Source organism: Melanerpes formicivorus, unplaced genomic scaffold (assembly GCF_026170545.1).
Source record: "Melanerpes formicivorus ecotype bairdi unplaced genomic scaffold, bMelFor1.0.p_v2 SCAF_37, whole genome shotgun sequence".
Taxonomy (NCBI): Eukaryota; Metazoa; Chordata; class Aves; order Piciformes; family Picidae; genus Melanerpes; species Melanerpes formicivorus.
The window spans coordinates 4,117,339-4,261,042 of record NW_027142389.1 but is presented as its reverse complement, the minus strand read 5'-3'; the positions used below and the strand labels follow the sequence as shown (position 1 = coordinate 4,261,042).

At 46.2% G+C, this 143,704-nt stretch overlaps 2 protein-coding genes across 2 annotated transcripts; both read right to left on the bottom strand.

Annotated features, from left to right (window-relative positions):
* Window positions 1-82,377: 82,377 nt before the first annotated feature.
* On the bottom strand, window positions 82,378-102,189 carry LOC137450678 (transmembrane protein 182-like). Its single transcript, XM_068157499.1, has 5 exons — window positions 101,935-102,189; window positions 99,096-99,213; window positions 96,256-96,354; window positions 91,936-92,073; window positions 82,378-83,197 (listed from the first exon to the last, which is right to left on the bottom strand). Exons 1-5 carry the CDS (start codon window positions 102,085-102,087, stop codon window positions 82,968-82,970), a joined length of 738 nt encoding a protein of 245 aa, XP_068013600.1. The 5' UTR covers window positions 102,088-102,189; the 3' UTR covers window positions 82,378-82,967.
* A 5,047-nt stretch (window positions 102,190-107,236) lies between these two features.
* LOC137450657 (sodium/hydrogen exchanger 2-like) lies at window positions 107,237-140,991 on the bottom strand. The gene is given in 13 exon segments (XM_068157467.1): window positions 107,237-108,487; window positions 110,065-110,137; window positions 115,063-115,197; window positions 117,062-117,173; window positions 117,945-118,109; window positions 119,336-119,406; window positions 121,755-121,844; window positions 127,735-127,931; window positions 131,661-131,878; window positions 138,121-138,371; window positions 139,154-139,617; window positions 140,732-140,897; window positions 140,899-140,991. Coding segments are annotated over 13 exon segments (2,184 nt in total). The 3' UTR covers window positions 107,237-108,338.
* Window positions 140,992-143,704: the final 2,713 nt, after the last annotated feature.

The window sequence follows — 143,704 nt, the reverse complement described above, 5'->3', positions numbered from 1 at the left end:
TCAGCATTTGGATGTGTTTGAATGAGCTCTTTCTGATATTGTTGGTTTAATCAAACTGGGCTGGCATGCTCACTCGAAAACCAGCCATGCAGGGAGGAAGAGCTTGTGCATTGGGGGCCAGCTCATGCTGCTGAGCTCTGGTTTTTCTCTGGACTACTTCGTTTGTGTGAGCTGTTGGTACCCAGAGGTAGGACAAAGGGCAGTGGGCACAAGCTGGAACCCAGGAGGTTCCATCTAACCATGAGGAAAAACTTTCTTGTGAGGGTGCCAGAGCACTGGAGCAGGTTGCACAGAGGGGTTGTGGAGTCTCTCCCCTGGAGAGATTTCAACTCCCCCTACACATGATCCTGGGCATCCTGCTGTGGATGACACTGCTTTAGCAGCAGGGTTGGACTAGATGGTCTCCAGGTGTTCCTCCCAACTCCTTACCACGCTGGGATTCTGTGATAGATGCTATGGCTCCAGCATGATAAATGCAATGATGTGCACGTGCAAAGGGTTAGATTTTCACCTGATCTATAATAATTGCTGGAACTCAGTGAATTTACACTCACTGTCAGGGGCATTAGGTGGGTCTGCTTTTTACACAAAATGTTATTCAGATTTTGTTTTAATCCCCCACTTGTACACTGACTTTGTAATGTGACTTCTTGCATAAATCCATTGCTAAAAAGAGCCATTTGAAGGCAGCTGTCTTTTGGAGAATCAGCAATTTATTTGGTTTTCAGTACCAAACAAAAGGTAGAATTCCTTATGCTGCCACAGAGCCACTTACCACAAGGTCCATGCAACCACCTTAGAGCTTCTAGCAGCCTCTCTGATTAGAGGAGACAGAAGTGGCTCAGCTTATTCCTGTAGGACAACCTCAATTCAAGCAACTTTTTGTCCTTTTTCTTGATGTTTTCTTGGTGTGATTAGTTGTCTCCTGTGGTTATGTTGACCTAAAGATGGTGCCAGGACTCCCCTGAGCTCAATACCTGCAGATTATCCATCTTTTCCCTGAACAGCCAGAAACTGGTGGTTGTTTGGGTTGACACTGACCCATGTAGCAGGTAGGAAAAACTTCTTCACTGAAAGAGTGGTGAAGTACTGGAACAGGCTGCTCAGGGAAGTGGTGGAATTGGACTCAATGATCTCTTTGGGTCTCTTCCAACCCCTGACATCCTGTGATCATGTGTGATCCTGTGATCATCCCAGGAAGCATTCAAACAATGTGTAGTTCTGCACTTAGGACATGTTGCAGTGGTCAACTTGGCAGTGCTAGATTAATGGTTGGACTTGACGACCTTAAAGGTCTTTTCCAGCCTGAATGATTCCATGACTCTAGATGATGAGGATGGAAGGCTGCATATCCTTGCCGATGAGCCACGCTGAAGTGCAGACTAATCCCAATTACTCTTGGGGGGTTGCGGGGAGAGAAGACACAAACCTCTCTATCATTAGGGTTTGTTATGGTGTGGTCACTTCCACTTCCCACCTCTGTCAAGGGTGCACAAACACAGCTCATGCAAGTTGGTTTATCTCATGGTTTTCCCAAAACAAGGAGAAAAGAAGGGTCTCCATAACCCTTGGCCTCCAAGCAGTTGATTCTTTTCACTGGTTTGTGAGACAGCATTTTGTTTTGAAAGCCTTTCACAATGCTGAAAGGACACTGGGAACCTCTTTGTATGCTTCTGAAATTTTCACCAAGAAAACAGAGGAAGCAGCACTTTTATGTCGACATTTTATGCCCCTGTAGGTTTTGTGTTCAGCTCCTGTGCAGAGCCCCTGTGTGTTCCTGATAACCTGCGACTGGACTTGGTGGGGTTTAATGCCTGTCTTTCTGGGGTGTTTTTTTCATGTTTATATGGAACATTTTGAAGCAGCAATTAAAATAATTAAGGAGGGTGAAGAAATCTTTAGCATGCAACAAAGATTTCTGCAAAATGTTAATTTCTGTCAAATAAGTGAATATATGCACAGATGCCTCCTGACAGAGGCTGTGATTTCTGAGTGCTTTGCATGCCAAATAACTTGTTTACCCCCTCAATGTTTGCCAAGTTTACTGTCAATTTACAAATAATTTCCATTTTGCTGTTTATTCTGCTGCCTTTTGATGGATATGTCTTCCAGACTTTTATCTTGCATGTAGACAAACTAATTAATATTTTCCCTTCAGGCAAATATTTTTTTCTTAGATCTAAATGTGGGTTAGATTCTTCTTCGTTTCCATATGCTTTGTTCTGTCAATCATTTCTCTTCCATGATACTAAAAATGTACCTTTGTGGATGTCATTTCTCATGTTTTACAGATTTATTTCCCCCACATCTATATGGGAATGTGTGTATGTAGAGAGACATATTTGTTATATATGTGTTCAAGTATGTTTTAGCAGAGAGAGTGAAAATAAGAGCTTCCTGCTAGGATTTGGCTTTTAAGGCTGGATGAAAATACATGATCTTTTTTATTTATTTTCTTTCCCTGCCTTGCCTGTTGCTGCCATTTCCCAGGCTTGACCTCACAGTTTGTGGTTACTGCTGCCCATATGGCACGTGCAACACTGAGTATGTCTCTTCTGCAGTGTCAGCCCTGGTTCCTGCACGTCTTTTTGACCTAGTCCAGCCCTATTAGCCATATATGAAATATCCAGTGTATCCTGCTTCCATCCTCTTACTGTCATCACAGGACAGACCACGGTGGGCTACCCCTTCTGACATGAGCAGGCTGAAGCAGGAATGGTCTTGAGCAACTGTAATGAAGGAGGGATCCCAGAACCTCAGTATGGTGAGGGTTGGAAGCAAGACCTGGAGATCATTCAGTTGAAATCCCCTGCTAGATTAGAGTCACCCACAGCCGGTTGTCTGGGATCACAATGTCCAGCTTGATTTGGAATATCTCCAGAGAAGGAGGTCCCACAACCTCTCTGGGCAGCCCGATCCAGGCTTCAGCAACTTCGCAGGGAAGTTTTTCCTCATGTTCAGATAGAACTTCCTGGGTTCCAGTTTGTGTCCATTACCTCTTGTCCTGTCACTGGACAGCACTGAAAAGAGTCTGGCCACAATGCTTCCCTCTGGACTGCTCTGGCCAGATTCTGCCAACCTTGGTGCCAAAAACTCCTCTTAATTCAGCAGCGCAGCCCCAGGAACATGAGGACAGGACAGGAAGAAATGGGTTTGAGTTGCAGCAGAGGAAGTTTAGGTTGGACATTAGGATCAAATTCTTCCCCAAAAGGGTTGTCAAGCCCTGGAACAGGCTGCCCAGGGAAATGGTGGAGTCCTCAGAGGGATTTAAAAGTTATGTAGATATGGTGTTCAGGGACATGGGTTAGTTGTGACCTGGCAGTGCTAATGGTGGGACCTGATGATTTTAAAGGTTTCTTTAAACCCAAAGGAACCTGTGATTCTACAACAGCCCTCTCGTGGTGCCTTTCATTGAAGTCTAGACATGTTTGAAGACCTCTGATAGCTAAATATTGCCAGCCATGTGCAAGGAACAAGAATTCCACAGAGTCTCTGCAGCTTCCACAAAGCTTTTAGGTGGGTGGGATAACAAAACCACATAGAATGCTATTGGAAGGCTGCATGTTAAGCACTTTCTGCTGCAAACAACACAGGTGGTAACCGCGAGCCCAGATATCGTGAACAGACTCTTGCAACTTACCGCTCACAAAAATATCTCTGCAAGAAAAAAATCCCCTCCCAACGACTCTGTTTACAGAATGCTTGGTATTTCCTATCTCTGGAAATATTCTTGTGGTAGCTCCATATGTCACAGCTAGTCTGACAAGCTTTCTTTTGAACTGTTTGCAGGTTGCAGTCTGTCTGGAGGGCTGGGTGCTGATGCCTTCAGGTTTTTAGGCCCCGCGTTATGGGCACGGTTGTCTTGTTCACTTTGCAGGCATCGAAGAAGGGAGCTGGGATTTAGCAGGATTTGAAGAAACTTCCTAATTATGCCAAGCAGAGAGAGAGAGTGAGTAAAATCTCAGCCAGAACCCCAGGTTTGTTATTCCCCGCTCTGGTTTTAGTGCGCCTCTGTAATTTTCTGTGTTTCTGCTTTTGTTTATATCACCGCAGTCAGCGGGACTGCCAGATTAAAAACCGAAATACATTATCTTCACACATCCTCAAAACCTGTCGAGAAAGGAGGAGAAATTAAACAAGGACAAAAACTCACAGTGAAGTGAAGCAGTTTCCTTTGAGCTGCCTTATTAACCAGTCAAGTACTTGACTGCCACTGTCAGCTAGATTTCTTTAGAGGAAGAGTGGCGTTCTGAAAAATACAAATTCACTGCCTGCACAAGTTAATGAGGCCCTTCAGCAATGTTCATTGATAGTGTAAATTCATCATCATACAGTGCTCCAAACCATAAATGGGATATGCATACAGGAAATCATCCACTATTAGGAATTTGCCAGACATGGAAAGAAAAAGAAGCCATTGATAAGCAGAAAACTCATCTCAACTGCTCGGTGCTGATGGGTGCACAGCACATTAGTAATGCCAGATAGTGCCACGATGAGAACTTATTAAGGTGAATTGAGGTAGCTCATCAAGTACATTTTGCTCCCCTTTGTTCATCTTTTATGGACTCTCTCAGCTGCCTCCCTCACATTTGCCAGCGCCGGGTTAGAGGAAGTTTGCTGTGTAAGGACTTCCACCAACATAAAGGGACAAATGTCTCCAAAGATGTCTCTCTCTTTTTTTTTCTGCACACTCACTCACACAAATGTGCTTATGTGTTTAATTGATTTTCAGTTTGCATTTGCAAGTGATAGCTTTACAGACACCAAATTATCTTAAGGGTTGTAGTGAACAGCAATAAAAAAATGGCAGCACCCCAGAAAATATATATCAAGGTGACTTCCTGATCTGTTAAATAATTATTGAGGTGTTTTGCCCTTCATATCGATCAATAAATCACTCTGTGGTACAATATATTCAGGACTTCTGCCCTTGTTGAATAGTCTCAGTTTGAAAATCCCTGGGACCATTAGGCCAGTGTCTCAGTGTGATCTGTCTGTTGGCCAGCTGCCATCATTCTGCTTCAGCAAATGAATAGTCAAATGAACACCTTGCATTGTGGTCATAAAATGTGAGCTTCTTGATGAGATGAAATGTGCAAACTTGTGGAAATCTTGAAGACCGTGCCTCCTGATGTGCAGGACAGACACCATGAAATTTAGGATCTGAACCCTTATAAATAAAGCAGACTGCTGTGGAAAGGCTTTGAAACTTCTATGTTCCTCACCTGTGGTCTTGATTGGGATGGGATCTGAAGAAAGGCTGCATGAAGTTAATCTCTGAAAAGAAGAAAATCACTACCCCAACTCCCTGATGCCCTGAATGTCCACTGTGGAATGAATCTTGCTTGTTGTGGAGCCACAGATGACTGGGCACCATCTAAGGACCATCAGTAGAGGATGCTGAGAAGAGGCAACTTCTGGTATTCGTTTTCTTGCAGTGTTCTTGGTTTCACACATGAAGACAAGGTTAAGGGCATGAACTCTGGAACGCTCTGCTAAGGATCTGCTTTTTGGCAGCACATGTAGCCTTCCCACAGGGATTAGTTCAGAACTCATTATAATCCATGGAAACACCTAAACTCCAGTTCCCTTCTTCCAGTGCCACCTGCTTCACTCTGCTGATGTGTTTGTGTCATCAGCTGCAGAAGGCATTGGGCAGAGTAGCAGAAGCCTAAGCAAACATGTCTCCCATTTGTAAACAGGAATAATGATGTTGACTGGAAGATAAGTAGGAACAACTGAGCAGAAACTGCAGATGCTGGCATGTTCTCTGCTCTCCGATTTTCAAACCACTTTGGTACCTCCTCTGCACTTCTATTCCCTCTCCTGGAAGTAAAATCCTCATCCACCTCTTTTTGTAAGCCCCACCAGTGCTTTATTTTGGGCCTCACATCTTCTCCATGCTGCAAACTATTTCAAAGCTGACAGGTCAGAGAGATGCTCCTTGGTCCTCTCTGCCCTTTTGTGTCCCTCCTTGCCTCTCATCCACTCCACCAACTCCTCTTTTCTTCCCCCCCTTGCCTCATATGACTCTCCCCTGGCCCTGGACACCCCGCTCTTCTGAACACATTTTTCTCTCAACTCCTGCCAAAGTCCATAGGATGATCTCCAAAGAGATCTCAGAGCTTGGTTTCTGAAAGGGTGGCTTTCAAATAAATCTGGAGTGCACATTGTTTAATGCACTGTGGACTGTAAGAGATGAAACGGAGTTAGAGGCTTTTGTTCCTTTTGCCCGCTGCTCAAATCCCCAGCTGATAATTACGAACAATAGATGAAAATGTGTTTGCTGTATATCATGAGAAGAAATCTTATGGAAACATTAAGCAGCCTATTATTGCAAGGCTCTTGTAAATACTGTTTTGTAAGAAGAACCTATCTGAGCTGATGTAAAACTTAATATTCCTATTAACAAGATGTACTATACTATTTCCAATTCATATCAGTGGAAATGCATTTTAAATTACAAAGTGCTCGTATTTTATCTGAGCCAATGTTCTGATTCACATGCCTCCCCTTTAATCCTCTTTCCATTCAAAGTTTCACAATTCACATCTTCTTTTCCCCCTTATTTTAGGTAATATTTTCTGTGTTTTCAAAATGCAATCAAAGCTTGTTAGCTCCTACCCAACCATGTTTGGTTGAATGGGAATATTAATAATACCAGCTATTGATGTCTTTATGCTAAAATTTGATTTATTGAGCAAGTGGCACATAATCTGTGGGGAAAATACCTGGAGATAACACCTTGAGATGATTAATTGTGTTTACAGTGCATTCCTGTAATAATTGTTTACAAGGAAATTTATGCATGAGTTGCTGCCCCAGTTCAAAAGAATAACTCATCAGATTGTCAAGCTCTCCGCTCTTGAGTATTCCAGCTAATTGCTATCTTTGCTAGTTGAGCATCATAAATCCTTCTTCCACAGAGCTGAGAACAGGATTTGGGGATCATGTGCTTTCATGCAATGAAAACCTTTTCATTCCTGGGAACAGCAGTTTCCTCATGCAGGAAGAAAAAAAACCCCAAGATATGTGAGGGGAGGCTGTCTCCAGAAGATTGTGACGAGCTGCCCAGTGGCATTGGATATAACTCCTGAAATGAGCTCATACAATCATGTGGTAAAATCTGTGCTGGGTGAATTTGCCAGGAGTGTTATGGATAGTGAATAAACTATGAGGATATAGACTTAGTCTTCTATATTTAAAAACCAGTTCTGCTGCTCTTGACTTTTGCTGCAGGGTAGAGCCGGTAAGATGGGTTGGAGAACGGTTCCTTTGCAGCCATCTGTGCTTAATACTGATCTGGTAACAATTGCACAATTCTCCCCTTTTGGAATGAAATCTGCCCTTATAATAAACCCCCAGAGATGCTTCATGCATTATTTTTTGGGTGGGTGGGGGGAAGGTGGGGAATTGTGAGAGAGTTTATCTTGTTTCCAACTTTGGGGTTTCATTACTTCATAACTAACTTTACTGTAGGTACAGGAGTATTATCCAAGCAGTATGTTGCCAGGAAGTGGCTGATAATGTTTAATAATTCCTGATTACATTCCTGTTCCAGTCCATGAGCATGATTATACAAATGTTTCTGGTGCTACTTTTCGGTACAAATCCTTCTTTTCAGGTTTTTTTTTCCCATCCTTGTTGACAGTGTATTGGTCAGGATACAAGAGAAACCAACCTATTTGCTAGTTTAATTAAAGATGTCAGTAAAATCCTTAAGGTTTGCCTGGGAAGGAGCAGATTTACTTGCTGCTTTTATGCACACTGTGGGATTTAAACATTTTGAGAATTGCTTTGGTGATTTTTCCCAGGAGATAAAGGAATGGATTAAGTGAAGTAGTTTCTGATTATAATTGGTCTGGTTTAAACACTTAAAAATAACTTTAAGAAATAAGAAAACACAAAACAGGTTTTCAAGTAGGGATTTAAGTCCTTTTTTTTTTTCTCCCCCTTTTCCCCAGCTATGTGTTTATTCCAGCTTTGGTGTCTCATTGTGAGCTATCAAAGTGTGCTGTGCGTAAGGTGGCCTATATGTACTTTAGCCCCTCCGAGCAGCAGTCCAGGCAGAGGACAGATGTCTGAAGGAGAAGAAACAAAGGGACTAAATCTGAAGAATCAGCAGGGGAAGAGAAAAAGGAGATAGGGGGGTTGGGGGTGGAAAGAGGCTTTCAGCCTTTGGATAGGTTATTTGCTTCTTTCAAACAAAGTGGGCTGTGTGTGCTTTAAACCTTCCCCATGTTTCCAGGCAGCCTGGCCAAGCTCGGCCAAAGGAGGGCTCCCACCACCTGTTGCTGAGGTGTTCCTGGCACAAGAGCTCTGCGGCTGGCACTGGGCTGCTGCTCCTCTCCGGTGGCACCGTCCCTGCTGTATACACACAGGGCACCGCGGGAAAGCTGCTCTGCCTGCTGTGCTAGCGCAACACATGGGCTCTGCCTTCCCTTTGTCTCAGGTAGGTGAGCGGCCAATAACAAGGAATTGCTGCCAAATGATTCATGTCACAGTCATTTAGAGAGACAGAGGTGGCTTTGGCATAAATCAAACTCTTCAGATGGCTGAACCAAGCCTAATGCTGTAACCCCCTAATGCCATCAGGTCTTAGGGTACCAGCTGCGCTGGCTGAGGGCAATGAAATGCGCTGCTGAGCAATTTAGGAATATAAATTTAACAGATACACTTAGGCTTGTGGTCCCAATAGATGTGGGTTGCTGGTACACGTGTAGTAACTGTAGTACATCACAAGTTAGTGGTAAGGGAATTCTTGAGAGAAGAGAAGGGGAGGGGAAAAAAAAGAAAGAAAGGGGGAAAAAAAAGGCAAGGCAAGCAAGACTTTACAAGCAGGTTTTGATCAAAAGTAGACACAATAACACAACACACGAAGCAGATTCTGTAGGAAATATTAGGCTCTAATCTTACAAAATATTCCAACCATGCCTATCAAGCAACATTAATAACAGTGTTATTGACAGAGTATTCATTTAAAGTCTTTCTGTTGGATACAATTAACATTTAGATGAGAGACAGTTATACGTACTCAGATGATCTATATGGAAGAAACAATGACTCATCTCTCCAGCAGCAACAGTACCAAGTCTCACAGCAGGGAAATTGCATTGCTTCTAGCTTAAAAAATATATAAAAGATATTTTCCATGGACTTTGCAGCAGAAATCAGCTTGTTCCTATCAGAAGGATTGCTGTTTACTATTTCCTTATTCAGAGAGGAAATTTCTGTGTGGTTTGCCAAGCGCTGGGATGGAAGTATTTAGGGCAAGCCTAGGTAGCACAGCAGAAAGGGCTGGGATGGACAGCTCATCTCTGGGGTCAGGAGCAGGCTGATGTGCCCTTCTCCCGGGTTTTCTTCCAGAAAATCTTTATGTGATTTTACATCACTTTCATGAATGTCAGTAAGCCAGGAACCTCTGTACATCAAGGGCAAGGACAGTGATGGTGTTCACATCTCCTACTCCTGTATCTGTGCTTTAAAGTTTAAAGCAGAATTCCTCACTTGCTAACACTACCTCTCCCTACAGACCTGTTTAAATCTGGATGGAGACAAGGATACTGCAAGGATGCATTCAGACAATGATTTCCTGAGATTCGTGGTGACTCCAAACAGGTAACCGATAAACCTTGAGGCTTGGATTCATCTCACCTGCTCTTAGTCCTTTAAAAGTTAGTCTAGGTTTGCTCTGAGTTTGACAGAAAGAAATGAGTTTGGTCTGAAAGACATTTAACCCAGCTAGTTACAGATCCTTTATGTTTAGAAGGCTGAAGTGACACAGTCTCACAGGGGACAGTCTCAAGCTGTACCAGGAGAATTTTAGGCTCGAGGTGAGGAGAAAGTTCTTCACCAAGAGAGTCATTAGTCATTGGAATGTGCTGCCCAGGGAGGTGGTGGAGTCACCATCCCTGGAGGTGTTCAAGAGGGGATTGGACGTGGCACTTGGTGCCATGGTCTAGTCATGAGGTCTGTGGTGACAGGTTGGACTCAATGATCCTCGAGGTCTCTTCCAACCTTAGTGATACTGTGATATCTGAATTCAACGTAACCAAAGCACTGATGGTAGTCACTAAGTCAGTTAAGTGTGACTGTGGTGAGCTGGCTCAGAAGCTTTTGCATTAGCAAGACACTACATTTTTCTCCACATCTCTACCTGCCTGGAGATCTCCCCACCCAAGTTGGGCTTTGTGCAGTTTTAGAAGATACTAAATCAGCCAGAAACAACCAAACAAAACAAATGCAATTGTCTGAGATGGAGGCAATCTTGAATAGTGACAAAACTTTCCACCTTAAAACGCCCTCCACACCAGCAGCCACTGTTCTGGTGCCTCAAAACCATCATGACTGGGTTTAGAGAGAGTGGAATAATAGCAATTAATTGAACATTTGCCTTGTATGTCAAAAGAAAAAAAGAAAAATTAGATTAAATGATGCCACCATAAGGCTTGCAAGCCTTCAAATGGAGTTATCTTTATCCACGCCGCTTTAAATCCCATCCATAGTAGCCCGGCAGTAGTTTATTTATATTAATTCTGTCCTGTATATTTTACATGCTGTAGGAATGCCTAGAGCATGCATGTTAAGCAGTTAAGAAAATTAATCTGCCTGGGCAGTGATAACATTTGCAGAATGAAATCCTCACAATTAGAAAGACATTTGAAGAAACCACGTTAGGAGGTGCTGAAATGTTCTTGAAGAAATGCCACATGTTGCTGCGGGCAGTAATGAAACATTTCCATATAAAGTACTACACAAACACGTCTCAAATGTAGACATATGTTAGCAGATTATGGAGTGTGAGAGTGATACAGTAGTGATGATTATTTGCAAGTGTTAATGTTACCAAAGCTGAAGGGTTATCTCCTGATCTTGGGCCCTATGTGTAAATAATTATATCTGAAAATGCGAGCCGCCGGAGCCCTCAGAGGTTCTATAGGCTCAGCCCTTCTGAAGGGCTGTGGGGTTTATTGATCTGCAGGATGTGATAGTCAATTGCAGTGGATTTATGCTGAGATATCAGTGAGCATATGGCTGAAGCCGCGCACGTTTGAAATCGAGTTACTCATATTGCACACGCTTCCACGTGGCTCAGCGTTTGCCACTCAGAGAGCAATCAATATGCAAAAGGTGAAGTCAAATGTACATTAGCTCTGCGGAGGTGATTTCCTATGCAGGGCACATCGCAGTTCTATCAGCAAGCCAGGGAAATGTTATCCCTTCATAAATCCATCAAATGTTTCCTCTGAATGTGTCCATCTACTATGTAAATAGAAGTGGCCTTCTAAATATCTGTTTGTCTAAGTGAGAATAACCTACTTATTTCCATAGCCCACTAGATCCAATAGAGTGTCTCAAAAAAACCCTTACCAGTCTGAGGTGTGATGACTCAAGCTGCACCAGGGGAAGTTTAGGCTCCAGGTGAGGAGAAAGTTCTTCACTGAGAGAGTCATTTGTCATTGGAATGTGCTGCCCACAGAGGTGGTGGAGTCACCATCCCTGGAGGTGTTCAAGAGGGGATTGGATGTGGCACTTGATGCCATGGTTTAGTCATGAGGTCTGTGGTGACAGATTGGACTTGATGATCTTTGAGGTCTCTTCCAACCTTGGTGATACTGTGATACGGTTTTACTGTTCTTTGGATTATGGCTTCATTCCAAACCCTTAAAATCCCTCTTTTCCTCATTGATATCTTTTCACAACTCACAAAATGGTTGGGGTTGCAAAGGATCACTGGGGATCACCTAGCCCAACCCTCCCTTCTAAAGCAGGGTCACCCACAGCAGGTTGCCCAAGGCTGCATCTAGGTAGGACTGGACTCTTTCCAAAGAGAACCACTGGTGAACCTGTTGATCAGCACTCCCAAGTCCTTCTCCACAGAGCTGCTTTCCTGTAGGTCAACCCCTAGCTTTCACTGACACAGGGGTTTATTCCTCTCCATGTGCAGGACTGCACACACTGGATAGGATAGGATAGGATAGGATAGACCAGATCAGGTTGGAAAAGACCTTCAAGATCAAGTCCAACCTATCACCCATCACTGTCTAATCCACTAAACTTGTGCTTGTTGAACTTCCTGGGGTTCCCCTTTGCTAACTCTCCAGCTTTTTCCATTTGGCCTTATATTAAAAATGCTGCACATTGCTCCTGCACAACTCTAAAATCAGGTGGCTTGGCTGAACATTTCCACTGAGATTTTCAATGTTGTTTTCCTAATGAGCTTTTTTTTCACATCCTTTTATTTTTTTTCCCTGATTTTCCAAATGTTTGCTTGAATGAGAAAACAATTTCTGTGCTCAAAAGTGGCAAATCACTTGAGACTCGTTCTGAAGAGTGCTGAGAAATCCCTCTTTGCATATCTTTAAAGATGTTGCTGTGAGAAAAACAGGAATTTGTAACTCTAAAACCTTCATTGGCCCTGTAACTATGAAATAAATACTTCTTGAAAGAACTCAGTGCTTGCCAGGCCAAGCCTTGTGGCTGATGTGCACTGAAGCTATAGAAATTCAAGCAAAACAGGCTTAATCTACTTCAATTCTCCATAAAATATCCAAGTGCCTTCATGGCCAAGAAGGCAAGGCCAGTGGTTCCTTGGGTTCTTAGAGTGTGGCCGGCAGGTTGAGGGAGATTCTCCTCCCCTTTTATTCTGCCTGAGTGAGGTCACATCTGGAGTGCTGGGTCCAGTTCTAGGCTCCCCAGTTCAAGAGCGACAGGGAATTGCTGCAGAGCTGGGTAGAGACTATGAAGATAATGAGGAGCCTGGAGCACCTCTGTGAGGAGGAATGGCTCAGAGCCCTGGGGCTGTTTAGCCTGGAGAAGAAAAACCTGAGAGGGGATCTGATCAATGCTGATCAATATCTAAAGGACAGGGGTCAAAAGGATGGGGCCAGACTATTTTCAATAGCACCCTGTGATAGGACAAAAGGGCAGTGGGCACAAACTCTAACCCAGGGAGCTGTACCTGAGCATGAGGAAAATCTTTACTGAGGGGGTGCTGGAACACTGGCCCAGGCTGTCTAGGGAGGTTGTGGAGTCTCCTTCTCTGGAGAGATTCCAAACCCACCTGGACACTGCAATCCTGAGCAACCTGCTGTGGGTGACCCTGCTTTAGCAGGGGGTTTGGACTGGATGATCTCTTTGCAAGCCCCACCATTCTGTCATTTACTTCTTTTATTATTATTATTATAATCAGGCTAATCAGCTCAGTTAGAACAAAAAGTCATCAGAACCTTCAGCTAAACACCCCAGGAAAGCATTTCTCCTTTTGAAAATTACACTTCCTTTCTGTTTTCTTTCTTACAAAAAAAAACTCCTGTTCCTCCCCTTGTCATACAAGAACAGATGTGAATGAATTCCCCAAAGAAAATTTGTTCTTTCAGCATTCTGCTTCTATTTCTTTGTCCACACCAATCCCAAAAGATAGTAAACAGATATTATTTATAGGAAGATTTTTAGGATCTGTTTAGCTCAGAATCTTTGGGTTGATTTTTCTTTTCTGGTATTTAAAAATATGTGAAGAAAACTAAGTGCTAAGACTGCAGCTAGAGTGCCTACTTAATTCTGAGCATTCAGTAAATATTGCACTGCTAGGAAGGGGGAAAAAAAACCAGTCAGATTGAAAAATACTAAAACTCACTCTAGGAGCAGCCTGGGAAGAAAAAAAGTCAGACTGAAGAATAGTAAAAATCACTTCAGTGGCAGCCTAATTGGGTAGATAATATTAGTAGTTATCATAAAATCTGGTTTGGCTAGATTCAGATTGGATGTTAGGAAGAATCTGTTCCACATGAGAGTGGCGAGATGCTGGCACAGGTTGCCCAGGGAGCTGGAGGAAGCCTCATCCCTGGGGGATTTAAGACCAGGCTGGATGTGGCTGTGAGCAACCTGCTGTAGTGTGAGGTGTCCCTGCACATGTCAGGGGGTTGGAACTGGATGATCCTTGAGGTCCCCTCCAACCCTAACAATTCTATAACTCTATGTTTAGAAACACTTATTATCAGCAGGACTCTTGGTCATGCCCACATAGTGATCCAGACCTTGTGTTGGTTTAAGGCACTGACTTGGCATTTATGGATTTGGATCCTCGTGGGTGAGTGGTGGCACATGGGAGCCCTGCTCTATGGCTTGCCATGTTTGAGCTTCACAGGTAGTAGCTATAGGTACCACTCTGGGACTGGATTTTGGATACCTTGTCAGATGCTTCAGAGGCATGTAGGATGTATTTTTTTCATAAGATAGACAGACATCTAAAGGGTTTGCTCCAGAATCACAGAATCTACCAGGTTGGAAGAGACCTCCAACATCAAGTCCAACCAATCATCCAACCCTACCTAATCAACCAGAGCATGGCACTAAGTGCCTCATCCAGTCTGTTCTTAAACATCTCCAGGGATATCAACCCCGCCACCTCCCTGGGCAGCACATTCCAATGGCCAATCTCTCTTTCTGTGAAGAATTTCTTCCTAACATCCAGCCTAAGACTCCTCTGGCATAGCTTGAGACTGCATCCTCTTGTTCTGGTTCTGGTTGCCTGGGAGAGGAGACCAGCCCCCACCTGGCTACAACCTCCCTTCAGGGAGTTGTAGAGAGCAAGAAGGTCTCCTCTGAGCCTCCTCTTCTCCAGGCTAAGCAACCCCAGCTCCCTCAGCCTCTCCTGATAGGGCTTGCACTTCAAACCCCTCACCAGCTGGATGCATTCCTGTGTGACCTGCTCTAGGTAGTCCTGCTCTGGCAGCAGGGATGGTCTGGATGATCTTTTGAGGTCCCTTCCAACCCTTGTGATTCTCTGAACATGACCAGCAAACCCAAGGAAATATGCTGCTCTTCCATTGTGTCAAAAGTATAGCCCCAAAATGGAGGACTTCTGCTTCTTGTGAAGTTTCTTGATTTTGATATAATAAGTCTGGATCTAGCTCACTGTTTGAGAAGTGTTGAGCCATCAGATTGTACTGTGCTTACCCGGAGGGTAACTACTGTGGTTGCTTCCAGCTTGATGCTCAGCTTTCAACACTCACAGAAGAGTATTTTTGTGCTTCATGTTTCTCAAAAGACAGGTTACATTTTTGGTGACATAGAGGTGATGCCAATTAGCATTTCTGGAAGTCTGAAGCATTTCTAGCTCTTTAAGTGGTGTTTTGTGAAAAACAAATTATTGACAAGGTTTGTAGTTATGCTGCTTCTGCTGTCAAGGCATAATGTCACCATGCTGTGGGCTTTCTGACCCTGAGTCTGTCTTCTCTTTAGCTGGAGATTGTTCCATAGGCTTACAAACACAAATAAAGGTACCACATTTGTGCTGTTATTAGTCCCCTGCTTGATGTAGGCCAGGTTTAACCAAGCTGCATAAAAACTGACCTATGCAGAGCACAAGCTGATGCATGCATAAAAAACCTCAGCTGCTTCCTCATGAGCTGCTGGAATCTTTTATCTCTTTGTGGTCTAGGGGCAGTTTAGGGGGTTGGGTTTTTTGGTCTTAACAATGTTATTGCATCTTAGGATGGTCTTGACACTGTTCTGAGCAATGCTTCACAGAAACATTCAGGTTGGAGAAGACCCTCAGGATCACCAAGCCCAAAGCAGAACCCTACACTACAAGATTCACCCTTAAACCATATCCCCAAGCACCACATCCAAACCACCTTTAAACACATCCAGGGTTGGTGATCCACCTCCCTGGGCAGCACATTCCAGTGCCTGACCACTCTTGCCATGAAAAAAGTCTTCCTAATCATAGAATCAATGAGGTTGGAAAAGACCTCAAAGATCATCAAGTCCAACCTGTCACCCTAGAGCTCATGACTACTAAACCATGGCACCAATGTCCAGACTAAACCTACCCAGTGGTAGCTTGAGGCCATTCCCTCTTGTTCTATCCCTAATCACCTGGGAGAAGAGGTCAGAGGCCAGCACCAGCCTCTCTACAATGTCCTTTCAGGTAGTTGTAGACAGCAATGAGGTTTCCTCTCAGCCTCCTCTTTTTCAGCTCCTTCATATGATTTATTCTCCAGGCCCTTCACAGCTTCCTTGCCCTCCTCTGCACTCACAGAGGACACAAAATAGAAATTTAAGGATCTTATAGAAAAGTCATAGAAAGTAAATTTGGGTCATTTCATTGTCTTTACGAGGATTTGGAGCAGGTCTGATATGTTTCTGCAGTAGAATTCCATAAGATGTCTCATCAGACCTTTGAAAGGTTATACCCCATCAAATAATCTGCAGCAGGGACAGGACATTGGTGCACTAAAACAAACTGAAGTCACCAAATAGTTCCATAAGGAAAATAATTCAGATAAATAGTAGATTTTGATTCCTTTTGCAGCTGGCCTTGAACTGAAGCAGCAGCTCTGGTCTAGGGTTTGGTGCAATTTCACCGACATCTGTAAAAGAACAAGCTGCTGGGAGACCTCTGTGTACTTCAGTCTCTGTGTCAGCTTCTCCTCTAAGTCCTCAACCTCCAAGACAACAAGTAATATAATTTTTAAACCCTTTATGCCATTTTATAAACATTATGCTTCCCCCCCCCACCCCCCTTCTATTCTTACTTTATTAATTATACAGTGTTAGATCTCTTGAAACATAAATACCCCAACTGCCAAAACCAGAGCATCATAGTGAGAATACTGTAAGAAAGGTTTTGGAAGAAGAAATAATAGGGGTTTGAAAATGCTTGTTGACCTTGTAGAAGCTCCCTTCTGGTACAGCAAACATTCTGCTGTTTGACCACCTCCTGGTAGGGTTTCCATTCTCAGTACTCAGTGGAGCAGGAGACCTTATACACTGAGCCACATACTCCAGTCCATCACTTTAAACCAAGCCTTTACCATCTGTTTCAACCTCTAATTACAAATGCAAAATAACACAATTCACAATTGCATCATAAAAAAAGTAAAATATAAGTGATTTAAATGCATGTGTGTGTTCCTTATGCAAGGCAACATTCAGCTGTTATCTTTTACTGTCTTTCAGAATCAACTCCGGGGTGAAATCCCTCTTTGTGAAGGGAGGAAAATCTATTTCAGTGTAAGAAGGCATTTTTTAAAGGTACGTTTCCAGCTGATTATTGCACCTTATATCTCTCTGGAAGGTGTCCAGAGAGGAGCCACAAGGATGATCAGAGGGCTGGAGCTCCTTTCCTATGAGGACAGTCTGAGAGAGTTAGGGTTGTTCAGTCTAGAGAAGAGAAAGCTCCAAGGAGACCTTCTTGTGGCCTTACAGTATCTGAAGAGGGCTACAAGAAAGCTGGGGAGGGACTTTTAAGGGTGTCGAGTGAAAGGACTGGAGGGGGGGGAGGAATGGATGCAAGCTAGAGGAGAGTAGATTTAGATTAGATGTTAGGAAGAAGTTCTTCACCACAAGGGTGATGAGACATCAAAACAGGTTGCCCTGGGAGGTGGTGGAAGCAGCATTTATATTATGGGGGCATGGATAATTTGTTCAGATCGATCTGCTGTCTGCAAACACACACACTGGGGGCTCCTCCAGCTGACCATGCTCTCTCCTGGCTTCCCACAGCATCAGCCATGTGCTACTGGGACCAGTTTCTTTCCAGTGGTGCCCAGTGATAGGACAAGGGACAACAGGCACAAACATCTGAACATGAGGAAAAAGCACCTGAACATGAGGAAAAACTTGACTTTGAGGGTGATGGAGCATTGGAGCAGGCTGCCCAGAGAAGTTGTGGAGTCTCCTTCTCTGGAGAGATTGTAAACCTGTCTGGATGCAATCCTGGGCAGCCTGCTGCAGGTGACCTTGCTTTAGCAGGGGGGTTAGATTAGATGATCTCCAGAGGTCCTTTGCATGCTGGGATTCTGGGATACTGCTGCTTTTCCCACTCTTATGGATCTATTTTTGTTTGTATCACTATGTTTACATAGGCTCTTTTAATCTGTAGGTGGAAATATGCATTCCTTTCAGGCAGGTCATCTTCTTTATAGGACAAAGGCATTAGGTGTTTTAAACACAGCTTTAAGTTACTCCATTCAAGGAGCTTTTCTTGTTTTGTGTTTTTTTTTTTTCTTGGGTTCTATGTACTCAGCTAAATCTCTCTTACAAAATTACCCTTAATGTGGGTTGGTTTTTTATTTGGTTGGTTGTTTTTCCCTTTAAGGTATTTGTAAAATTCCACTATCTCTGTAGCTTGTGTGCTTGATTTCTGGTTTCCATCAGAATTCACTGCTTTGGTTCACCAGCCACATTGCTTCGTGTTGAATATCCACCTTGTGATTTCCCAGAACCTTCTTTGGCACTGAGATACCCCAAACCAAAGCTTCATGCTCTCCAGCTGTCCAACTTCTCTCTGTCCTCATCTCTGCCTTGAACAGAGGTGACACTTCGGTTAGGGAGAAGAGCAAACTAAAAACTTAGCTTCCTGGGGAAGTAAGCAGCTCCTGCAGAACATCAGAGTGGCTTCCTGATCTTAGGTCTCCTGGCCTAAGATCAGGATTTGAGTGTTTCAAATGTGAACTCCTGAACCCTGCAACATTTGGAGCCTTTACGTAGAGCAGAACCCAAGCCGTGTGCTCCATCAAGCCTTTGGGCTGTACAGTATACATATGTGCTGTCTATGCTCAGTCCTCTGTCCTGGCCTTTGTCCTCCTCTTCTCCTCATCCACACACTTAAAGTCGGAGTCCAATATATCAAAGGACTGAACTTCAGGGGTTTAAAATGAAAGCTGAAGAATTTGTTTTCACTCTGACATGAAAGGAACAATTAGTGAGGGCACCTAGCCCTTCCCATCAATGGCAGACTTTTCAGCTCCTTTTGAAAGGCTTTGGATCAGGGTCTAAAAGAGCAAAGACTTACTCCTAACAAAGATGCTTGAATAGGGATGGAAAGCTGTTAATCAGGCACTCCTGGCACAGGAGATGCTAAAACAAAACAATCAGCACACTTACTGCCTTCGCTTAAATTGTGCCACGGGCACAGCGGTGATTTTCTAAGGAGGGAATCCTGGAGGGTGAGTGGTGGTGGTCGTCATTCTCACTAGGCAGGTTAAAGGGAACAAAAGCAAAGTGTTCGATCAATCCCATGGCAAACAGCTGGGAGAGTCCTTGATTCGGGAAAACAGCTGCTGTTGCTGGGGAGTAAGGGGAGAAGGCTCTGCTGGGTATAGTCTGGGTCATATGATAAACAAAATATCAGTACTCCCTCACTGGAAAGGGGACTAATCACCTACCTCTCCTCTTAGCACAGCTGTGTTGCATCAGGTTCAGTGATTTTGACATTCTGGGGACATCTGAAGCTGTGAGGTGAAGCAGAGTGGTCACCCCATGTGCCAGGATGGGCTCTGTCTTGACTTGCAGCCCATTCTTTGGGCCTGGGGAGCAAGGCAATAGCATTTGCTCAAGTCACATTGCTCACCTTGTGAAAGGTTAAACACTTCATGTTCTAGTGACTAATCTGATAAATTCCATACCAGCTGCAGACTCCAGCCTCCTTTTTTCCCCCCACCTTCTCTTTTCATTTTTGAAAAGTGTACTGATTATTTTTTATTCTTGTTTTAGAAATCCATTTTTTGGGCCCAATTATTCTATCAAATATTTTCTAGCATTACTTTATTTTCTCTTCTTTTTTTTTTTTCCCCCTTCTAAAAGCACCATTTCTGTTAGTTGAAGAACACTGCTGCCTACCAGAACGTGAAAATAGGTTTCATTCAATTAATGAACTGGAAACAGGAAGACATTACATAGTAAATGAGGTTTACATATGATAATGTTGGATTTGTCATATAAAGGATTGCTTCCTTTCAGCTCCCTGAAAGGGCTAAATTTTGCTTTTGTATGGATTGTACAATGCTAATAAAAAGAGAAGGTTCCATGGAAAGAGTAACAATAAACTAAACCTGTAATTCTAATGAGGAGAAAAGAAGATGATGATATTTTAATACCCACATAGATCAGCGTTGGGTAGTAGCTTCAAAAGCTAAAGGCTCAATCACAGCTTTGCATTGGATTCCACATGCAGAGCCATGCATCTCCTCTATGCTCTGGGTGCTGGGATGAATGTGGAGGGGGAGATGAGGCTTCACTCATTCCTTGCCATTTTGCACCCATTTCTGTGGGAATAAATTACATCCAGTGACCAGAAAACACTGAGGCCCTACCTAGTGCTATCTGAAAGCTGTTTTCCTTTGCAGTCTGGTCAAGAATGCTGCCTCATCTGAGGCAGGAGGAGGTGGAGCAGGAGCATGGAGGGGAAGAGGACATCATGACTCTTTTCTTCAGTAGTATGATATATATTTTTAATTGAACCAACCTGGAACACCTTTCCCATGAGGATAAACTAAGAGAGTTGGAGTTCTTCAGTCTGAAGAAGAGAGAGCTCCAATGAGACCCTCCCGTGGCCTTTCAGTACTTAAAGGGGTCTGAAAGAAAGCTGGGGACAGACCATTTTTTTTGGCAGGGATCAGGTTGGACATGGCTCTGAGCAGCCTCTTCTACTTAAGCATGTTCCTGCTTGCTGCATTGGAATTGGACTACGTGAGGCTAAAGGTCCCTTCCAAACCATTCTATGAATGAAGGTAACAACCAACTTCAACTAGCTGAGTGTCACCACTTGTTAGGATCCAACGGTAAGTCTCGTACAATCAGTTTGGTTTTCTTCAAGATGATATTTTTTAAAGGGATATTGCAGTATCTGCTTTTGTTGGTTGGTCTATTTTTAAATACAGAAGCACTGAATTATTGAAAATGTGATTTTAAGGTTGGAAATTCAGAAAGTAGAAGGCAAATAAGATCTGAAAGGAGACTCTTAAGAGATGCCAGGAGCTGCAGATAAGTCTACTTTCTTTGTGTGCTCTGACCCACCCTTTCCAAGTGCATGCTGACAATTTTCCTAGGGTTTTTTAAGTGTGTGTTTGGTCAGCATCATAGTTAGATGAGTTGTCTTTAACATCCATCTCTTTCTCCACAGGGATTGCAGAAGGTACTTTTGTCATTGGTAATTCTCCCATCTCTGAATTCACCTCTCCTCCCACCAATGCGCAGTAGGCAAAGCTCCAGGAGACTCCTGGCACCAGAGCTGTGCTCTGCTCTCTCTAGAGGGACAGAAGTTTGTGTAAGTCCTCTCCTTACTGCATGTTTTTAGTGTTGTGAAAATTTTCTTCAAATCTCAAACTAAGGTGCTCAACTTCTTTGCCCAAAAAAAACCCCAACCAACCAAAACCTCAGACAAAAAAGGTTTGCCTGGCTGTTCTACCGAGGGACCGGGAGGGGGTTGTACTCCAATAGTAAGACTGTTAATTACATCTTTCCCTAATTTTCTCTTTCATAAAGACTATTCCCAGGGGTCAGCCTGGGACCTTTCCTTCAGCCTTGACCATTCCTGCTGCTCTCAACTGGATTTTCTTTAATTCTTTCCAGATTCTTTGCATTTTTTTTTAATAGACTGAGCCCAGGCTGGAGCGCAGGGTTCTGACTGAGGCCCGTCTTAATGAGGACAGGATAATTACCACCATGGTCTCCTAACAAGATGGTCTTGTTAACAAATCCCTGAAAGCACCTTTTCTGGAGCAGTTTCATTCCTTTGTTTGATAGCTGTGCTTGTAGGCCACCATAACTTTGAAGCCCTTCTCTGTGATACAGCTCCCTCACTGGCAGTCTCCCGTTTGTATTTGATTTCTCCTCTCTAAGTGTAATGCTTTACTCTTGCTTTTATTGAATTTCATCTTAATTTCAGACCATCACTCCAAACTGTTAATATCTTCTTGGATTTTGATCCAGGCCTCCCAAGGGTTCCCTCCATCCTGGCTCCTCCACATTGCAAATTTTATAAATGTAATCTCTTTTCCCTTTAACTGAGTCATTATGAAAATATTGAACAGAGCTGGAGCAGGGGCAGATCCCCCAGGAATCTCACCAGAAATTTCTTCCTGCTTTGACAGTGAGCCATTGATAACTACTCCTTGAGAGCAGTTTTTCAGCCAGCTGTTACCTCCACCTTATGGTAATTTTATCTAGTTCTAGACCTTATTTTCTTAGTTTCATTAGAAGAATGTCCTGTGAAACACTAGCACGAAGCTTACTAACAACGAGATAGATCGCACTGACTGTGTTGCCCTTATCCACAAGGCCAGTTATCCTGTCAAAGAGGGAAATTAAATTGGAAGGTTCTGCACATGAGGCTTTTTTATTTTTTTTTTTACCAAGCTATTTGAGTGCACAGGCAGAGTGTGAGCAGCAGATTGAAGGAAGTTCTCCTAGCCCTCCACTCTGCCTCAGTAAGCCCACATCTGGAGTACTGGCTCCAGTTTTGGGCTCCGCAGTTCAAGAGAGACAGGGAATTACTGGAGAGTCCAGTGGAAGCTACAGAGATGCTGAGGGGAGTGGAGAATCTTTCTGATGAGGAAAGGCTGAGACACCTGGGGCTGTTTAGCCCAGAGATGAGAAGACTAAGTGGGGATCTTCTCAATGCTCATCAGTGTCTAAAGAGTGGGGGCAAGAGGATGGGGAGAGACTCTTTTCAGGGGTGCTCAGTGACAGGACAAGGGGCAGTGGGAACAAACTGGGAAACAGGAGGAACACGAGGAAAACCTTCTTTGCTGTCAGGGTGCTGGAGCACTGGCCCAGCCTGTCCAGGGAGGTTGTGGAGTCATCTTCTCTGGAGAGATTCCAGACCCACCTGGACATTATTATCCTGGGCAGCCTGCTGTGGGTGACTGCCTTGGAATAGAATAGACCAGACCAGACTGGAAGGGACCTTCGAGATCATCATGTCCAACCCATTATCCAACACCATCTAATCAACTAAACCATGGCACCAAGCACCCCATCCAGTCTCCTCCTAAACACCTCCAGTGATGGCGACTCCACCACCTCCCCACCTTAGCGGGGGAATTTGGACTAGATGATGCCCAGAGGTCCCTTCCAAGCCCCTCCATGCTGAGATTCCATGATTCTGGGTTATGGCCCCTGCAATGTTAGATAAGCATGATGAAGTTTCTTCTGGGCTAACGGTCTAAGACAGTTTCCTTGTTTGTTGATTTGGTGGTGGGTTGTTACTTAAATAATCTGCTGATGTGAGATGAAGAATAATGGCTTGAAAGCCAAAAGCCATTATCTGACTGTTAACCAAAGGCAAAAAAAAATTGGGGAGGGAGCAACAAGCCTTCCCCCATAATAGTGTTTTCTCCATTTCAAGCTGATCAGGAGGAAGTGGATTTGGAAGTGCTTTAAATTATTTCCCATCATTTGCTGGTAATCTAACCAGCATGTACTGCATGTACCCTGAGTGCTGAGTTTTATTATCATTTTTTTTTACTCTTTTTTTTTTTTTTTTTGGGTTGAGTTTTTTTTTTTTAAGCATAAGAGGAAGAGCAAAAGGAACTTTTTATTCTAAGTCATTCTGCAATTTACACATTTTTGTATCAACCCACTTACTCGTGCCATACATAAGTGTTTCCTCTGAACAGATTTAATTTTTAATTTTCCTGAATCAGTGTTAACCAGGAAAAAGGTAATTGTTGTCAAGAGTATTCAAACTGTCAGAATATCATTCAATCTAAAAGCTGTTAGAATCTGTGCAAAAGTAATTACTGAAACTCTATTCAACTGTAATAATAACCTGCCACTGATGACAGCAATTACTGGGGAAAGTGTAATAGAAATCAAAGGCACATTTTTCTCTGACAAGTACATTTCTAACTAAGGTTTACATTGGTTGAATAGTGTTGACAATGATGATGTGCTGTATCACTCTTAATCACGGCTGGCATGGTGTTAGGGTTTGAACCGCTCACTGTTAGAGGAGGACTAATTGCGTGTTTCATTTGACACTGTCCATGCTTTCTGTGCGCGGGAACAGAGATTATAGATGAGCAGGGTTTAAGTGTTGTGCCTCATTGCCTGACTCGCAGCCTTTTTAAGTGTAGGTTAGGAGTACTTCTGCATTTAACATAAAGGCTCCAATTAGAATCGGGATGAACCTGTTAGGTCAGCTTCTGCTATGTACAAAACACAGAGGGATGGGAAGGTGCGTGGTGGCAAAAGTCAGCGCGTCTTCTGCTTCCCAGCTAATGAAGGTCAGGCAGAGTCCTGCGCCTGGATTTACCTCTCTAGCAAGCACAGCCATCTGATCAAATAGGCTGGAGAAGATGGCTCTTCAGTGCTTGAAGTTAGCGAGAAGTCACTGAAGCGAGGAGTCTGTCATCATTGTTTTCAGATCTAAGTGCCAGTGCTTCGCTTCAACTCAAATCAAAACCAAGAGCTATGCTGGCACACACAAGGTGCCAGTAGGAATTATTGCCCTGGCTTTGGTGGGCTTGTTCCAGCCCTGTAGCTGTGTGCATTATTTAGATAGGGGGGAGGAAAGGACAGCCCTCTTGACTGCATTTGTGCATCTGTTGTTGAATACTGCCTGTTTTCCATAGAATCATTGAATATTTTGTGTTGGGAGGCACCTTAACCATCACAGGATATTAGAGGTTGGAAGAGACTTCTAGAAATCATTGAGTCCAACCCTGCTGCCAAAGCAGGATCACCCTAGGGTATTCCGTACAGGAATCATTGAGTTCCAGCTTCCCTGCCATGCAAAGGGACGTGTTTTACATCAACAGCTGAGGTTTTCTCCTGATTTTGTGAGAGCAGCTCAGCCTCAAAATAATCCATTCACAAATTTCTGGTATGCCTCCCATGACAACCCTTTTTTCTGGGAACAAAATCAGGAGAACTGTCCTTTGGGAGTAACACCAGGACAGGTGTCCAGTGTGCCCTGTTGGTGTTGCCACATTGTTCCCAAAATAATTCCCCAAACCTGTTAAAGCATCATGAAAGGAGTTACTTTTAGCTAGATTATTTTGCCACCTTTGGGTCCATCAGAGCAGCTTCAAGGATTGAATGCATGAAGGAGATGATGTGCAGGTCTGGAGCAAAGATAATGAGAGTAGTTTCAGAACCGATGGTCAGGTTTTCATGCAAGAAATTAGGTCCATTGATTTTTATAGAGTGGAAGAAATGAAGATAACTGGGTGACATTGTGCAGTTAATCACATTTCTCTTGTGAGGGCTGTTTTGTCCTTCATATATTTCCACAGACCATAAGCCCACATTCACTACAGAGGCTGAAACTCATTATTATTTCATGGCAGAGTCAGTTATCTCCTCCAACGGGAGTCAGGAGGAAAAGGCAGTGTGGAATTCAGGTGGGGAGTAGAGAGACACAGAAATGAACAGCCCTGTTGAGGCCACCAAATGGGCTGTGCCCATTAAAATTCATCCAAACTGCATGGAGGAGTTTTGCAGGCTTACAGGAGGCTTTCAGAAATGGCTTTTAGGTGGTGCCACATCACAACAATAGTATTGACCATCCCTGCAATTCTGTTTCCCCAAGCTATTCCTGAGCTGTTACAAACACACTTCAACATGTGAGCAGTCCAAGCAGAATCCTAGGATGAACTTGTGGACTTAAACACGTGCCTAACTGTTCCCTGAGTTGGGGGCCTTGCTCAGCTTCAGATAGGAGACTGCCAGGAGGAGTTCATTGTATCACTCTACTCATTGCACTAATTGCCTGTTTGTTTTCTGACAGCCAGCACTACCCACTAATTTTTATAAACAGAGGCTCTTTCACCAAAAAAAAAATATAATCTGCTAAATAAAAGTCTCAGCTCTTGAAAACCAGAGTGATTTTTAAAGGCAACTTGATGTTTCCCCTCTGATTTTCCTATTGATGTTTAACAGTTGCATCAGCTTGGGTCCCCGGTGTTCTGTTACCATGTGGCTCTCTTTTATTGTAGCATAACAATGATGCAATTCAGCTGCAAACATGTGTTGAAACACTCTTGGATTTTCGTGCACACCTTATTAATTATACTAACTGCAAAATGATGGGCTCTCTGACAAGGATTTCTATAAACTCTCTGGGTTCCTGAAGTGATGGACTACCTGAATGAAGGTAGTGCTTTCCTGGTGTATTGATCGGCTGCAGGCAGGCGTGCGCAGAGCTAGGTGATACCTGTATTTATGTGCACCACACTGATGAGCAGTTGGGCTTCTTTCCTTAGTCAAAATAAAAGGCATGCAAGTGACTAAACCAAGCCAGAACTTCCTCCCTGATTGCTGGTTTTTACCCAAGGAGAGCATGAACGGGTTGCACAGGGAGCTGGTGGAAGCCTCATCCTTGGAAGTCTTTAAGGCCAGGCTGGATGTGGCTCAGGGCAACCTGACCTAGTGTGAGGGGTCCCTGCCCATGACAGGGGGGTTGGAACTAGACGATCCTTGAGGTCCCTTCCAGCCCTAACAATTCTCTGATTCTATGAGGGACATCTGAAGGACAATAAATGACCTTTAAAGGTCCCTTTCAACCCAAAGCATTCTATGAGGTGAGGAAACAACCTGTGTAAATTCTGTGCTCACCTTTACTCTTTGCTACTTGCAGGTGCTGGATTTCTTTCTTAGAATGATGCAACTCCAGCAAGGTGATAGAGGCACTCTGCCATGTGCAGGGTTTCCATACAGCCCTTTCCATGGGAAAGCACCCAGGGCAGAGCTCTGCCTCCACAATAATCACTCCAGCAGTGTCAGTGCTCCTGTGAACGACAGCCAGCCTTTCTGCAAGGTAATAGAAGACATCAAGTGTGCAAACCTTTTTCCTTTTACAGAGACTGTGTGCTCATGAGTTTTGTACTCTTGTGTCAGATGGAGAGATGAGGCAGGTATCTGTGTGACTTGCAGGTTGCAGCCTCTCCTGCTGTACCCACGAAAGCTTGTCTGGGAATTTGAAGACATTATTCAGAGAATCACAGAACAGTAAAATGGTTTGGGTTGGAAAGGACACTTAAAGGCCATCTAGTCCAATTCTCCTGCAGTCAGCAGGGACATCTTCAACTACATCATGTTGCCCAGAGCCCAATCCAACCTGACTTGGAATTTTTCCAGGGATGGGCATCTACCACCTCTCTGGGCAACCTGAGTCAGTGTTTTATCAACCTCAGTGTATAAAAAAGCTTCTTCCTTCTATCTAATCTAGATCTCCCTCTTTTAATTTAAAACCATCACCCCTGGTGCTGTCATGACAGGCCCTGCTAAAAAGTCTGTTTCCCTCTTTCTTATAATCCCCTTATAAATACTGAAAGGCTGCAGTGAGGTCTCCCTGGAGCCTTCTCTTCCCCAGGATATTACTACTGATGATTTCCCTTTTACCCATTTGCCTTTCTTATGCTCCACTTGCTGACAGCACGTAAGAAATCCTCATTATCAAGTGCTTAGAAATTATTAGTTAAGTCTTCCTCATATTAGGATTTTGGCTTAAAAAGAAAAGCCAGTGACTTGCTTTTAACCCCTAATCTCTTCCACTTACTCTTCCAGTCCTTTCCCCGCTCTCTCTCCCACTTTGTTCCAGTTCTGGGATTCTTTTGGTTTCCTTTCACCAGTGCCCTCTCTGCTTTAGCAGCAAACAAAGGAACTGGTGACTGCCAAAAAAAAAAAGGGGGGGGGGGGGGGGGGCTTTGAGAGAAGCTGGAGGAAGGTAGGAAGCAGCAGCACGACTCTGGTTATTGATCCAGTGCAGAGACAGCCACCACAGCCCAGCAGTGCTGCTGGGATGCTGTGCAGACACAAGCATTTGCTTGAGGGGTCTCTTCCAGTCAGTTCACCAGTTCACTGTGCCTGGGTCACAGTTGTACCCTGCCTGGAGCTTTCAGTGTGGTTAGTGTATGCCATGGGCTTAAATGTTTTTTCAGCTCCCACCACTTGAGACTTCATCCCATTTTAGTATTTCCCTTTCTCAAGGTTTTTGTTCTTTGATTTTTGTGGATTTAAAAACCAACACTCATGTAATGTGAAGGTTAACTTGAGATTTCACTCCTGTGGTGAAGTGCTGCCCCTTGCTGAGCTCATCAGTACTGGCTGAAGCTGCACACCTGACTCTTGCTCCAAGAGTGCCAAATGGAACCATATTAACTACTTGTTAGTGAAATTTCTTATCTAAGATGAAGCCCAAAGCTGCTATCAGCTGATATTTGTCCACTGATATCCAATTCTACATGAGCTGAAAAACTGCTCAAAATAAGAGAGCAGTGGTAGGGGTCTGTTACTGGAAGTCAGCTTCTCCAAAGACTTCTCTCACTACAGGAGGAGAGCAAAGAGGAATTAAAACTCCCTTAAAAACAGTGAAATGGAGTGAAATTGCTTATTGTATGATTAGGCTTCTGGAGACCTAGAGCAGACTGTATCTAATGGAAAGCAGATAGGATGCCCTTTGACTGTAGAGCAGGATAACAGCAGCAGCACATTTTCTCTGAGGCAGCCCTAGAGCTTTAGTTTCTCCTGCAAGGATACTCCATCACTGATACTTTTGCTTTTATAGCAAGCTTACTTTCAGTCCACTTGAACATCTAATAAGCAGGAGCACCTGACTTCAAGATGCATCACTGCCATCTTCTCATGGTGTGACAACCTCAGATGGACAATCACAGAGAGATGGTACCCAGGCCAGTGTTAAGGCTTCAGTGTGTGACAGCAAGGACAGCATCTGCCTCGCATATTTTTATTTGCCTACATAATCACACATAGCTTTCTATTGTTCCAGGAGTTACTCAAGCATATAATAGAGTTCCAATGAGTTCAAACCTCCTGGTTTAGATGGTGTTTCAGTGAGGAGTTGTTTTTCTGCCTCAGCATGCATTAGATTTTATTCTATTTTACCAGCCCTGTCAGATCCAAGGAAGCACATGGAGAGAGGGTGAAGCAAACCATGGACTCTGAATGCTGACTACACAGCTAGTACCACAGATGTTGAAATGGAGGAAACCAAAACTACTACCTGGAGTGCATTTGTGGCACTTTCTGTGTTACCCTCTGGAAACCCCCATTTGGCTGTGCGTAGATCTGGCATCTGTGGGTGGACATGAAGCAAACAAAATGACATGGCAGAGCCAGGAATTCCTCCAGGGAATGGCAACCTGATCATTTGGGTTGCAGATTCATCATGTTGCTTCAAAGAATCTACCCAGTTTTGTTGGGGCAGTGCTGATGCATCTAAAGGATCTGACCTCCTGAGCCCGGTGCTGTGATCCCTGGACCTTGTCCAATTTGGGTGATGATGATATAGTGAGTTAAAAAAACAACCATTCAAACTAATGCATCAAGTGTTTCAGGGCTTGTTTTGGAGAACTGCTTTGAAGTACCCAGATAATTGACTCGTGTGAAACTGTAACAGGAACAAGGTGTGTGTGCAGGCAGAGGTGATGCCCACTAGGGCTGGCCAGCGTCATCCTCCCTGCCAGTGATTCCCTCCTCCGTTAACCTCCTGACCTGGTCGTGTGTGCTGCTGCTCCTAATTCTCCACAGCCAGGTTGGTTTAAGCTGTTGGAGTTCCTGGTGCCAGCTATCCCAGCTGACTTGTTAATTTATTTATTTATTAATTTATTAGACTTTTTTTTTTTTGCCTGAAGAGAATTAAAGTGTTCATCTGAGCTGCTTTGCCAACAGATCTGTTCAAAACCTCCAGCAAGTGGGTTTTAATGAGCAGCTGGGGGAGTAACTTGTTCCTGGCACAAGCTGCTCCTAAAGAGGCGATCTGTGCATATCCTTCAGGCATTTTAAGGGACTGCACAGTTTTATTTCTTTAAATCATATTAAAAGTGACTTCAGGTGCTGCACTGCCTTAAGTCATTTGATTCCTTAAGACTGCATGGTGCCCACATCTGCCATTAGCACATCCCTTTAATGATCAAGGCTGGCCTGTTCAAACGAGCTGTAAGCAAGTGAGCACTCAAACCCCTTGGGAGGACAGCGGGACAGATCTGAACACATCAGTCCTGCTTCTTAATTAGACCCCAAAATCTCACAGTAAAGGCAAGTGATGTTTTAAACAATTCTAGGATAATTGCTACCTTAGTTAATTTTTTTTCCTAAGGATTTTTAACCTTGATTTTAAACAATTGCATCAGTTGTACACTTAACACGAAACATGTGAACAGCCTCAACTCGCCACAGCAGCAGCTTAAGCAGCTGTTAAGTTGTATGAACACCTTTGGAAGTTAGGTGGATGCTTAAATATTTTGCTGAAGGGATGTCTCCCATTAAACAAGTATTTATGTCCTTTGCTCTGCCAGAGACTTTAAGATATAATTTAAGTAGATGGGTGTCTTCCCCTAATGACTATAATAAAAGATCAGTGAGGGAAAGTGGTGGCAAAGTGTGTCAGAGGCAGTTGTGGCTCTGGTGAGTGCAGGAATGGATTAGAAAACAAATCCCATCTCTTGCTTTCATAAAAAAAGGAATCTCATCCTTTTCTTCAGGTGAGTAAATAAAAAGACCGCTTTCAAAACAGCTGCAGGTAAATCTTCTACTTCTTTCTGTGCTTCTGGTCACTTGAAGAAAAAAAGATCTGGCAAGCAGATGTGCTCTGAGAGACTTCTCTTCTTTCTCAGAGGGGAAAGTGCCTAGAGAAGGAAAACAAACTTGGTAGAGGCCATGCTATGCATGGTGTGTTGTTAGCCATTGCTGTACTACACCACCCTCCATCATTCTGCATTGCTACCTGCACAGCAGCATGCAGCTGTGTTCTGGAAATCACAAACCTGTGCTGTTCGAGGAGAGGCTGAGGGAGCTGGGGTTGTTTAGCCTGGAGAAGAGGAGGCTCAGGGGAGACCTTCTTGCTCTCTACAACTACCTGAAGGGAGGTTGTAGCCAGGAAGGGGTTGGTCTCTTCTCCCAGGCAACCAGCAGCAGAACAAGAGGACACAGTGTCAAGCTGTGCCAGGGGAAGTTTAGGCTGGAGGTGAAGAGAAAGTTCTTCCCAGAGAGAGTTGTTGGCCATTGGGATGTGCTGCCCAGGGAGGTGGTGGAGTCCCCATCCCTGGAGGTGTTCAAGAGGGGATTGGATGTGGCACTTGGTGCCATGGTTTAGTCATGAGGTCTTGGTTGACAGGTTGGACTTGATGATCTTTGAGGCCCTTGGTGATTCTGTGATTCTGTGTTTGTCTTGTGTTCTCCCTGGTGGGCACCATGCTATTATCATCATCACACTCTCTGCTTACATTTAATTCAAGGAGGATAGAACTCCTGTTTAAAAAAAAAAGGCAGTCACCTCAGCGGTCCTCTGTGCATTTGTATTCCTGAATATTAAATCCCAATTTTTATAGCCTTAGCTCAATCTGTGGCTTCATAAAACACCATAAATTGGAGCTTAGCTTTACAGGCAAGCAAGATGATTTGATAAGCATGGGACTGCACCTACTACATCAAATAACTTCTCCTCTCTTAGTATCCAGCAGCACTGAGTTATGGCACTGCTTCAGGAGACAGAAGCAGCTCTGTGCAATTAAATTAACTTCTTACATTTGGTGTTTCCTTGTGGGTTTTTGGCTGGGTTTGGGTTGGTCTGGTTGGTTGGTTTGGTCTGGTTGGTTGGGTTGGTCTGTTGTCTGGGTTTTTTTTTGTTTGTTTGGGGTTTGGTGTGGGGTTTTAGTGTTGGGTTTTCTTTTTTTTCCCCTCCTTGGAAGAAAGCAATGTCTTTTAACCAGGCTTTTTCTTCCCATTTCACCTCAGAGTGGACTCAGCTAAGTGCAGCCTCTTGTAAGCACAATCATTATCTGCAATTTGCATGCAAGGAGCGACAGCAACTTTTAGGATGAAATGAATGTAAAACCTGAAACCTCTGCCTGTTCCATCATCCAGCCCTGTAAGTACAGTAGCTATGTCAGCCACTGTATTAAGAGCTATTAAAATGGCTTTGATGTATCACTGGGTTTTGGTATGATTTTCTAGGTTTTATTATTCCTCTGACTATCATTTGCTATTTTTAAATGGAATCGGCTATTATGGGATACGAACAGCCTGCCCTTCAGAGGAGACTCTGTGCCAATAGCCCTTCTGCTCATCTTCAGTGGCATGTACAGGAGGACGCCCAATGATCCCCTGGTACTTCGGTGTCCTAGCCACCATTTATGCTATTTATCATCAAAGAAGGTTCTGATATTCAAGGTTGTGTGCAGGCACAGGAGCTGCATACAGAACACCTTTGCTGTTCAGTGCTGCAGCCTGAGAGCTGTACAGGTTTCATTTGGTGCAGATCTCCATTGGTCCAACAAACCATCAGGGATCCCTCTTAGCAAGCTGCATGGCCCAGTGGCAGAGAGTGAAGAAGCTGCTGCTGGTCTTCTCAACTACTTTTCCATGGTACAGCCTTATTCTCTTTATCTAAACCACATTTTTCCACCCATGGTCATGCAGTATTCACTCAGCCATGGCTGCTCCATGGTTCTGCTGCATGGGGCTTGAGCCATGCTTCTCCACAAAGACCTGCACGGTGGGTTAAAATTAACCCAATGCCTGGGTGAGATGATGAGGAAAAAGATGAGTCTGCTGAGAAAATAATTGTGTCTAATGGAATAACACCTTTTAGGGTTCCTTTTTTAACAGAGCTGCCTGAACACTATTTATTTCTCTTCCCACAGATTTCTAATAATAAAAAAAATAAAGCCAAGCCTCACTTTTGTTCCCTTAACCCAGGTTTTAGCTCCAGCATGACTGAACTCAGAAATTCCTCAGTTAGAACTATGGGACTCAGAGCTTCCATAGTGACCAACTCCTTCAAGCCTAACCCAACATGCTGTTCATCTGGATCTGTGGCTTGGGAGCTAGCATTGCTTAGTGAGTAAAACCAACCCAAACTGGGTTTTTTTTTTTGCCTTTCTCAGCAATTGGCTGCTCTTCTTTCTCCCTCTGGATCAACCATCTTAACCAAACCCTCCCCTTGCACACTTATTTTCATAACTCTCCTTGCCTATATTCTTCTGATGCATCTCTCTGGCCAACACTCAGCCACATTGGGTTGTTTTGTCCTTGCCTTATTAACATCCCATTAAACTTCTTGCATCAAATCTGGAATGAGAAGGCTCTAGGAGCAGCATCAAGGTCCCTTACCTGTTTTTCCAGCCATACTGTTACAGCTCTGTCTTCATTTATTTTTTACTATTCATTTGTCTAATTTTTTTGTCCTTTTTCTTCCTCTTTTTTTGGTCCTCTCTTCTTTTCACCACTGCTAAGACACCACAGAAAGACTTTTGGCCAAGCTGCTGGTTTTCCTTGTGGAGCAGTTATCCAGTGCATTACTGGTGGTGCCTTTAGGGGGGAAATACATAAGCTGGAAATCAAGCTTCCAAAAAAAAACAAAAACCCCAAACAGCCCTTCTGATTAGTATCTCATATTGTTATCCTTCCTGCTTCATTTGTTTTCCAGATGGGCGAAATAAAGGTCAACAACCCTAGGGCAACGATCTGCTTTGAAAGAAATGTGATTTCTGGAAGGGAAATTTGCAAAAATAGCCATAACCAAGAAATGAGGAAACGTCCTAAGGAACTGGCAGTTTAGAGTAATCTCCTGCGCCCTTTGTCTTCATGAGTTGGTGATATTTTATTGCCCATGCAAATGTGCTGATGAGCTGGGCCAGGGCTTTTGGTGCAATTTGAAAATCATTTTTCTCCACTCCAATTTTGATATTAGTGTCAGCATGAACAAGGAGATGAAGGGGACTGTTGAGATCTCGGTTCAAAACGGGGCCTCGCGCAGGCTGCTCTCGCCACGCTTTCCCTGCAGCGTAAAGTGGGAGCTGCCACAGCCTCAGGTTGGCTTAGGTACTGCTCTTGAATCATAGAATCAACCAGGCTGGAAAAGACCTCAGAGATCATCAAGTCCAGCCTATTACCTAGCACCTCATGACAACTAAAGCGTGGCTTCAAGTGCCACAACCACTCCTTTTCTGAACACCTCCCCTCCTGTTCCCGTGTGTGTGCTTGTTCCAGAACATCATGGGATGAGTAGGGGTTGGACTAGATGACCTTTGGAGGTCCCTTTCAACCCTGACCTGTGGTTCTGTGAGTGACAATGTGAGATCCTCCTGAAGCTTTCCTGGCTGCTGGTAGATCAGGTCAGCACTACTCATCATTTCTCTGGGAGGTCATCAAGGACCATGCATCCATTGCACAGTGAGCAAAATGCTGTGGCCTGGAGCATCCCTCCAGTGTGGTCACCCACTTGGTCCTGCCTGGGAGCTGGATCTCTGCAGTCAGGATGTGGGGAGCTGCTGCCTGGCTCTTAGGCGTGTACTCTGCCAAAATCTGGGTCATGTCTCCCTCTAGGGGCTCGCACTGAGGATTAAACCCACCTTCCCCTGGCTGAGGAGGCTTTGGGAGTGCTGCTGCTCTCCTTCGGCAGTGAGATGATGTTGGAGATAAAAGGAGATTAAGCTTGTTGAGGCTGCAGTGTAACACAGAGTGTGTACCCCTGGGACACCGCAGCTACAAGTTCTATGTTAAGAAAGGTTGTCAGCAGACATTAACATCCTACCTAATTCCTTGTGACCAGAGGGTGGGGGGAGTGGATTTTACCCCTCCACTCTGCTGGAACCCCACCTGCAGTGCTGGGTCTAGCTCTGGAGTCCTCAGCACAGCAGAGCCATGGAGTGGGTCCAGAGAAATGCTCAGCAGCAATGATCCAAGGGCTGGAAGCCCTCTGCTGTGAGGACAGGCTGAGGGAGTTGGGGTTGTTCAGCCTGGAGAAGAGAAGCCTCCAGGGACAACATGTTGTGGCCTTTCAGCACTTAGAGGGGCCTGTGAGAAAGCTGGGGACAGAGTTTAGCAGGGTCTGTTGTGGCAGGACAAGGGCTGATGGTTTTAGCTAAGAGGGAGATTTAGACTATATCAAAAGGAAGGATTTTTTTTAAACCAAGGTTGATAAAACCCTGAATGATACTATGAAAACGCTGTCCCAATGTTGCTCAGAGAGGTAGCAGATGCCCCATCCTGGGCAGCAATCCAGGCGAGGCTGGACAGGGCTGGTTTAGCTGAAGATGTGCCTGTTTGCTGCATTGGGGTTGGGCAAGATCATGTTGTCTAGGCTGTGATAAGACTGAACCATAGGTGAAGAAGGTTTTGCTGTACAGAAGAAGGTCCAAGCAGTCTTGTCTTTGCTCTGTGCCATGTCCCCAGCCTGGGCAGTGCTGACACTACTTCTGCACCCCCTGGAGAGGGCAGGGGTGCATGCTGGCTGTACCCTGCACCCTGACACTGGCTGCCTGGTTCTATCCTCTGCAGCATCCTTGGAGGTACATGTTGGCTGCTGGGGAGAGATGCTTTTCCAGAGGATGATTCTGGGTGCTTTGCTGATCACTGATGCAGGCTTAGTGTAGGGCCAGGAGAGAGGATGGGGACATAGATCCCTTGAACAGAGAATGAAGGAGGAAACTGGGTGAAACATCAGGTTCAAAGTTTTGTTGAATGGAGCCCTGGGGATGTCTAATTGGTATGATACAATATTCACACAAAACTCATCAAGGGGAATTGGAATTTTGCAGTTTAATTTGACACTTCTGTGGGCTTTCTGAAGAGTTTGTGTTTTCTGGTGCTGCAGTAACAAGAGCAGTGGGAATTTTCCACCGTTTAGTGGCCAGGCAGCCGTGATGATCGGTCTGTGCCACCACTGACCTGGTATTGATCAGAAACTCTGGAAGAAAAGAGGCCTAACAAATAAATAAAAATCAATACATTCAATCCAGATATAAAGGACAAACTTCCCAGAGGCACAAGTGGGAACTGCAGGAATTCAAAGGTGGCCCATGCATAGCTGGAATGGCTCTGTTGGTCTTGGGTAAGGTATCAAGCACAGCTCCCAAATGCTGCTAATTGGGGTACAGATTTGTTTCACCAACTTGTAATAACCTAAAATTGAGACTAAGGCTTCCTCAACAGTCAGCTGAGAGATGAGATGAGTCATCTCCTGGAGGTGGGTGTCCATGAGCTGTGGTACATGATCATCTGGGCAGGGAGTATCTCATTTTTAGATGGACAAAGTTAGGTGCAGTTTATCTCTGCTCTTGACAGTTTCTCCCTGGGCCTTTCCTTCTGCTCCCTGAGGAGTAGCCAAGAATCCTGTTTCCCACAGCAATTATTTACCTGGAGATGATTTCCCTTTGCCTGAAAGCAATTAATCTCTCTTTAAACTGATGGTTGTTCAGTCAGCAGAATGAAGATCTCTGCAGAGCTGTAGTGGCAGTGCTGCTGATAAATAGGCTAACAAATTCTGGGAAAAAACCCAAACCAGTTTGGGTACATTTGTTTTCCCATCAGCTGCAGCACAGGTCAGGGATAGCTTCTGAACACCCAGCCTGCATACCAAAGACTTGGTGTGCTTATGAAGCTTTGGATCCTGCAGGATAACATCCTGCAAGATGCTCCAGCTTTGCCCCAAAGCACCACGTTTAGGTAATTGCTCAGGGTAGAGCAGAGATGGATGGATGATGGGGCAGAGATGTGAAGCAGGTACTGGGGGAATCATCCTTGTCCCACCACACGTGCCATCTTCAGCAGATCCACACCAGGGAAGCAAGCCACAGATGCAGGAGATGTTTTACCTGGTAACTCTTTTCTCTTCTGCCTGTCCCAGGAAGAAGAACTGAGGAGTGAAATTTTCCTTCATTTGGATTCTTTTGCCAGTGGATGTTTTGGCTGAGGTGCCCTCTCTGGGGTGATGGGACTGGTCCTGGCTGCAAGGTCTCAACCTGAAGGTCCCCCATGGCTCCTGGATACAGCCTGACTATGGAAAGAGAAGTATTAGACTTAATTTTGTTCTCTTGATACATCAGCTAAAGAACATATTTGAAGGGGACTAAAATATTTAATACTTTAATTTTAGTTACAGAAATTCAGGGACAGATGCAATAAAAGGCTTAGTATCTAACCTGGGGTTAGTGTCTGACCAGGGCTGTTCCCTTAGGTGGTGAAGAGAGTTTTAGATTGGATGTTAGGAAAAAGTTCTCTACAATGAGGATGACTGAACACTGGAACAGGTTGCCTAGAGAGGTGGTCCCCTCCCTGGAGATATTCAAGGTGAGGCTTTTAGGACAAGAGGTAACGGGCACAAACTGGAGCATGGAAAGATCCATTTAAACATAACTGAACTTTGGGGGTGGTGGAACACTGGAACAGGCTTCCTAGAAAGGTTGTGGAGTCTCTCTCTCTGGAGTCATTCAAAGCCCACCTAGATCTGTCCTTTGCAACCTGCTCTAAGGTGGACCTGCTCTGGCAGAGGGGATGGACTTAGTGATCTCCAGAGGTCCCTTCTAACCCCTACCATCCTGTGAGACTTGACAAGGCTCTGGGCAACCTGATCTACTTGAAGGATACCCCTGCTCACTGCAGGGGGGTTGGACCAGATGACCTGTAGAGGTCCCTTCCATCCTGGGTGATTCTGACATTTACATTCAGGCCAGGCAAGGAGGGTGCTGGGGCTCAGCAGGGCAAGGGGACAACCATGGTCCCTCCAACCAAGTGGGGCCAAAAGCAGCCTGCAGTTTCAATGTGAGCAGAATGTGTGTGACTTCAAGAAGGTGGCCTGAGTCCAAGTGTCTCCTGGTGGTGTTTTGTGGCTGCTGTGGGTGCTTGCTCAGATTTTTCTGCTGATGATGCTGGAGCAGTATGGCAAGGAATTTATGCATACTGGACATAAATCTGGCTGTACGAGCCACCTGAGAGGCAAGAAAAATGCTCCCTGTCAAGGATCTACATACAGAAATACATTAAACAGCAGCTCTCTGTAGAGCAGGAGCTTCACTTTCCAATGGAGGCTTTGGGGGGAATAATGAAGAAGAAAATTAGTGCTTTGCCAATGCATTAAGTCCTTTCTTTCTTTTTTGTTGGGGGGGTGGGGAGGGTCACTGGCAGATTTTTGTAGCTGTGAAAGATAGATGGTGATGGTAATAAATTCTCCTAACTTTTAAACCCCATCTTCCAAAGGAAGCTGGAGAAAGCTTTTCCCTGTGAGCTTGTGGAGCCGGGCGAGCCGCTCAGCTGGGACTTCAGGCCGCCGCTGTAAGTTCCAATTAGCAAAACATACATTACAAGTGGCTGCTTCCAGGATGGGAGAGCTTCTGGTGGCCGTGATGAATGGCTGCAGACCCTGTGCCGCAGCTCAGGCTTGTGCACAGCCTCTTAACAGCCCTTTGGTGAATCATCCACAGCAACTTCATCAAGCTCCCCCGTTACCAGCGGAGGGGAGATGCCTCTTAGGGTGGGGCTGCAGCTGCTAATGACACAGCCTCTTCTCTTCCCCTGGAAAGGGTGGGATGGGTGCTTGTTTTGGTTTGGTTTCTTTTTCCTTCCAGTGACTGAAAGCTGCCAAATGGTGTTGACAAAGGGACTTAAACCCCAAAGTGATAAAGGAAAGCTCACTCATTCCCTTCAGTGTGTTAGTTATTATAAAGGGAAGCGTGATGTTATTAAAGCCTCTGCCAGCCTCTTCCCCTCGCATTTCTGTGGCTCTGGCTTTGTTATACATATTCTCATAAATTATTTTGTTGCTATAGCAATACTTTTCTGTGGGCCTAATCCTTTCTCATTTACAGAGGAGCCCTTTACTTTGCTCTCTCAGCGCAGTGGGGCCTTGACTTTGGCAAATTACCTTTCAAATTGCGCCTGGAGGTGGATTTTTTGCTTTTCAGTGCTAATCTAGATTAGGGAATTCCTAATTTGGGCTAAAGTGGATTTGGAAATTCTCACTGAAATAAGTGCCAAGAGATCACAGCTGTAAAACCATAACATATATCCTCTGTGTGTGTGTGTATATGGATGTGCATCTTTGCAATCACAATGGATCTTATCCTGTAAACTCTGCTGTGTAGGGAGGAAAGTGGCAGGAAAAGAAGCACGATAAGAAATGTAGCATCCTGCAAATTTACAGATTCCTGAATTGAATTCTTACTAAAAGCTTTCTCAGCATTTAAATCATCTCTTGTAGTCACAAAAACAAGGAAAATTCCCAGCCATCTAGCAAGTTGAGCAGTGAGGAGGATGGCAGCGTGGCACAAGGCAAAGTAAGCTCTGGTGAGTCCCAACAGTGATGGCTTTGTTGCAACCCATCAGTTTTCTTCTTTTTCTTTCCTCTTTTTGCATCAAATTTCTTTTATGTGTGAGGTTGAAAGGCTCAGTGCTGTTTAGCCTGGAGAAGAGCACACTGAGAGGGAATCTGTTCAATGCTGATCAATATCTAAAGGCTGGGGGACAATAGGATGGGGCCAGACACTTTCCAGTGGTGCCCAGCAGCAGCAGAAAGGACAACAGGCACAAACTGGAGTCCTTGAGGTTCTATCTGAACAGGAGGAAAAACTTTGCTGCAAGGCTGCTGGAGCCCTGCATTCAGCTGCCCAGAGAGGTTCCAAACCTGCCTGGAGTTGATTCTGGGGAACCTGCTGTGAGAGGCCCTCCTTTAACAGAAGAGTTTGGACTAGGTGATCCCCAGAAGTCCCTTCAAACTCCCACCAAGCTGGAATTCTCTCTCTCTGTATATAAATATATATATATATATGCATGTGTGCTCTTCTCAAGCGCTTAGTGCCTGTTGTCCCTCCCAGTGGCTCACTGCAACCCTCAGCAATCCTTTGCTCTGTAGTACATGGATCAGAAGCAGAGGTGAATAGATTTAAATGACTAAATAGATACTTATGATTACCTATGTGTATGAAAGTCAGGTTCAAGGCAAAAGGATTAATTTGTTTGCCTTGTGTTAAGCAATAACTTATTAAATAATGTGGTCTTATATTAATTTTTAAGCAGCCAAATTCAGAAACGAGACCAAACTCCAGATGATCTTTCCTTAATACCCTAAAAGAGTAATTACAGTAGCAGATATGTTGCCACAAGCATGCAAAATTAGTAATCAGGCAAGGTTAATAAATATAACTCCAGATACTGAGCAGCAGAAAGCTGCTCTTGAAGGGCAACAACAGGCTGGGTTCTGCTACTCATGCTTCAAACAAAAACATTGAAAGTCCAGCACTAAACTCCTTGCAAATGTCTGAGATTCGACCAGAGGGTCATGGGTTAGTGGCAAAGGGTGACTATCATCCACAGCCTCCTCCTTAGGCTCATAAGGATTGACACACATTTCAATTCAGCCCAATTTATTCATGGTTGCTCCTATAGGCAAATCTATTCAGATGCATCAACTCTTTCAACTATTCCCATTGGGCTAAGTGCTTACAGCCTTCCTAGCTGACAGATGCAGGTGTCTCAGCTTATGCTCAGCTGCCTTAACACCCTCATGTATTTCTTCCATTAGGAATTAGGTCCCTCCTACAGTGCAATGAAACCCTAGATGCTTCCTTGTTTGAATATTCACATTGCCAGTGTGGTAAGATCTAAGAGGTGGGTGCAGTACAGGCGGGTGAGAGCCATAGGCATAAGGAAGAATAATGAACTTCTCAGTAAAGTGAAAATACAGGAGGGACCTCTGAGTTACAGGTTGTTTTCTGTTTCCCTGTGAGGTCTGTTGCTTCTAACTTCCTCTGACTTAAAAATACAGACAGAGAAACCTAGTCCCAAAGTGTCTGCTGAGACCATCTCTGGAGCTACCATGGCTTTCTCTGAAGATCTTCAATTTCCTTGGCTTCAAAACTCTATTTGCTGTCTAAGCTTGTAGGATGTTCCCACTATGTATACAGAGCACAATTTAAATCCTAAGTATAATTGAAGTGAGCTATCATTGATATCTGTTGTAATAACTTCTCCTAAGGGCTGCATGACTGGTGTATGCTTTGCCCAGTCTCTGGATATTTGCCTTTTTTCCCTTTCCCCCTCATCCCCCCCAGTTGATGTCTGCATTTAGTTACTAAAATCATAAAATGTGGGCATTTTATACAAGGTTTAAATATTGCTTTGGTTCAGGGCAGGGGATGTCAAAGCAGGTGTATTCATATTCCAGAGGAATTATTTTGTTTGCATGAATTTCACTCCTCTTATCGTCCTGGGCTGTCTGGCCTTCCCTGTTCTGTGTACAGAGAACGAATTGCTTCTGAGAGATGGAGAACAGAAGGCAGGAGGAGTCTGAGCCATGTGTGTCAGACCCTGGATCTGAAATACCATAATGACCCAAAGCCTTTTCTGAGGTGGTGCAAGGTGGGGATGGGGAAATAAGAAGTGTTCTGAGTTCATACCTAAAGCTCTTCTGTTAAATTCCTGCTTGCTGTTTGCTCAGGCTCCTACGGTACCTGACCTCATATCCATCCCCATCAAGTTCCTTAATACCTTAGCAAACTCAGTGCTGTGCATTGTCTTTCTGGAACAAGATTTCCAAAGGTACATTTGGGGGTAGCTGTTTTAGCAGTCTCCCTTTTTGTTGTTGTTGCTGCTGTTGCTTATTCATACTGAGTTTTATTGAGTGTATTGAATCCTAATTTCTGGTGACCAATTAATTTTTTATCGTGGCCATATCACCAAACCAAGATAAACATCATTTCTTTTCTTGTTGTCTGTTTCTCACCACAACAAATCAATTTAATATTTTGAGTAGGAGGAAAACTAGCTGAAGCTAGGAGGAATCTAGATAACTGTGTGTCTTTGTTAGGCCACAAAAAAAAATAAAGATATCTCACAGCTTTTTAATCATGGATTCTCAAGGTCTACAGTTAATATCTGGGATTTAGCATAATTAATTTCATAGCAGAGTTTATAATCAAATTCATTAATTTTCATCATAATGCAAGTGATAAATTGTTCAGGATAAATAATCATCCATCTATGCCATTGTTGAGAGAATAACCCTAAGATGGGTTTGAGGATGGTGAGGCTCTTCCTGAATCAGGACTGGTGAGATGCCCTGCTGCTGCCTCCCACAGCTTTATCTGCTCCCAGTGCAGGTAACCTCACACCTGGCTGGACACCAGAACATATTCTCACAAACCAGGGCAAAACCACCCAATGTAGCTGGAGTCATCAGAGAATGACCTATCTTGATCTGATCTTGTTACCCCTGAGCAATGACTGCATCTGTATGTTGCATTATTTACTCTCTATCAGTAAAATATAGGCCAGCTTTGAAATGCAAATCAGCTTCATCTACCAGCCAAAGCCTGCAGTAGGCTAAATCTACCCAAACAGAACCATCTCCTTGTTAGGACAGCTTCATTCTCACTGACAAACCAAGCTCCCTGAGATACAGCATTTCTCTTTGGGACTTCCAATGGAAAACAATCTCTGCTTCTCCTTTGTTCTCCTCCTTCTGAAGTTTCAGCTTTCCTCCAGGTACTCTTTGCTGGTCTCTGTTTATCATGAAATCGATATGTGTTTTTACAGGGCAATCCCAGGCATGTGCTGCATCTGCTCCCTGAAGGTCCCATCTGACAACATGTGCTCAAACACTAACAGTTTTCAGATGGTGTGGCCATGTGTTCTGCACATGGTCTGAATTGGGGCTTTCCACACAGCCATCACATTTGCTTAGGAAGAAAGTTCCTCTCCAGAGCAGAAACACAACATCGTCCTTTCTGGTGCCATCTGGTAAGAATAAACACTGCAGCAGAGTAAATCCATTGTCCCCATACATCCCAGCAGAAGTTCCCACCTGAAAACATGTCTCCTGTAATGGCCATCAAATAGATGTCCAACACATGCAGACAAGCCAGTAAGAGTTCTTGTGATTCCACAGTAACTTGAGCTAGGAGCAAGGGAATCTGACAAAGGGAGGAGATGATCTTGCTAACAACATGAGGACTGGAAAAGAGGGAAAACACACCCAGTGGAGCAAGTGAAAATTGGAAAAGGGAGAGAAGACATCCAGTGGAGCAAGTGAAGATTAGGAAAGAGGGAAAGCACATCCAGGGGAGCAGATGAAGACAGATTATGAAAACACTGGACCTCAGTCTGCATGCACAGCTTCCCAGTCTGGTGGCTCAGTGGTATGAGGGGTTTAAAAAAATATCTCTTTTTATTCCCCAAGTATTTAGTGTTGCAGTCCCAAATGCTGGGCTCCACACTTGTAGGTAAATTATAGCCAGGCCTCCCAGGAAATTCTGTTTTTACAGCCCTGTTTCCTTACCGTCCCTCACCCTGGGTGCTGTTGGCTGAATTTCCCCTGCAATGTCTACAGTTAGCTGCATTTACATGTGACAATCCTAACCTTCAGTCTGCAAGAGGCCAGTCGTGATGCTGGTGACAGAGGAGGGGACAGCATGCAGCTGGGTCTAGAGAGCAGGGAGCTGCAAAATGCAGAGGTTGTCTTCTTTTCCTCAGCAGCGTCATGCAGCCAGGAGTGGAGTGTGGAGGGGAAAACTGGGTAGCGTTGCACCAGTTTAGGGCTAGAAACGCAAAGCTTTGGCAGTCAGAGCTAGAGAAGGAGTTAAAGAATGCAGATTTATTAATCCCAGTTGTTCAAACCAAACTCCAGCTCAGATAACATCTCTTTTCCCAGGAGCTGAGACTTTTATGCTAAAACTCCTCTTTTGGAAGTGGCTGGAATATTTTTCTGTTACTGAGTCGCTCATGCTGAGCTATTGATTTTTTATTGTGTTTTTTTTTCTTGGCTCTAATCAGAGGTTATTGCTTTCTCTTAGTTTAGCTTTATAGCTGTTTAATGAATGCTGTTCCTAAATGGAAGGAGGATAAAAAATAAAATTCAAAGGATTTGAGAGCTAGAAAAACCTCTTGGAATCTGATTTGTGGTGCGGTCCGGGCAGGAGGGGGAACTACTGCTAGCTCTCCGTCTCCGATAAACCTGCACCAGCACCACAGATGAGACCATTTAGCCAGTTTTAAAAATCATTCTGAAGCAAAAAATCACTTCCAGATGTTTCTCTAATTTTGCAGGACACTGAACTGTGAACAGTCATTAAACTTTATCCCTTTTGCTTCCTGCATTTTCAGAGAGAGAAACAGATAAAAGAATGGGGGGGGGGGGGGGAATGAAAAGCCAAACCGTGCCACTGCTGAGTGGTGATTATGTAAGGGAAAACCCTCTGGACTAAATGTTTATTGTGGGTATGGCCAAAAGGAAAAGGAGGCAAGATGTAAGGAGAAGGCTTGAGAATGCAGTCGCTGCTCTGAAGACTGAGATTGATCACGCGGCTTGGTGTGGGTAAAGCCAAGTGTTGGAAACCTCCCTGCAGAGAGAAATTTGCTGAACAGTTATCACTTTCCCTGTAGCTGGCTCTGATTGAGACAGAGAGATTGAGATTTGTCAGCAAAATGGAGTTTGCTTTTAAAATTAGTTTTTATGTGCTGAAGGACAAGCTCCTGAGTTGTTGTCCTTCCTAACCCTGAGTGGGAATTGAGTGTATTTGCTCCAAAAATGCTGTTTTCAGGACTAGGAATTAAATTGTTACAACCCCAGAATGATTTGGTTTGGAAGGAACCTTTAAAGCTTGTCTAGTCCAGCTCCCCTGCAATAAGCAGGGACATCTTCAACACATTGCTCACAGCTCTGGCCCAACCTGACCTGAGATATTGTTAAGGACAAGGCATCTACCACCTCTCTGGGCAACCTGGGCCAGCATCATATCACAGTCAGCACAAAAAAATTCTTCTTTCTACCTAGTCTAAATTTCCCTCTTTTAGTTTAAAACCATCACCTCTTTGCTATTGCAACAGGCCAAGGGTTGCTACAAAAGGATTGTTCCCATCTTTCTTGTGGACCCTCTTTTAAGTACTGAAAGACCACAAGAGGGTCTCCTTGGAGCCTTCTCTTCTCCAGGATGAACAGCCCCAACTCTCTCAGCCTGTCCTCACAGTAGAGGGATTCCAGCTGGCTGTGGTCTCTGCTGGCCTTGCTTCAACAGGTTCCTGTCTCTTGTGTGCTGGACCCAGCACTGTACATGAGGTCTCAGCAGAGCAGGGGGGCAGAGTCCCCTCCCTTGAGCTGCTGCCCATACTGCTGGGAATGCAGCCCAGGACATGGTTGGCTTTTGTGCTGAGTGTGCATCGTTACCTCATATCCAGCTTTTCACCCACCAGCATTCCCAAGTCTTTTTCCATAGGCCTGCCCTCCATGCCCCAGCCTGAGCTAATACTAAGGATTGTCCTGACACTGATGCAGTACCTTTGCACTTGGCCTTGTTGAACCTCAGAAGGGTCACATGGATCTGCTTCTCAAGCTTGTCCAGACGTGCCTGGAGGGATCTCATCCCTAAAATGTTGATACACACCCTGAGGCTTCAACTTGAGACAGCATGTACTTACTTAAACTCCTCTTACTAGATGTTAGTTCATCCAGGGTAGCCTTCAATTCTTCTCTGCCAATTAGTGCTGTAGTGCTCACTTTTGCTTGTCACAGAGGTAAACAGAGAAGACACCGTTAGCTTTAATTCTGTTACCTTAGTTTGCACCTCTTTCTTTCATCCATTTACTACTGGAAAAAATCTGTTGAGCTGTGTAAATTTGCCAGTCACCCAAGCACATACCCTGCAACATCCCTTGTTTTGGGGAGAAATAAATTAGCTCTAGTCTACCCCAGTGGTGCTGTCTGTAAATTAGCGCATACTCAGTTCGAGTGACTCGCTGTTGGTGCTGCTTTAATTTCTCACTTGGCTGTTGAATGGGAAAACCAGCTCTAATTTGTATTCACCAATTAAGGACCAATAGGATGCATTCATGTGGTTGCAACACTGTTTGGAAAGGACCCAGCCCAGCCTTTCCCTGTATTTTTTCCCCCTCTAAAAGGTGTCGTTTTACATTAACATCCTCTCTGGTTTTGCTGAAGCAGCTCCTGTGTGCGATTTTCCTGTTGTTGTGGGTTCTCTGGATTAGACTGGCTGTTATGAATTTGACAACAGTTATCAAATCTCCCCTGCAGCGGGCTGACTGTCAAGGATATGATGGTCAAATGTTTCACATATTGCAATCAAACCATTTGTGTTTGGTTTGAAGAATTCCAAAAGAAAGCTGTCAGCTACGAAATGAAGTTGAAGTAGCCTGAAGCTTTTGGAGCATGTTGATCCAATTATGATGATCCACTCATATCCTTCAGCCTTTTTTTTTTTTCCCCCCTATTTTTTTTTTCCCCAAATCAATTTTCATTCTAGCTCAGGGGACAGGTTTGTTTCTTTCTTTCTTTTTTTTCCCTTTAGTAATGCAGAGAAACATCTGTAAGGGTATTTCAGACGTGTTGTTTCAGGAAATTTCTTTTTTGTGCAAGAGAGCGTTGAACTCTCTGTGTATTTTGCAAGTGCCTTTTGTCTCCAGTGCACACACACACACCCCCAGCTCTCTGGTACTGCATCTTGTGTGTCTGCACATGCAACCTGAACGTGAATTTTCACTTTGTTTACACGTTCTCCTGGTCAGAGTGAGAGCAGGACTGACTCTGTTGAGGGATTTTTACCTCTTCTCAGTGCTGGCACTTTCTGGAGTTCCTGGCCTGTTTTCACAGGCTGCTTCTAGCAGTGGTGCTGCTGGTGGTTAGAGTTATCAGCAAGGGCTGGGGTGTACAAAGGCTCTTGATCCTAGGGAGACCAAGGTCAACGTTTAGGCTTGTCAGCTCCTCTGTGCACATGGTACACAAGACAGGTGCCCCTACACTGGCCAACAAGAGATTCCATTCCATCTACAACATATTCAGTATTAAGCTGAGGCGTCACCAGGGGCAAGTCGCTTCTTCAATACCCAAGGGAGCTCTGTCTGTAATGCCTTTGTTTCTGATTTTTGTGCTTCTGATTTCAGTTCCATAAACAGATCCTGAATCTGGTTCCTGTCTGCTGCTGAGTCCGTTCTGGGACTTCTCCAACTCCCCACCACACTGATGGTGACACCATTGCCATCAAGGGGTTGGATTCAGCACTGGTTTGTATCCATTTTTATCCATTTCATTTTGTTGTTATTATTTTCACTCAAGCTTAGTTTTCTTTCCCAGCTTATCAGTCTTTCTCTCTCTTGTTCCCCTTCTCTTCACTTCGGGAAGGCAGAGGATTTCAGAGTGTCTGGCACTGGTTTAATGGCCAGCCCAGCCCTAACCCTTGACAACGTGTTCAGTGCAGTTGTTTGAAACTGAGTGGGACAATGCTGCCAAACATCAAAGGGTTAAACGGCCAGCACATAGGGGTGGGTGTAAAAGGACCAAACCCGTGAGTGCTGTTGAGCAGATTCTCAGGTGGCACAGCACAGCAAAGCTGTTTGTCACCAGCAGAGCTGCGTCCTGGAGAGACACCGCAGCCTGTGACACGTTGACTTAACAAGGCTGTGGTCAGCTGGCTCCTTTCATTGCTCTAACTAAAAATAGCACTTAAAGCAGCTTCACACTTGTTGTTCTGCTGCCAGGGTGTTGCTGGTGTGTCTTGATCTCTTTGCACCCAGTGCAGACGGAGGGCTGCCGCAGTGTGACTGATGTGACCGTGAGTACCAAAGCCACGTTCCCTCACGTCCCCTGCCTGCCCGGGCATCAGCTGGCTTGCTGGTGTGATCTGTGGTGTAATGTGTAACCAGGGCATAGCTGATGGTCTTTCAGTATCTTTGCACCTTGCAATGCTGCATTTTTAGGAAGGCTTTTGACAAATGTTGGCTTCCAGCAGAAACCAGATTTATTTTTATTCCCTTCTGAAGTCCTGGCATTTCTGAAGGAAATGAAGAGTTTATTTGATAAGCCCCAAATACCCAGGAACACTCTCCAAATGCTGACTTGAGCAGAGCCATGCTGATTTGCACCAGTTGAAACTTTCAGTCTTTTCTCTCTGGCTTCATACACAGAATCTGCAGCAAGGCAGAACCAAATTCCCTTGTGATTTTGCCAGGAACTGGATCAGCCCCATGAAAGTGGTTATCTGGAAAGGAACAGCCCAACAGGTACCAAATACCTTGCCAAGTGCTTTTATTCACTGATGATAGAGAACTTGACTAAGATCAGAGATCACCTTTCAAACGTTTTTTTTTTCCCCCCCTTGGCCTAGATGTACTTTATCTTGGACTTAAAGTACATCCATCAAACTTTTGAAGTTCAAAACTGAAGCAGTTAGTTTGCTGGAGTCTCTTCACACTGGACAGGAGAACTGCTGTGGAAAAAGAATTATTCCACTCTAAATTATTAACTGTAAATATTTATTTTTCATCAAAGGAAGGGAGTCCCAGAGGTGAGCTCGGTATCCAGCTGGCAGCTTTTCAGTGCTATGTGGATTTTTCTGCACCCTTTTCCAAGCTGTGCAAGTCAGGAGGTGTTGAAGACAGGGTCTCCTGCAAAGGCCAGGAATAAAGGCAAGTTTCACATAGATAAACACAAGATTCTGTTCCAGAAAGGATTTCTCCTGATTTTTCCCCAGACCAGAAATTTGATTTCATTATAAAGCAAAGAGGAAAAAAAATAGTTTCCAGTAGAAGCAAAGTGTTTTGGAGGCTCTCTAATACTCATTAAAAAGCCTCTCCCTAATTTGGGTAAATATCCAAACTATCTTATTTTTATCATACAATAGGAATGGAAAGAGGAGTTTGATGCTCCTGCAGGAGACTCTAAACTGCTGTGCTTGCAAACATGGTAACAGAGCTGCACAGATGTTTCAGAGAAGCACAGACCTGCATAAATCCAGGGGGAAAAGAAACCAAACCCCTGTCCAATCTCTCTAGGTACTAAATTGTGCAAGGAGTGAGGCACAATTAATATAGCTTGTGGTACTGAAGTAAGGGAAATGCCAATCAGAATCTCCAACTGCTGATCTGAACTATCCCAGGAACACAGGATTCAGGTGAAAACAGAATCACAGAATTCCAGCATGGTGGGGGTTGGAAGGGGCCTCTGGACATTTTCCAGTCCAACATACCTGCTAAAGCAGGGTCCAGGCACTTTTGGAATCTCCCCAAAGATGACTCCACAATCTCTCTGCACAGCCTGGGCCATTTTGCTCTTCTCCAGGCTAAACAGTCCCAGGTCTCTCAGCCTCTCTTCTGCTCCAGGAGTGTCTGCTGCAGTCCCTTCATCTTCTTTCCAGCCTCTGCTAGACTTTCTCTATTAACTCCCTTTCTCTCTTGAACTGGACCCAGTACTCAAGATGCACCTTCACTAGGGCAGAGTACAGGAAAATGATAACTGTTTGATTGTCACATGGAGAGTGGAGCTTGGGGACAGACTTGGAGCTCACAACCCTCTGGGTATGTAGGACAGGACCACTCTGTGAGGTGGTTCTTGCTTAATCTCTGCTGCTGTTGCGCAGACTCTCAGTTCAGTTCCAGCAGCTCTGAAGGTCTTGCAGGAGGAAAGAGCAAAGCTGAGGGTGACAGAGCACTGAAGCAGGCTGCCCAGAGAGGTCATGGAGTCTCTTTCTCTAGAGATCTTCAAAACCCACCTGGACATGTTCCTGTGTGACTTGCCCTAGGCAGGCCTGCTTTGTTAGGGGGGGTTTGACTTGATGATCTCTGGAGGTCCCTTCCAGCCCCTGGCATTCTATGATTTCATAACTGGAAAGAAAATGAGAGAAGTAAGATGAGCAGAAGGATGATGTGAGGTTCAGGTAAATCCACCCTGATCCAGGCTGGCTGAAGCCCAGCCCCAAGGCACGTGCTTTGCATCACCACATGGAGCATCTAAGGAAACATGTTGAGGCTATCACATTGGTGTTATCTTCTGAAAGGGAGGAGGAAGCTCCCCAGTGCTGCCTGTGTCCTCGACCCTTCGTGTTTCCTGCTTCAGGCATAAACCCCTTATCAAATCCATGCATAAATACTGTACAACTTCTAGAGCTGTGCTTAGCTGCTTACATCTCAAACCCGAGCCAACGGAATCATTTTCTTACTTTATTTCAGTTTTTCACTCTGCACTGCTGCTCAGGGGTGAATACATAAAGCTGATGCATTACAGGACTGAGGCTTTATGCCTCAAAGTATGGCAGTCATCAGTCAGGTCACACACGCCAAGACTGGTGGAATTTGGCATAGCTGTTTAAACTTAAGGAGGGGTAAGTGAAACGAACCTTTACCTAAGATCTGCCGCTGAGGACAGAATGATTATGGTTACAATAGAGATGCTAATTTATCCAGAACTGTGGAGTACTCAGCTTCATATCAAAACACCAGTATTAGCCAGGATCAATTCCCACAAATCTGCCCAGAAAGATACAACTTGGATCAAACAATAACATTTTCACTTCAGCTGCACAGACAAAGCTTTGGCTCTGATGTGTTTTCCTGGGTGAATTACAAAAGCAGGATTTGGAGATTCTGCCGTCTCGGGAATTAAACGCTCAGAACTATTGACTGTCAACTTGAAAAATGGTAGATTGCATCTCTCCTCAATTGTCTTAAGTTTCTTGGAATGGAGCCCAGCTATTAGCAGGGGGTAAATAAGACAAAAAATTGACAACAATGTGCATTATAGGGCGAAGCGTTGAAGGCTGAGGTTTAGATGCGGACGGCTAATGGATTTCTTAGAGCTGCGGTATTTGATTTGCAGCTTACCATGGGTTTGAAGCAGGTTTACCTCACTTGCTCTCTAGCAGTATTTAGCACTGTATATTATATTCCTTCTGAAGCACTGAAAAACAATGTTTATTAACAATATGTTTTAAATGTGCAGCTGGGTTCGATTTGGCTGCTGGTGTGGAGCAGCACAGCAGAATGGAAAGCGCTTGGTGAGGTAAGGATTAATCACCGATTATTTCCAAGTGCATTCACGTTATTTCCAAATGCCTTTTGTTTTCACAATATCCTGTGTCCACACGAGTGCAAGGGCAGACTGGGAGTGATTCTGCCTTTCCAGAGGATTGTTGTTTTGCTTAATTTCTGCTGATTTACGTTGGGCAGTAACAATGCTTCTTGACTAAGCTTTCTGGACTGGTCCATCTTTACTGGGGTGGGAAAATCCCAGGGAAGAAATTATTGTTCTGCCACAGCTAAAATAGCACAAACGTCAGAGAATCCCAGCATGGGGGGGGGTTGAGAGGGACCTCTGGAGATCATCTAGTCAACCACCTATGCTAACACCAGGTTACCCAGAGCAGGTTGCCCAGGTGGGCAGTTCAGGTGGGTTTGGAGTTCCTCCAAAGATGGACACTCCACAAGCTCTCTGGGCAGCTGTCTGTTTCATTGCTCTGGCAGCCTCACAAGAACACATGTCCTGTGTTCCAGTTTGTGAATGTTGCCTTTGTCTTGTCATTGGGCACTACCCAGAAAGAGTCTGGCACTATTGTCTTGATCCTCACCCTTTAGCTATTGATCAGCATTGAGAAGATAGCCTCTCAGGCTTACAACAAGAGGGAACAGTTTCAAGCTGTGCCAGGGGATGTTAGGAAGAAATTCTTCATAGAGAGAGTGATTGCCCATTGGAATGGACTGCCTGGGGAGGTGGTGGAGTCACCATCATTGGAGGTGTTTAGGAGGAGACTTGATGGGGTGCTTTGTGCCATGGTTTAGTTGATTAGATGGTGTTGGATAATGGCTGGGATGTGATGATCTTGAAGGTCTCTTCTGGTCTGGTTCGGTTCTATTCTATTCTATTCTATTCTATTCTATTCTATTCTATTCTATTCTATTCTATTCTATTCTATTCTATTCTATTCTATTCTCCAGACTAAACAGCCCCAGGTGTCTCAGCCCTTCCTAATGAGCATCTTTGTTGCCTCCACTGGACTCTCTTCAGTAGTTCCATCTTGATTTTGAACTAGGAGGCCCAAAACTGGATCCAGTACTCCAGATGTGGCCTCACTCAGGCAGAGTAGAGGAGGAGGAGGATAACTTGATGCAGAACCTCTCCTTAATGCTCCCAAACTTGCAAAACTTCTCATTTCAACAGGTTCATTTGCTTGTATGTGATGAGCAAGGGTACAAATACCTTGTCACAGGCCCAAGCAGCATGCACAAACCCAAATACATATTAAAGCTCAGCTCAGTAAGGTGCTTCAGCCTGAGATTGCTTAAACCTGCATGTAACCCTGTTAAAGCCAATAGGTGTTTTACATCTGCTCAGAGTGCATACTAAAGCACTCTGCCAAGCTGAGGGCTGGCCAGCAAAGCAAAACCATTATTCCCTTTGCTTCATTTTACTTCTGAAGCAAACGAGTGAGGTTTCTGCCTCTCTTCCTTTCTTGGGAAAATATTTCTCGTGGTATTTTTCTTTAGATTCTGGCTGTGTTTCTAGAAGAGTGGCCAGTTTCCCCCACCCTTCCCCACGGCTGTGCTGCCTGAGCCTTCATCCAAGCAGCTGATGGAGGCTTTGGGTTGAGTCTGGCTGCCTTTAGTGCCAGCTTCTGTTCTTTCCTGGAGTCAGCAGCAAGTTTCACTTTGGAGTTTGAGATAGGTTTCTGGCCATAATGCAGATAAATCTGCAGATGATAATGATGAATTTGGGTCTCTCTCCAGTGATGCCCACAGACAGGACAAGGCACAGCAGGCACAAACTAGAACTCAGGAAGTTCCACTTAAATATAAGGAGAAAAATCTTTCCTGTGGGGGCGCCAGAGCCCTGAGGCTGTCCGGAGAGGTTGTGGAGTCTCCTTCTCTGGAGAGATTCCAAACCCACCTGGACATTGTGATGCTGAGCAACCTGCTGTGGGTGACCCTGCTTTGGCAGGGGGATTGGATTAGATTATCTCCTGAGATCCCCTGGAACCGTGCTGGGATTCTGGATGCCGTGGATTTGGGCAAACAGCTTCTAAAAATAGTGTGCACATAATGCCCTTAAAAAACTGACTGTACTCAGCTGAGGAACATCAGCCCTGCCCTGCCCTGCCTTTAGCAAACTGCTCTTATGTCCCAGCAGTGACATTTTGTATCTGGAAGTTTGCTGGGGTTTTCCATATATGCAAACAACTCTTGATAATTTTTAGGAGGATTTTTTTTAAGCATTGTGACTTACATATATTTGGTTGACAGAGGCCATTCAGGGGTCATGATGTGCAAAAGAGAAACTTCCAAGCAATTTCTCAAGGCATGCTCTAGTAAGAAACATAAGCCTGAGCCTGAACATAAGCATCTGGCTTGCTCCATTTGATGAGACCATATAGCCAGGACCAGAGGGACTTCTTGTCTTCTCTTTTTACCAAAATATGACCCACTTGGGGTTAAGACCTGTGGCAATATAAACTGATAGCTTAGATTCCATAGTTGCAGGATCATCAGATCACTGTGCAGGAGAAAATGTGAAAAGGAAACGATTCAGAGCACACCAGGAGGTCCCAGCAAAGCACAGAAGCAGGCAGGATAGGTGCAGCTTCCCCAGGGTTCCCTTAAATGAAGAGTTTCCAAGTTCCCATTGATCATTCCTTTTTGCAACATGTGTATGAAACAGCAATTTGATGTTTCAGGAGTGTCATGTCTGGGTGATGAGTCCATCAATTTTCTTGGGCTGCAGGTTTCCCTTCAGTGGCTGGAACGTAAATTATGGATAGCTGAAGGAGAATGCTGTAAATTATTGGTGCCTGCCAACTTCAATATCCTCAGCCTGATGGATCCTTGATTTGACAACAATCTGCTTGTCACTTGCTCTTGCAAAATATTAACAGGCTCAATTATCAAATGTGCTAGCCAACTGTTAAATTGAATGGAGAGAGTAGCTGAAAGTCCAGGGATGCAAAGGCTTGGTCAGGCTCAGTTTCTATTCTTGCTGCAAAGCATCTGCTGAAGATCAAGAGCTGCTCGTGTTGGGCTGTGTTTCTTTAGGCTTTGCAGCATTTGAAAAGAAATTGTGGCTCTTCCTCTGGGAAAACTGCAAGAGCACAAACTCCGTTGCCCAGCTTCCACAGGTGCTGAGTGCCTGCTCTTGGTCAATGGGAAGGGGGTGTGACCTAAAATGAGTCTCTTGAAAGACGCAGGAAACAGGCTAAGTGCTTAAACAAAGTCCCCGTTCGAGTTCGGGAGGAAAAGCCAGGTTCCCATCACTTTATGACTGGTGAATCTGGTGCTAAGGTGTCTCCTAATGGACAGTGCAAAAAACATATCTTCATCTGAAAGACCCTCTGCAAAAACCATCCCATTTCACTCTGCTTTTATCTGTCCTTCCTTTTTTTTCCCCATCCGATTTGTAAACAGCCCAGCCATGAACTTCTCTTACTCCCCTCTTTTAGAGCACCTGCTGCTGCAGCTTGGATCTAAAGCAGTCTGGGAGATGACAGAGAGTGAAGGAAGCTTCAGCTCCCCAAAGATTGTGAGGAGACCAGAAAACTTTGATCTCTGTAGAAAAGCAAGAGCCAGTGGTACATCCAGGAGAGCTGTGGGTGTGGATGCTAGTGGGGACCACAGGGAAGCAGCCACCAGTCACTAGCTGCATCCCTTGGAGATAAGGAAGAGGCACCAGGGGCTGGAGAGAAATCCACAATTCTCCTGCTCTAACAAATAATGAATCCTAAGAATATTTTACTAGCAATAATGGAGAGAACTCCCTCTAGCATTACAGCACAAAATGAAAAAGATTTGTGGGACAGCCTTCAGCACCTCTGCTTGTGGACCTTCAGGAGCAAGGTGGCTTGGAAATGCCTAACAGGAGCTCTCAACCTTAATCAGCTCTGGTAATTTAATTGCCCCCATTACAGGTACTAGCAGCAGCAGGATGAAGAAAGGAATTGCCTGTCAAGGGGAGGGAGAATGCCAGGACAACTGGACAGCTGTGCTCTGCTGGAGGTGTCATGAGGCTGCCAATCAGGCCAAGCAAGGAACGATGTGGTTAAGCTCTAAGGTATCGTGGTTACGTTCTAAAGCTTCTCTTCAACACCTGCTGCAGCTTATTTTGGGGTATGGCTACCTGTAAATTCTCCTAAAATAACATTCCTGCAAGGCAGGGTAAATAAGCACAGACCATTGGTTTGAAAAGCTCTGAGACACCTTCCACCATCTCACCCTTTGCAGATGAGGCATTGATCAATTACTACCTTTAATTGCTTCTGTGGAATCTAAGAGGAAAGCCATACCTTTAAGCAAGCTGCTCTACTCTGGGAAATAATGGTGAGCATTAGTCTGTCTCCTCATGCTGTAAATTATGGAGGGTCTCCGCAGCTATAGGTGTTGTGCTAAGCATTACAAGCGGTCACCTGGAAACAAGTGAAAGTGTGAGCAATCGCCCTATGCAAATGAATCCCCCGGTGATAACGAGCTGGTAAACGCTGACACTCAAGAGAAGAGGGAACGTGGGGCAGGAGGAGGGTGTTTGGCTTTGCAACTGCAGTCCCAGTCCAGTCTCGAAAGATTCAAGTTTTACACAGTGGTAGTTCTCAGGAAATTTGCTGAGTGCTACTATTTAAGTTGAACGCACAATAAAGGACGATCTTTCTAATTTTTGACTTTTTTTTTTACAGCCTTGTCTGATAGGTTTGATTTGCCAGTTCTCACTGAAGCAAAACTTTCCACTGCCTTCAATTATCAGCAAATTGTGTTGACCTCAATAAGGGGTTTTGCAGCACTGGCCCCTGTAGCATGAATAGGCTGCTCTGCACGGGAAAGTCACTGCGTGGAAATGGCATCTTCTTACTCATCAGTTCTGCTTCCCCAGGGCACACCGAGCTGCTGCGCCTGATTTGAATGACAAAACGCAAGGTTTCCCTGCTCTTTCCTCCTGCAAGACCTTCAGAGCTGCTGGAACTGAACCGAGAGTTTGTGCTACAACAGCAGAAATTAGGTGAGAACCACCTCACAGAGTGGTCCTGTCCCCCTGGTCCTCCATACCCAGAGGGTTGTGAGCACCAGGGGTGTCCCCAAACTCCACTCTCCACGTGACAATGAAACAACTAGCAATTTCCCCTCCCTCTACTCTGCCCCAGTGAGGTCACACCTGGAATACTGTGTTTACTTCTGGGATTTCTAGGTCAAGAGAGTCCAGTGAAGGCTACAAAGATGCTGAGGGGATTGGAACTCTCCGATCGGCTGAGAGACCTGGGGTTGCGTGGCCTGAGAAGGGCAAACTGAGAGGGCAGCTTCTCAATGCTTATCAATATCTGAAGGGCAGGGATGAAGAGGATGGAGCTAGACTATTGTCAGTGATGCCCAGTGCTAGGACAAGGGGGAAGAGGCCCAAACTGGAACACAGAATGTTCCACTTAAAGACGAGGAAAACATCTTTGCTGTGGGAGTTCTGGAGCCCTGGCCCAGGGAGGTTGTGGAGTCTCCTTGGGAGAAATTCCAAACCTGCCTGGACATGGCAATCCTGAGCAACCTGCTTGTGGGTGACCCTGCTTTAGCAGGAATGTTGGACTTAGGTGATCCCCAGAGGTCCCTTCCAACCATTCTGTAATTCTCCGATTCCCAGTGGGCTACTCCAGTCCAGGAGCTTTAAATGCTCTCTGTTTGACATCCTCCTGATTTATTGCATTTGTAAAGGTGACCTTAAATATTTTAATGGTAATAATTCTTTCAAGGACTCGAATCAGTAAATGTGCTATGTTCATATTTTGGCATTATATACTGTAGGCAATTTAATCCATATAAGCAGTTTCAGTGATATTAACACTGTAGGCAAACTGATACTAAAGTTTAAATGTCAGAGAGAGTTTTCATATTAGATCTAGTGCAAACAAAGCATTTTTTTCCCCCCTCCAAGTACTGAGGCATAAAATACCAGGAGATAGTAAAGACAGAGAGTGCCAATGACTCTGAAATAAACAGGAGGTGAAATTTATAGTATTTTCAAATATGTGCCCTATCCAAGGACTGCTCAGCCACACAGATCCACACAGTTAGAGATAAGAGGAAAACCTTGTAGTGATCCACAATAACTGCACCTCCAGCAGGGTGTCTGTCTGGATTTCTGTAACTCCTTGGAGATTTACTATTTCACCTCAGATTTATCACCCCGCTGGGCATGCCAGGGATGACATTTTTTATTTCCTCCAGCACCCTGCTTATTATACAATGGCAGATCCCACCCTGCAGGGACATGCTAAGCCATTGCCCAACCCTTGCCAGCACTGAAACACTGGCATCATCCTGCCAGTATTCATCCAGGGATGCTATGGGAGCTCTCTACAACTACCTTAAGGGGGGTTGTAGACAGGCAGAGGTTGGTCTCTTCTCCCAGGCAACCAGTACCAGAACAAGAGGACACAGTCTCAGGCTGCACCAGGGGAGGCTTAGGCTGGAGGTTAGGAGGAAGTTTTACACAGAGAGAGTGATTGCCCATTGGAATGGGCTTCTTGAGGAGGTGGTGGAGTCACCATCACTGGAGGTGTTCAGGAGGAGACTTGATAGGGTGCTTGGTGCCATGGTTTACTTGATTAGGTGGTGTTGGATGATAGGTTGGACGCGATGATCTTGAAGGTCTGGTCTATTCTATTCTATTCTATTCTAGTCTAGTCTAGTCTATTCTAGTCTATTCTATTCTGCAATTTTCCATCTGGTGGCCTCAAAGCTCTGGGTGCCTTCTTGCACAGAGACCACCTTAATGGGGGGCAAAAAAAGGAGGTGTCTTTTCATGGCTTCCAGCTTGTGGTGCTCATTGCTGCTCATGCTGAGGTAAGTGATGAGCATGGTTCTACAGAGCCACTGGCCCTGTTTAGGTGCATTTTGTGGGGACACCTGAGCCAGCTGAGCACTTGGTGGCATCAGCTCATAAAACCTGTGACAAATGGTCAAAAAGTTTATTGCCCATGTACTGCTGCTTGTGACCCCATAAACCACCAAGGCTAACTTGTGTGGAAACCTGGGCTGTTTGACAGGATGTTTTCCTGTTAAATAACCTGACCTGCTGAAAACCCTGGGCAAAACAGGGGTGGCTGTAGTGAGCAGCCCACTACAAATAAGCAAAGCAGCCCATGTGCATGCTCAGCAGGATATATAAATCATACATCTTCCATCCCCTGGAAACACATACCTTGATTTGAGCTGCTGCACAGCTAAATATTGTCCCTCTTGGCACTACCAGAGGGACACTGAGGTGTTGGAGTGTATCCAGAGAAGGGTAAAAGGAAGCTGGTGAAGGGTCTAGAGCACAAGTCCTGTGAGGAGTGACTGAGAGAACTGAGTTCTTTAGTCTGGAGAAAAGGAGGTTCGAGAGAGAGCTTGCTCTCTACAGCTCCATCTCCAACAGCAGGTGAACCCATCACCTTTTCTGGCCATACCACTTGGTTGAGCAAATGATCCAGGCAGAACTGGAGAATTGCAAAATTGAGGAGCAAATGAAGGTGCTCAAGAGCTGGTTAAAAATCTCAGTGTTCTGCTGAGACAGTGCCAAGAGCCTTTATTAATAGTCAGATCTCTTATCAATGTTTCAAGGAAATCAAGGTGTTAAGATCAGCCTGTGTATTTGTGTTTCTGTCTTTGTCCTTTTCATCAGGGTCACACTGAGGACCTCAGACTTGCTTCATGTTAAGCTCCAATGACAGTCAGAGGAAGCCAATTTCAGTTGCCTCTCTGCAAGAGTTTTTTGTTTTTCCCAGTCAAAAAACATTCTTTAGCTTCCTTAGGTCTCTTTAAACTGGCAAACTGTAAATAAGGTGTTATCATGGCCTGATTTCTCCCCAGAAGATGCTATCACCATTCTTAAAGCCACCTCTAGGCCGACTTGTGCTAACTGCTACTGCATCAATAGATGATAAACCAATAAATTAAAGTAACGGTGCATAAAGTGATGAATTCTGATCGACTCAAGGCAATAGAAAATAATTGGAGACTTTATTGCTATTTCCATTTTTAATGGGGTGCTATGGCAGCACATTCTTGCAGCAGGGCTGCAAAGGTAAATTAATCTTTATGCATCATCATCAAGCAGTGTAAACATGGCCAAACTTAATTACGATATAATAGATTGTTAAGTGTCTGCCCCGCAGAGGTGTAATTGCTCTCAGGCAAGTGATTACAGCAGAGATGACTATCAGACAAGGTCTTCTTTAAAAGGATGGCTGGAGCTTTTGTATGCCTCTGACAACAAACTCTATGTGAATGCTGTGCCAGAGGGGCAGCTTTCCACGGTCCAGCTGCGGTAGAACTTAGCTGAGGGATAAAGCTGCGCTGATGGTGGAGTGTTAACAAAACGTGCCCTGAGACTGCAGCACTTTGCCAGCAAAACCTCTTCTCTGCAAAATCACAACAAGAGTAATTGAGACTAAACCAAAAGAGGCAGATTTAGATGCTTTTTTTTCCACCGAGGATGATGAGACACTGGCCCAGGTTGCTCAGAGACGTGGTAGATGCCCCATGCCTGAAATCACTCCAGGTCAGAGTGGATTGGGCTCTGAGCAAGCTCCTTTAGTTGAGGATATCCCTGCTCACTGCAGAGGTGTTGGACAAAGTGACCTTTAAATGTTGTTTCCAGCTCAAAATAGTCTCAGATTCTCTTCAGAGCATGGAAATAATCTTAGGTAATATGTAAAGGGGGTAAAACAAAAAGTCATCTCAACAATGGTCTGCTCCAGATCATCAGAGAGGCCACTTGGACCCATCTTGGTCATCAGAATAAAACTGCACCGAAAACACAGTGTTGAAATCTCAACTCTGTGTGGTCAGCAGTGTACAGTGTACAGGCTTCTCTGTGCTTGGATTGCTATTTTTAACTCTTTTCAGCTCCCTCTTTGCTCACTTACTGCATCACTTTGCTCATTTTTTTGCACCACCTAAAACTAACCCTGTTTAAGTCCTCAAAGCCAGGCTGCATCCCTGCATCTTGCTTTTGCATTCCCACTCTTTGATAACAGCTTTTTACCAGCAGCTCAGTTGAAAATCCTTGATGTTGCCTGATTCCTCAAAATGCACAACGATTCTTCAGCTGGAAAGGAAAGAGAGGAGCTGTGAATGATCCATATGTTGAAGTACTGTGTTCTCATCGTTTAAATGACAAACGTCCCTTCAGACATCCACAAAGATGCATTCATGACTCCCATCCAATGATCCATTGGCCAGAGGCACATCCATTGTTTTAATTTATTTGGGAGGAAAGGTGCTTTCCTGCCGAGTTGGGATAAGCTTGCTTGGCACCAAACAGATGTTCAATGAAAGCAAGACTTTACTGGAGATGACAAGTAAACACAGGCAAAGAGGGTGAGGGAAGGAAAGCTGCAGGATCCGTAGGTTCCTGGTTCATCAAACAACAGGCCATGGGTTTAATCAGGGTTCTTTTATAGATGGAGCAGTAATGAAACAGAAGGATCAGGGGGGTGTCAGCAGCAAGTGACATCTATATGTTACTTGTGCTGGAATTGACTCTGGTGACCCCACTGTGAAAGCACACAGTTGTGTTGTCCTCCGCTGCAGCACGATGGTTTCTGGGGTTGCTAAACCATTCTACAAGAAGGATGGAGAGAGACTGTTTGCAAAGGCCTGTAGTGATAGGATGAGAGGCAATGGCTTCAAACTAGAGAAGAGTAGATTTAGATGGGATGTTAGGAACAAATTCTTTACCATGAGTGTGGTGGAACTCTGGAACAGGTTGCCCAGGGAGATAGTTGAGACCCCATGCCAGGAGATAGCTTGACAGGGCTCTGGCAACCTGATCTAGTTAAGGATGTCCCTGCTGACTGCAGAGGGGGTTGGACTGGATGAGCTTTGGAGGTCCCTTCCGACACAGACCATTCTATGATTCCCATTGTGGAAAAAGCCTTAAAATTTCAATTGCAGGCTCAGGGAGAACTAAAGGCACCTGAGAAGAAACCCACCGTGTAAAATATCCAGTTTTGCTCTTGCCAGGGAAAAATACTTCTTAAAAGACCAAAGTCTTGCATCTATTCAGATTTTTCCTGTTTGGAGAGAGGTGCTGTTCAAGGAGGCATTGAAGAGAGCAAAGCCAGCTGATTCATCGGGAGATCAAAGAGAGAATGCTGCCTTTGAGATAAAGAAGGCTTCCCTTTGAAAGATTTCTCTTTTGTGCAGGAGTGTTGCAGCAGGATGTCCACCCACCCGGAGCATCCCTGGGTGGGACACCTCCTCCTAAGAGAGCACATGAGGAGAAAAGGACCTACTCTGCCTCTTCCCGGTGAGCATAACCTTGGGGGCAAAATCAAATCTTTGGATGCTTCCATCAAAGTGAGACTTTGTGCCTGACCTTCTCCAGACCCACCACAGCTTCGTGGCTAGATGTGAGGAGGGCAGCATAGCTGCATCTGTGGAGTTTCCCCACCTTTTTGACAGATAATTAGACTAAAGCCTTCAATATTTAAACCCCCTCTGAACCATTCTTGCTTGCAGGCAATCACAAATGGGAAGCCCAGTGCTGATTTTCTAAGGAAGGTTTCTTGCCATTTTCAAGGCAGTTTGCCAGGCTTGTCCAGGGGCTGTGTGCCTTGCCTCACTCCACAGCATCACCAACTAGTGAGAGCTGGAAGTGATCTTTCAAGATCATCTAGTCAAACTCCCCTACTACAGCAGGGTCACCCACAGGACATTGCCCAGGATCAGTTTCTCCTCATATTTAGGTGGAACTACCTCTGTTCTCGTTTGTGCTTATTGACCCTTGTCCTGTTGTGGGGCACCACTGCCAAGAGTCTTGCCCCATCCTCTTGACCCCCACCCTTCATATATTGATGAGCATTAAGCAGATCCCCTCTCAGGCTGCTCTTCTCCAAGCTACAGCCCCAGGGCTCTCAGCACTTCCTCATCACAGAGATGCTTCATCCCCTCAACATTTTTGTAGCCTCCACTGGACTCTCTCCACTAGTTCCTTGTCTGAACTGGGGAGCCCAGAACTGGAACCAGTACTCCAGATGTGACCTCACTCAGGCAAAGAAGGGCAGAAGAACCTCCCCCCATCTGTTGGTCACACTCTTAATGCACCACAGGAGACCATTTGCCTTCCTGCCCACAAGAGCACACTGCTGGCTCGTGGGGAACCACCAGCACTCCCAGGTCCTTCAACAGGTTGGCCACTCACCTGTGCTGGTGCAGGGGGTTATTCCTCCCTAGCTGCAGCCTTTTAGTACTTGCCTTTTTGGACTTTACCAGGTTCTCCTTCTCCCAGCTCTCCAGCCTGTCCAGGCCTTGCTGAACGGTAGTACAGCCTTCCAGGATTCCTGTGTCACAGTCATCAAACCCTTAAGCACTGAAATACTCTTGTGGCTATTTTGGTAAGGTTTGGTGGTACAGAAGGTAGACTGGCTCCTACAGGTGCACTCTTCAGCACTCCACATCCACATTACGTGGTGCTGCCAAGGTTTTTCCAGCTGCTGAATCTTTTAAGAGAAGGAACACAGAGTGGGTTTGTGCTGAAGATTAACTGCACAGTCTGTCTTCATTTGTGTTTGCATGCAAATTTATTTCAGTTTTACTGTTGGCAAGTTAGCATAATGATATGGGAGCTGCAGTATCCCCAGCCCCATGGGCATTGCAGAAAGCCTGGAAGAGCTGCTCTGAAGGCATCCCGACTTGCAGATGCTGCTTGGCAAGATGTCAGAGAGATTTTTCACTGGATAATGGAGTGGAGAGAAAAGTCAAGCATCAGCTACTCTTGAAGAGATTTTTTTGTCATTGAATTGTGTATTCAAAAGACTCAAGAACCAGAGTTTTGGTCATTCTGGCAGTACCTGCTTCAAGCTTAGGTGATCTTCCCTGGGGCTGTGCTTTGCAGTGGGAGCTGAGTGTCACAGGATGAGCCCCAAGTATTTACAAACAGGTGCAAGAGCTTATTAGGGAACAAGAATCCATCACACCACAGGTTGGCTGGCTTGAATCAGCACCTATGGAGACTTTGACATCATGATTTCTGTCTCTCTGTCTGTCTATCTATCATTACCAAGTCAGGACTACCAAGGCAGGACTTCAGAACTCTTGGAGTGAACCTAAACTTATGTTTACAGCATCCCTAAGCCAAAGGGAGGGCTGTGGTGAGGTGAGTTTTTATAGCATAGTCATTTTGAGAGTCTGATTAGCGTGCTTGAGATGGAGAATATATGTGGTGCTAACTTAAGTGCAGAGATGAACTTAATGTGGGAGCAGCATGTAAATGGTAGGGGCTGTTTTGGAGTGGGATCTGCCAGCAGCAAAGGGAATCACATTTGGGAGCAGAAAATTTGAACAGAAAATTGTAATGATGAGGCCAATCAAGCTCATTAAAGCTGTTACTTCAGCTCCCTCTTACATGACTGAGGGTATTTAAAACAGCTGTGGCAGAGGGACCTCTGGTCTGTATGTGAATGAAGGCTCTTCCCAGAAGCCTTTTAATTCTGAAAGCTAAAAAGTAACTCAGCACTTCCTGAGCTTGTCACTGACATAGCTGAATCTTTGCTGCTCTGCTTCTTCCCAAAGGCCCTCTCTTGACTCAGAGTAAAACCACAGTTATCAATAGTTACCAAAGGGAAATCTTCATGTGGGCTAACCAGGGCCAGGCATCACAGTGCACAAATGCCTGGTGTCACAATAGAGCTGGAGAAAATCGTGGGAAGTGGCTACAGCAGCTTTTGTCCTCTGCATCCAGCAGGAGCTCCAAATTCAGCCAATACAAAAAGTGGACTTCTTGCCCTCCCACTTCTGTCTTTCCACTTGAAAAAAGCTCCTGAGCAATTTATCATGATACTCAACTAATAGTTTGGGTGTGAGTTTAGGACAGAAAACAGCTCAAGCTGAAACATACTTAATGTTTGCTGCAGAAGGCAGCCAAGCAAGCTGCCCTCCCTGCTCAGGGCTGATGCTCAGCTGTTCCTAAGCCCCAGGTGATGGGCAGGTGAGAGACCACACTGATCCTAACCAGATCAGTGGGCAGGCTCTGGTGCTCAGGATGGTGAACAGGCAGTGTCACAGCAGGGAAAAGGCATGAGAGTTTCCTGAGGCCAGAGGCAACACTTCCTTCTTGTCAGCTCAGTTTTGTGCAACAGGTAAAATGATGTGTCACAAAACTGCACAGAAGTGGAAAATGGGAAGGTAAGGTTTTTCGTCCTTCATTGAGCAAGGTGGGGAGAAAAAGGGAAACACTGATACAACAGTGCAGAGCTTCGAAGTCTTGAAGGGGAGGTGGTGAAAAGTTAAGAGGAAAGAGCTGGAGCTACTGTGAGGATGAGAGGGTACAGGAAAGAATTAATCAGTCAGAATTGCAATAGAGAAACAGCATCTCTAAAAATAATCTCCTGACATTGTGAGGAGTAGGTGAGATATAAAATTGGCTGAGAAAAGTGAGTAGGAGGCATGGGGAAAGAAGATGGCAAAAATGAACAGCAAAGCAAGGGCCAAAGAAAAGAAAAGCTCTAAGTGGTAACTGGCATCAGATCTAACTGCATTTTCTTTTAAAGCAGGTGCTGAGATGCAAACATGGAGGTTTATAAAGCTCTCCCAGCACAACATGCTGGTAACCAACCTTCTAGCTGAGGTGAGGAAGTAACTCAGCTGTGGAACTGGGATTGGTGTCTCCAAAACATCACAGCTAGAGCTGTGGATTTGCAAAGGGGAAGAAATGTTGCCCCTTTGAAAATAGACTTCCCAGCCCTCAGCAGGAATCAGCAACCATTCAGAACTGAAGAGAATAAAGAGAGGTTTGCAACCTGAAGTGTGATCTCCTGTAAGTAAAAGCTCTTGTAGACTTAGTGCATTGTTCGTGCTTGTAAGTATCTGCAACCAGAAGCACCAGATCTCCTATGCCAGCGTGATGCTGAAGTTTTGAAGCACTGGAGCCTGGGCAACAAGATGGATTGGCAGCTTTAATAATTCCCAGATCCCAGACATATATGAAATGAGCCCTTGATGAGAAAGGTCTGATTACAAATAACCTGCAGAGAGATGAAAGTTTGCTTTTAATATCTGGGGTTTTTTTTAAGTCTCCTTTGGACTTTCAAGAGGCTTCAAAAGAAAGCAAAGACTAGAAAACAGTTTGATTTAATACTGTTAGATGTGTGAAATAAAATGCTGGACAATAAGGGATGTAAAACAAGCAACAAGTGCAAATGACTCAAATCAAATGAAAGAGCTAATTGAAAATAATGGAATGCAAACCTTTCTGGCATGTTGCTGTTCATCTGTTTTTCATCACTGTTTGCAACAGCATTATCATTTTTTTTAAGCTTTTTTTTTTTTCCCTTTTGCTTTGAAGAACAAACTTTCTCCACCATAAAAGGCAAGGATTTTAATCAGGACCTGAAATGTCATTCTATGGGGATGCAGATGCTAAATGCCAGTCAGGAAGAGAAGCACCATCGACATGACCCAGCAGGACGGCTAAGGAGCTACGTGGGCTTTGTCTGGAGAGCTGCCTGATACAAGATCATGATAGCAAGGCTCTTTATCTCCCAGTGTGGTGATCCTCACCAATGTGTCTTTGTTTTCATTCTCTGTGCTCCCTAAAGGAAACAGTTTTGTCTTCGTGGTAGCATACATGCTCTTAGACCTTCAGCTGGCCAAAGCTCTGCCTCCAGTGAGTAACCACAAGGTAAGGGTGAACTGAAAGCTAAAATCTGTCAATCTGAGGACAGGTTTTGGTCCTTTATTTTATTGTTTTTCTAAAAGGGACTTTGGTGTGTGTTTCAAAACTGAAATGAGATTCACATCAGGCTGTTTGTGTGGGTTTATTTTCATAGAATCATAGAATCACAGAATTATTTGGTTTGGAAGAGATCTTTAACATCAAGTCCAACTCTTAACCCATCACTGCTGGGTCACCGCTGCACCGTGTCCCTCAGCACCGCATCTGCAAGTCTTCTAAATCTTTCCAGGGATGGAGACTCCACCACCACTCTGGCCAGCCTGTTCCAGGGCTTGACAACCCTTTTGGGGAAGAAATTGTTCCTAATATCCAAATTAAATCTCCCCTGGTTTAACTTGAGGCCATTTCCTCTTGCCCTGTCTCTCGTTTCTTGGGAGAAGAGACTGATGCCCACCTCTCTTTACACTGAAGGTGATGAGACTCTGGCCCAGGCTGTTCTGAGCAACCTCATCTAGGTGAAGATGCTCCTGCTCACTGCAGGGGAGGTGGACTAGATGGATGACTCTTAATAAATAGTTCCCTTCCAACCCAAACCATCCTATGATGATGCCTTTTCTATCCCAAGCCCAGCACACGCCCACCGTGTTTTTGAAGTCCAGGGCAGGCATAGCCCAGCAAACATTTGCCCAAAGGATCTACAAAGGCCAGGAGCCTGCAGTGCCTCAAAAAATTAAGTTGGGAAGGACATGGCTGCAGAGTGCATCTGCATGGGGGATGTTACATACAGTCCCTGAATGAGACTTCGCCTTGCAGAGCAAAACTCAACCTGAACCCACCAACCTTGTGCAGAAAACTCCACCACACATCCCTGACATCAGTCTTCAGAAACTTTCCTCCTCCTTTTGGATGGAATCCTGTAGAAATAATTTCCCCATGGGCATCAGTGACAGATGACACAGTATACCAGTGCCAGAAGTAACCACTCAGCTGGGGCTGCCCCAGCAGGTTCAGCTACCCCATGGCTTTAGGAGTTAGTTGTGCTTTACTCCATCCTACACACAAGCAAGCTGTGCTGCCTTTCTCCTGGGCAGCTTCCTTTTACATCTTAAAGGAGAACAATCCAAAACTGAGAAAATGTGAGGACAGTTCCCCTGCTTGTGGGAACAGTGCTTTTGAAATGAAATTATTTCCCCTGGGTGCTGCCAGGCTGCCTCTTCATTAGCTGGGGAGGGGAAGTGCCTGCACTTGCTCGGTGCTGAGCATTCGTGGTGTAAGCATAAAGAATTCATCTCTGGTGCTAAAAACCAGGCCAGGGCTGCTCTTTAAGTTTGGTGAAATATACAATCAGTCTCAGTAGGGGGTTATGAAGGAAAAGGAATTAAATAAGGAGTGGGGGGTGGGAGGGAAGAGGAGGAGAGTAAAAAGAAGAAAGAAGAAAAAATAAAGGAAAAAGAAAAAAAGCAATAAAAAAGGAAGGGGAAAAAAAGAAAAAGGGAAGAAAAAAGGAAGGAAAAAGAAGAAAAAGGAAAGGAAAAGGGAAGAAGAAAAGAAAGAAGAAAAATAAAGAAAAAGGGAAGAAAAGAAAAAGAAAGAAAAAGGGAAGGAAAATGAAAGAGGGAAGAAAGAAGAAAGTAAAATGAAGAAGAAAGGAAAAAGGGAAGGAAAATGAAGGGAAGAAAAAGGAAGAAAAAAAGAAAAGGGAGAAAAAAGAAAAAGAAAAAGGAAGGAAGAAAAGACAAATAGGAAAGAAGGAAGAAAAGGAAGAAAAAATAGAAGAAGGAAGAAAGAAAGAAAAAAAAGGAAGGAAAAAGAAAAGAAAAAAGAAGGAAAAAGTAAGAAAAAAGAAGGAAAAAGTAAGAAAAAAGGAAAAAAGAAGGAATAAGGAAGAAAAAAGGGGGGAAAGGGAAGAAAAAAGGAAGAAAAAAAGGACAAAAAGTGAAGAAGGAAGAAAAAAAGAAAGGAAAAAATAAAGGGGAAAAAAAAATAAAAGGAAAAAAAGAAAGAAAGAAAACCGGGGGGGGGGGGGAAGGCAGAGTAAACCCCACCAACCCCAGTGCGTTCCCATAATGAAGGGCCTAGAAATGCCCCACTCATTGATGCAAAATTGCAGTTATTGTTTATCCTCCTTCTACTTCACACAGCTTTGTACAATACGCACCAGGCAAAATGCAAGCAAACAAGCAGCACATTAGTTAAGAGACCTTCCATTTTACTTTGGCAGTTCACGATAATGGAATTTAATTGTGGCAAAAAGCTGAATAATTTTAGCTGAATGTCATTTGGTTCATTCAAACTGGGAATCAGGGACATTTTTTAACAAAGGTTTTCAAACTTCTTTTGAAATCAGGAAGCTGCTGCGCACAGATAAGGGGAGAGGTTTGAGGATTCTCTATCAGAAATTTCAAGGTTTTTTTTCCATCTGCTTTTTCACATTAACTGGTAATTATCCAGAAAGGCACATAATAGTGCAGAAATGACAGAAGCTGACAAAGGTTTTCCTAAGATATGTAAATTGTCAGTGATAGGCAAGGTGCAACAGAAAGGCTTTCTACAGCACAATTATTTATGCCAGTTTCGTTTGCTTTTAGGTAGCGCTGATGGCATCCGGCACCGCCGCGGTTATCACAGGCGCCGCACGGCCCCGCCGCCGCGCCGGGCACGTGGCAGAACCTCAGCCCGAGGCGTGGTGGTCTCCTCCAACTCTTCTGTTCTCTGTTAAATACGTCTGTAGAGAGACTTCTGAGGGTCTTGCTCGTTACAGCATTCCCCTGCCTTTCTCACACTGCATAAATTGCAGGCTGCCCACAGGGCTTGTGGAGTCTCCTTTGCTTCAAAACCCACCTGGATGCATTCCTGGGCAGCCTGCCCTGGGCCTTCTGGCTTTGACACTTGGGTTGGACTAGATGATCTCTGGAGGTCTCTTCCAACCCCTAACATTCTGTGACCCTTCACAGAATCACAGAATTGTTGTGGCTGGAAGAGACCTCTGAGGTCATCAAGTCCAGCCCATGACCTAACACCACCACACCGACCAGACCGTGGCACTAAGTGCCACATCCAGTCTTTCTTTAAACAGCTCCAGGGATGGCAACTCCACCACTTCCGTGGGCAGTCCATTCCAGTGTCTGATTCTCATTTCCATGAGGAAATGCTTTCTAACACCCAATCTAAACCTCCACTGGCACAGCTTCAGGCCATGCCCTCTGCTCTAGTCACGTGTTGCCTGGGGGAAGAGCCTGGCCCCCTACCTCACTACAACTTCCTTTCAGGTAGTTGTAGAGTGTGATAAGGTCCCCCCGAGTCGCCTTTTCTCCAGGCTAATCAACCCCAGCTCCCTCAGCCTCTCCTCACCAGACTTTCCCTCCAGTCCCTTCCCCAGTCTCCCTGCTCTCCACATATTGGTTATGGCTGGTCTCATGGGACCACCTTCCTTCCAGCAGCCTGACTTCAGGGACAGTGCATTAGAAGAGAAAATCAGTTGTTTGCATCTGGTTTGTTAGCCTTTTCCACTGACAGCTTATTTTGAACCATTTGAAAGTGTTCAGATGAAACTCTGGTGGGACACTTCATCTGTGCTTAAAAATTGACTACTGGGATGAGAAGATTTGCATACTCTTAGCTTATGTTCCTTAAGGGAGAGAAAACCAAAAAATCTCTCTCTAAACTGCCCAGGCACTCTCTGGAGTTATTACACCTTGGAGGGCAAAACTACCACCTCCATGCCTTGTCACTAGGGTGGGCTCCAGGGGTGGGACAAAGGTATTTGAGGTCTCTGCCATGCAAGCATAGGAGTGGAGGGCAGAGGTTTGATAGCTACCCCTTTCAAAGGGCAAGCTTTGGGCTGCTGAGTCCTCCTGGGAGGTTAATTTTTATTTAAAGGACTAAGTCTGGCAGAAATTCCTGCCTGACCCTGGGTTCGTTTGGCTCATCCTGGAATTACAGGCTATAATTAACCTTTTCTGGGAACAGGACTTCATATGTAACTACCTATGCAAGGAGAGGTTATAAGATCCTTAATGGATGAAAGGACTTTACCTATCAGCCCCTGATGTAGTGGTACCAGAGGTATTATGGTGGTGTAATTACTTTGCATTAGCACGTGAGTGATGTTAAGTTACCCTGCTGATTGGGGTGGGGGGGGAGAAGTTTCCACGTGTGTGTGGGGGTGGAATTAATTTCCTTTATGGTAATACTAACGTAAGTTAATGGAGGCTGTGAGAAAGTAAACAAGGATGCAACACAATAGATCTACATAAAAACCCCACCAAGATTGCATTTGAAATTCAATGGCCTTAGCTATTAGCTGTAAGGACCCTGTGTCCTGACTTAGAGCTTTGTTTTCACAAATCCGGGGGGATGGAGGTCAAACTCATGGAAAAGGCTCTAGGGTGGAGGGAAAGGATGTGTCCCATCAAAACCAGGCTGCAGGCTGTTGCCCAGGGCAGTTTGTCCCCTCAGGAGCCAGCCTGGGTAGGCTATGGAGTATTTCCTTTTCTTTGAGAGGGGTTTTCTTTCAGCTGCTTTCATGTCATTAAAAAATGAAATAAAAACTTCCAAAAGCTGCTTGACTTGGTCAGTGCCCAACTTCAGAAGGTGCAGGCTTACAGGCTTCACATATCTCATCCCAGCTGCTGAGGAGATCACGGCTGATTGATGGGGGCTGTAGCCCAAGGATGGCTTCTGTGCTTGGCCCCACTCCTGTTAATTCACAGGATTCCTTCTTGTCCTTCCTACAGCTGCTCTTCTTTGCACATCCCTTGGAAGTGCTGGAGGGATGCTCTACCAGCCCCAGCTGCTGACACTGGGCTGTACCTTCACTTCCCACTGTCAAAATCCCTGACTCTGTCTCTGGGCTTCCCCACTTCATTGCAGGTTTAGGCTAACAAGTCACACCAACATGAGCAGTGTGCCCATTCTGGCTTGGATCAGCAAATATGTGGCCAGCAGCACAGGGGCAGTGATTGTCCCACTTGTCCTCAGCACTGGTGATGCCACACCTTGAATGCTGGGTTCAGTTTTGAGCCCCACACTACAAGAATAACATTTGAGGTGCTGGAGCACTCTCAAGAAGAGCAGTGAAGCAGGTGAAGGCTCTAGAGCAGAAGCCTTGAGAGGAATGGCTGAGGGAACCAGGGCTGTTTAGCCTGGAGAAGAGGAGGCTGAGAGGAAACCTTCTTGCTCCCTACAGCTCCCTGAAAGGAGGTTGGAGCCTGGTGGGGGCTGGTCTCTTCTCTAAAGGAACAAGCATCAGGACAAGAGGAAATAACCTCAAGCTTCCTCCAGGGGAAGTTTAGGTTGCACACGAGGAACAATTTCTTGCTCAAAAGAGTTGTTGTTAAACTCTGGAACAGGCTGCCCAGGGCAGTGGTGGAGTCCTCATTCCCAGAGGGGTTTAAAAGATGTAGAGCTGTGGTGCTGAAGGTCATGGTTCAGTGGTGACCTGGCAGTGCTGGGGTAATGGCTGGACTTGATGATCTTAAAGGTCTCTTTCAACCAACAGGACTCTGTGGTTCAATGAATCAAACATGCCTCTTGCTGTTTTCAGTAGAAGCTGACATGTTGATTGCAGGGAGAGGCAATCTCAGAGGAAACTCCAGTTCAGCCCAGGGAAGATCCCAGAGCAAGACAAGGTTGGGGGCCAGAGCACAATGCCAGCTGGAAATGGATTTTGTGAATTTGCAAGTTACTTAAATGAGGTGCCTGAAGCAGCAGCAAACTTCTGATGTTTTTACAGAGAAATTAAGATGCTAAAATATTGCCTAAATTAACATTACACTGCCTGGCCTGTGAAGGTCTGAGGTAGTCTGTGCATGGTGGAGCTGAGGACTTCTGCTTTTCTCACACCCAGACATGAGGTTAGAGCTGGCAAAAGGACTTTAAAAAGGCACAAAGGCACTTAAGAACAGGAACCTGGCTTAGTGCCTAACAGATAGAGCTGGTGAAAACCCTGAGGCTGATCCATAAACAATCAGAACAGTGGCCTGAAAGCAGCTTTACCATCCTTACACCTTTCTGCATTTGCTTGCAGTGGTGTTTTGGCCACTGTGTCACTGGCAGATGCACTCCTGAGCAGGGGGAGGATGCTGCCAGCCCCCAGCCCTGGGTTCTGCCCTGAAAACAAGTCCTGAGCAAAGTTTTTAAGCCTCAAATTACCACCAGAAAAGCCAGGAAAAAAACCAAACACCCAGAGGACTATCTGCCTGAGTCTGGATCCTGGCAATCATCAGCCATCCCCCTCATCAGCCAGTGCCACACATCTGCTTAGAGAGTGGAGAGGAGGAAAAAGCATCAGCACAGCTGATGGGAGCAGTTGTACTCACTCAGCAGAGTTACATTTTGGCCATTAAATAATTATGGCAAAATAGGCACCATCCATCTCCAGCCAGAGAAGTATTTACTAAAGCTACTGAGCAAATAATTGGGAATAATGAATCCATCAAAGGAAATTTGATGGAAAAGAGCTGAAATTCACTGGAGGAATTATCCATTTCAACTTCTTCACTCAGCCTTGCTACTCAAGAGTTGAATAGAGGTTTCAAGAAACCTTCACAGGGACTGTGTAGAATGGAAGGAGAGGAAAGGTAAAGAAAAAAACCATGGAAGCTTAAACCAGCACTGCACCAAACCATTGCTATTCCCATGGCTCTTGATGTCCTCAGTGACCCTCTGCTTATCAGCAGCTGCTCTGGAAGTGCTAAACCTCTGGTCAAGCAAGGTATGGCATGACCTGAATGCATCATCTGGTTTATCTGGATTTTCTTCTGCAGCTTCTTGCTAGGCTTTGAAAGAAAAGGGGGGGGAAAAAAAAGGAAAGGAAAAAAAAAAGAGAGAGGAAGAAAAAATTCAACATATTTCCCAGTAATTGAACTGTGCTCACATTAACTTACACTAAAATTATTTTTAATTAAATGAACTTCCCCTGTTTGTAGCTGGAAGGTACTTACACGAGATAAAAACTCCATTCTAATAACACTGAGCCTCACCACCACTTAATTAGCATCACAACTCAAGGCAGCCTGAGCAGGAAGGCTGTGGGGAGGTGGACTGGTGCTGCTGGGTGGGAATTTTGGGGGGGGGGCAGATGCTCCCTCTCTCACCAGCAGCCCCCATCCCAGAGCCCACCCAGCGCTGCAAGGCACGCCGGGAGCCGAAATCACACCCAGGATTTGACACAGTTTGTGGCAAAAGCAATTATAATTAACATTATATTAAATATTAAGTCAAGATCATAAAATGTTGATTGGTACTGATTAGCTGTGTAATCCATAATTAGAAATCACTGCACCCTTCACCAGGTACTGTAGTGCTTCGCTTATGATTTCACCGCTAAATTAAGCGAGTGATTCAGCTTTTGCTTTTGCATTTCATTTAGGGCACAGCCACAGTCAGGCAAAGAAAGGCACAAGACCTGCTCCTGCTGAGGATGCTCCCCAAGCCTCCACCCTGAAAGCAGCTCAAGCCAAAAGGCAGCTCCCCATCCCTTCCCTGCCTGTGGGAAGGCAATGGTCAAACAGCCCTTGCCCAGCCCCAGCGCTGCACGAGAAACAGAGAGAGATAAAAGCACCTCCTGGATTTACCTCCAAAACAGCAAATGCAGAATCACAGAATCATAAGGTTGGAAAGGGACCTCAAAGATCAGCCAGTTCCAACCCCCTGCCATGGGCAGGGACACCTCACACTGCAGCAGGTTGCTCAGAGCCACATCCAGCCTGGCCTTCAAAACCTCCAGGGATGAGGCTTCCACCACTTCCCAGGGCAACTTGTGCCAGTCTCTCACCACCCTCATGGGGAAGAGCTTCTTCCTAACATCCAATCTGAATCTGCCCATTTCTAGCTTTACTCTATTCCCACCAGTCCTATCACTCCCTGACAAACTAAAAAGTCCCTCCCCAGCTTCCTTGTAGCCCCCTTCAGATAATGGAAGGCCACAAGAAGGCCTTCTCAGAACCTTCTCTTCTCCAGACTGAACAGCCCAAACCCTCTCAGGCTCTCTTCATAGTAATTTTTTTTCTGGAAAAAAATACTGATTTGGGGAGCAAAATCCCAAAGTGGTGGCAGTGAAGCCATCAGGAGGAACCAACTGTACCAGCTTGAACTCTAGCAGCCTGCTCACAGTGCTGCAGGCAAACCTGTCCAGAGGGACCTTCATAGGCTGAGCTTGGTGCCTGCTGGCACACCCAGGGCTGAAAAGAGAAAACACACTGGAATTGGTGTATTTTTTTTTTCCCTAGGGAAGAAAACCTTCTACTTCTTCTACAACTAGAAGGAGTTGTGCACTGATTAATATTACCCAGGAGTGGTGATGAGCAGAGCCCAATGCTCTCAATCAATCAAATCAATGCGGCCATGATGCTTCGCAGATTTTTCCCTAACCAAGGGTCTGAAAGGCAGCAAAGTCAGTCTCCTGGAGGATGGGTGGGATCACAGAGAATGTGGCTGCTGGCCAGGCTGAGGGAAACAGGAGAACCATGCTCTGGGGCTGTATTTCCCTGCAATGGACACTGTGGGATGCACGCCTGGACCGGATCAGGGAGGCAGTGCACCCCGTGGTGCTCCCACACTCATTCTTACAGCCTGTTAATTATTATTAGCATTACATTAATTAATATATTATCATTACTTTAGTTAACATATTAATTATTATATTAATATTAAGTAGCTCCTTTGTCTAGTCAAGAGCTCTCCTTCACAGGGACTGACCTGGCTGAGCTCCTCCTGTAGCCGTGTCCCCTAGGGAGATCTTTTCCTGTCCCACCACAGAGCAGCCAAGCTCCCAGGTCACTCACATCCTTCCCTTGGGCATACAGCAACCTGACATACAGCAACCAGAAAGCACTTCCCTTCCCTTCCCTTGGGCATACAGCAACCAGAAAGCACTCCCTCACCTTGTGTGCTTGTTGCTGATATGTTTACAGTGTAGGGCTTACCTCTGAGTCAGCAGTTGATTAGGCAGAGAGTTAAGATTCCCATTGCATGACTCAAACCCAAGGTGTTTCTATTCTTTCAGCACTTTCACTGGGGAGGAAAATAAATAGTGCAAAGAAGACCAAAAGCAGAATTTCCTCCCTGCATACCATTGCTGTGCTGGTAGCATTGAGTCCAGGAGGCTGCTGGGCACAGAGTGGTGCACCCCAGCACAACACTGCATTTACATCAGCCCTTGTCTCCTCTCTGTGATGTACAACAAATCCATCCACCCAGCAGGCAGCCTCTTGGCTTGTGTAATACTCCCAAGGTCTATTTTTTGCCTGCAGAACCAATGCATTAACTCAGAGAAGCAGCACCAGAACGAGAGCCTGGAGCTGCTGCTTGAGGAACAAGGGTTGGGTTGCTGCAAAGGGAAGAAAAACACTCCCCTCCAAAATGGCTGCAAAGAGCAGGTCTCTGCAGTTCCTTCTTAAACACTGGAGATATGGTAACTTAAAAATATCTACTTAAAGGCAGGTTTCATCTCAAAATGGCATTTTCCTGTTAGAAAAAGAAAAATAGATAAATAAACGTATATAAAACACCTTCAACAAATGTCTCAGGATATTTCTCCTTCCTTTAGTTTTCTTTTCCAATTAAATTCATTTAAAAGGAGTGGAAAAACGTTTCATACCCTTAAGATCCTGAAACCTCTGGTGTCAGCTGAAACAGGCACTCCTGCTCCCAGCTTCAGCCCTTGCTGCAGGCACCGCTGCTTTGAAGCCTTTGAAGTGTCTGTGGCACAGGCAGAGGCTCTCTGCAGAGCAAGCCACTCGTTTTCTCTACATTTAATGTGTGAAGAGTGTGTTTGGGTGGGTGTAACATGGATTTCCACATAGCACGTGGAAAGAGGTGGGAGAGTTCTTGACTTGCACACCAAAACACCGCAGGTGAGAAACCACTGAAGGCTTTGCTGAGAGCATCCATAAGGTCGGGTCACTTCAGGATCATCCTGAAGATCCAGCTGAAATTACCTGCTGACCTTCAGAGAGGATGAAACAGTTTACTTAGTTGTGCCTGTAGGACTCTCTCTCTCTCCTCTCCCAGCAGCAGGATTCACTCTTTTAAAGCTTAAAATTGCATAATACCACCAAGAAAGCATGAAAACACCAGGAGCAAAGTGGCTGTGTGTGTGCCCACCCCGGCTGGGAGCTGCAAAGCACTTGACTTAGCTGCCCTGCATTTATTTTGGGGAGATGATGCAAGAACAATGAAATAAATTCAATTAATGGTTGGGCCGTGGAGCTAATTATTTGACTCACGGTGTAATGACCTTGATTCTGGCGGCGTGGTTGGAGAGGCAGCATCTCTGCCTGTGGAGGAAATGGGAAGGCTCCAGCTCAGCGCACAGCAGGGCTAATTCTGTGGCTGATTTGTCTTAGTTGTTTCATTTCCCTACTTCTTTTTGGCAGGGACAGCTTCAAAACCCATGCCTCCATTTCTGAATGAGCTGCACTGCTTCACCATGCACTGCAATTATTCCAGCCTGTAGCTGATGAGCTTTAATCAGCAGCACTTCTCAACAGCTTTTCCCTCAGAATAGTTTTTTAAACAGGAGGAAAAGGAGGAAACTTTTCTTGCAGCACCTGAAACTGAAAAATAATCACATTCTGTGTCTCCACAAAGAGATTTCAGAGGACACAGAGTGTATTTTGCCAGGGTACGTCCCTGTGCTTGGAGTGGTTCTTTCCAGAAGCTCAGCATTTGTTGTTTTCTTTAATGTAAGATGCACAGGGAAATATTGGCAAGCAGCTAAGGAAAACAGGATTAACACCATGCTTGTCATACACCTACCTTTTGTGATACCTGTTCATTTTGTCTTGGTTTTTATGGAGCCATCATTTGAGGGAGGTTCTCCTCCTCCTCTGCTCTGCCCTAGGGAGGTTACATCTGCAGTATCACGTCCAGTTCTGGGCTTTCCAGTTCAAGAGAGACAAGGAACTACTGGGAAGAGTCCAGGGGAGGCTGCAGAGGTGCTGAGGGGACTGGAGAATCTCTCTGATAAGGAAAGGCTGAGAGACCTGGGGCTGTTTAGCAGGGAGAAGAGCTGATTAAGAGGGGCTCTTCTCAATGATAAAGTGCAGGGCTCATGGGGGTGGGACCAGACTCTTCTCAGTGTTGTCCAGCAACAGAACAAGGGGCAACAGGTACGGACTGGAACAGATGGAAGGTTCCATCTGAACATGAGGAAAAAGTTCTTTCATAGAATCATAGAATCAAGCAGGTTGGAAGAGACCTCCAAGATCATCCAGTCCAACCTATCACCCAGCCCTATCCAGTCAACCAGACCATGGCACTAAGTGCCTCATCCAGGCTTTTCTTGAAGATCTCCAGGGACTGTGACTCCACCACCTCCTTGGGCAGCCCATTCCAATTCCTGTGAGGGTGCTGAAGCCCTGGCCCAGGCTGCCCAAAGAGGTTGTAGAGACTCCTCTGGAGAGATTCCAAACATGCCTGGACATTGCCATCCTGGGCAACCTCCTCTGGGTGATCCTGCTTTAGAGCAGAGGGGCTGAACTAGGTGATCCACAGAAGTTCCTTCCAACCTCTACCATGCTGGATGATCCTTGAGGTGCCTTCCAACCCTAACAATTCTATGAGTCTATGGATGACCAGCACTGCTTCAGAAATGAGCTTTGCCAAACAGAGTGAAAAGGAGACTCCCCTGGTCCATTCAATGTATGATTATTAGCATTGATAACAGGGATCTGGCTCCCAAGAGAAATGAATTAGGAAATAAATACCATTTTTTTCTTGTAAATAAGGTTTTTCCAGTACAGGTCATTTTTTTAATGGAAATGGAGACCAAAATAAAACTCCCAAAACCTGCTCCTCAAATGTCAAGTACTTGAAAGACTGAAAATAGATGGCTGGAATGAATAAATTAAGCCAGAAGACAGGACTGAGGTTCTGCAGGTATCAGGGATTAAATAAATTCACTAAACTCAAAGTGGTGTTCCAGGTAAGAGCTCTTTGTGCTGCAGCATGTACAGCTTATTGATTATGGGATGGAGGGGCTCTGCACCCTTGTAAAATGTACTCTGGCTGCTGGGGCTTAATCCTGCCGTGATGCACAGCCCCACGCAGGGAGCATGGAGCTGCCTTACATTCCCTTATTCACTGCCATCCCCTTTGTATCTTAATTTGCCACAAGGCATCTGTGCCCTCTCCCACCAGTGTTTCCCCCAGCAGGATGTGCTCAGGGTGAGTGATGAGAGGTGCTTCAGAAGGTGTTGGCTTAGCAGGATGAGGGCTGGGCTGCTCAATGGACATCTGCAGGACAGGGTTATCCTCCCTCCTCTACTCTGCCCTAGTAAAGCCACATCTGGAGTACTGGGTCCAGTTCCTGACTTCACAGTCCAAGAGAGACCAGCAGAGGATGCAAAGATCACAGAATCACCAGGGCTGGAAGAGACCTCAAAGATCATCAAGTCCAACCTGTCACCACAGACCTCATGACTAAACCATGGCACCAAGTGCCACATCCGGCCAAGATGCTGAAGGAACTGGGAGATCTCTGTGAGGGTGAACGGCTGAGAGCCCTGGGGCTGTTTAGCCTGGAGAAGAGCAGCCTGAGAGGGGATCTGCTCAATGCTCATCAGTAGCTAAAGGATGGGGGCAAGAGGATAGGGCCAGATTATTCAGCAGTGTCCAGTGACAGGACAAGGGACAGCAGGCACAAATTGTAACCCAGGAGGTTCCATCTGAAGATAAGGAGAAACTTCTTTGTTGTGAGGTTGCCAGAGCATTGGAGCAGGCTGCCCAGGGAGGTTATGGAGTCTCCTTTGCTGGAGAAATTCCAAATGTGCCTGGATGTTGTGATGCTGGATGACCCTACTTTAATAGGGGAGGTTGGACTAGATGATCCCAGATGAGATTGTTCTTGCTGGACAAAAAGAAAAGGTTTCATGATCCTGCTGGGTCAAAGCAAGCAATCCCAGAGGGCCCTCACACACCTAACTTTGGCTTAATTTCCAATTAACTCACTTTCCACTGCAGAGGGTTCTTCACCCTCCTCATCAGATGTTGAACAGCCAAGGTCACTTCACACTAATACAGGAGATTGCTTTCCTCCTTTGGAAGTTCTCCTGCCTCTGGTGCTCAGGTTGCTCTGAAGAGCCAGAAAGCCTCTCCAAACACAGGATTTTCTTCATATAATTTTCTGGGGATGTGAGGAATGAGCTGAGCATGGCAGCAATACTCTCACAGCATGCTGGGCTCCTGGCCCATCTCTCCTTGCAGCTACTATCCATCACCCAGCACCTTTCCAGCCTCAGGGCACCCATAAGTGACAGTTTTCTGAATCTTTGCTTAAAAAAAAAAGTTGATCTGACCAAGAGGAAAAACTTTCATCATCAATTTTCTCCCTGGAAGGAGGGAAGAGTGGAGCAAAGGAGCTGGAAGGGCTTGACTTTCGCTAACCTCCTTAGATTCCCCCATCTCCCCCAAGTTTGGTAACCCTCCCAGTACCTTATTTCACCAAACTCTCCAGCCACATAACCTCTGCTACGTGACTCTGCCTCCTGGGCGAGATCCACAGGGCCTGTATTTTAACACCCAAGATTCATTAATATTTCCTGCAGAGTGTTCAGTAAGTAGCAACTAAAGCAGGAAGTGTCCCAGATGTTGGGAAGAAAAAATGGAATTATTCATTGCTTACTAACGTCAAATGCTAATGTGAGAAAAGCATCCTTGAAGAAATCCTTGACTAAAATTCATCAGAGTGATGTGAAATCACTGTTTTAATTATGCATTTTTGAATGTATTTATTAGTCCCGGTTCTGATCTGACTTACAGATGTTGAGGAGTGATAAGGGTCTGCTGCAGTCTTTGGAATTACTCATGATTTATAATGACAAAACTTGGATCAGAATTAGGTTCTTGTCACTACTCTATAATATCCTTTCATCAAACTTCTTCACATTCAACAGATGAAAGAGAGCGTGGTGTCTGCAATTTCCAACCCTACCACTCAGCCCATTAGCTTGGGGTTTTTTTTGTTGGGTTTTTCTTTGAAACTTCTCCTCTAGAAATGATGATTCTCACACAAAGTTTTCTCTGCTTGAGTTCTATTTCAGATTCACAGATCCCCACCCCGGCAGGGGTTGAAAGGGATGTCTGGAGATCAGCTCGTCCAACTTCCCGGCTAAAGCAAAGCCACCCCCAGCAGGTTTCCCAGGATCACAATGTCCAGGCAGGTTCTGAAAGTCTCCAGAGATGACTCCATAACTTTTCTGGGAAGCACCTTCCAGTGCTCTGGCACTCTCACAGGAAAGACATTTTCCCCAATGTTTAGAATAGAATAGAATAGAATTAACCAGGTTGGAAAAGACCTTTGAGATCATCAAGTCCAACCTATCACCCAACACCATCTGATCAACTAAACCATGGCACCAAGCACCCTATCAAGTCTCTTCCTAAACACCTCCAGTGATGGTGACTCCACCACCTCCCTGGGCAGCACATTCCAATGGCCAAGCTCTCTTGCTGGGAAGAACTTCTTCCTAACATCCAGCCTAAACCTCCCCTGGCACATCTTGAGACTGTGTCCTCTTGTTCTGCTGCTGGTTGCATGGAAAAGGAGACCAATCCCCATGTGGCTACAACCTCCCTTCAGGTAGTTGTAGACAGCAATGAGGTCTCCCCTGAGCCTCCCCTTCTCCAGACTAAGCAACCCCAGCTCCCTCAGCCTCTCCTCACAGGGCTGTGCTCCAGACCCCTCCCCAGCTTTGTTGCCCTTCTCTGGACACCTTCCAGCATCTTAACATCTTTCCTAAACTGAGGGTATAGGTCAAACTTTCTGGGTTCCACTTTGTGCCTGTTGCCCCTTGTCCTGTTGCTAGGGACCACTGACAAAAGTCTGGTCCCATCCTCATTATTCCTGCCCTCAACCTTTATATACTGATGAGCATTGATCAGATCCCCTCCCAGTCTGCTCTTCCCCAGGCTAAACAGCTCCAGGCCTCTCAGCCGTTGCTTGTCAGAGATGATTTAGTTACCTCATCATCTTTGTAGCCTCTGCTGGACCTTCTCCAGTAGTTCCTTGCCCTCTTGAACTGGGGAGCCCAAAACTGGACCCAGTGCTCTGGATGCAACCTCACTAGGGCAGAGTGAAGAAGCAAGAGAAGAACAAGTTGAGTTTGTCACTAAAAGCAAAATGAAACAAAACCTTGAGAGCAAAGGAATTAGCCTCCTTAGAACACCAAAATGGTTTGTTTGGTGAACACTTGTGCTGGCTACAAAGGTTGCATTTTAATGGAGCCACTAATTATTTTAGTCACACTGGTTTGTAATCTCATTCCCCAGATCCTGATTGCTGTGCCTGTGAGAGGAAGCTCAATGCAAGGTGACTATGGGAGAGAGGATGTTCAATGCCAGAGATTATTTTTCTTTTAAACCCTTCTGTTCAAGAATGATTCAAAAATCTTCTGTTTCTCAGGATGATGGAGTTTTAAACCATTGCTTGTTCTAGAGCTGATCCAGAATGAGCAGGTCTCCAGGGATGGTTTACTCCCTGAGGCATGAATGCATGATTAAGCTAAATGTATTCCATAAATGCCTTGATGACATTAAACTAAATTTTTTAAGGAACAGATGGAGAAAGTTAATAAATATTTCATCCTATAATATAAAACTCACTTCTATATTCACAACTTCAGGGATCCTCAGCTTCACAGGTATCAATAAGTCTGATGAATTTCCTGCTGCCTCCTCATTCTTCTGCCCTGGTGTCTCTTATGGGATCATCATTTCTGCATGCTTGGATTGTTTTATGGGATCAGTGAAAGGCAAGTGACTGTAAATCTTGACCTCTTCTGCTCCTGGATTATATACTTTTATTCTTTGTGGCCATAAGTGTTCATCTCCATGCTGAATAGATAATTAAATGACAAAAATTACTGAAAGGGAATTTATAGTGAGAAATTATCTCCTGAAGAACCACCGATGGGGCACTTGCATAACCCAAGGAGATATCATGGACGGGGGTGGGGTGGGGGGAAAAACAGTCTAGGATGGCCAAATAAAGCACTGAAATATCTCTGTGCTTGCAAATGTCATGAAACTGGGGGGAAAACAAACACACAAATAGGATTCTCACCTGTATACACCAATTCCACTCAAAGAAAACTTCCACTGAGGGAAGGCAGTGTGGATTTTGCTTGAGACCTGTAGAGCAAGCCCGTTAGGCATATGAAAGAACCAATCTGTACATGTGGGGATTACAATTTCTCACTCTTTGTACACCATGAATCTTGTAAAAGAATAATTAGAACTTGCTCCAAAAACACAAAAAAAAAGGGAATGCCAGGCTGGAGAAATATTTCAGGCAGAGCATTAACAAACATTTTTCTACTGCCAACAACCTTCGCCGCTTTCCAGATGAGATTTACATTGCATTATTAATTAACTATACTGAATCAATAGTGTGACATAATGCTTGGGAGATGTATGTTTAGCACAAACTGTGACATCCCAGTGTGCATTTTATTATTTTTTGTTAGGGAGATTAATTTCAAATTTATGCAAATGAGTTCAGCAAACAAGAGCCCAAAAAAACTGCTTCAAAGCATCAAGAGCCAGCCCCAAAACAAATCGTGACGAGATCAAACCTTTGTCATTTCTCAAGTGGTTTTACACACCCCAGCATCTACAGTAGAAATTATTTCACCTCTGGTACCTCAGTGCCTCCAAAGAGTAAAAATTGTGGAGCTGGATTCGGCTGAGGCTGGTTTTGGACTGGCAGTGGCAGGATGCTAAGGGCTCTGTTGCTGGCTCCACGTCAGAGTGAGTGCAATCCTCCACCTGTGCTGACACACACAGCTACAAAGAGAATCACAGAATCATAGAAACACAGAATGGTTTGGGTTAGAAGGGACTTCCAAAGGCCATCTAGTCCAACCTCCTGCAGTCAGCAGGGACACCTGCTGAACATGAGCCAGCAGTGTGCCCAGGTGACCAAGAAGGCCAATGGCATCCTGGCCTGGAGCAGGAACAGTGTGGCCAGAAGAGCAGCGAGCCAACGTACGCTTGAGCCGTCATAAGAATTTAAAGTGTCAGTCACACAGAATCACAGAAACATTCAGGCTGGAAAAGACCCTCAGGATCACCAAGTCCAACCAAGAATCCTACTCTACAAGGTTCACCTCTAAACCATATCCCCAAGCACATCCAAACCACTTTTAAACACCTCCAGGGTTGATGACTCCACCACCTTCCTAGGCAGCACATTCCAATGCCTGTGACCACGCTTGCTGGGAAAAAATTCTTCCTAATGCCCAGTCTAAAACTACCCAGTTGCAGCTTGAGGCCATTCCCTCTTGTTCTATCAATTATTACCTGTTAAACAATTTGTCCTTTTGGAGATGTCTCCCATACTGCATCTGTAGAACACAGCAAGGTTTTGGGGTTGAGAATGCCTACAGCTCTGAAAATATTAAATGCAGAGTTAAAAAAAAAAAGGCTAATTAATTCATGAGAGGTTTCATGCCACAGAAATTGGTTTATTAACTTATTGATAGGTAGGTTAGGTCCAGGTACATTCATATTTTCAGAATCAGGGCTTTTAACAACGAAAAAAAGTTTCCCATGCTTCCCGCCATCCCATTAAAAAGGTTGTCCTTTGATGTCAATTAGAGCCAGCTACAAAAAAAAACATAAAATCATCCTTAATTGCTTTTCAGAACCAGACATTATGGCATAGAGCTTTGCAGCCAGATTCAATTACCTTTTACAAGAAACAAGGATGCTGGGAATGCCATAAAACTCCTGCTCTGCTGAATATGGATGCGGGGCTCTGCTGACAGCCAGAGAGCTCCTTCCACAGCCAAGACCGCAGGGAAAACCGATGCAGAAGCCACAGACATCTCTAAATGGCCCCCAAGAGTAAAAGTGCTGAAGCTGGATGTTCACCTGGGGCTGGTTTTGGACTGGCAGTGGTTGGACGCTCAGTGCGCCATACCTGCCTCCACTGAAGATCGAGTTGTGATCATGCACCTGTGCTACAAAACCCATCTAGTCCTCAAAACCTGGGTATGTTTCATCACCAATTTTCTCAAAGGCCCTCTCCAAATTTGTTTTACTCCAAGGACTTCATAATGTCTCTGCCAATCAGGTAGAAGAGGAGTCCAGACAGTAAGACCAGGGGCACTCCAGCTGCAGCAAACATGAAGGACCAGCCATAGTACACGCGCACAGGGAAGTCGTCCAAGCACTTCTCGCTTCTCTCCAGGAGGATGTACTTCTGAAAGTCAGCAGCAAACTCCTTCCATATCACAAAGAGAAACACCAGTAGCAGAAATAAGCCTCCTGGAAAGAGAGACAGAGTTATTCTCTGCACCTGAAACAGAGAAGCAAAGCTGAGAGAAGATTGCAGCTCATTCCTTGCAGGTCCTTTGCATCAAAGCTTGGCGTGACACTGCTCTGCAGGCTCCTGTGAGAGCCAAGCCTGTGCACCATGGGAAAGACCCACACCACCACCAGCAGCTCCTGCCCAGCTGCAGGCACATCAATGCCTCACGCTGCTGGTGCTACCCAGGGCTCCATTACAGATGGATACACCAAGGAGAAATCATCACAAACATAGATGATGTTCGCAGCAGGCATCTGCATGAGGCTAGCTCTGAACTCCTGTATGAAGGTGGGTTGAGCTGCCTTTTGAATTTTTAATTTGCCTGAGATGGGTGAGAAAATGAGACTAGGACTTCCCCTTTTTATATCTGCCCTTCCAGGTAGTGTCAGACCCAGTTTCCACCAGAAATGCAAAAGAGAGGGATCAGTCCTGCTGATGGCAAACATTATCTGGCATCAAACCTGCCACCCCAGCACCAGCACAGGCAGAGCACACACAGATGCCAAGCTGCTCAAGGCAGTTCCCCTTCACATCTTGTGCTACACTTCCTTAAACTGAGCTTTGCAACCAAGTATAAAATACATGGAAAGGAGTGGAGATGATCCTGTTCTGCAGAGAAATAACCCATAATAGGGTGGAAGAGGCAGGTACCCATGAGATGCTCATCTCAGATGGGCTGCTAAACAAAAGAGTAATAAAAACAAAAATAAAAAGCTTATACCATGGGGCTAGGACATGGACATTTTTTTAAAGGTGAGTGAGAGCTGCTTTGCCCTCCCCTGGGGCCACATGGGAGAAGGCTGAGGCCACATTCAAGCCCGACCAGTGAGTGCAAGGTCAGCATCCTGCTTAGTGAATCATAAAATCAACAAGGTTGGAAAAGACCTCAAAGATCATCAAGTCACCCAAGACCTCATGCCTACTAGACCATGGCACCAAGTGCCACATCCAATCCCCTCTTGAACACCTCCAGGGATGGGGACTCCACCACCTCCCTGGGCAGCACATTCCAATGGCTAACAACTCTCTCTGTGAAGAACTTTCTGCCCACCTTGAGCAGAACTTCCCCTGGCACAGCTTGAGACTGTGTCCTCTTATTCTGTTGGTGGTTGCCTGGGAGAAGAGACCAACCCCCTCCTGGAAGGTTCACTCTCCTCAGAGACTCCCACACCTTGTGAGATGCCAGAGACCCCAATAGCAGATCTCCCATGAGATCCCACAATCTCTTATTTCCATGGAAGCTCAGTGTCTGCAGGAGGAGCACAGTCACATCTGAAAAGCATATGGTGAGCAGGCACCTCCCAGACCCAGAAGGTGCCTTAATAGCAACCTCCTTGCCCCAAAATTCACCAAGTGGTGGTGGCTGGAGAATGCAGATCTGGCTCCCTCACTTGTAGCAGGTGACACAAAAAAAAATAGTGTGGCCCCATTATTATTTACTGTGTCACATTAAAGAATATATACAGTGCCTTTGAAAGTCAATGCACATTAAAACTAAATAGTGATGGCCTGCTGACAGATCTGGAAGCACCTTAGGAATACCTGATCTTGTGATTTCACAGCTAGAAGCTTGCCAGTTTTAAATGGTGCTGTATAACAGATAGATATATGCACATAAACACACCTATATGAGAGAAATACATCACAGATTAGGTTTTTATGGTAGAAGTGAACAGTTCAAAGTTAATTTAGTTGACAAGTTGCCACACAGTTCTACGGATGTGTTGTGGCTGCTGCTGGATTTAATTCCACCCCTTGCAGTTTTTAAATCAAAGGTATATCTAATTATTCCTCCTGGCAGTTTATACACAACAAAATCCAGCTCCTGTGGGTGGGCAAAGCCTGACATTGATCTATCTGCTTAGTGATGGTGGCTCCTGAAACCCTTGGTCAGAGAAAACAAGTCAGGGTTTGACTGTGTTGCTGCTTATAAGGGATATAAGGGATCTAATCAATGTCTATAAATATCTGTCAGGGACAGGGACAGCTTCTGCTCGCTTGCACCCAGTGACAGGACAAGGGGCAATGGATGTGAACTGCAGCACAGAAGGTTCACCTCAACATGAGGAAGAACTTTGTTACTGTAAGGGTCACAGAGCACTGGAACAGGCTCCCCAGAGAGATTGTGGAGTCTCCTTCCCTGGAGACTTTCAGTCCCTGTTTGGCTGTGTTCCTGTGTGACCTGCACTGGATTCTATGGTCCTGCTCTGGCAGGGGGGGTTGGACTCAAAGATCTCCAGAGGTTCCTTCCAACCCCTAACATCCTGTGAGCCTGTGATAAGGACATCTGCAGCCACAAACCTCTGCATCCCATCTTGGAACCAAAAAGGAGACTTAGGCAGATACACACAGGGTTCAAAGTCTTCTCTCTGTGTTCTACAGAAGTGGAAGTCACCCATCCTAAGCTGTCATGTGTTTTAACCTACCTCCTGTACCCTAAGGCCATATCACAGAATGTTAGGGGTTGGAAGAGACCTCCAGAGATCATTGAATTGACTCTTAATAACTCAAAACTGGTGTAACCACATACTTTTAGAGGTTCCTTCCCACCCAAAGCATTCTAATACACTTTGCATCACCATGTGCTGTTCCTTCAAGTCGTGCTCCTGCACCTAGCTTACTGGAGAGGCAGGCTAGGAGTTAAAGAGCAGCTGCCACACCATTTGCATGTTCATTGAGCTTTAGAAACCACTTGAAATTAAGTGCACAAATAAATATTTTACACTTAATATAATAGTTGAGCCCTTAAAACACCGATTACTCTGCTATAAGAAAACGATTGCACGTTAGATAGCCACATGTCCTTTACAAAATACAATATATTGATAAGAAGGCAATTAAGTCTTTATTACTGATGTAATTTAAAATTAAATTAATTAGATAGCAACTGAACCTTGAAAAGTGCTCTTTTAAAGATCAATTTCTATTTCATTAACTTATAATACCTACCATAAGAGGCACAAATAAAACCATACCCCCGGTGGGATGGAGGACGTGGGTATGGTCACGTCCTTCTGAATTCTCCTACTTGACAGAGCCAGAGGTTCAGCATTGGGTTGTCCCAGGGCAACTTAGATGGCCTAAGTCTCATTTATTGAGGAAAGCTGATTCAAACCTACCAGTTCTTACTAAGGAAGCACCATGAGTGGGTGGTGCTGTCCCCAAGCTCACCAGGATGAAAGGATAAGGAAATGATCCCTCTCCTAGCCCCAGGAGAAGCGCCAAGTCTTGGTTTGGAAGGATTTGTTATTAAACAGGTACTGGAGGTGATGGCATGGCCATGGCATCCAAATTAAGAACATTTTCACACCCTGGGAAAATGACAAGGAAATGTAAAGTAAGCAGCCTGCTTCTCTGGAATAATTACAGGTGAGTGGCCAGCGGTCCCTGGGATTTGCAGCAGCTCCTTGGTGAGACAAGAACAGCAAAAGGGCAGCTGCAGCCAAGGAAGGACAATGGAAGCACAGCAAGGGCAGCCCACTGAAAACTGCTCAGCAAAAAAAATGCAACAATCACAAGACTTCATGGAACTACCTAAAACTGGTCATGCTTTTAGATATGAGTAGTCTTCATCACGAGAATACTGAGAGGCTGCCCAGGGACAGGACAAAGGGCGGTGGTACCAAGAGGGAATGTAGGAAGTTCCATCTAAACAGAATGAAAACATGTTTTGCTGTGAGGGTGCTGGAGCACTGGCCCAAGCTGCTCAGGGATGAGGAGACTCCTTCTCTGGGGAGACTCCAAACTCACCTGGATGCAATCCTGGGCAACCTGCTCTAGATTAACCTTCTTTAGCAGTGGGGCTGGACTAGGTGATTTCCAGAGATCCCTTCCAGCTCCCACCATTCTGTGATTCTGAGACTGTGTGATACAATGGAGCATCCCCATGCTCCTCTCACCATCCCTCTGCTTTCTACCCCTGGAAAGTTAGCCAAGTGATCTACCTTTTCCTCTTACTTTTCCTCTTTGCTTCTGCTCATGGGAAAAAGAGAACAAAACACAGCACCCAACAACCTGTGAAATTCCATCTCAGTGCTGATGAGGTCAACAGCATCTGCTGGGGAGGGGCTAATTGCAAGAAAATTGGAGTATTAAATCTCTCTCCGTCATACTCTGATAACTGCAGAACAAGGAACCCAGTGCTCTATCTTCACCTCCCAGGAGAGAGCTGCACCTCCATTGTGAGTAAATTGGAGTCAGGCTTCTTCATTCTTTCATTTTATATCTCTGTGACACCTTTATAGCTGCTAATTGTAGGGACAGGTGACTGAACTCAATCTTGAACTCTTCTTCTGTGGAAGCTGCTGAACTTTTGTGCAATCTGCTAATTACAAGAACAATGAGCTTTGACTCATTTGCCTTTCTCACTAGTTGCTTCCTAAGGATGTTAAGAGCGAGGAAATGGAGTTGTGACCTTCAGTTGCCCTTCCATAACTTTCAGCCTCTGCTGCATGTGGGGAGCCTGAGTGTCAAAACAAAGATGCTGGATTTGGGAAGAGGAATCTGAACACAAAATTCAGCACTTTAACTTACAGGAGCTGAGCACTCTGAAGAACAGATTGGGCTGAGCATGCTCCCCTCACGAGCTCTGAAAGCTCAGGATAGGCTTTGTGCTGCTGGAAATGGCCCATGGCCACAGCAGTCCTGGGAAGAATATGAACATGCCTGTGAGTGCCACACCAATGGGGATGCTGGAGAATCAGCACACCAGGACCAGAGCAGCTTAGTCTCCAAAATGCCCCAAGGAAACAAAAACTGAGGAGCACCAACACAGAAAACCAAGGAGCCAAAACCCAAAGTTGCCTCAGCAAGTCAGTTTGCAGAAGCTGCAGTGCAGCGCTCTCCCAGCCTTCCTGGTGACATTGTAGTGCTAATTAATCCTATTGTCATCTGCCTGTTGAAACAAGGGGACAATGAGTCACCAGGCAATGTCTGCCTCCCCCTTGCAAGCACTGAACAACGTCTGAGATGGCAAACGTTAGAAGGAAAGCAGCATGTCAGCTGTTTGCTCATGCAATTCAGGTGCTTTTGGGGGCAGACTGGCAAGGACAACTGCTCAGCTGAGAGGTATTTGCGGTGGCATTTGTCAGATGGACTCTGGCTGTACTTCCCAAGTCACCCAGCAGTGGAAACCAAGGGGGATGGCTTTGGTCCTTTGAAAGGGCTCTCAGAAACACTACCCACTGAGCATTACATTTGTCACAGGAGCTTGCACAGAGTTGTATCTGTCCTCTTGAAAGCACAGCAAATAAAAGGCCTCTTGGAGAGGAAACCCAAAGGGCTCTAATTGAAAGAGAACAATCTCCACCCTCAGGCACTGACTGTCCCTCATGACAGAGGTGCACACAGACCTCCTCAAGGTCACACCAGGCTGGATGTCCATGGATGGGTGGGAGGGTGTTTGCACCAAGAATGTATTTTGGAGCCTTTTGGTGGCAAATGTTGCATCACCATTTTGTGCTGATTAAGCAGGGACGTGATTTCATGTCCTCAGAGCGGGCTGCTACCCAATGGGGACAGCAGGAATTTCTGGAGACAGTGAAGCTGCTTGTGAAGGATGTCCTGTGAGGCTGGGGCATCCTGCAGCTGTACTGTGCCATCTCACCACCTGACTGCCAGACCACGTTCCCACTCTACAAATTGCCAGTGTTTTCACACTTCCTCAAGGAGAGATCATTTCTGCAAGGGAGGTTAATTAACACTGACCCGCAGGCCATGATCAGAAGACGAAGCACTTTCTCCTGCCTTGTCTCTCCACATCCAGCTATCTGCAAGGAAGGGATGGCCAGGGAGTTGGAGCTGTCTTAAACCCATTGTTCCTACTGCTTAGTGCAATTATGCAAAGTATTTTTAGAAAGGATAGAGAGAAAATAACCACAGAGGGATGCATCCTGAGTCCATTGGGAAAACAGTGTCAAGCAGGTTCCAGAGCTCTGAGTTTGGGAGACTTCCCCACAGGGGAAAAAAAAAAAATAAATCAAAAAAATCAGCTGAAACTCTAAGCAAACTTTGCTGAAATACTGCTGCAACCTCCTGGCTATCCTTGAGATTGAAAATATAGCAGGAAGCCTCTTCCAGCTGAACTCATTCCTCCTAATGACAGTTAATAACAATGATTGCTGTTCAGATTGAAACCGCATTAATACAAACTTCAATTTAAACAGCAGCATCTCTGTCTAATGCCAAGAGGTTTATGTGATGCATAATCAGCTCCTCTAAAAAGTGTCACATTCTAAGCCCCAGCCTTTTAATCAAGAAGTAGTCAAATTAAGTGCAAAAACAATGGAGGGGGGAAGGAAGAAAAAAAAAAAGGAATCCAGTGATTTGATATCACTCAAAATTCTTTCCTGTGTGATATATTTCATGGGTCTGGCCAGTGGCAGAAGGTGGCCAGACTCAGCTTCCCCGTTTGGGCTGAAAGCTGAGTGTTTTGAAGGGGTAAGGCTTTTACTGAGGTAGCCAGAGTGTCCCATCTGAGAGGATTCCAATATTCCTCCTCAGCCTGACAAGATGAGGTGATCCCAGTGCTTGAACATAGAATGGAGTAGCGTAGGGTAGAGTAGGGTAGAGTAGAATAGAATAGAATAGAATAGAATAGAATAGAATAGAATAGAATAGAATAGAATAGAATAGAATAGAATAGAATAGAATAGAATAGAATAGAATAGACCAGGTTGGAAAAGACCTTTGAGATCATCAAGTCCAACCTATCACCCAACACCATCTGATCAACTAAACCATGGCAGCAAGCACCCCATCCAGTCTCTTCCTAAGCACCTCCAGTGATGGTTACTCCACCACCTCCCTGGGCAGCACATCCCAATGGCCAATCTCTCTTTTTCTGAAGAACTTGTTCCTAACATCCAGCCTAAACCTCCCCTGGCACAGCTTGAGACTGTGTCCTCTTGTTCTGCTGCTGGTTGCCTGGGAGAAGAGACCAACCCCCATGTGGTTACAACCTCCCTTCAGGTAGTTGTAGAGGGCAATGAGGTCTCCTCTGAGCCTCCTCTTCTCCAGGCTAAGCAACCCCAGCTCCCTCAGCCTCTCCTCACAGGACTGTGCTCCAGACCCCTCCCCAGCTTTGTTGCCCTTCTCTGGACACCTTCCAGCAACTCAACATCTTTCCTAAACCGAGGGGAAACATGCCATGTGGCCAGCACACCTCAGCAGAAGTCATTGCATGAAGATCCCAGAGCAAGATGTCTTGCACTCCCAGACAAAATCCTCGTGTGAATCCAAATGAAATTTGCCTTTAGAAAATTAAGCCCAACCACAGGCTTATTAAACTATAGAAGAGAGAGAGAAGCAAATACCCACAGGCTAGCTGCCCTGCTTCAGTAACTGGAGATGTGGAGGCAAAATGGAAGATCTAACAGAACACAGAGGCAGGGGCAGGTAGGACCACACTGATTTAGTGCCCTCCAGATGTTTTCAGGCAAAGAGGTAGATGTCATCTAACTTTGTGTAAGCAAGCAGCTCAGCTGGTGTCACCTGGCTAATCATAAGTACATCTGGAGGAACCAGAAATGAGGCAAGGAGCTATAAAATGGAGAGGAGCTAAATAAAGGGTGAAAAGAGTAATAGGTAATAGGAGCAGGACATGATGAGATTGGAAGGAGCTTAAGTGGAACTCCTCCAAGGTCAATGCTGGGAGCTTCTTGTAAAATTTTGTGGTTTCAGCCCTAGAATTTGGGGCACACTCAGAGCCCAAATTGGCTGTAAAGACACTGGCTTGGGTTTGATTCATGCCATGGATGAGGAAGCAGGAGCTGGTGCAGGATCTAGAATTAAGCAAGCTGTTTTCAGAGAATCATCAAATCACAGAATCATTTAGGCTGGAAAGGACCTTTAAAATCATTGATTCCAACCATTAACATAACACTGCCAGCTCCACTGCTAAACCATGTTCCTCAGCACCACATCTACAAGTCTTTTAAATACCTCCACAGATGAAGATAAAGGTTTAGCTTCACGACAAAGTCCTTTGCTCAGCATGGCTCAGCTGAGCTCCAACCTTAGGCTGCTTGACTCACAAAAAACCCCTTCTTCCTGAGTTTTAGTCACTGTTGTAAGTCAAGTATTTCTGCTAGTTAAGCCAGTTACTCCTCCTTCAAGTAGAGAAAAGGAAAAGGCCCAGTGACAGCGCAGTGCAACCATGTGTAAGAGCAGTGGGAATCATGAATAAATGCTTTCTTAAGTTCGTTTTGCTTTATCCTTCCAGATTTCACTGAGCCATCTCCCCTCCCATTTTGGGTAGTCAGGTATGCCTTTCACTGCTCCTGGGCTTCCAACTCCTCCAGATGTTAATGACAGAGGCAGGAGAGGCCCAGACAGAAAGAGTGACTTAGGGCAGCGGAGCGTGGCTGGCTGCCTACCAGGGTTAACACAGTGGTGGCCTCCACTAAAGCTCTGCTCCTCTGGGTTGTATAGAAGAGAAGAAAAGCAAACAACAAACCTTTTTTTGCACAAACTCCAGCCTCCCTAGGAGTAAGAACAATTGTTCTAAGGTTTGACTGAACATAGAGGTTTCATTCCAGCACAGAAGATGGAAACCATTTACTCCACACCTATGCAGCTCCCACCAGAGCCACCACCATCCTTACTGCCTCCCCTTCCCCTGCACTCATGGAGCAGAGCATGGTCATTGTGTTCCTGCCCTGGCCATATCCCAATACCCAGGGTGTAGCCTGCTTACCTGAAAGGAGGAGGAATACCCCTCCAGCTTTGTAGTAGTGGGGGTTGACGAAGGGCACACCACAGACCAGCAGCAGCCCCCCTACCAGCCCAGCAGCAACAGCCAGCAGGATGAACGCTGTCCAGAAGCCTCTGTACACTGCACAGGCAAAAACAAGACTAAAGTCAAGGGAAAGGAGAGAAAATCAGGACCCTTCAAACCCATGCTTGACTCCTGCATCAGCAACAGCAGAAGGAACAGCAAAGGCGGCAAAGAGCAGCCTGGTTTTGACCAGCAAGAGTTGTGGCAAGCAGGACCAAGGAATGAACCATCCTCCTGTACTCAGCACTGGTGAGGCTGCACCTTGAATACTGGGTTTAGTTTTGCCCTCTCACTACAAGAAGGAGGTGCTGGAGTACCTCCAAAGAAGGGCAATGAAGCTGGTGAAGGGTCTAGAGCACAATTCTCATGAAGAGAAACTGAGGGAACTGGGCTTGTTTAGTCTGAAGAAAACAAGGCTGAGGAGAGACCTTCTTGTTCCTTACAACTCCCTGAAAGGAGGCTGGACCCAGGTGGAGGTCACTCTCTTCTGTAAAGTAACAAGCTAGAGGAGAAGAGGAAATAGCCTCAAGGGACTGCAATGAGTACAAGGGGTTGGAAAGGCTTGCCAGGGAAGCACAGCACAAAAGGGGGTGAGAGTAAAGGACACCATGCTTAGCTGTGTCTGGGGGGGATGGAAAATCCTGGCAAGAATGGAAAGAAAACAGTAACATTTGGAGAGAGGGAATCAGACCACATCTTTGATCCATTTTAATTAACACTTGCAGAAGGTGCCAGGTTCCAGGTTTAAAATAAAGGCAGTTTGTGTTAGCAGGACTGCAGGGAAAACAGGAGCTTGTGATACCCCCCACTGATGGCCTTGCTTGCCTCCAAGTAGGGGAATAGAGCAAGAGAACAGCTGCCTCTTCAGCCACTGAATTTGGGGGGCTTTGCTGGGACTTCATGCAACACCACCAGCCAGAGCAGAACAAGCTTCTGGCCGTCACATGGATATAGCCCACTCATTTCAATCTCCTAATATCATAGACTCATGGAATGGTTTAGGTTGGAAGGAACCTCCAAAGGTCATCTAGTCCAATTATCCCAGCTCCAGTGAGCAAGAATGTCTTCAGTTGGATCAGGTTGCTCAGAGCCCCATCCTGACCTGCAGTGTTTCCAGGGATGGGGCACCTACCACCTCTTTGGCAAGCTGGGACAGTGCCTCACCACTCTTAGTGTAAAAAATTTCTCCCTTCTATTGAGTCTAAATCTCCCTCTTTCAGTTTAAACCCATCACCCCTTGTCTTCTCACAACAGGCCCTGCTGAAAAGTCTCTCCCCACGTTTCCTGCAGGCCCCTTTTAGTACTGGCTACAAGGCTGTGAGGTCTTTCTCTTCTCCAGGCTGAATCAACCCCAACTCTCTCAGCCTGTCCTCACAGCAGAGGGGTTCCAGCCCTTGCATCGTCTTTGTGGGCTCCTCTGGATCCTCTCCAACAGCTCCATGTCTTTGCTGTGCTGAGGACACCGGAGTTGAACTCAGCACTAGAGGTAGGGGTCTCAGCAGAGCAGAGCAAAGGAGCAGAATCCCCTCCCTTGACCTGCTGGCCACAGTATCACAGTATAACTTAGGTTGGAAAGGACCTCGGGGATCATCGAGTCCAACCTATCAACACAGACCCCATGACTAGACCATGGCACCAAGTGCCACGTCCAATCTCCCCTTGAACGCCTCCAGGGTCGATGACTCAACCACCTCCCTGGGCAACCCGTTCCAATGCCGAATGACTCGCTTGGTGAAGAACTTCCTCCTCACCTCGAGTCTAAACCTCCCCTGGTGCAGCCTGAGACTGTGTCCTCTTGTTCTGGTGCTGGTTGCCTGGGAGAAGAGGCCAACCCCTTCCTGGCTACAACCACCCTTCAGGTAGACAACTACCTGAGGGCAATGAGGTCACCCCTGCGCCTCCTCTTCTCCAGGCTAAACAATCCCAGCTCCCTCAGCCTCTCCTCATAGGGCTTGTGTTCAAGGCCTCTCACCAGCCTTCAGTGCCAAATCTCTTCCAGTCACTGGTGTAAACCTCGGCCAAAGGTGGTGGTCTTCAGGTAGAGACCCTCTGATCCCCTGCTCCCCTCATTTATCTGGTCCCCTTGGGCCACTGCATCTTGCTCTGCCTGTTGTTGTTCAGAAGCTCTAGTTAGAGAGATTTAATCTGAGCACAAGCAAGTGGGTAATTCTGAAATGATTCACACTTGAAAGAAAAATGATACAGAAAAGAGGCCTTTTACTCATTTGAAACCATTTTGTCAGGAGAGCCACTTAGGGAGAGATAAGTATCATGAACTCTCCAAAACCACAGAACTCATTTTCATGTTTAACCTCCCATCACCTGTTTCTCTCAGGAACACCAAGAGGATGCAGATAAGGCAGAATTATCTTTGGAGCAGGCAATAGCTGGAGGACCCCTCTTCTTGGATGGCCTCCTGTGTGGTCACCCTTTGCCTGTGTGGAAGGGCTGGTTGGGCAGTTAGTGACAGAAGGGTCAGCTTGCTGCAGAGCGCTTCACAGTGGATTTGGTGCGGCAGAGGAGCACAGTTCTTCCACTGCCTTAAACGTGAGTGCTGAAATATCCTCATTCCCCCAGGGGTCACTGTGGGATGGGTGCTGGGAGCCTCTCAAGCCCCACAGCACTCCAGGGTGTAGCCCTGGTGCAGAGCTCATCCTCAACACCCTCTTGGGACCTGTCCCAGTGGGCATATCTGAGGGGCAGCTGGAGAGGCTTTCGGAGCAAGGGAAGGGCTGACAGGCAGGGACAGATGCCTCCAGAGCCCCTTATTTAGGATGGAAAAAAATACTGTGTTTACCAGTGAGATCACTCAGAAACCCAGCGTCATGCCTGCCTCTCCTAAGCTGCCAAAACCCCACTGCATGTTTGCAGCACCCAGCCTCCAACAGGCTCTAGCACTGACATGTCCCTCAGATCCATTTTCCACTACGGCGTGTTCCCGGAGGCAGGAATCCTGCACAGCGCAGCAAAAGAAACGAGCTGCTCTCCCTCACCTGCTCCTGCTGACAAATGGTGGGGCTGGTGGTGGGCTTGGGTTTTTTTAAATTAATTCCTCATAAAAAAAAAATAAAAATAATAATAAGAAAGGTACTGCTAAAGGCTAAGGAAAAGGTCAAGATGTTTGTTTGTGCAGGATGCCCGCCCCGGCTCCCCGGAGGCAAGGCAGAGTGATGCACACTATTTAAAGAAATCAATTCATTTCAAAGAAGATCATTGAATTAATTCTAGCTGCTGCCACCAATTTAGCAAATTAAAATTCCTAACTGCAGCTGATTCATTAAAGAACTCTGAAAATACAGAGAAACATAAATAAAAAGGGAACCAGTTGAAAGGAGAGCTCTCCAACTGTGTGGTGCTCAGCGTATTACAAACAAGCCAGCCGCTTACACGGATCTTCTAACAACTTGGTCTTTAAATGATTTTCCAGTGTTTGTTTATTTTATCCTGCAACAAATCAACACCAGAGCTCTCCCAGGAAGGCAGACTCTGGATACAAGTCTGCACTGGGCTGCCATTAGATGATCTTTAAGGTGCCTTCTGACCCAAACCATTCTAGGAACCTGTGAAGCCTGCAGCTCAGTTCTTCTTCTTGCTGTATTTGGGTTTTCTTTTTCTAGGGCTGGATTTTACCATAGGGCAAAATTTGAGTCCAGCTCCTCCTAACAAGCAAGGAGGTAGGAATGAGTAGATTTGGCATCCTCACTTGCTCACAAGCATACAGCAGGAGGGAGAATGGGTAATGGCTAAGTATGGCTGGCTCCAGAAGAGAGAAGACATGGAAGAACATATTGATGTGCCATGACTTGGGATAGCCAGCTAAGGAAAGGCACAGAATCATAGAATCACTAAGGCTGAAAGAGACTTCAGAGATCAAGTCCAACCTATCACCCAACCCTTCATGACTAACAAAATCATAGCTTCAAGTGCCACATCTAATTCTCTTTTGAACACTTCCAGGGACGGTGACTCCACCACCTCCCTGGGCAGCACATCCCAATGGGCAATTACTCTTTCTGGGAAGAACTTTGTCCTCACCTCAAGCCTAAACTTCCCCTGGCACAGCCTGAGACTGTGTCCTCTTGTTCTGGTGCTGATTGCCTGGGAACTGTCCAAATGTCCAGAAGCCTTGGACATGCTTGGCCACATGCATTTAAGATGGGAGAAGTGTCACAATGAGACACATCATAAACCTGTTTTGCTTGAGAAAGGAACTGCTAGGGGAGGAGGAAGGAAACTCACCTGCAGTTGTGTCATAGGAAGGATGGGGGAAAGGTCCAAGAGCAATGGGCATGGGAAAGAGGTAGCCATGCATGCAGAACTTGGGGTGTGCTTGGCTGGCTGAAAAGGAACAAGAAATGAAAACCACAGTTAGAATAATCAGAGGGCAGTGTGCTGTTCAGCAAAAACCTACAAACCCTCACTGAAATCAGACATCTGGGAAGTAAAGGAGGAGAGTAAATCCTGGATGGAAAGAGAAAAGGCATCAGAGGAATGACAAAATAGGGAAGATCAAACAGGATCTGAGACTGTACTGAGACTAGGCAGTACAGCTTCTCATCTTCATAACCTGAGTCCATGGTGGACATCAGTCTTGAAAGATGAAGCAACTGAAATCAGTGTAAACATTCCCACTTCTGTGTACAGCCATCTGGGATGGGCAAAGGTATCTGGGTACCAGAGCAAGCTACCTCCCTTGGTGAGAAGGGAAAGCACAATGAGAATGGAAGTGCCCCATCAATATTAATACCACTGAGGCTTATCATGATTAACAGTAATAGAATGAATGTTAAATGAATTAATTAATGGCTGGCCACTTATTTAAATATGTTCCCCAGCTCAAAGGAACACTTTATAATAGGTGGACATTAGTTCATGCTAAATTGACTATGGAATACCTATTGAATTAATTATTACGTCCATGAGAGCAGCAAATTAATTTGCCATGATCAATCCTATTATAATAAATACCTAAAGAAGTAATACAAATTTGCCACTTATCAGAAAGAGTCATTTGACTTCAGGTAACATGATATTATGTCATGGATTTCCATAGGTGGTAATTAGGGAGAGAATTTCCCCTCCTGAGTCTTTTTTTTCCCTCAGGAAAAAAAATGATAGAAATTCAGGGTGAAAAAGAAGAAAGCCTCTCAGCCTTCAGTGGAGAGTTAGCAGCAACTGCCCCTGCAAGAGCTCACAGCAAACACAGGGCAGGGCCTGAGGGACAGCTAAGCCCTCTGAAATTGTAAATTTCACTTAATTTTATGGTGGCAACCTGTGTTATTGGCTGCCCAATGCCCTGCAAGGCCACCACATCACACCACACAGAATTAACCAGGTTGGAAAAGACCTCAGAGGTCATGGAGTCCAACCTATCACCCAACACCATCTGATCAGCTAAACCATGGCACCAAGTGCCTCATCCAGTCTCCTTTTAAACACTTCCAGGGATGGTGACTCCACCACCTCCCTGGGCAGCACATCCCAATGGCCAATCTCTCTTGCTGGGAAGAACTTCGTCCTAACATCCAGCCTAAACCTCCCCTGGCACATCTTGAGACTGTGTCCTCTTGTTCTACTGCTGGTTGCCTGGGAGACGAGATCAAGCCCCCACTTGGCTACAACCTCCCTTCAGGCAGTTGTAGAGAGCAATGAGGTCTCCCCTGAGCCTCCTCCTCTCCAGGCTAAGCAACCCCAGCTCCCTCAGCCTCTCCTCACAGGGCTGTGCTCCAGACCCCTCCCCAGCTTTGTTGCCCTTCTCTGGACACCTTCCAGCATCTCAACATCTTTCCTAAACCAAGTGGCCCAGACCTGGACACAGGACTCAAGGTGTGGCCTGAGCAGTGCTGAGTACAGGGCACAATGACTTCCCTGCTCCTGCTGGGCACACTATTCCTGGCACACATTGCTCCACAGGTTTGCAGGCACCCTTGAGTAGACCAAAGCACCAGTGAGGCTCCTGCAGTGTTTAAAACCTTTGCAGAACTGATTTTAAAATCTCTCCCTCTTTTTTCTTTCTTCTTTTTTTTTTTTTTTTTTGTTTGTTTGTTTGTTTGTTTTTTGTTGTTTGTTTTTTGTTTTTTAATCCTAACTCCTCCTCCAGGGTTGTGCCCCCCAGGGGAAGGCTGTCTTCTCATTGCCCACTCTAACATGGGCAAGCTGGTGACTGGCTTGGTTGCCAAGAGTGCTGGTGCCAGGTGTGTCCTGGGGTGGTCTCATTCCTTTGCTCTTTGTGGTGAGAGCACCTGGTTCACTGGGCCAGGACCCCACACTTCACTGCTTGTAAGCCACCAGTCAGCACCAACTGGTGTCTCAGAACAGGCTTCACCTTCTGCTTCCTTTTTTCTTCTGAAGAGAGAATGCACTTTCAGAAAACAAATGATTTTGCATCCATCTTTGTCTATTCACACGTGGCATTTCAATGACCTTAGGAGGCAAAGCAGGCAAGACCTTAAGGCAGAGGATGTGGCTGCTTTGTGTCAGTAGTCCTGAGGGACAGTTCAGTTTGGGGAATTCCTGGAACCTATAGCTGGAGACTGGCCAAACAGAGTGCTTAAGAGCACAAACACATTAGCTATGCCTCTCCATGGTCCACCACTACCCACTACTAGAGGTCTTGAGCTCCCAGGGAAACCACATGCATACATGTCCAGCCTTCCCTGTGCTGAAACCAGTGGGAGGTGGCAATGTTCAGCACCCCAGTGTCTGAAAACACTGACAGAAAAGCAATGCTAAAAGCCAGGAAAAGCAGGAGCCCAAATTTAACAGATCTTAACTGAAGTATGACAGGGAGAATTTTCCTTGCTGGTGGAAGCCACTACCTCATAAGGCTTTGTCAGTGATAAATGGCATCAAGAGGTTTCTACACTTCTGTCAACAACCCTCTAAGAGTAAAATCCAAGTTAAAAAAAAGGAGCACAGAAAGAGTGAGCCAAGCTTGCTTTTGATAGAGAGATGATGAGAATACAACCAAATGAAATAAAGACAACGGCCTCCTCATGCCTGGGAGCCCTTCTTGGGCTTGTTTGCAGTTCACCCTGTGAGAGAATGCTGTGAGTATGGTGCAGTGGCATCATACTTACTGTACCAGAAGCTCCAGATGGTCTCTGGGTGGCCCTCACCGAAGAACCAGCACCTCCAGAAGAAGCCCTCATGATGGAAAGTGAGGATTTCCTTCCTGACCTCTGTTGGTGCTTCAGCCTGTGGAGGAAAGGAAGCCCAAGCTGACAGAGGGATGACCTTGTTGGAAAGATATTTTTTGCTCAGACAGTTACTGCTTTCATTTTTGCTGGGGTTTTCAGTTGTGGTTTGAGTTGGGTTTGGAAGGGTTGGGAAACACAGAGGCAGCTGCTCTCCTTGACTTGCTGTAACAGCCACAAAATGTCATGATAAGACAAAGTCCTGCAGACCTGCACAAAGCAGTTTCTTCTTTCTCTAATAGCTTTGAGCCACTGATGGCCAGAGCTGGAGTGGTATATCAGGAAGTAGAACATTCTGTCCTATTCTACTTCTGAAACACTTCCCTTAAGTAAATGCTCTTGCTGTTATAACCAGTAGGAAGCAGGTCGGTTACCAGGTAGGCAGTTCTAGGTGTGACCCAATGCAGCAGTGCAGATGCCCTTGCTACTCTGCAGGATCCCTGTAAGGTCTGGTTTACCCTTAGATGACTCACACTCATAAAATCATTTTGGTTGGAAAAAGCCTTTAAGATCAAGCCCAACCATTATCTAACTCTACCAGCCCGGTGCTGAACCATGTCCCCCAGCCTCCTCTGTGTCTTTGGCAGGCCAACTCTAACACTTCCAAACACCAGCCCCAATGTTCTTCCTCCTTTCTCTCCCTCTGCCAATTTAGAAGCTATGCTAAACTTCCATGAGGCATAGAAGGCTCTGCCCACACCATCTATCCTCTTCTACAATAGAAGTGTTGACAATTTTCCTTTTTTGTTTGTCTACTTCAGCCTCCAGACCAGACCTGCAGGAACAAGGTTTAGGTCTCTCCAGAAAGGAGAATATTACAAAGCTTAGCCATGGTCTGTTCACCATAAAACTTACTGAAACTCCAGCCAGAACCAACTTTATCTTTATCACACAATTTGGTAAAGGAGAAAACAGCTCCAAAATGACACTTCACGGGGGACAGAGAAACTCCAAATAGGGCTGGACTCTACAAACTAGAGGAAGGAGGTGGGACTCAATGAGGAGGTGCCAGGATTTCTCTATCCTTGAGGTTTTTATGCATCAAGTCATAACCTTATCTAGAGCTCTGAACCAATTCTCCTTTTACTTTCAGGACAAAATGCTGATTGTGCCAACAGCAGCACGCAGCCCTGCAACGTCATCGCTTGGTTGGCTGCTGCCTTAACGCACCCAGGGCGTAACGCGCAATCGCCGCCTGGCAGGTACTCCAGACCGTCCTTATCTGTAAGGGACAGGATTTGCCAGTCTAAGAAAGGGCAGAGAAGGTAGAAACACAGCCCATTGTGCACAACCAGCAGCTGAAAGAGAAATAACAACGACAGTGCCTGAAATAAACAGCAATCAAACAGCTCAGAGGAAAGAACAAGAGTAGGTCCTGTTTCTGCCTGGCTTTGGAAGTCGCTCTGCCTTAGCAACAGGCACACTAACACTTGGCCAAGAGCATATCTTGAACGTTGGAGATGCTTACTCATGTCATGCAGTGCAAAGTCTCTAGTCTCTCCACCTGAAAGACAACAGCCTGAGCAGAAACCTGCAGCAATTAAGGTCGTCATCTCCCAAGCTCACAAACCCCAAGTGGCACCGCTCTGTCCGTGACGCTCTGCCATCTCTGGGGGCTTGGCTGTGCTGCTTTAAATAGTAAAGACAGGGGCTTAAAAACAGTGGCTTAAAAACAGTGGCTTCTGCCAGGCAGCCTTCCTGGCATCATTTTTAGTTGTTTTTTTCAATAGAGAAAGTCATTTGGAAGCATGACTCAAGTGAACAGTGTCCTACATTCGATTGCGGGATTCTGCAATGCAAAGGCATATTTCTGGCTGGCATCCTGATGCTTACCCAGGGTGACTCACCACACCCGGAATGAAAGAAAACAAAACACCAAAATCAAACCTAATTGGATTGAACTTTGAAGTAACAAAAAGTCTGCACACAACAAGGGTCTTCCTGTCATTTTGTAATTGAAACCACACATTGATCAGCACAAGGTTTTTGAAGAGCGGGCGGCTCGTTACTCCGTGGCAGTGCTAGACAAGAGTGAGTGCAGCTGAAAATCAAACCCCTGAGAGGATCTATAAACACGTGGGGCCAGCAGTTAGCACTCAAATACCAAATTGTCCTTCAGAATTACATTTCCTGCCAACTAAAACCCCATATAAATCTTCATTTTAAGTACATAGGCCTCTTCATGTTAGATGGGCAGGAACTCTTGTCGACTTGTCTGCCTCTGATGCTTGCTTTTGTTTTCTGTCTGTGCGGCAGTCACATCACTTCAGAGGCAAATAATTGCCAGCCTTAAAATATGGAGTACTGTTAAATGAAGAAACTACAGAGGGAGAACTCTTTTAATGGCAAATATCAGGAGGAATCTTTTGTCTTTAGAAGCAAATGCTGTCAACAAGTAAAGCTCTTACATTTTTGCCTTTCATTCCCTAATGTTCATCCCTGCCTGATTACTGAGGTGCTGTCTTCTTGTTTTCTAGATGCACTTTACAGCCTGTGGCAAAGTTGTTTGGATTTTAGAGCCAGCACAGGCTGGTGGTCTTCACTAGCAGGTCAATTCCAAAGAGCTATCCCTGATGCTATCAGTTCTACTATCACTATGCTGCTTTCAGTACCCTCACAAAGTTAAAACTCTTAAAGAAAAAGAAAAGAAAAAAAAAAGACATTTTTAAATTGTTTCAATGAAGTGAACTCCTCCAAAGGAAGACAAGGTGCCAGAGTTTACCTCCTCAGCCTGCAGAGTGCTGTTGCCACCCTCGAAGAGGCCACAGGTTTCGGTAGCCAGGAGCCAGTAATCCGTCCCGAAAGCAATGAGAAAGAGCAAGACTCCGGTGCCGCCGAAGATGCCGGCTGCCAGGGCAGCTGCTCCAGCCTTCATGGGGCAGCAGGTAGGCAGAAGGACTGGAAATCAGGAAAGAAAAGGGACTCCTGAAGTTTCCAGGTTCGCTGGAAGACAGGGAAGAGAAGAAGAGCTATTTTTGCAGACAGATAATAATCTTCTCCTGGCTGGTGTGGGTTTCAGGGGGTGGCAGGAACAGGACTAATAAAAGGAGATGACCTGGTGTAACCAAACAGCTGTGGCATTAAGGAGCATGACAAATAGCTATTGAGGCCGAGCAGGGAGAGTTCCAAATGAACACATGGTCGCTCATTTCAGAAGAGCTGCACAGAATCCTGAGCTGTAGGTCACAAGTGGTCATGATACAGAGCTGCCCAGGACACTAGAGGGGTTTTAAACCCTCACCTGTGCATGTAGAGAGCCTGTGCATGGCTTGAGCAGATCTGAACTCAAAGATCTTCACCATGTCATGGAGCTCACAGTCTCCACAGCCACTGCTGTGAGAGACCATTAGCCATGTCCCGGCAAGTGGCACTTCTGGAACATGCATCTCCTCCAACTCCTGCTTCCTCCAAAGCTGATGCAGCTTTCACACAAGGTAACCACAGAGATCCATGCAATGACATAACAACATTGGTGACACCTAAAGTACCTTGGTGCTCTTAGAAATGATGCCCTCAAGCTGTGCAAAGACATTTCCATCAGGCAGCCCCACACCTAGTGAGACCAGGAGCATTCAAGCCAGGGCTAGGTACCGACAGACCTGCAGTGTCTTGCTGTGCAGTTGTAGGAAGATGTTCTCTCCCCTGCCACGGAAGGGAGGACTATATAGTACCCACACCCCTCCCACTGCCTCAGCCTGCTGTAGAAGAAGTGTCTCATGGGAATGAACACATTCCTGCATGGAATTTTGTTGCCATTTGATACCTAATGTTTTTTACTTCTGCTGGAGCATCTGCTGTAGGTCACTGCCAGGAAGGGGATGCCAGCCTAGCAAAACTGGGATTTCTGTAGGGCAGTAAAATTATTCCTGTGGTATGCCAGGAAGCTGGGGGGGTGCTGGGGGAAATTGAAATCACAGCAAAAATTCAAGTTCTGCTTTCCTAACCTTAGCCTGAGTCATGCCCTGTTCTAAGGAAGCAGGATAGATGGAGATGTTGGTTTCCTCCTCCTGTGGGATTGTGTGTTGCCAAATTAATTTCCAAATCAGTTTAATAGTTAAAGTTAACCATGAACATATGGGTATCTCAGAGAAGCTGCACACTGGTTAGGGAAATGAAACTGGAGAGGGTTGGGTGAAATTTTGACTACACTTCCAGCCAACTGTTGAGGCATATGGACTGATGAATGTGCTCACTCTTCTTCTCTGAGCACAATAGGCTTTCAATTATAATGATTTATTCTACCCTCTGCATTGTTCTTCCTTAAATATTGCAAGGATAGTTTTTAAATAATATATTAGACCTCTCTTGCTTGCTGTCACAGAGCTGCTGTTTGCTTAACCTAATTGTGAGCATGTGAGGCATCCCAGGAGATCCAGGAAAGAGGTCTTTGCTCAGAGAAGTCCCCATGCTGAGACCTGGGGAAAGAAGAGATAAGACAGGCTGCAGACTTACCATCACAAAAAGACAAAACTCAGCCACAGAACCCTGAGTTAGAGCTAGAGTGGCACTGTGAGGGGCAAGAGTGCCAGGAGGGCAGATGTTGCTTCTGCCACGGTGGGGCTTGACAGGGCTCTGGGCAGCCTGACCTGGTTGAGGATATCCCTGCTGACTGCAGAGGGAGTTGGACTAGGTGACCTTTGGAGGTCCCTTCCAACCCAGACCATTCTGTGATTCTGTGATTCTAAGCATGAGCAAGGCAGCAGAGAGCTGCAGGACAGGGCCAGCAGGTCATCTCAAAGGTTAGGTTTTCATCTTGGCTGGCAGAGGCCTTGTTCTGCAGCTCATGCCACAAGTGTGTAAAATTGAAGTGCAGAGTGGACAGTTGTGTGCTTGGAAAGCCAAGGAGCAGTGCACAGCTCCACGTCTGTGGCCCTGCTCTGCAGTCAGCTGTACTCAGCGGTGCTATCCTCATGCTCACGACTTAGCACAGGCTGCCATTTGGAAGCTGGCCTCAGCAATTCCCAGTCCATTGGCAGGAAAACCCTGGTGTGGCTGAGGCAGAGCATTGCTGGTGCCCAGCCTTGGCTCTTCACAAGCTGTTATGTGCCCAGTCAAACAGTTTCCAGATTCTCAGGCTGAGGAAATGGGAATTGAGTTTGCAAGGTCAAAACTCACCTCTCCATGCAGCAAGCTTTCCCTTCTCCTTGGCACAGTCCAGCATGTGCTCATCACCATCAGGATCTGAAAGATTCCTGGACAGGATAGACAATGAGACCATGCCCAGGGCAGCTGCTCCAGCAGCATGTGGTGGGAGCACCCAGGCTTGCTCAGGACAGCTAATGCAGGTGATGGAGCTGCAGCCCCCTTATGTTTCCTTTTCTTCAGCTTGATTCTTTGGTGTAATTAGGTATCAATCCCACTGCATCCAGCCAGACCAGAAGGTGCTGGGGTCTACCAGAAGGTGCTGGGGTCTACCAGAAGAGTAAATTCTTTCATCCCTACTTACCCAGGGTTCACCTCCCCCTGTACTACCCTTACTTCTTTATTTCCTTGATGCAATTTTACAAGCAGATGTGACCTCAGGGGTGCTCTCAGAGACTTCCCCAAGACCCTTTGGAGATCTCCTACCTTATCATGCTGGAGCTTACCCTGCTGATGTGCCATGCTCTGGAAGGTGTTCTCCATCACACTGCTTTAGATGAGCATCTCTTTTGGGTCTCTGCTTTTACCATTGTCCTCACAGACCTCAGAACAAAAAGAAACCAAGGAGATCAAAGCCATCCAGATCACAAGAAGTCCTATCCAGCTTTGCCTTGGAAATGTCACCAAACATCTCTGGATGGTTTTTTTCCAAAGAACAACCCCTCTGTATGAACTGTGCAGGAAGGAAGAGAAACAGACACCCACGTTGACTTTGACCCCTTTAACTCTGCATTAAAACAATACTCACTGGTTCCTCTCCATCTCATGCTCCATTTTCATCTCTCCAGTTTACATGTCTCTTGGAAGAAGCACATAAGCCTGGATGCTGAAAGATCCTTAGTGGTTCTTAGGAGGTTGAATAACCCTTGGTACTTGATGTCAGGAGAGTGGGGGCGGGGGGAAGCTGAAATTTGCTTCACTTGGTTCTTAAGTGTTGCTGGTACTTTCCAGGATTAAGCCATTCTAATCTCCTTAAGCAGTCGTGGAATAAAACAAACAGAAGTGTGATGATGTTTTTTTCTGCTCAGAAGGAAAATAAAAAGCAGGCCACATGCTGAACACAAATGCTGCTTGGAGCTGGCAGCGAGAGGGAGATTTAGAGCCTGATTTTTTTTCAATGTGGCTTCTTGATCGATGTGCCCAGAGGTAGCTTTTGGGCTCCCACTTGGCCCTGGAGTTCGTCCCCACCAGTAGCAACTTTTTGCCTCTTTTAACCTTAACTTTCAAAAGCCTCCTGTAAACTTCCAGAGTAAGCACAGAAGCAGCGACTCTCTGAACTACCAAAGGAATCAAACTGATGCAATTTATTTCCACAGAAGCATGCAATATTCAATGATACACTGAATCCATGTTTTTAACACTTTTTAAAGGACTAAAACCCTGGAAAGAATTAATTAGGCATGCTCTGAAGCCTGAGCATTTAACAGTTTTCCACTCGCTTGTAGAATTTTAAGACCACCAACACTGGATACTGGCAAAGATTATCAAAGGTATTCTGGGCTAAAATTCATCCTAGTCAGAGGGCCTGGCCACTAAGCAGCTGGAAAATACTTCATGAAGGCTTTAGCCAGGCTATTATATTTTTTAAAGAAACTTGAAGGAGAAATCCATAGTATCTAGGAGGTTAAATTTAGGGCAGAGTGACTCACTGGGAAAGTATGTACCACACAGAACATTGTCTTCACTGCAGATCAAGCAGAGAAGTATTTAGGGGCACTGCAAAGCAGGGTTGAAAGGGACTTAACAGGCTGGGGTCTGTTGAAGGATCCATGAGCAACAGGGACATGGGGCTGCCTGTGGTAGCTTCTGCAGCCACAAGCCACCACAGCACACACTTGGAGCTGAGCAACATTTGGAATTGCCAGGAGCTGGCAGATGCCAGCATCAAAATTTCTCATTTTGCTAAAGTGAGATCAAAATGCTCTATTAAAAATAAATCAATAAAGCAAGCAAGGTGGTTGTTGCTTTTTTCCACATCAGGTGAAACTCCAGAGCTGTTTTCTGGAAGTGTCCTGATTTTAACAACATGGCAGGGAACTCGCTTTACATGATGAGAAACTCAAACAGGGAAACATCATTGTCTGAGCACCCTGTGCCCAGAAGTGTGATGGATGCTGTACATGACACTGATGAAACAGACATCCAGACACTTTGGCCAAGAGCAAGACACTTCAGAAACCAAAAGGAAAGCAAACAACAACAAAACCCTCAAACCAACCAACCAGCCAAAACCCCAACCTGCCAGCCCAAACCAACAAAATGAAGCAAGAATTGACCAAGAGATTGATCCATTTTCTATTCTTGGCCAAAAGAAAATTGATCTTGATTAAAAACTTCTTGACAAGCAAGTTGTTTTTTTCTCTTTTTTAGCTCTCCAGCTATGGAATAAAAAGGCCTCATCTCAGTAAATCTTTCTAGAATTATTTACTGTGCAGAACTGAAGGAGAAATTGAACTGCAGGTGACCAGTGAGCATTTCAACCCCAGGCAGCTAAGCATCTTCAACTTCAGCACTATTTCTCCTCCCACTTGTACAGAACTGCTCATGCCAATAAACAGACCCTTTTCCTCACTCATTACCACCACTTGCCTTGCTCATGGTCTTGTGATCACTGAGCAGGGGTTGCCCAAGGCAGATCTGAATGTGACACTGTTCACAGTGGGTAAGGTATGCTGAAGAGACACCCCTGTGTGTCACCAGCTACCACTGATGCCATAGAATCAATAAGGTTGGAAAAGACCTCAAAGATCATCAAGTCCAACTTGTCACCCAAGACGTCATGACTACTAAACCATGGCACCAAGTGCCACGTCCAATCCCTCTTGAACAGTGGTGAGCCTGTTAGGGATGCAAGGAGGTGACAACTCTTAGGTGATCTTTTAACACAGCACATTTAATCGAAGTAGAAATGGAGTACAATACAACCCCATTGTATATCACAGCACATTCCAAGGTGGGCAGTTTTCTAAGCAAAGTGTAGACAAATTCACATGGCTCCCATCCAAGAGGGATTAAAGTTTCAATGAAGTACCTGAAGAAGACAATGGACTTATACTAAAATGACTAAATAGGTCTACATGTGTACATAGACACACCAAATACACAGACAAGGCTAAGAGATCCAGGGTTTATTTACAAGGAGGCAACCAGCAGGTCAAGGGAGGTTTTCCTGACTCCTCTACTCTGCCCTAATGAGGCCACATCTGGAATAGTGCATCCACTTCTGGCGTTCCCAGCTCAAGAGAGACCGGGAACTACTAGAGAGAGTCCAATGGAGGCTACAAAGATGCTAAGGGGACTGGAGCATCTCTGTGACAAGGAAAGGCTGAGAGCCCTGGGGCTGTTTAGAAGAGAGCAGACTGAGAGGGGATCTGATCAATGCTGATCAATATTTAAAGGAAGAGGGTCAAGAGGATGGAGCCAGGCTCTTTCCAGTAGTGCCAAGCAATAGGACAAGTGGTAAGACACAATGCCTTATTTAACTATATGATTTAATTCTGGCCTTAATGTGATTGATGCTCATAGTCAGAACCCATCAGCTCCCGAGGAGCAGAAGAGATCTTCTGTAATTTCTGCTGTCTTTCCTGGTGGCATGCTCCATCCCCTAATAAACCCCTCCTTGAGATTAGAAAGTTTTTTCCTAACATATAATCTAAATGCTCCCTGCTGGTTTCTCTATCCCTGCTGACAGAGAAGATCTGATATCTCACCTTATTAAAACATCCTTTCTTGCAGTTGTAGACAATTTCAGCAATTTTCCAGACTGAACAGACTAATTTTTAACTAGACATTTCACAGAAATCCTCTCCCAGACATCACCTCACATTGCTGGTGCTCAGCTGGGCTCCTTCCCCTCGGCTCCTGCCACAAATAAGAGCACATCTTCTGCTGCAAACCACGAAGGATATGTGCCCTTATGCAGCTTATTTACATTATCTACATGTATAGAAGCAGACTCAGATCCCTGTTGGACAGCCAGCAGCATCAGTGGTGCTTTTCCATCTCCCAAGTCAGCTCTTTCTCCATGTCTCTCCTCCTGCTCCTGGGGGCAGCGCTGGGCTGCGGCGGGGGGATGGCGCACACCGACTTGGAGCGGTTCTGTTTCACCTCCCGAACCTGCTCTGCATTCCCCACTGTGGCAAGAGAGAAAGCACCAACCTGGCTGAGAATTGTTCTCCTCTGGGCATCAACAGGAATGAAAAACTATTTAGGGGAAGGGACATTTTACAAGGGCTTGCTGTGATAGGTTGAGGGGCAATGGCTTTAGGCTTGAGGACTGGACTTTAGGAAGGAATTTTTTACAGCGAGGGCAGTGAGACACTGGAACAGGTTGCTCAGGGAGGTTGTGAATGCCCCCTCCCTACCTTAAAGATAATCTCCTTCCAACACCCCTGACATGGGCAGGGACACTTTCCACCAGCCCGGGTTGCTCAAGGCCTCACCCAGCCTGGCCTTGAACACCTCCAGGGAGGGGGCACCCACAGCCCCCCTGGGCAACCTGTTCCAGTGTCTCCCCACCCTCACTGTAAGGAATTTCTTCCCCATCTCCAGTCTAAATCTGCCCTCCTCAAGCTCAAAGCCATTCCCTCCCATCCTATCACTACAAGCCCTCAACCCTGCACCTTAGCCTACCCCAGCCCATACTGGGAGGCATCATTCTTTTGTAGTTACTTCCAACAGGCACTGAATCTTTTCAGTCACCTCTTCCACAGTGCTAAAGGTGCTGTGCCTGGCATCATAAAAATTCAGTGCTCAGTTGCCTGCTGAACATCCTACTGTGCCAACTCTGTTGACAGCTTTGACCAGCTACACATTGTGCCAGTGATACTAAACCATGGACACCACCTCTTTGTTGTTTTTGGGTGTGAAAAGTGTACTTTCAGTGCTCTAAAAGCTGAGCTTGGGCTTACAGAAATGTGAGGTCTTGAGCCACTGATCTTGCTGTATCAGATAATCAAAGCAGTCAGTGCTGCTAATGGGGCACTCAAAATGCATTTTAATAACACTTAGCAAGCAAAAAAAAATATCTTATTTTTTGGAAGGCATTTGAGAACAAACTTCACATTCTGAAGTATCATTCATTTTCATAAGGTTTGAGTTCATGCATTAGCATCAGTGTAAGCAGAATGATCTGCAGTTGCTGCCAAACCTCTTAGTGCTTGGTGGAATAGGAAGAACATCCCAGTCTCAAATGATTACCTGGCTGGACAAGGCAAACAAAAAAGCTCCATGTAAATACCTGCACCCCCTGACAGCATACAGGTAACAGGGAGGTCAAACATCTGGACTGGGACACACTTCTCACTACTCTGGTTCCCAGCACCACCTCTGTCCTCAAGCAGCTGCCTGGAGCACCTTCACACATCCCAGTGCACACTACAACTAGCCTGAGGTCAGGCTGGGATGGGGCACTGGGGCTGGGAAGGCTCCTGGCTCTGTTTGCTCATTCATGATGCTCATCTAAGGAGCCCTACTTTGATGTCCCTGCAGCCACCAGCCTGCAACACACAGCCCAGATCTTCCTGCTGCTGCCTGTAACCAGGGAGGGAGGACAGAAAGCTTGGCCTTGGCCAACCCCAGTCCTGCAACAGACACGCCATGGAGCTCAGCACATCCTCTCTGTCATGGGCTGGACCATCACATGGGGATGGGGCAGGGTGAGCAGGGGAGGCAGGTAGTCACCACCAGCACCCACCAGCTCCCATCTTACCAGTGAAGGAGCGGTACAGCTTGGGCTGCATGCTGGAGTCACTCTGCGTTGAGTAGGAGTCCTCCTTCTGTGACTGAAGAAGAAAAGGACTTCAATGCATTTGTGAGGCTGAGAGCAAGTCTGCCAATGACACCCCACCTTCAGAAACAAGCCCTCTGCAAGCCCCAAGGTTTCTGTCCACTGGTTTTACCTTTGCCAAAGGAAACACAAAGAGCTGTTGCTAAACCCAGACCAAATAGATGGCAGGGAATATTTATAGACAATGATTTGGTTTGGGTTGGCAGAAGAGGTCTGAACTCTCCAGGAGCAATCTGGTAGAAGGAGCAGCCCTGGAGTAGGGGGAACAGGACAGAGAAGTATAGAAGGCAAAGCCCATCCCCAGGACATGGACATTTCTCACCTTGGCCATTGCCCACCTTGGCTGCAGGCCAAGGAGGCAGGCAACGAACTTGCAGTAATGAGGTCCCTGTCCTTTCACTCCAGCGCTAATCTCCACCCTTCAGGAAAAATAAAACCAAATCAAATCAGGTAGCACAATGCTGCCTGAATTGTTCAGCGCTTCTTTAAACTGGGAATAAGTCTCTCGTGGCGCTGGGATTTGGCACCTCAGCCCAGAAAGCCAGGCTGCCAAAATAGCTCTGGACACCTCCCAGCCCGGCTTGCTGTTTTGTTTCGGCTCGCTCCCCTCCCTCCCCTAACGAGGACCGATGCCCTCCGTCCCTTGTTCACACTTTTATTGACCATTTCCCTGACAATGCCTCCCCAGCTCCAGCAGCGGCGGCCGGCTCCCTGGAAAGCCATTCCCAGGGGCGGTTAGGGATTCGCAGAGCATGCTCCATGAAAGGGCTCCGGCGTAATTACCAAAGGCAGTGTGTCATTTACGCACATGGCTTACAGGCAGCTCCAAATAAGCTCCTTCTGGGGGGAGTGCACTCATGTTTTGGCAGAAGAAAAGAGGACAAAGTTGCCTGGCTACAGGTGCAAGGATTTTCTGGGTGCTCGGTGGTGAATTAAAGCTATCCTGGGTCTCAGAGAGCTCCCTGCCAGCCCGGGCGGTGTTGGATCCTTGCCGAAAAGACAGCAAGCCCAGAATCCGGACAGCCTGCAGAGCCAGCCTGATGCACAGCTCCAGGAAGTGCAGCCTTCGGCAGGAATTTTGTCCTTAGGCAGAGGAAGGAGAACTTTCTGCTGGAAATAGATAGTCTTGGGGTTAATCCTCTGGGCTACGATTCAGATCTGAAGTCACCTTGTAGTCTTGCCAAGGGTTTTCTGCCTGGTGTAAACCATTTAACCTGCACTGTTGGCTCAGCAGGGATGAGGATTGTCCTTTTCTTCCCTCCGCCTTCCCTGGTAGCTGCCAAACATTTCTTTGGCAGGGTCTTCCGATGCAACCTGAGAGTCATCTCAGGGTGAAGCTGTCAAAGCAAAGGTAGGCACCTGAAGTGCACTAGACCCCTAAAGCCACCCAGGTTAGAGGGAAGAGCTGGTTCACCCCAGCTGAAGCCAGGTGCTGTCCATGGCCCGGTGCCTGTCCCGGTGAGCACACTGGTTTCTCCATATTGACTGGGGAAGGATTGTCCATCAGGGTGAGATGAACTTCACTCCTGGCTTCTCCTCAGCCTGGTGGAGCCACAAGGCTACAGAAAGATGCCCTCCCAGATGCACCTTCATGACTGATACATGAAGTAAAACCAGCCAGCACCTAATAAATCATGAGCTGAATCTAACTGAGCTGCCACAACTTCACGTTTTAAGAGCCAAAGACTAAACAAAACAAAGCTCCACTAAAGAAGAAAAATATATATGCAGCCAGCCAGTGAGCAGGAAAAGCAGAGTTTCTACTGATCCAAAGGGATTCTTTAATCATTCTCTCAGCTCAGAACACCCAACTGATGGAATGTACCACCAAAGCTTTTTGCAAACAGACTGGCAGCAGAAGACATACAGCGCTGCAGCAGCACCAGAGGGCTTCCACCGGCTCCAAGTTTGCTTCGCAGTTGCCGGTGCCGTCGGGTTTGCAAACACAGTTGTAATGCTTCCATCTCGTGGCGAAGTGCAGAATAGAAACGCGTCTGCCATGAGAATGTTGATTTGTGGTGGGTTTTTTTTCTCTTTTCTTTGCTGACTCAAAACCTGGAAGGCCAAAGCCTTCCCTTTGGGACTACAAAAGATGGAGCAGCTGACAGGCAGAAAAATCTCCAGCACTAACCAGCTCTAGTTTTCATTCATCTCTTCTAAAAGAGGAAGATGCCATTTGCTTGTCAGCTTGGCATGAAACTAAACCTGAGAGGTTTAATCCCCACCCCCAAAGTTAAAATATTAAGCTGCTTTTAATGGGCTGCTATCTACTTTTTAGCACAGTGTTCCTTCCTTCTACTGACAAATTCTGCAATCTGTCCTCCTACAGCACAAAGCAACAGCGTTCACCCACCCTCCCGCCTCGTGCTACTGTTCCAGGGCTCTGCTGGAACATTACCCCATCACTTTGGGGTATTGCCTTCTTCCTATTTGCAACAAAATCCCAGAATCCCCACAGCAAGGCTTGGAAATGACCTCTGCCTCATCCAGTCCAACCCCCCTGCTCAGTCAGGGTCACCCACAGCAGGTTGCCCAGGATCACAATGTCCAGGTGGGTTTAGAATCTCTCCAGAGATGGAGACTCCACAACCTCTCTGCACAGCCTGGGCCAGGGCTCTGATACTCCCACAGCAAAAAAGCTTTTCCTCATGTTTCAATGGAACCTTCTGTGGCTTGGTTTGTAGCACAGTCCTTTGTGCTGTTGCTGGGCACCACTGAAAAGAGTCTGGCCCCATCCTCTTGCCCTCTGCCCTTTAGCTATTGATGAGCACTGAGAAGATCCTCTCGTCTTGCTCTTCCTCAGGTTTAACAGCCCCAGGTCTCTCAGCCTTTCCTCAAAATGAAGAAAATGAGGCAGCTTTTAAAACATTAATAAGTAAGCTGCTGACCACACACACACCCCACACCTGACTTTTCCTTTTGGGTGCAGGGGATGGTTCTTGAGCTTAGAGTCACCCTTACAGATGTCAGTGGCATCAGCTCCCAGTGCTTCACTCCCATCTGCTTCACTCAGCCTGGCAGAAGGCAAGTGTAGCTGCTGTAGAGAGGTGTGATCAGCCCCAAATGACTCCTCTGTGTGTTCAGCATCAAACTGGCATTTTGCATCATCCAGAGGAACACTGGCCAGCCACCATCCATGAGTCAGTGCAGCGACAGAGTCAATTCTACAGCTTCTGCTATTTCCTCCCCCCAATATTCTGTGCCCTGAACGTCCAGCCGTAAGTGTTCAAAGGGAAAAGAGAAATGGTCTCCCCCTAAGTGCTAAATTGCCTCCCAAATGCACCACACAGGAGCAACAGTGAAGGGGAGAGCAGGAGCAGAAGGGTTAACAATCAAATGTCCTTAAAGTGTGTAACGTCGTGCTCAAAATCAGCCCTAGTTTGATGCTGTTCTTTTGAAGTTTAATTATACCAAATGTTCTACAGGAACATGCCATGTTCTTGCCTATCTATTTTGAATTGTAAGTACCAATCAGCATGTAAATGATCAAATTAAATCTTCTAAGTTGTTTGCCAGAGCTGGAACACCTTTCTGTGAATGAAGGGCTGAGAAGCTGCAGCAGCAGCAGCAGCATTTGGTGGGTTGCTGCCGTGCTCGATGGGCTCTTCAGCGACTGCCATTTGAACAGAGAAATGGGAGTGGAAGAAAGCCTGTGGCAGTCCTGAGCTCTTGTGCTGTCATGGAAAATTACTGTCTAAATAAAGAAAGACAAATTATTTCTTTTTAAAAGGTCATTCTGCTCTCCTAAGTGAGGGAACATTGCTGCCCACGACTTGCACTTGGGCAGTGCTTGAGCTGAAGCCATCACATCCTTCGGTTCAGATAAGTGAGTGAAATTTAGGGATGGCTCAGCAATCACTGCTGATGACCTGCAGGTTTGGGGGCAAGATATTAACGAGGCTGACTGCTTTTCCTCTAAAGCAAGAGTTGCAGAGGATGGGAGGAAGTGAAAAGTCCAAGCCTCCTCCTCGTGCACTATTCCTGGACCATTTTGTCTTTTTGTGGGGGAATGCTGGCTCAGATCCTCTCACTGATTTCCAAGGAAGTCAGCAAAAGTCTTCACCAACTACAGACATTGTATTTACCTTGTTTCTCTTCTAATTCAGAACATAACCAACGTGGAGCTGTGCCAGCAGTAAATTTGGAGCCAGAGTGGTTCTCCCAGGAATCTGTGTCTAGCACATCCCTCTATTTTACTTTCTTCAGAGAATCATAGAATGATTTGGGTTGGAAAGAACCTTAGAGATCATCTAGTTCCAAGCCCCCAGAAAGGAAAATAAAAAGGCTTTATTGCCACCAGTCTGCCCAGAAATGTAGCTGCTTTTAAAACCCAAACCCTCACCTTCAGAATAAACAAGCAAGCTCACAATCATGCTTCTGTGCTTTGAAAAGAGGTGGGAGGGGTAGGGACCAAACACTGAAGAGTCTCAAATATTTACAGTCCATCTGGGCCCATGGACAATGGGTGAAACGAATCCCTGCCTGCCACAAAATGTCTCAGAAATGAAACCAGGGGCAAACCAGACCTCTGAACCTCTGAATCCACAGGGTGAAGCCAAATAAATAACATGTGCTCCTAGCAGGGATGGAAGCCTGTGTGCACAAAGCACCCAACAGTGCTGCATGCAGGATGGCTCAAGCTGGTTGTCAGCTGCTTGGGTTGGTTTTTCTTTTACCTCTGTGTTTTCTGGAAAGTAATTCAGGATTGAGAGAGACTTTTTCTTCTCATTTTGAGGCAAGAGGATTTGTCTTTCAAAGGAAGCACCACCAGCAACTAACAGCACTATTGCTAGTGCCTGTCATACCTGCTGGTGTAGTGCTATCCTTTCTTAAAGGCACAGCCTGAACTGTCACACCTGCCCAGGGAAAGCAGCCCACATGTGTCCTCTGCAGATCCAAGCACTCCTTGCTCCCTCTTACCTCCTTCCTGGAACTGGCTGTATCAGCCCTGCTCAGCTCCAGGCGCAGGCCCCTGTGCCGGAGGATCAGGATCTCCTTGGCATGCTCCACAGGCTCTGTCTCTCCAGGAAGGGTGTGCCTGTTGTATGCTGGCCCCTGCACATTGCATCACAGAATCAATGTTGGAGGCTGGAAAGGACCTTGAAAGATCATCCAGTCCAACCCCCCTGCAGGATCATCTATACCAGATCACACTGGAATGCATCTAGCTAGGTTTTGAATATCTCCAGAGAAGGAGACTCCACAACCCCGCCCTGGGCAACCTGTTCCAGTGAAAAAACATTTCTTCACATTTCCATGGAACTTCCTGTGCCTCAACTTCCACTACCACCTCTTGTGCTGTCATTGGGCATCACCCAGCAGAGCCTGATTTCAGCCTCTTGGCACTCACCCTGCACATCTTTACAAACATCTCAGTCTCCCCCTCTCCAAGATAAAGAACCCTCAGCTACCGCAGTCTCTCCTCGTAAGGAAGATGTTCCACTCTCCTAATCATCAGTGGCTCTGAGCTGGACTCCTTCAAGCAGTTCTGAGATCCTTCCTGAACTGAGTGGCCCAGAACTGGACACAATACTCCAGATGCAGCCACAGCAGGGCAGAGTAGAAAGGAAGAACTTCTCTCGACCTACTAACCACAGCCCTTCTGATCTGCCCCAGTGTATCAGAGACTGTGGTTGCAGGTGGGACCACCCCTCCTTCCACAGCATCATCCCTTCATCAGTGCCTGTGGCTTCCAGGGTCCTTTACTCCCCTGCAACCATCCTGCCTACTTCTGGGGATAAACTGAGCTACCCATGTACGAGAGATGGGGATGGAGGGAAAGAGCCAAAGAAGGAAGATGGGACTCCAAACCCTGCTTTATGCAGAACTGCCCCAGCAGTCACTGAATGACAAGACCAAGGCACATCTACGAGTCCAGGTGACACAACCAACCTAGTGCAACTACTCTGTGTGAGGTGCCTTCAGCCTCAGGGCCTCTTCCCAGCCTTCCAATATTTTATATCATATACAAACCATGTGAACAACAGGAACCATAAACCCTGCTTCAAAAGCCATAAACCGACAAAGTCAAATCTCCCAGTGACACCAGTTAGGGTTGGGATAACTCAGTTGCTGCGAGGGGTGAGGCTGGATTGAGTAAGTGCAAACAGGAGGTATGCCTTCATCTCTACCCCAGTCACCATTTCTACTGGTTTCCTCCTAGTCTTAACTAGCTGCTTCTTTCTGGGCACGAGGGGGTGGTGGATCCCTGTGTGCTGAGCTGCCCACGCCAGCTGCATCCCCAAGGACTCAGCATTTCGTGTGTAATCCCTAAAACAAAGGCTTAAGGTGGATTTGAAGGATCAGGCTGCATGTATCACCACGTGAACAGCAATTACAGCTTGCAGTCCTGGGTGCTGTGTAAAACCTCAGGCAGATTATTCACCAGTTATTCTGTAAACAGCAAGTGGGTTCTGTGCTGTTTGCCAGTGGAATCAGTTCCATGGCAAAACTGCCGAGCAGTTTCAGAACCTCTGCAGATGACTTTTCTTTTCCTTACAGCTCACTCCCTGAGCTCTCTTCCGTGGGGGAAAAAAACCACCATGTGAGGATAACTCCGTTCCTGCTTTGCCCCATAGGTAACCAGGAGCTGCTGCAACTGCCGGATCTGCAAACCTGCTGCCTGCAGATCCATGTGCTCCTCCTTTCTCCTTTCTGGTTCTGGGTACTGATGCCTAAAATACTTCATGAAATTATAGGCTGACTGGGTGAACCTTTCAAAAGCTGTCATGCTGCAAACAGAAATGTGCCACTGACTTGGAAACTGGATCTGGCTTCACACAGCCAACTATTCTCTGCTCACAAAGAGACATCATTAGTAATTATGTAAATATTCATAACATCTGCTCAGGCTGTTAGGATAAGGGAGATATATTTTGTTATTGGACATCTAAAATACAGATTGAGGGAAGGGTTATACCGTTCTCCTCGTTCGGTACAGGTTCCTTGCCAAGATTTCCTGTATGTTGTCCAGGATGTCCAGATTCAGAGTATCCTCCAGCTTGCTCTCTGTTATGACAGCCCTGTTGTTGCTGGAAAAAAAAACACCAAAACACAAACCATCACCAAAGCAGAATGCCTTATCTTGGAAGATACACAGCAGGACAACCAGAGCATCCTCACAGCAACCCTTTCAGATCCCAGCAGCAGCAGCCGTGACCAACACCACCCCGCAGCAGCAGCCATGACCAAGAGCTAACCCTTGCAGACAGAGCTCAGTGCAGAAAGAGCATTCAGTACTTGCATCAGAGCTGTGCCATCCACGTGCTTCTTGGTAGCTAAAGGAGCTGTGGCAGAGCAGAACAGTCTGAGAGAGATGAGCTGGCCATTGTGAGACACAAACATTCGACCCTGCTGTCTCAGCTGATGCTCGCTCTCACTGTTGATTCCTTCAGTACATGTAATGGTGCAAAGCCAGCAAGAAATGTTACAAAACCATCCAAAAATGGTGCAAAGCCACAGGACACGCCGGTGCAAAGCCATCGGACACGCTGGTGCAAGAGCCTCTTTCTCAGAGCACCGTTTCTGTGCAACTAGGGTGGGGATAGAGATGACCTTCCAGCTCTGAAGCACTGTTTGCCAGTGCCAGTAGACTGCTCACCCATCTGACCATTTTTAATGCCCACCTTCTGTTTTTTTTGCAGTGCTCACAGTGCATTTGCCCAAGCTAAGCTGCCCTTTCCCATCAGGGAAGAGCAGAGGAGACAGAGGGGCTTTTCATAACTGTATTCTGCAAAGAGCAAGTGGTTTCTGTGCCCTCAGGAGGGAAGGCTGGGAGGAGTGATGGCAAGGGGAGCACTTACAGCAAGGCTGGGTGAGCTGGGGCATGGGCCAGCTGGCCTGCTTCTGCCAGCTCGATGGCGTGCTTCCGCTCCAGCTTCTCGTAGAGCAGCACGATGCTGGATTTCGGCTGGTCGTGTTCTCGAAGCAGGAGCTTCTGCAGGTACTTGCTGTTGAAATATTCTAATCTGTTGGAGAACAGCATGGGCTTAGCCTGCTCCCACTGCTCCCCAGTAACCAGAAGGGACCTGAACAAGCCGGCAGGTTCATAGAATCATAGAACGGTTTGGGTTGGACCTTTAAAGGCCATCCAGTCCAACCCCCCTGCAGTCAGCAGAGACATCTACAACTAGAGCAGCTTGCTCAGAGGCCCTGGACTCTCCCCTACCCTGTTGTATTCCATTACCTTCTTTCCAGAAACCAGTGGTGCAGGAGGTCAGTCCTCAATTATTTCTGCGTTACAATACATGAGCTAAGATAGTAAAACTTTGCCAGCTGCAAGGCAAACTCCCCCAAGTGCCCAGTTTGTCATGATCTGTACTGCAAGTGCCAAGACTACATTCAGTATCCCTAAGGGATGGCATTTCTAGATTCCCTTTTGGTTCAACTCCTCTTGCTTTCTGCTCAAATGCAGCACAGCCTTTGGGAAGGGTCCAGCTGGATCCTGCCACTCAAGTTTGGCTGTTGCTGGCTGCTCACAAACCTCCTCACAAGGAACCAGGACGTCCTTTAAAAGCAGCGATTCCCATACCCTCTAGTGGCACTACCAAGCAGTGGCATTCCCAGGAACATCCCTGCCAGCTGTATGAACCAGGGTCTTTACCATGAAGTTAGCTGCATCTGTGTCTGCACAGCCAAGGAATTAACCCAGGCAGAGTGCTAATTGTGTTTCCAAAAATGTCTTGCATGTACAGCCTACCAGAACTTCATCAAGCTGAGCACTTGGCCACAGAAATCTGTAGAAATCCTCTGTAACATTTCAGTCTACAACAAGCAGTTGCCCATCTGAGTGCTGCAAGCTCTCATGTTGTCCTGCTACTTGTGCACACACTGAGCTGGGGTTCTCAGCTCCCAGCTGGCCAGACAGGGACAGGCTGAAGCCACACAAGCTGGGGTTGTGCTGGCAGGCACTTTTCCTTTCCAGCAGATGTCTTTGGACAAGAAGGCACAAACACAGCAGGAGAGAAGAAAAGATTCTTTCCAGGGTGAAGTACAACATGGGACCTGCAAGCAGGGAAGTGCTGCCCCAAGAACCTGGCCTCCCCTTGGAGAGGAAAAGCTGCCCCTCTGCCACCTGCCTTGCGCCACAGGGATGAACAAGGCTCAGCTGCCCACAGTGGAAACTCAGGGAACATAAACCAGCCTCATTTTTTTTTCTACACATGTACACAGTTGTATTTTGGCAAATCCTTACTTGTCTTTCCAGTAATACTGTCCCCAGTGTCCAGATATATCTTCAATGCCAGCCAGCAGATGATCCAAGAACTAAACAGAAGAGAGGATTTTGCTGTACACCGGTTGCATGTCTTGCATATGTGATGAACTCAGGCACAAACATCAAAAGCCAGCTGAGGAGACTGGGGATGCTTTCAGCTCACTACACAGCTCCAGCAAACAAGGGAAGGGGATGTCAGGCCAATTCCCCATCCAGGCACCCACGTGTATCCCTTGGTTCTGGAGCACAATAAGTCGTTCAGCTGTTTGCTTTCAGGTCTGCACAAGCAAAGGATGAGCACCAAGGGAGGTGAATCTGCTCTTTATGATAGGTACAGGAGGGCTGATGTCCTGCATGTCCTGCATATTGGGCCTTGATAAGCAGGACAACTTGTCTCAGGAGATCAGCATCTTCAGGATAGAGATGTAGATAACATCTAAATCATGCTTTGACTTGAATAATGAATGCTGCCTTCCCTCAGACACTTCCCACTGAATTAAATAATTGGCCATATTATGCCTCATACAAAACCATTACTGCTGGTTAACATTACATTCAGAATCCCAGGCATGCTGATTTTTTCCCCCCCCTCCTAGAAGTTAAAACTCCAGCTTTCCAAAGCGTTTCTCCTCCTACTGGCATCTCGAACTGGGAGAAAGCTCTGCTCTGGGTCACTGCCCCTCCACACTTAGCTACCAACATCCCTGGAGCCTCCTCCAGCTCTAACTCTCATAATAATTAATTTTTGTGAGGTCAGGGAGAGAAAAATGTCAGAGTGGTTCACTCAGTCCTGCAGCCTGGTACAGGCTCAGAGTCCTCACGTCGCTATTAGCAGCTGTATGGTCTGAGGACCAGCAAATGAGCCCCACTACTACTGCTGTTCATCACTCTTGCCAGCAAGGACATCCTGACCACCTGAATGGAGAAATTAATTTCAGGAAGAAAGCTGCTCCTGGCTCCTGCCTCCCTGATTTCCAACCATCTGCATTGTTACCTTCTCTACTTAACTTAATTGGTACAGGGCCATTTTCAGCTCACATCTCCTAATAAACACATTTCCCGAGATGATTTGCTATTCACACCCTAACAAAAGAAGAAAGTATTCTCTGTTCATGATAGGAAAAGCCTCTTCAGCCTATTGAACTGTTCTGTTAACCTCAGACAAAGCCCTGTAATACAACCTAATTGTGAGGATGCCAAACAGCTTCTATAAATGTCCCCAGACCTAATGTCTTCATTTCTAGCTACCCAAAAAGATGACAAAATTATTCCTGAAGGAGCCATACCCACCAAAATGTGACTGGGCATAAACAATTAGATTGAAGCTACACTGGGTGCAGATGCAAAGGCAAAGCCTCAGCGAGGTGTGCAGAGCACCTCCTGGAGCTGACCCACTCTCTGAAGGAGTCCTCTATAATTAGAAAGGCCAACAAGGTTTGGATGGCAAGAGCAAGGTGAATTAAAGTTCTCTTTTGGGTTAGGGACTTGGAATGATCTGGGTTAGGAATTTGGAATGATTTGGGTTAGAAGGCACCTTAAAGATCATCTAGTTCTGACTCCTCTGCCATGAGCAGGGAGACCTTCCACTAGACCAGGTTGCTCAAAGTCTCATCCAGCCTGGCCTTGAACACTTCCAAGAAGGGGGCATCCACAGTTTCCAGAAAATAACATCATATTTGGGGCATATCCAAACTGCTGGGGGTGTGCCTGGTGAACACATGAAAGATCCCAACCCTGAAAGCAAGCAAGTCTTGTTTGCTGTCACTGTTTCCAGAGAAGCAGAAAAGGTGGACAGAGGTTAGAATATTTTGGACAAGTGACCTTATTGCTCTCTACAACTACCTGAAGGGAGGTTGTAGACAGGTCTCTTCTCCCAGGCAACCAGCACCAGAACAAGGGGACACAGTCTCAAGCTGTGCCAGGGGAAGTTTAGACTGGAGGTGAGGAGAAAGTTCTTCACAGAAAGTAACTGGCCATTGGAATGTGCTGTCCAGGAGTCCCCATCCCTGGAGCTGTTCAAAAGAGGACTGGATGTGGCACTTGAAGCCATAGTTTAGTTAGTCATGAGGTGTTGGGTGATAGGTAACAGGTTGGACTTGATGATCTCTGAGGTCTTTTCCAACCTGGTTGATTCTATGACCATCTTCTGTCACCTTTATGCACCACCTAACACAACATCAGCCTGACTTGACAGCTGCTGTTCCAATGACAATAACAATTCATGGTTAGGAAGGTGCACAGACCTTCAGACCTGGAAAGGGACTGGCCTGCAGAGGAGTCAGATAAAACTGCAGGGCTGTCAAGTCCCTGGAGGCACACCAGGTTTCAGAGGACCATATTGCCATCAGCAAAGCACACTGGAATGCCCTGGCCACGTGCTGGTGGATGTATCACTCACCCGGATATGGATCTGCTCTCCCACCGTAGGAGCACTCTCTCTTTTCCTCTTGACAGCCAACAAGTCGACAAGAGGACGGATGGTCATCCCCTGCAGCACAAGAAAACATGAGTGACACTTAGAGCTGGCAGCACTGGCCCAATGGGCTGCCAGAGAAGACTGGAGGAGGCACTTAGTGCTGTGATGAGATGGTGTTGGGTGATAGGTTGGACTCAATGACCTCAAAGGTCTTCTCCAACCTGGTTAATTCTGTATTCTGTATAACCTCAGAGACAAAACTCAGCCTTTCTTCACATCAAATGTTCTTAGTGGTACCGTCCTGGTGTGGGATCAGCTGCAGTTACCTTGTTCTTGGCCAGCACAAGGCCTGCTGCTGGAGCTGGCCCCTTCTCATCTGTTTGGTTTTATCAGCAAGGTAAAACCCTGCAGAGCTCTGACAACACTACAAATTCTGTGATGCCCCAACTTTCAGACACACCTTTTGTTTGCTTGTGGTACCAGCCTGTCAGCAGGAGTCCACATACAGGATGGGGATGGGCAGAGAGGGGAAATGCTCCGCTCTCCTCATCTGGCATCTCAAAGACCAATGATTGCAAGGTCAGGCCTGTACCTTGCTCCTGCTTATAGCCTACCAGATGGAAAGGGGCTTCAAAAGTTCAGAGTTCAGATGCCTGAAGTGATGACAGTCCTTGAGACTCCCCAGCACAGCCTCTCCCAGCATTGGTCTGCTAGATTCTTGAGGATTATGTGTCACAGATCATTACTCCAACAATCTGTGGTGGCCAGCCCTTGGCTAAGCTTACAAATCAAAGAATCCACCTGGTGGGAAGGGTCAAGGGAAGAGTTTTAATGTCCTCTAAGCCTTCGTGAGACAACTTCTAAAGTGCTGCTGTGGTGCATTTCTTGGTTTGGCTTCTGTAGGAAATGACTTCTGTAGGACATGTTTACAGCAAAAATGATGGAGTGCTTGAGGTTTATGACTTCTGAATGTCACAAATGCTGGCAGGGAGGAAAGTTGAACACATTTTTAATTGCAGAAACAATTAATGTGTCATTTTAACAGCTAATAGCAATAAAAGCTGCATCACTGTTCAGAGTTCCTAGCACAAAATGCACAAATTCAGAAATAAGAGATACCACCAAAACTCAGCAATTTGGGCTCTTGCTTTCAGTGGATAATCAGCTGCATTTGTTTTCATTTTAAAGTGGCACTTTGGAGCTTTGTGGTCAGAAATGTCTGAGTTACTTTGCTCCTTCCTGACCTTGGGAATCCCATGTGTCATGAGCCAGCAGTGAGCTCATACAGCCCAGAAGACAAATCGTGTCCTGGGCTGCATCTAGAGGAGTGTGGCCAGGAGGGCAAGAGAGGGGATTCTGCCCTTTGACTCTGCTCTGCTGAGACCCCACCTCCAATACTGCCCCCAGTTCTAGCATCTCCATCACAAGAAGGACACAGAGCTGCTGGAGTGAGTCCAGAGGAGGGCCACAGAGATGATCCAAGGGCTGGAACACCTCTGCTATGAGGATAGGCTGAGGGAGCTAGGGAGCTAGAGAAGACTCCAGGGGAAGCTTAGAGCTGCCTTCTAATACCTGAAGGGGACAATCCTACAGGAAGGCTGCAGAGGGACTTTTCATGAGGGTGTCTGGAGACAGAACAAGGGGGAGAGGTTAGACTGGAGACTAGGAAGAAAGTCTTTCCAGTGAGGGTGGTGAGACACTGGGACAGGCTGCCCAGGGAGGTTGTGGATGCCCCCTCCCTGGAGGAGTTCAAGGCTGGGTTAGATGAGACCTTGAGCAACCTGTCCTAGTGGAAGGTGTCCCTGCCCATGGCAGGGAGGCTGGGACTAGATGATCTTTAAGGTCCATTCCAATGCACACCACTCTGAAGGACTCATTTCCAAACCCAGGTTTCTGAAGGGTCATCTTGACACCTGCTCTGTGCTACCAATCTGTGTTTTCTGTGCTGAGCTACAGCAATATCTTTCAGGTTTAGCTTTTAAGCAGGTTTACTGGCTCTTCTCCCCCTGTTCTGGTGGTGGCCTCAGCCACACAATACTGCAGGTACCTGGAGCCTGAGCAAAGCCTGTCTTTATGGATGCTCTGCTCCCACTGAATGGCTGCAGGTCAAGGGGTCGCCCTGCCGACACCTACCCACCAGGGACCCTGTTTAGCTCTCTCCCTTTTGCACAGAGATGACATCACCAGTTGAGCTCTGAGCTTACACAAAAGCCCTTTCCCTACTCCTGGGAAGGATTTTCCAAAGCCTCAGCAGAATGGAGCTGCTGCCTTAGAACAACCTTTGTCTGGGCCTCCAGAGTGTCTCTGCGTGAGCGGCGGTGCCTACTGACCGGAGCTTTTCAGTTTCTGACCCACATTTGCATCTTAAAACTTGTCAGCCTCCACCTAAGCGTGCTCTCCCTACCCCCAGCCCCTGCTCTCTCTTTTCAGTCTCAAATCTGCCTGCAGTCCAGCTGCCCTGAGGGTCTCAGCCCCAAGTCCATCAGCATGTCACACTTGTTGACCATTTTTGCAGCTCAAGAGGTGGATTAGGTGGACATAAGGAAGCAGAGAGTCGACTCCAGTGCCTCCACATTGCCCTGAGGGGTTCAGGGAGACCAAGTGGAAGGAATGTGCTCTTGTGGGGTGATGCTCAGCTGTGAGGCCACTCAGAAGCTGTCACCAGGACTCACCACCTCCCAGAGCCCCAGCAGCTGCTCTGCTCCCTCCATCTGAGGGCAGGAGGAGGGCAGCCCTGGGTCAGCAGCTCCATATAGAACTCAGGTCCTTCAGCAGGACCTCTCAGGGAGCTTTTCTCCACAGCATCATTCCCAGACTTCTGTCCCACTTGCTTCAGTCCTACAGAGAACCACTCTTACCATCTTGTGTCAGAACACAGAAGAGAGCCAGCCTTGCTCACTTTGCACCAGGCAAACCCCATTCTTCCACCACATCCTCCTTCAAACGTGACACTGCTGGCCAGGTGAAATAAAAGAGGTGCTTCAGAGAAACCCCAAAAGGCTCCTCATCCTTAGACCTGATGCTGGGCCGAGAGGAACATGAGTCACATCCAAACCGTTCATGCAAGGGAAGGCTGCAGGAACGTTTTCACCACTAGATGTCAGAGCCATGCCGAGAGCTGCCTGCCTGCTCCTGCCGAGCTGCGCTCCGCGGCGCCCTGCGGCACAACCGCGCAGCACAGCCCCGCAGCACAGCCCCGCAGCACAGCCCCGCAGCACAGCCCCGCAGCACAGCCCCGCAGCACAGCCCCGCAGCACAGCCCCGCAGCACAGCCCCGCAGCACAGCCCCTCCTCCGTGCCCACGGGCGAGCAGACCTTTCTGCATCACGCACCTGGAGGGGAGACCAGGTTCTGCCCCTTCCCCAGCTGCAGGCTGACCAGCCTGGGTGCTCGCTAGCTATGCAACCCTGGGCAGGAATCAGATGTGGCGCCTCTTGTATGCTCTCCAAGAGCAGCCCAGGCTACAGATCACAGAAACGTTTGGGTTGGAAGGGACCCTTCAAGGTCATCTAGTCCGACCCCCCTGCAATGAGCAGGGACATCTTTAACCAGATCAGGTTGCTCAGAGTCCAAACAACCTGACCTGGACAGGTTGCAGAGGTGGGGTTTCTAACACCTCTCTGAGCAATCTCAGACAGTGTCTCACCATCCTCAGGGTGAACAATTTCCTCTTTAGCTTTAGTCTAAATCTCCCCTCATTTAGCTTAAACCCATCCTGTTGCAGCAGCCCCTGCTAGAAAGATTCTCCACATCTTTCTTGCAGAACCCTTGAAATATTGAAAGGTCACAAGAAGCTCTCCCCCAAGCCTACTGTCCCCATCCCTTCTCAGATGCTCCCACAGCCCTTCTACAGGATGGGGCTTTGCCAAAAAAAAACAACCAACAAAAAACCCACAGTGGAAATCAGTCTTCAAAAATAAACAACCACAAAATAATAATAATAATAAAAATAAAAATAAAAATAAAAATAATAATAATGTTAACATATAAAATCACAATAACTACATAAATAACAATGTAAAGTACATTCCTGCTTTCACCAGTAAACTAAACATCTCAGAGCAACTAGAAACAACCCAAGAATCAGCAGGGCAGAAAGAGAGAGCAGGTAGCAACAGGGCTCAGTTATAAAAGAAAACCCAGAAGCAAATAAATCAAATGTACCATGACTTTTTTACTGCCTTCTGCTTTCCCTTGCTTTTATAACCAGTAACACACCCCATTTTTTTCCCAGTGGAAGCACTAATGCAATCCCCTTCCTGCTGCATCATCACAAAGTAACAGCAGCTGCTCTGCTGCATGGGTGTGGAAACGTCTCAGGCAGGCATGCAGAATATCTTGGTGGACAGCTAATGGCTGCTGGTGCTCCAGCTGTTGGATGCACCCCTAAAATGGAACTCATTCTCAGACGATGCTAGGAGCATTCCTTCGACATCAGATCCCTTTAAATTGTCCCACTTGTGAGCTACCAACACTGAGACAACCAACCAACCATAAACCTCTTAACATTCTTGCTGCCTATGTTCAGAGGCTTTGGAATATCTCCAGTATCTGCCCATCTCCTCAGCTATGGGATCAGGAAAAGTGACCTTTGTGGCTCAAGTGACATTTGATTTCACAACAAGGCCTACAAGAGGTCCTTACCTTGCTCAGATGGCACACTAGCTGTAGAATTTGCATTGTGTTGGCTTTGCTCTCACATAAAACACATCAAAGCTCTACTTCAGAGGGGAAACCTTTGCCAGTAGCATTCTGGACAATTTTCACCACTGTTATCCCAATTATGGATGGATCTGATCTTCCTGGAGAAGTGGAGGCTCAGGGGAGACCTTATTGCTGTCTACAGCTGCCTGAAGGGAGGTTGTAGACAGGTGGGGGGGGTGCTCTTCTCCCAGGCAACCAGCACCAGAACAGGAGGACACAGTCTCAAGCTGCACCAGGGGAAGTTTAGGCTGGAGGTGGGGAGAAAGTTCTTGACAGAAAGAGTTGTTGGCCATTGGGATGTGCTGCCCAGGGAGGTGGTGGAGTCACCGTCCCTGGAGGCGTTCAAAAAGGATTGGATGTGGCACTTGGAGCCATGGTTTAGTTAGTCATGAGGTGTTGGGTGATAGGTAATAGGCTGGACTTGATGACCTCTGAGGTCTTTTCCAACCTGATTGATTCTATGATCATCTTCTGTCACCTTTATGCACCACCCTGGAGGTGTTCATGAGGGGATTGGACATGGCACTTGAAGCCATGGTTTAGTTAGGAGGTGTTGGGTGACAGGTTGGACTTGATGGTCTCAAAGGTCTTTTCCAACCTTATTGATTCTATGAAAGATGGGATAGGTTATCATGGCAAACACTTCAGCACATATTGTAAGTCAACAACTGCTAGTCACAACCTCACAAACCTTGAATACTGGGTTCAGTTTTGGGCCACTCACTACAGGGAGGACATTGAAGTGCTGGAGCCTGTCCAGAGAAGGGCAACAGAGCTGCTGAAGAGTGTAGAGCACAAGGCTTCTGTCAAGTGGCTGAGGAATCTGGGGTTGTTTAGCCTGGAAAAAAGCAGGCTGAGGGGAGACCTCCTCACTCTCTACAACTCCCTGAAAGGAGGTTGGAGACAAATGGGTGTTGGTCTCTTCTCTCAAGCAGCAGGTGACAGGATGAGAGCAAACAGCCTCAGACTGCACCAACAGATATTTAGGCTGGACATGAGGAATAATTTCTTCCCTGAAAGGATTGTAAAGCCCTGGAACAGGCTGCCTAGAGCAGTAGGGTCACCATCCCTAGTGGGATTTAAGAGAGATACAGACGTGGTGCTTAGGGACATGGCTTAGGGGTGAACTTGGTAGCCTTGGGCTACTGGTTGGCCTCGATTATCTTAAAGATCTTTTCCTATGATTTGAGGGGGGAGGGGAAATCATGCCCATTCCATAGCCCTGCTAATGATGGGATGATACTGAGGCTGTTTTTACCTGTATGAACACGGTAAAGAGGATGACAACAGTTGTTGCTGCAATGAAGAGCTTCTTCCTGTGAAAGTCAGGGAGCAAGAAAACCAACGAGAAACAAATGGCTCCTCGGAGGCCCCCATATGCTATAATGAATTGGTCTTTGCCAGTGATGGTGTTCACATGAAACCTGTTCACAAAGAAAGTCAGCACAAGGACCCCTGAAACGCAGAAAAGAAGATGGGAGCACATCAAGCAACAACAACAAAGCAGGTAGACAAAACTCCTAACCTTATGGTATATTTTGCAGCAAAACACCACTGAACACCAAGCACAAGGAACTGGCCAGGACCCAAGGCAGTGTATTCCCAATATGCCACTGCAGAAGAGCTTTTCTCCCAGCCAGGTCAAACAGGTTTGCATTTGTCTTGTCCAAACAAAAATTCATCCTCAATACATTTCAGATTTGGGGGATTACAAACACCGCTGCCTGGCCACAGCCCTGGGGGTTTGCACAACTATGGAATTTAAGGTAGTCCATCTTGTAGCAAACTCACTTGTTGTTTTTTTTCCCACTCAGTTCTCACTCCAGCTCAGAAACAGAGTTTCCTTCAGGACTCTGAGCCCTGCAGGGAAGCTTTAGTGTCATGCCACTCCCATGCCCATGGGTGCTCAGAACATCTTTACCTGATGACTCGGTGTTAAGCATCAGCTCAGTGCTGAACAGCCAGCGAGCACTGGCAACACAGGATGCACCAGCACTTTTCTTTTGATGGCAGTTAAAGCTTTTAGGGCAATTCCATGCTCATGGACCAGTTGAAATTTTACTCTTGTAATGATACAGGGCCCCAATTCCTAGAACTGAACTGAAACATGAGTTGCTTTATTCTAACTGGTGATAGCCAAAGACTGAATTGCTTGGATTGTAAATGCTCTCGAGGTAAACCACCAGCAACAGTTCAGCCATGAGTTACCCTCTAGTTTCCCACAGTTCCCACACAGTGGCTGGGATCAGCAGCTGCCTTCTGCCTGTGTTAATGGTGCTTCTTCACAAATCACTCACCCAGAAGATTTATGCTGTATGAATGTAAGGTGACACAGCCATTGGTGTAATTTATAGTCATTTACAGTCAAATTTATAGTGATTTATTAGTTGCAAATACATAAACAGATGCAGAAAGGTACAAGAAGTCGGGCCTTAAATCAGCAAGTTCTGCTCTTAATACCAACAGATAAGATAAACATGTTTCCTGGAGATTAATGACCATTGTGAGAGCTGATGGCACAGACTGCAACTGACTTCTGCTAGGAATTAGCTGCATTCACAGCACTGTTGCTCATCTGAAGGGTGTTTGGAAAATAAATCAGCTCCCAAAACAGTGCCTTTGCAATATGTGTACATCAAACCCCCTCCCAGGCAGGTGCAGCTAAAAATATCTCAACTTTGATTGCACATCAGACTGGTCTGGAGGAAACAAAAAGCTGGGGATGAACAGGAACAAAGAACTCAACTAAATGATCTTTGCAACACCTTCCCCATCTCCAGAGCTCTGTGGAGCAGGTGCTCAGAGCAGCAGATGTGAACTGCTTTGGTTTCAAGGTATAAACAAATTATTCATTAACAAAATCTCTCTCAGACCACAGCTGCAGCTACTGTAAAGCTCAGGCAGTGTTGAGGATTTAAAGGAACAAAACTTCCTTGAACTGATATCCTGGCCCTTGTCTTAACTTAATCCTTCCTCATAAACTATTGTTAGAATTCCCTAGCTGAATCCATGGGCAGTGTACCCCAAGAGAAGCCATGCCATTAATCATTTTGTGCAGAATCTGGAGGCACACCTTAACAGCAGAAGAAAACCTCCCTGGTGCTTGGCTAATAGTGGAACAGAGGTGCTGCCAGGGAATTCATGCATCCTGCTTTCTAGATTGTCTCTCATAGCAAAGCAGTTCCAGTCTCCAGGCTTCAGCAGAATCTTTCCTCATTCAAGAGCACTGGGAGGGTCCAGTAAATGCCAGTTTAGACCCTAATCCCAGCACTGTCAACCCAAAAGTCCCCAATTCCTGCATGCAGACTCCCTGGGTGCCTCCCATTTCTAGCTCAGTGCCTCAAGCTGCTGGATGAGTCTGAGCAGGTCAGGGGCTAATCTCAACCACCACCTCCACAGCAGGAATGTCCCAGCAGCGGCACCCTGCCCAGTTTGCATCCTACCAGCCCACCTGCAGCCTGCAGAAAAGGGATCAGATATGCAAGATGATTTTCAGCCCTGGCTTGTGTGTCTTTATTTAATTTTGACTAGAGAAAGAGGTTTATTTCCTGGCTGCAGCACTGAGCCCTTCCCTAACACTTTGCTGCATCAGAAGAGCTGTGTTTAGAGAGCCAGAAGTTTTTCAGTGTGCTCCTGCAATCTTACATCCTGCAATGAAGCATCTTTTTAGGTAGGGAAAGAAAAAGTCAAATTCACTCAGAACTACTTCTCTTCTGAGCAAATAATTTCAGAGTGAAGCACTCAGTCACAGTAAAGCATTTGAGCTTGCCCACAACTGACTAATAAGCACATTTCCAAGTGCATTTATGGTGCAGAGTTATTAAAACACACCTTGGCATGTGTATTACCAGCTAATAAACCCCATTCTGCTCTGTCTTGCTAATCATGGCCTGGCCTATTTAAGCAATTTCTTGAGGTGTCCATCAAATGTGAGCTCACTGCTTGACTTCAGTCATTTGTAAACATAAATCCTGCTGAATGTTTCTCAGCTCTCAAATTCTTTGGGGGGTGGGGGAAGTGTGCTCTGTTATAATTGCAGATAAAATTAATATACAAAAGCACCCATACATGAGGAGGGAGGGACTCTGCACCCACTTAGGTGACAGCCAAGGCACACTGTAAGAAGCAGTGGAGAATCAGCCTCTCTGACATCACAGCAGCACAAAATACAGCTGGGGACAATGGTAACACAGAGCAGCTTTTTTTTTCCCCCCTGGTCATTTACAATGCATGGAGATGGGATCCAAGAGTATTCTAGGACTAGGATTTGGGTTTTCATTATCTTTAAAGACTATTTTCATGCATAGCTCTCTTCCTCTAGTTACCACTAAGTCACTTTTTTAATGTAAGGTTGGTCAAAACTGCAATAGGTTTCGCAGGGAGATTGTAGAGTCTCCATCCATGAAGATAATCAAAAGCTGTCTAAGTAGAGTCCTGCCAAGTGCCCCTGCTTAGGCAGCAGGTTGGACCAGATGATCTCAAGAAGTCCCTGCCAACCTCATCAATTCCCTGATTCTGTGCAGTTCTGACATCCCCAGTCCTTAGCTGAAATCCCTGAGTAGGAGCAGAAACATCCTCACATTTTAGGTCCTGGTGTTCCTCCACCCAGCAGTAAGCTGTAAAGCAAAACAGCATCTCCAGGGACAGCTGCTTGAAGGTTCCCCCAGCTTCCCATTTAAGGTTGCTGCTGTACCCAAACTTGTTATGAAATAAATCCCTTAGACCCCTGCAATTTAGACTATGCAGCCAGAGGCCCCGTGGCTTTCTGATCCCAAGCTATGCTCTTACAACCTCCCTACTACCACAGAGACATCAAGGGACTAAGACACACTGAAATGGAAGAGGAGATCCCAGCAATCAAAGGAGGGTCTATGACAGAAGCATCAATAAAACAGATACTGTGAGAATTTCTATTTGTCACTACTGCAGTCTGTGGTGACTGGGCCAAGAAACGGCAGGAAAATGCAAGACTTGCTTCCCTCCTCCTCCATCGCTCCCTCAGCAGCATCAGCTGGGGTGTCCCACTTCAGCCCATGCATTCACATCTGGGATACCACACAACACAGCACAAGCAGGAAAGGAGGATGATGATGAGGGCAGGAGCACTCTCTCCTTTAATGGAGCCCCAGTTTTCACTTCCATAAACACTAACGTAACAACTAAACCTAAATCATTTCACCATACCTAGAGCTCTCCAAACGAGACAGAAGATGACAGTGAAGCAAATGTATGGCCAGTTCCACTCGTGGTTTTCTCCAATGGTGGAAACTCCAAGGAAGATGAAGATGAGGGTATCACTGACACTGCTCCACATCTTCATGAAGTATTTGACTGTGGTGTGAGACTTCAGAGAGATGTTGGCCTCCACGTAGCGTTTCATGCCCATGGCACAAGCAATGATGCTGAGAAGACAGAAACAAGCCAAGAGATTTTTCTACTTGAGCACATACATAGACACATTTATTCATTAATACATATATATATATATATGTTTGCAGACATCTCACTGGGTAGTGCTTCACTTCTTACCTCAGACCAAGATCAGGAGGACCACCAAGACAATAAAATACTACATAGGTTTGAATCTGGTTACAAAGAGATAAATACTTCACCATCTATTGCATTAATCAAAGGCACACAGCACTGCCCACAATTAACTAATCCAAATTCTTCCCATCACAGCACAGTTTGCAGTTGTTCAACTCTGCCAAACTCTGACCATCCAGGCTGAAAAGTTTCATGCTTAGAAATCCACTTTATGTGCCTGTAATGAGAGAAAGACATTGGAGGGAATGGAAACTCACTCTTCAGCATGAGAAACGTGTAAATAGGATTGAGAGAATCACAGAACTGTAGAGGTTAGAAGGAAATCATTCACTTCAACCTCCCTACCAAAGCAGATTCACCTAGAACAGGCTGCTGAGGAATGCACTCAAGTGGGTTTGGAATCTCTCCATGGAAGGAAAGTCCACAGCCTCTCTGGGCAGCCTGGGCCAGGGCTTCAGCACCCTCACAGGAAAGAAGTTCATACTTAATTTTAGGTGGAACCTGCTCTGCTGTAGTTTCTGTCTGTTGCCCCTTGTCCTATTGCTAGGCACCACTGAAAGGGGTCTGGCCCTATCCTCTTGACCTCACCTTTTAGCTATTAACCAGCATCGAGCAAATCCCCTCTGGGGCTGCTCTTCTCCAGGCTAAACAGCCCCAGGGCGCTCAGCCTTTCCGTATCACAAAGATGCTTCAGTCCCCTCAGCATCTTTGTATTTTCTGCTGGACTCTCTCCAGTAGTTCCCTGTCTCTGAGCTGGGGACCCCAGGACTGTGACTCCTGTGGGTTTGGCTGACACCTGCTCACTGCAGCAGACTCTTGTAGGACTCTGAATCAGAGCAGCCCTTCACCCAAGGGAACAAAAATAACCTGAAGCTGGAGAAGCTCAGGCATATGACACACCTCACGCTGTACTTCTAAGCCTGACAGTCCTTGCACTACAGATGATCTGGGCACAGCTAGGCAGCCAGTGACACCATGCAACCAAGAGACAACAAAACACTCAAGCACACTCATAAGGCCACACAGTGAACCAAGAAATGCTGTTATCACAGTTGGAACATCTGACCTCCTTGGGTGCTGCACACCCAAGGTCACTTCAGAAGTCTGCTGCACCAATTAAAGCCTCTGCCTTGCAATGGTTTGGGTTTTTTTGGTGAGTAATTGGTTCTTCCAGTTCCAGTCAGCCCAATTCATCAGCTTTGCAAATCAATACATTTTCAGGCCAGCAATCTCAGGAGGTCAACGAAATTGAGTGCTCAAAGATACAAAGTTCCTTGGGTTTATATATATATGTAAATATTTTTAACCTGGAGAGAAATATTTTGTTCTAAACATTGCAGCAGCATTACCAAAACAACTTTGCACTTCTGAGATCTGTTTACATGCAGACAAGCCTAGAGAGCAGATCCTCAGCTTGCAGAAGTGCACCTGGGTCTGACAGACTTAGTTTAGACACCAGCTGTGACCAGATTCACAGATCACACCAGGTTGGAAGGGATCCTTAAAGGTCATCTTGTCTAACCTCTCTGGGCTTTGATGGAACCAATCCAGGCTTGTCCCCTGACCCAGTGAACAGGACAGTCTGCAGATGAGCAGAGCTGATTGTGCTCTGGTTGAGGTTTTATAACCTGTGTGACACCAAAGACCCCAACTGTCTCCCCCTAAAGCTATTTCTTGATTTCAGGAAGACACTGCTGGCCACTGCATCACTGCTCCTCGTCTGTACTGCTGCTACCAAACACAGAGCAAAGGCTCCTTTCCTTCTGGCTCATCAGTGCCTCACCAGCACATCTTCACTTGGCATCTGTGGCTGGACCAAAACAAAGGACTGGACAACAGCTATGTTCCTTCCTGCTCGACTTAAAGCACTAAGAAAGTCAGCAACACTGCTGGGGGGAAATATTTATCAGAGGTTTGAGGAAGAGCAAAGGAGGGGAGGAAGGGGGCAAGGAGCGAGGAGGGGAGGAAGGGGGCAAGGAGCGAGGAGGGGAGGAAGGGGGCAAGGAGCGGAGGAAGGGGGCAAGGAGCGGAGGAAGGGGGCAAGGAGGGGAGGAAGGGGGCAAGGAGGGGAGGAAGGGGGCAAGAAGGGGAGGAAGGGGGCAAGGAGGGGAGGAAGGGGGCAAGGAGGGGAGGAAGGGGGCAAGGAGGGGAGGAAGGGGGCAAGGAGGGGAGGAAGGGGGCAAGGAGGGGAGGAAGGGGGCAAGGAGGGGAGGAAGGGGGCAAGGAGGGGAGGAAGGGGGCAAGGAGGGGAGGAAGGGGGCAAGGAGGGGAGGAAGGGGGCAAGGAGGGGAGGAAGGGGGCAAGGAGGGGAGGAAGGGGGCAAGGAGGGGAGGAAGGGGGCAAGGAGGGGAGGAAGGGGGCAAGGAGGGGAGGAAGGGGGCAAGGAGGGGAGGAAGGGGGCAAGGAGGGGAGGAAGGGGGCAAGGAGGGGAGGAAGGGGGCAAGGAGGGGAGGAAAGAGAAATTAAAATACTATTTTAAAAGATAAATTAGACCAAAAAAAAAGATTAAAAATACTATTAAAAAGAAACTTTTTTTTTAAAAGAAAGAGAGAGAAATAGATGAAGCAAAAGCCATCTGCAGAACTGTTCAGCAGCCTGAGTTGCACTCACAGATTTATTTTCTTTTAAACAAATTGATTTCTGGCTATCAAATTATTTTTCCAAGGAGACAAACTGCCAAGATCTGCTTCTCCTAACGCAGTATTCCCTGGTCACAAATGACTGAATGGTTTGAAATCAAGATATATAATGGAGGCATTTGTGATTTGGCAATGCCAAGAGCAGCAGTGCAGGAATCAGCTGCCTCTGCAGTTGTTTTGCTTTTGGAACAATGCATTATTCAAAAGAATAGAAAATGGGTTCCATAATGGGTACAGGAGATGGTGATTGATAGGAGCAGACACCATTAGGATTGAATGTTTTCTGCTCCATGATGATTATGCAGCTTATTTATTTCCCTGCTCTGTCTTATGCTCCTATAAATAGGCTTTCTCTTACCTATTCCCAGAGCTAGAATTGTTTGCAGTAATGCTGGAATATTGCTCCTATTAACCACTTGAGGGAACAAAATCTGCATGATAGAGGAATGGTTTTATACCCACAGCAGCATCATTGCTTTTCAAATTGGTCTTCCAGCTCCTCCTGTGCCTGGCTGCTATCTGACTTTGTTTGTTTATTTTCTTTTTCTCTTCATTACTGTCAGATTTACAGCTGTTTACACTGCAGCAGCCTAAGTGCACTTTGTAGCCCTTTGGGAAATATTAAATGGCTGTGACCCTCAGCACCAGCTGACTCACTTTAGGTAGGAGAACCAAATGCAACAGATATCAGCCTGCAGAAAGCGGGAGGACTAAACCACTCTGGTTTTCATCTGCTTTCTGAGGTGAGCTTTCTTTGACCTCCAGGCTTATATCCATTATTATATCTGGATTATATCCATTATTATATCTGTCTTCCCTTCAGCACATTCTCTGCAAGTGAAATGCACAATGGGTAAGCAAGAAGCTCAGTTGCCTCTCTTAGAACTGAAAATCCTGGCCCCAAATGATTCATGTTACTGGAAGAAACAGTGAAAATATTAATTAATTAGCTGCCTTATTTGCACCAGTACAGGTGAGAGGCTGAGCTGCTGGAATGCAACTTTGCAATGAAGGACCTGGGAGTAATGGTGGACAAGTTCACCATGAGCCAGCAAGGTGCTCTCGTGGCCAAGAATGTCAATGGTCTCCTGGGGTGCATTAAGATGAATGTGGCCAACAGATTGAAGGAGGTTCTTCCTCCCCTCTACTCTGCCCTAGTGAGGCCAGATGTGGAGTACTGGATCCAGTTCTAGGCTTCCCAGTTCAAGAGAGACAGGGAACTACAAGAGAGAGTTCAGGGAAGGCTGCAAAGATGCTGAGGGGCCTGGAACATCTCTGTGATGATGAGAGTCCTGGGGCTGTTTAGCCTGGAGAAGAGAAAATCAAGAGGGGATCTTCTCAATGCTTATCAATAGCTAAAGGGTGCAGGGCAAGAGGATGGGGGCCAGACTCATCTTGGTAATGCCCAGTGGCAAGACAAGGAGCAGTGGGCACAAACTGGAACACCAGCAGGTTACATCTAAATGTAAGGAAAAACTTGTTTGCTCTGAGGCTGCTGAAGCCCTGGCCCAGGCCACCCAGAGAAGCTGTAGAGTATCCTCTGGAGAGATTCCAAACCTGCCTGACCATTGTGATCCTGGGCAACTTGCTCTGGTCCCTTCCAACCACCACCATCCTGTGTTTCTGTAACCTATGGATTAGAAGTTGTGAGAGACCAACTTTACAGAACCAAACAGTTTGCTTCACTGATCCTGGAAGTCATGTGGGAACCCATGAGTTGGTACCTGAGACAGTGTGGGACAGTCCATGTCCATGTCTGCCCCATATTGCTGCACCCTCCCTGTACAGAAGCTTCACAGAGTAACCTGCCTGTGCTCTAATGTGGGTTTAGGCTGAAGAGTGCAACAACTGCAATTGCAAGAATTTGGGGGTTAGTACCTTCAAAACCTCCACCTCTGATAACTTTGGCTGAACTTGCTCAGTAGACTTCCAGCACTACTGGAGAGAATGGATATGAGCCTCAATCAGGAGGGCAGACAGACTCCTGAGCTGGGTCTCAACCTCTGGCAATCAGTCAGAATCTCCAGAGCAGAGGTGTCCATCAGACCTCCTCCACACCCAAACAGCAGGAATTGTTTCCAGGCTTCAGCTCTGCACAGAAACACAACTCCCACTCCATCACTCTCTTTGTTCTGTCACCATGAGGTCTGCCTCAGCATGCCCTTGAGGCCACCACCCAAAGCTGGCTGGTAGGTAGGGCATGTAGATGAGAGGGAGGATGCTAGGACAAATGTGCTGTAAACTGGGATCAAACCCTTCTGAGAAGTTGATCCAATACTCCTTGTACCTCTTCAGCTGTTGGTTGAGTTGGTGACACGGAAAAATAACTAAACAGGCCAAGAAAAGCTCTTCTGGCTCTGCCAAATCTACCAAACATCTCACTGCTTTCCAAAGAAAATCCATGGAGATGAGAGGAACATTCCTCAGCCTACATAAACCAATCTTGCTCAGCAATAGTCATCTGGATTGTTTGTGACTTGCAGCCATCACCATGGATGTGTCATTGTGTAATGTATGAAACGGGGTTACACCTCTGCTCCTCCACAGCCTTTCACCCTCCTTGTTTGCTGCCATACACAGATTTCACCTAAGCAATCCTGCTTGGAAACTTTCTCTGGTGCCTCTCAGTATGCACCTGCAGCCCAGAAGGCCAATGGCAGCCTGAGCTACAGCAAAGGCAGCATGGCCAGCAAGTCAAGAGAAGTGATTCTGTCACTTTATTCCCCTCTGGTGAGACCTCACCTGGAGTGCTGTGTCCAGCTCTGGGGGCTGCTGACACAAGAGAGATATGGACCTGCCAGAGTGGGTCCAGAGGAGACCATAAAGATGACCAGGGAGCTGGAGAGCCTCTCCTATGAAGATAGGCTAAAAGAATTGGGGCTGCTCAGCCTGGAGGAGGTTCTGGGGAGACCTTAGAGCTGCATTTCAATATCTGAAGGGGACCTACAGGAAGGCTGGGGAAGGGCTGTTTAGAAGGGCCTGTGGTGATAGGATGAAGGGCAATGGTTTGGAACTGCAGCAGGAGAGATTGAGGTTGGATGTAAGGCAGAAGTTCTGCAGAAGGAGGGTGATGAAATACTGGAACAGGCTGCCCAGGGATGTGGTTGAGGCCCCATCCCTGGAAGCATTCAGGATCAGACTTGCTGTGGCCCTGAGCAGCACCCCTGGTTTTTGTCCAGGGTGGGGTTCTTGTGCTGTTTATAAATTGGAAATAGCTGCAAATCTTGTAACTATTGTCTATTTTGTATAGATTCGTTGCATTTCATTGCAGCCTGTAGTTTTGCTTGCAAATCCAGCTCCCTCTGCTTCCAGCTGAGCTGCTCTGGCAATTCAGCGTTGGGGGGGCATTTTCAACCCACCACACGGAGGGCTGGACAAGACCACCTTTGAAGGCTGTCTTCCGATGCAATGAAAGGTTTCCCGGGCCAGTGAGAAGCTGGGGGCGGGGGGGAACTCACGCAACGATGCCCGAGAGGTGGAACATCTCGGCGGTGAGGTAGGAGAGGTAGCTGTAGAGGAAGACGAAGAGCGGCTCGATGACGCGGATGTCCTTGGTGAAGCGTGTGGTGAAGGCGGCGGTCAGCCCGAAGGCCAGCCCCACCAGCACGCCCCCCAGCCCCACCACGAAGAACTTCCCAACTCCAGCCAGCACGTCCAGGCTTTTGACCGCGGGCATTTCGCAGAAGGAGCGGAACAGCTTGTACAGCACCTGGCGGGGAGAGAGGAAAGGCACAACCGGCCGGTAAGGAGACGCTCCCTACACGTGGCCATAGGTAGCAAGGAGGCTGAAACGTGCCGCTGGGATTTCTGCCAGTGCAGGGGCAGCGACTGCCTCTGGAGGTCAGGCTCCTACCAGGGGAGGGCTGTGGCACCCAAGTGAATTTCTGTCTCAGATATAGTCAGAGATACCACAGAACAACAGAGCGGTGGGGGATGGAAAAGACCTCTGGAAGTCATCTAGTCCAACTGCCCTGCTAAACCAGGGTCACCCACAGCAGGGTGCCCAGAAATGCAATGTCCAGGGTGGGTTTGGAATCTCTCCAGAGAGGGAGACTCCACAACCTCCCAGGGCAGCCTGCTCCAGTGTTGTCACCCTCACAGTGAAAGAATATTTCCTCATATTTCCACGGAACTTCCTATGCCTCAACTTCTACCATTGCCCCTTGTGCACTGGGCATCACCCAGCAGAGCCTGGCTCCAGCCTCTTGGCACTCACCCTGCACATCTTTATAAACATGGATGAGGTCACCCCTTAGTCTCCTCCTCTCCAAGCTACAGAGCCCTCAGCTCCCTCAGGCTCTCCTCGTAACACTCTCTCTTCCCAATGTTCATCTGAAAGCTTCTCAGTGCCTCAGACCAGAGAAGCAGGCAGAGGATTCCTCTGCGAGAAGAGGTTGTCGATGCTTTTCCCCCCGTGCAGGTCTCACTCTCACCCCTCAGCAGCTGCCCATGCTTGCTGTGCAGAAGGAACACTGCAGGTCCAGCCCTTACCACGGTCACAGCATCGTTGAGGAGCGACTCCCCAAAGACCAGGATGTGCAGCTTCTCGTTGACGTGGATCTCCTCGAACACGGCCAGCACCGCCACGGGATCCACCGCCGCGATCAGGCTGCCGAAGAGCAGGTTGTGCAGCAGCGACACGTCCTGCAGCTGGAAGGCTTTCACCTGGCAGATCCCATAGAGGGAGAAGCCGATCCCAAACACGTTCCATATGGTCCCCACCACCGCGTAGAGGAGGATGGTGCCGATGTTCTCAAAGAAGGGGCGGCTGGGCATGAAGTAGCCTGCGTCCAGGACGATGGGCGGCAGGAGGTAGAGGAAGAAGATGTCGCTGTCCATAACTGGGGGGGACCTGTCATTTAAGCCATAGATGATTCCCCCCATGATGAGTCCTACAAATATCAGCAAGCAGCTTTCAGGAACGACAGAAGGCAGCTTGTTGTAGAGATGAAACCCTGGAAGTGCATGGAGAGAGACAAAACGTGTTATCTCACCAGCCCTAACTGGCTGAAGGGCAACAACAACCAGGCTGAGGAAGCTCCTGGAAGTGCATGGAGAGAGACAAAAGAAAGTATTATCACACCAGCCCTAATTGGCTGAAGAGCAACAACCAGGCTGAAAAACCCCTAAAAACACGGGGGGGGGGGGGGGGGGGGAAGCCCCCCTAAAAACACAGGGAAAAAACTAAACCATAGTAAAAATAAACTCATCACAGTATAACAATAAAAAATGATGATAATAAATCTGTGATCATTATCATTTCTTCATGCCTGTCAAGAGAGTTGAGACCTCATGCTGGAGCAGCACAAGGGAAAGACCATTCCCATCTGAAAGAAGTTTCTCAGCTAAATGAATCTCAGAGACTCCTCCCTTCTAAGGAAAAAGAAACCCAAATTAAAATCAATTAAAAAAAATACCTTTCCTATCAGTAGTTTAATAGAAGTGATCATCATTCCTAGAAGCAGGGGGGGAAAGGAAGAAAATCTGTCATTTGCACTTTCCAACAGGTAGTTTTGAAGGAAAGAAAAGAGGGAAAAAAAAAACCCCAGAACACCAATTTTTTGTGGGTGCTGGTAGACAACCTTCCCCGAGCCAGAGAGATTTCATTTAGGCTGTACAACACCCTGCCCATGGGTTGAATGATTCCTTGGGCAGTCTGGACCCAAAAGCCTTTTGCAAGGCCAAGGAATGCTCCTTTTAAGAGGAAGGTCTCAGTGGACAGCCTGTATGGAGGTCGCTGGCAAGCTAACAGAGGTGAAGGCACACCTTGGTGTGGGCTGCAGCTAAACAGAATTCCTCCTCCTGGGTAGCCTGATTCTCTTCCTGCTAACAGCCACACCAGGCAGAGGTGTGAGCTTCTAGATGGAAAGCCATAATTTGCAGCCTAAAAGGCAATGAGGTAGTTGTTCTCCACGGGTGCAGCATGTCTGGCACACAGCCTGTGCCTCCTCACAACTTGGCATCTTAGCTCAGGCTCCAGGACTGGGGGAGATGAAGCAAAACCCAGCCTTGCCCTCACCATACCCACAGAGACCCCCTGCCCTTCCTCACCCTCTCAAGATGCCTTACCGATTTTGGCCAGGGATGCAAGCATGATCCACAGTGTGATTTCAAAGGGGACTTGGACATGCTGGTAGTCCATAGAGAAGAAGGCATGCTCGGAGGATTCATTGCCCTGGGGGTCCTCGGGAGCCCAGCTGATGTTCTCCAGGATCACATCCTCCAGCAGCGGCATCGGTGGGGACCTTGGTGGCTTGGAGGATGGAGGAGAGCAAAGACCCAGCTAGGACAGCAGCTGCAGCTTTGCACCCTGGTCCCTGCCTGTCCATTTACCCTGGACACTGCCTGGCACAGGGATTTGGCTTCTGGCTGCTCCCGGTTGGTGGATGAGTGACTGGGAGCAGCGTTGGAGATAGCAGCATTTGTCTCACCCTCCTTGTCTGGGCTGCAGCAAAGAGAGGAGCAACTGCTCCACCTCCCCCAACTCTCCTCCCTGGTCTGTTAGTTTCCAGCTGGGAGACCCTGTGAGAGAATCACAGCCTTTGGCTCCACATGCCCACATAGGCAGAGGCTTCCTTGAGGATATCTCAGGCACCTTTACACCAACTGCACATTTCTGAATGCTTGAGATAGAGACAAGTTGCATTTTAGCCCTAACTCCTGACAGATTTTAGCTTCTGGTCTCTCAGAAACTCTTTTTGAAGGTAGAGAGAAAGTATCTTCTAGGCTTTGATGGAACAGGTCTCATATAAAACAGCTCCATCCAGAAATGGACCTACCTTAGAGTGGACTTCACTGCATTTCTCCAGCACTCACAGAGAGAAGACCTGGCACCGACATTACTCATAATCGGTTTCATTTGGTCAGCCAAACAAAGCACCTAGCTTTCCTGTGCTAAACGCAGAGCTGCAGTGCTGTGCTGGATAGAGCTCATCTGTGCTAGCTGGAGGTCACTTGTGCTTGGATGGAGCTCATCTGCACTGGATGGAGCTCACCTGTGCTGATGGAGCTCCTCTCTACTGGGAGAACAAGTTTCAACAATTGCTTAAAGCTTCTTCCTATATTAAGGGCTAACATGAAAAGTTATCTTCACCTCTTCACTGCTTGAAAATGGCATCAAAAACTGAGGGAGCATGCTCAGGAAAGTCGGAGAGGCAGGAAAAAACAAACTTATTTGCAACAGCTGTAGATGCATTAATAATAGAGAAGGGGAAAAAAAACCCATGCTGGGGCAAATTCCTCCATTTTGGAGTTTGACTCAAGTTGATGAAGTTTCAGCAGAGATGAATTTGGTCCAAAGAACACATGTAATTAAAATACAGAGGCCCCAGGCTGCTGCCAGACTGATCGATGGCCTATTTGTTTCTCTTCAGCTGCCTAAATGACACCAAAATGAGGCTGCCAATAACAAGCTGCTGACCCACTTTCCTGCTGTGAGGGCAGAACACAGACCCTGGGTTTCTCAGAACCACTTCGAGCTCCCTCTTTCTGACCCAATTTGTAAAGCAGGAGGAGGATTAACTTTGGGAGACAGGGAAAAATGCAATGACAGGACTCTGGGAGTGACTCCTTTCTGCTCTCCCCTGGTTAATCCGAGTTTATAGTGTGCCTTTACCAGCCTTGCTGGTTTGAAAGCAAGGCAACACTCGGCACAGCAGCCTCCGACCAAGCTGAGCTTTTTTGACTTGGTCTTATTTCTCCTTTTGCGTGTTTAAAAGGAAAACTAAACAAAACCACAGGACAGACACTTGCAGGATGGAAATCCCACAAGGTTTTCCCCTTTCTTTGTTCCATAGTTCAGTTCCAAAGGACGTGGGGTGGGGAGGACAGGAAGAGGCAAGAGGATGGGATGTGTTGTTACTCTGAAGGGGAGAGAATACAGAGCTTTTAACAGCACTTCAGAAGTAATTAAGACATTAGACAGCCAGAGCTAAGAGCAGTAGGAGCAGTTCTGAGCCTGGGCTCACACACCAAGCCATCACATTCCCTCTGCCTGCTGAAATATTTGGTTCTGAATTTGGGAGTTGGAAGACTTGTTCCATTTGGTGCCATGAAAAAGGAGTTTTGTTAATCTTCAATTTTCCACTGTCCCAAGCAATTCTGGTTTTTGCAATTCTCAGGGGAAGGGGAGGGGGGAGGGAAGGCAAGAAAGTTACTGCTGCATTTCCCTTAAGCCACAAATGGAATGCTGGCATCTTGGAGGGAAAAGAGACCTGCAGCGAGGAGCTCAATAGATCTGCCTGGGAAAGGGTTTTGTGCATAGAATCAATATCTATTTCATAATGGAACCAGACATAAACAGCAGAGTTGGGGCAGTATCTGAGGAAGGTCAGCAGGGAGGATAACATTTAAACATGCTCCATCTCTCAAATGAAGTTAGCTTATAAATCAGGGCCTTAAAGACCAAGCACCAACTGACCAGTGAAGACAGACATGTGTCTGGAGGCATCCCTGTGTGATCAGGGTGATCCTGCTCTGGCAGGGATTTGGACTGGATGATCTTTTGAGGTCCCCTCTGGCCCCTAACAGTCTGTGATTCTGTGTTCTCATTCACCCTAACTGCTCACCAGATCCCTCTGTCTGAGCAGAGCAGAACACACTGGGGTTATTAAGAAAGAGATCCAGGAAAAGAGCCTGAGCCAGACCCCTAGGCACAGATGAAACTGATTCATTTGTTTTCTTCTCTGCTCCTTTTGGTGAACAGCATTGCAGCCCCACAACAAGCTCCATGCACACAGATCAGTACAACCTCTCTACAAACTGGTTTCCATCCTGCAAACCTTCGAGCACCTCCTTAAAACTCCATTTCCCTTCTCATACTGATTTCCAGCTCACCATAGCTAGACCTCTGCAAGGATAACAAAAGGCTCTCTCTCTGCAGATACTTGGAGCATTGTATTTCATTACAGTAACAACTTCCATGTTTGCTTTTAGGACTAGAAACTAATTCTTCTGTTTTAAATGGGTTTACCCTGAAAGTCTATAGCAATAAATGTGCTTCTTCCCTCAACTCTCCCATGCAGCCCTGCTCATTATATATAT

Excerpts from the sequence above, each read along its gene's own strand:
- LOC137450678 (XM_068157499.1), bottom strand. The coding sequence starts at position 102,087 with ATGAAGGCTGGAGCAGCTGCCCTGGCAGCCGGCATCTTCGGCGGCACC. Across the intron at positions 96,355-99,095 it reads CATCTGGAGCTTCTGGTACA|CCAGCCAAGCACACCCCAAG; the intron begins GTAAGTATGATG and ends GTTCCTTTTCAG. Across the intron at positions 83,198-91,935 it reads GGTATTCCTCCTCCTTTCAG|GAGGCTTATTTCTGCTACTG; the intron begins GTAAGCAGGCTA and ends CTCTCTTTCCAG.